The 140,602-nt window shown below is 48.0% G+C and overlaps 5 protein-coding genes and 3 long non-coding RNA genes across 24 annotated transcripts in view; 4 read left to right on the top strand and 4 right to left on the bottom strand.

Annotated features, from left to right (window-relative positions):
- The window catches only part of LOC308571903, an 11,844-nt gene extending 9,392 nt beyond the window's left edge, over window positions 1–2,452 (top strand). The window contains exons 2-3 of the long non-coding RNA XR_014001606.1: window positions 2,115–2,244; window positions 2,344–2,452. This is a non-coding gene — a long non-coding RNA (uncharacterized lncRNA). The remainder of the gene's footprint in view (window positions 1–2,114; window positions 2,245–2,343) is intronic.
- Window positions 2,453–4,000: 1,548 nt separating this feature from the next.
- Window positions 4,001–13,189, bottom strand: LOC308571884 (uncharacterized protein). The gene is made up of 4 exons (XM_081167500.1): window positions 13,036–13,189; window positions 7,991–9,002; window positions 6,526–6,727; window positions 4,001–5,294 (listed from the first exon to the last, which is right to left on the bottom strand). Exons 2-4 carry the CDS (start codon window positions 8,813–8,815, stop codon window positions 4,645–4,647), a joined length of 1,677 nt encoding a protein of 558 aa, XP_081023626.1. The 5' UTR covers window positions 8,816–9,002; window positions 13,036–13,189; the 3' UTR covers window positions 4,001–4,644.
- Window positions 13,190–40,697: 27,508 nt separating this feature from the next.
- KREMEN2 (kringle containing transmembrane protein 2) lies at window positions 40,698–70,989 on the top strand. The gene is made up of 8 exons (XM_081168816.1): window positions 40,698–42,024; window positions 56,262–56,528; window positions 57,480–57,604; window positions 59,655–59,808; window positions 64,733–65,065; window positions 66,655–66,798; window positions 69,412–69,484; window positions 69,823–70,989. The coding sequence occupies exons 1-8, from the start codon at window positions 41,958–41,960 to the stop codon at window positions 70,115–70,117; spliced, it is 1,458 nt and encodes a 485-aa protein (XP_081024942.1). The 5' UTR covers window positions 40,698–41,957; the 3' UTR covers window positions 70,118–70,989.
- LOC308572617 lies at window positions 47,610–51,305 on the bottom strand. The gene is made up of 2 exons (XR_014001830.1): window positions 51,156–51,305; window positions 47,610–48,262 (listed from the first exon to the last, which is right to left on the bottom strand). It is a non-coding gene; the product is annotated as an uncharacterized lncRNA (long non-coding RNA).
- A 3,834-nt stretch (window positions 70,990–74,823) lies between the features above and the next one.
- PAQR4 (progestin and adipoQ receptor family member 4) lies at window positions 74,824–97,179 on the top strand. Its single transcript, XM_081165736.1, has 3 exons — window positions 74,824–75,161; window positions 92,496–92,714; window positions 93,760–97,179. Exons 1-3 carry the CDS (start codon window positions 74,996–74,998, stop codon window positions 94,191–94,193), a joined length of 819 nt encoding a protein of 272 aa, XP_081021862.1. The 5' UTR covers window positions 74,824–74,995; the 3' UTR covers window positions 94,194–97,179.
- Window positions 97,180–99,418: 2,239 nt separating this feature from the next.
- PKMYT1 (protein kinase, membrane associated tyrosine/threonine 1) lies at window positions 99,419–107,746 on the bottom strand. Of its 4 annotated transcripts, XM_081165718.1 has the most exons (10): window positions 107,597–107,717; window positions 106,799–106,868; window positions 105,286–105,358; window positions 104,767–105,137; window positions 103,338–103,828; window positions 103,045–103,151; window positions 102,684–102,856; window positions 101,487–101,743; window positions 100,548–100,646; window positions 99,419–100,175 (listed from the first exon to the last, which is right to left on the bottom strand). In XM_081165718.1, exons 3-10 carry the CDS (start codon window positions 105,341–105,343, stop codon window positions 99,932–99,934), a joined length of 1,800 nt encoding a protein of 599 aa, XP_081021844.1. In that variant the 5' UTR covers window positions 105,344–105,358; window positions 106,799–106,868; window positions 107,597–107,717; the 3' UTR covers window positions 99,419–99,931. The 4 variants fall into 4 exon arrangements, with proteins under 4 accessions (XP_081021844.1, XP_081021843.1, XP_081021842.1 ...); XM_081165717.1 differs by lacking the exon at window positions 106,799–106,868 and having other exon boundaries at window positions 107,597–107,715; XM_081165716.1 differs by lacking the exons at window positions 106,799–106,868; window positions 107,597–107,717 and adding an exon at window positions 107,492–107,580.
- Window positions 107,747–107,879: 133 nt separating this feature from the next.
- LOC308570807 lies at window positions 107,880–117,479 on the top strand. The gene is made up of 2 exons (XR_014001213.1): window positions 107,880–108,283; window positions 114,784–117,479. It is a non-coding gene; the product is annotated as an uncharacterized lncRNA (long non-coding RNA).
- Window positions 109,903–137,639, bottom strand: GREP1 (glycine rich extracellular protein 1). Of its 14 annotated transcripts, none has more exons than XM_081165726.1 (18): window positions 137,549–137,639; window positions 132,926–132,982; window positions 132,570–132,614; window positions 131,797–131,841; window positions 131,507–131,566; window positions 130,697–130,726; window positions 129,103–129,147; window positions 127,340–127,378; window positions 125,878–125,928; window positions 125,427–125,492; window positions 122,299–122,358; window positions 120,713–120,781; window positions 120,126–120,200; window positions 118,761–118,838; window positions 117,993–118,055; window positions 117,609–117,695; window positions 110,560–110,613; window positions 109,903–110,337 (listed from the first exon to the last, which is right to left on the bottom strand). In XM_081165726.1, the coding sequence occupies exons 1-18, from the start codon at window positions 137,607–137,609 to the stop codon at window positions 110,312–110,314; spliced, it is 1,011 nt and encodes a 336-aa protein (XP_081021852.1). In that variant the 5' UTR covers window positions 137,610–137,639; the 3' UTR covers window positions 109,903–110,311. The 14 variants fall into 14 exon arrangements, with proteins under 14 accessions (XP_081021852.1, XP_081021846.1, XP_081021854.1 ...); XM_081165720.1 differs by having other exon boundaries at window positions 125,878–125,931; window positions 127,343–127,378; XM_081165728.1 differs by having other exon boundaries at window positions 117,609–117,692; window positions 125,878–125,931; window positions 127,343–127,378.
- Between the last annotated feature and the right edge of the window lie 2,963 nt (window positions 137,640–140,602).

Here is a 140,602-nt window from a genome sequence, read left to right as displayed (position 1 = left end):
CAGACAATGAGATGGTGGCCGTGTCTGCCAAGCACCCCGCTAAAGAATCACCTCCTTTTCAAATCAAGTCATAGTCAGATATTTTGGGGTGAATGTGGGTGGGCTCATAGGCAAACTCCATTTTCAACACCCCACTTTGTAAAGCTCAACTGTTGTATACGTGGCTACACAAACTGTACACTTGTTGACTGTCACATGTGAATAACTACCAGTGTACAGCTATTTGTGTACAATGGTGTACAAATTTTATACTAGTTGAATGTAAACCCCAATATAACAGTAGAGTGGCCTCAATGCCCAGGGTTTCTTTAGAAGATATTTCCAATCTTGAGGATGTCCTTCATTCCAGCTCCTTGACCAGCAAAACTTTCAGGTTTTGTTCAGTTATTGCTGAATTTTAATTTGCACAACCCTGCTAACAAGAGTGAGTGAGAGGGGTAACTCTCACCAAGGAATAGCCTCCCATCCAGTAACAAAAAAGCACTGTTAAAAGAGGAACAACACCCCTTTTTAAAGGCATCCTTCCAATAAAATATTCACCCGTCTATCCTCGCTGCTGAGTTTTTAAAAGGCACGCCTTCATGAAACTTGCAAAAAGGTAACAAAGCTCAGTGAGAGAAACAAAAATGTGAGATGTTTAATTTCTTCAAATTCATCTATACAAATCAAAATAAAATCCAACTTTGTTTTTTTAAAGGAAACTGTCCAACTGGGCCAGCCCCAATATTGAGTTTCTAGTAGGAAAGGCTTGTGGGGGTGGGACAGATCTGGCCTGCAGGCTGCTAGCTCCTCACTCCTGCTCAGATCATAGAATAACAGAATCATAATCAAATAGCTAGACGAGGAACAAGGGCAACCTTATCCCAAGAAACAAACATGGTACTGGATGATACTTCTTTTCTGCTCTTTGGTGTTAGGACTTTGTGGGAGGAAATCTCCCTTCTTCCATGGCTAAGACTTTGCTGGTGGCTATCAGTCTCCAAGTAGCCAGGACTGAAGAAATGTTAAAATAAAACAAAGCTACAAAGAATTATTACAAAACTGGGTTATCAACAAACAGTGACTAAGAGGTGGAACTTAGGTCTTGATAAAGGACTGGCAGATGTTGGTAGGAGCAGAGCCAGTGCTTGTATTAAACTGGAGGCAGAGTGGGCCAGTCGCCCTTTCTTTTTGTGAGCACTCCCTTAGCTACTGTTCTTAAACGGCTATGGGGAGCATAGGGGCATAATTTGACTTATATGGGAAGGGCTTGTGGATTTCACTAAGCCTGTATCTATTCCCTCATAATTTGAGTGGAGCCTCATTTTCACTCCCACGGTTAGTACTTGCTGCTATGCTGGTTTACACCTGTGCTAAGGAGTGAAGGAATTGTAGAGGGTTTTTATGTGTATGAGTATACAACCTCCACAGGTGACACCATTTTTTGTAATCTGGTGAAATCCCCACTCAGGTACAGGACAGAGTCCTCCGACCGTCTTGCACTTCAGACTTTCTTGCACTCAGCGCCTTGGAATTACGTGGGTAACAGTGACAGATCTCATCCTAGGCCTAAAACTCAGCCCGAAACCGGGGAGATTATTCTGCCTTCTCCTTAGCTCAGAGAAGGGCAGGAGATCTTTCTGGCCCTCATGTGGAGCCTCTTGGAAGAGCATTGAGGAAGTTCCCTCAACACACACATGGATTTGGAGCTTGAGAGAAGGGGGGCGGCGGCTTGTCCCTCTGGTATTTATTAGGTCTGGAAAAGCCTCCAGAGCTCAGCGTGACATTTCTCCCCCATTACGAGAACTAAAGCGAGTGGCAAGTGCAAATTCTGGCTGGCTACCAAGGCTGGCTCAAATTTGTGGGTCTCTGCCTGCCTGAGGAGGCACAGACCTGCACCCACCAACAACACGCATCTTGCAGTCTCTTGCAGCCAAGTATGAAATGGTGAGCTTAACAGCCCGTTTGGGCCGAGATCCCGTCGCGTTCTGCAGACATGGGCGCCCAGGCTGTTCCCAGGTAAGCCGGCCCCGTCGGGCAGGGACCCTCTCCCGGTGGCGAGCCCATGGCCCGGCCCTTCTCCTCTTTACTCTCGTTTCCCGCAAGCTGACCTTCTTCTCCCCCTCCTCCCGTAGCACCGGCCCCTTCAGGGAGCACGTCTTCAGGGGATTCTGCCACCTCAGCGTGGAGATCATCACCCGCGCCCTCGGCTACCTGAGCAGCGGGATCGTCCACAACCTGCTCGGGGAGCCCATCAACTCCAGGGTGAGTCTCTCTCCCTCCCTGTCACGTGGGTCCCTCCTTCGCCCCTTCGCGCCGCTCCATCCTCTCCGTCTAATGCTCCTGCCTTCGCTTCTCCCGCAGCTTCCGATCCCAGACATCCAGGTGGTAATGGACGTCAACGTCCGGGCTCCCAGATAACAGCGCCAGCGTCTCCATCGACAGCCGCCCCGTCATGCTGACCTCCAAGTACAGTGGTGCCTCGCAAGACGGAAAGAATCCATTCTGTGATTCTCTTTGTCTAGCGGTTTTTTCGTCTTGCGAAGCAAGCCCATTGAAGGATTAGCGGATTAGCGCTATTAGCGGCTTATCTGCTGATCGGATCAGCTGATAAGCGGCTTAGCGGATTAGAAAAAGGGGGGGAGGGGAAAAAACCAGCAGGAACTCGCAAGACATTGTCGTCTTGCGAAGCAAGCCCATAGGAAATTCGTTTTGCGAAGCACCTCCGAAACGGAAAACTCTTTCGTCTAGCGAGTTTTCCGTCTTGCGAGGCATTCGTCTTGCGGGGCACCACTGTACCACTAGGCCAGAGAAGCAGCCGGCGCCCTCCGCAGAAGTGCCGCCTGGACGTGGCAGCCTCGACCTCGTCCCCCCCTGCCCCCAATAAACCTGCTTTTAGCTCTGACTGCTCTCCCCGAGTCTCCTTAGGACACATATATTTTGTTTTTTAAAAGGGGAGGACTCAAAAATTCTGCATTAAGAGAAAATGAAGCCTGGGCCCAGCATGGTTTTTGCAAATCAAAACATATTTGCATATATTTGGGTGTGGAGGGGTTTGCATAAATGAGGGAACAGCGGAACAATCACTGACTAGCTGGATGTTGGCTGGAAGAGGAGAGAAGCAAGGAGGCCATAGGAGAATTTTTAAAAGTATCATATTGTCCCAAGCCTTGCTTATCATGTAGAGTGGATAGCATGTGGACTAGAACAGTGTTTCCCAAACTTGGGTCTCCTTCTGCGGATGAACCACAACTCCCATCATCCCTAGCAAGCAGGACCAGTGGTCAGGGATGATGGGAACTGTAGTCCAAAAACAGCTGGAGACCCACGTTTGGAAGACACTATACTAGAATCATGAATGGGAATTGTGGGCTTTCTGAGTGGGCTTTGTGGTATTCTGAAGATGGTAGTAACTCAAGAGGTTTTGGGAAGAGATTTTTGGAGTCTCCCCTTTTCTCCCTCTTGTGGCCCTTCGTACTCACAATCCCTCATTTTCAACAGGGCGATGCTAAGAAAGGACTGAAGGGCTGGCAGCATTGGCCTCATCCCACTGGCTCATCCTCACCAGAAAAAAAGGCTCTTTAACCCTTTCTGTAACTCCAGAGTGTGAACAGCAAGCAGAGGCCTGGGCAGGGATGCTTTCCTTACGCACGTCACCTGCTCATACTCCAATTTTGCATGTGTTTCGACTCACACAAGGGAGTTCACAAATGAGTCAAGCAAGTTAATAGCTTTGGAAAATCCTCTGTTGCACAGAACATGAAGAGCCCTTTGCTACATTGGAGGAAAGGGCAAGGTGTGCAAGTAAGAAGGGATGGCGTTTCTCTGGGACAGGGGGGCAACGCTGAGGGCCAGATGGAAAGCCTGTGGGGCCCTTTGAATGCCAGCTGCCAGTCCCAAGCATTTGAGGCAAGGGAGAGCTCCTGTTACCAGAACGTCCAGACACCCAGATTCTCAGTGCCGTCACTGTCACCTCCTCTTTGTGTACTCCCGTACCAGTGAAACCCTGTGTTGACAACTCTCCTGTTTATCAAAGCTGTAATTTCCACCACCACCCAGAAAAAAACAAAGTACCAGAGCAGCTTCCCCAAGAGGGATCTCCACTGTTCTGAAGATTCCCCGCTTCCCCAAATACAGAATGGACCGTCTTCTCTAAAAAATACATTGCTTTTGTTTTGCTATAAAGGTATGATCTTGGCATACGGAAATACAGGCTGTGTTATGTAACAATAAACCTGTCTAGAGGACTAGAAGATCTATCGCCTTTCCTATAAAAAAGAGAGAGAGAGAGAGAGAGAGAGAGAGAGAGAGGAGACATTCAGCTGGTGCCACCACAATGTTATCGGTTCAAGAAGCCAAGCCAAGCAAGACTGGGCATCTTCTTGGACCGCTCAGTCTGGTTGTGCTGTGGAGCTTCTGGCGAGACACAAAATGGGAACCGGAAACCAGCCACACTGTCCCTCCTGCTTTGCACGTAAATAGAATTCATTCTAACTAAGCCATCCCTGACAGATAATGATCTGCAGACATCAAGCTGAAGGGACACCAGTCATCTGGCCCACAACAGCACCAAACTTGGCGGTGAGCACGGTCCACGCTTTGGCCCCCGGCGAACTCTTGGCGCAGGGCAATTCGGGTTTCCTTCCGTCGGGGAAAGATCTTCCGCTAAGTCGTGTGGGTTCTCCGATGCCGAACGAGGTGCGAGTTCTGCCCGAACTTCTTCCCGCACTCGGGGCATTTGTACGGTCTCTCTCCCGTGTGGGTGATCTGGTGGCGGATGAGGTCGGAGCTCCAGCGGAACTTCTTGCCGCACTGGCTGCACCCGTAAGGGCGTTCCCTGGCGTGGGACGCTCGATGCCTGGTCAGCTCCGAGCTCTGGTAAAAGCTCCGGCTGCACTGGGCGCAGCGGAAGGGTCTTTCCGAGGCGTGGGTCCTCTGGTGCCGGGTCAGCTGGGAGGTGTGGCCGAAGCACTTGCCGCACTGGGGGCACTGGTGGGGCTTTTCTCCCGTGTGGATCCTCTGGTGGGTGAGCAGGTGCGAGTTGCGGCTGAACGTTTTCCCGCATTCTGAGCACCGGTGGAGGGGCCTTCCTGCCGGGTGGGAGGCTCCGCTGGGGACGGGGCGTGCAGCCGGATTCTCTCCTGTTTCACCGCACCTCTCTTCGCGAGGCTGGCTGGCTCTCTCGCCCCCACGGTTTTCAGCCGCAACATTCTCCTGGGAATTCCCGGACGGAAACGCTCTGGGAGGCTCCACTTCCATGGCACCTCCTTGCAGAGGGTTCTCCTCTCGGCTCCCGTTTACCATCAGGGCACCTGCTGGGATAAGAAAAAGAGAAGGGCATTGTCACACTTTGCCAGCACGCTGTCTGCCGCCTACAGAGCCAGGCTGGCAACCTGTCTCTGGCATTGTGAAAGCAAAATGCTAGCACTCTTACTGTCCCTCTTTACCAGGGACTGTTCCTATTTCCTGGTCCCCATAAATGTCGCTGTTATTGTTGGCATCTGTCTTGAGACACAAATAAATCGCTGCCCCTGCTTCGCCTCTCGCTTTTCGCATTTCAGGGACGTCAAGCTGAAATGCTCTTTGTGCAGAGCTACTAGCATGGCTGTTCTTCAGGATTCACCCTCCCTCATCTGGGCTCTGGAAATTAAATCACTGTGCGAAGAAATGGGTGCATCTTGTCTGCAGTGCCAAATGAATGGAAACCGCAGGGAAGCAGGCTAAGCCTTCGGAGGAACGTAAAAGCTATTCAAACAGCAAAGCCGCCTTCGTGTCTGGGGTGCTCTTGGGCAGGGATGGAGAACCTGTGGGCCCCACCCCCCTGACTTCCTTGGACTCAAACTCCCATCAGCCTCAGGCAGCATGGCCAATGGTGAGGGGTGAGGGGAAGTGGGAGTCCAGCCACACCCACAGGGCCACAGGTTTTTCCCACCCTGTACTGCAGATCACTCTCCCTAGTCACACCCTCTTCTGCTCCTGCTTTGCACCCTTCCCTGAGTGATTTTGGGCTGGCTAGCGTGTGTCCTTGACCTCTGCTAAGGCCTCTTCCTAGGCTAGATGGGAGGATGGTGTGAGGTGCGTGTGTACACAAACCAGGTTACTGCACAAAGGTAAAAAAATATTATTAATATTATTCATTTATTTATACCCATTTCCCCTGATTATTGCTCTGCCCAATTTGGCCACTGGCTTCAACCATCACTGGCATGCAGCCCTCAACAGGTTGTCCAGAAGGTAAGGTGGCACTCAGGCTAAAAAAGTTTCCCCATCGCTAATGCAGACTCTGCATGTGTATGAGCCAGACTATAGGTGGGTTGCCTGCATGGCCAGCTGCTTTCTGGTGCTGATGAGAGCCACAGTCCAAAACATCTGGAGGGCACCAAGTTGGACTGTGTTTTACGAGAAAGGCAAGTAAAAACTGAAACAAGCCCACAGGGCTGGGTCCAGCAACCTTCAGTCTCTAGGCATAGGAAAACATCCCCAGAACCTCCCATTGGACCCAAAGCCTCCTCCATTAAAACCAGGGGCTCCTCTTGTATTTCTTACCTGTTTCCTGAAGTCCTCGGGGCTCCTGTTTGGGGATGCAGGGCATCTTGAGAGCAGGGATGAGGGGAGGCTGGTTTAGTGTTACTTCTGTCGAGGATAAGCAGTCGAGATGGGGCAGCAGTGGGGCAGGAGGTTCCCAGGGCGCTCCGGGCAGAATCATCTCTTGCGGGCTTACCTGCTCAACTTTCACCCGTACTGTAACCTGGCCATGAGGGACAACAGCATGCCATTAGGAAGGAAACAGCCTCCTTCAAGCCCCCCCGTCACCTTTAAAGCACAGGAAGGAAGAAACCATGACCCTCCAGCTATCGCTAGACCAGCTCCCATCACTCCTGACTCTTGGACACTGGTGGGAGTTGTCGTAGGGGCACAGCTCTCTCTCCTTTTGCTTTATTTAGCTTTTTCTCGCAAGGAAAATGCTTCAGTCCTCTGCTCATTTAGGTTGGCCTTTTCTGTACCTTTCCAGCTCTACAATACCCTTCTGAGAGCAAGCGAACACCAGCCTGCACATTCCCCTTCTCAATTGTCTTCCCTTGTTATCCTTCAAATATTTTAGACCAGGTGTGCATCACCTCCTGCCCTCCAGATGTTGCCCATCTCCCACAATTCCTGGCCACTGTTAATGCTTCCTGGGGCAGATGGGAGTTGTAGCTCCAGCAACATACGTAGGGCCAATGGTTCTTTTAAACCTGCAGTTCCCAACATTGGGCACATGCACCACAGGGGGCAATTTGATTTTTAAAGGGGGCAATTTGAGAATGAGTTATTAACAGTTAATGGCCTTTTAGGCTTCCTCCACATGAATAGGAGTTCACTTTTTGAATAATAAGAATTATATGTCACAGGGATTTTAGAGATGCTTAGGTGGGGCATGGCCAAAAAAAGGTTGAGAGCCACTGTTTTAGACTGTACACCCCTTGGGGCAGGGACTTGTCTCTCTTTATTTATGTGAAGTACTGAACACTTGGGACGCGGGTGGCGCTGTGGGTTAAACCACAGAGCCTAGGACTTGCCGATCAGAAGGTCGGCGGTTCAAATCCAAGTAGATAAATAGGTACCACTCTGGCGGGAAGGTAAACGGTGTTTCCGTGCGCAGCTCTGGTTCGCCAGAAGCGGCTTAGTCATGCTGGCCACATGACCCGGAAGCTGTACGCCGGCTCCCTTGGCTAATAAAGCGAGATGAGTGCCGCAACCCCAGAGTCGTCCACGACTGGACCTAATGGTCAGGGGTCCCGTTACCTTTTTTACTGACCACTTGGTTAAGGGTTTTATACAGAAACGTCTTGCTGGATTCTTGAGAAAACCTCTGGCGGTGTTGTTGGGGAAACTAGGATGCTATAGGGACTGTGGCTGGAGGCTCCCTTATTATTAATTATTATTATTATTATACCACCCTTCATTGAAGGACCTCAGGGTGGTCCACAAAATAAAACCTCTCTGTCACCATGATGTAAAGCGTCCTCACCTGTTGCTCCCACATGCCTGCCTCTCGCCGTCCCATCTGGTAGCCTTCCACTAGTGCCACCGCCTGGGCACACGTCTCTGGGCCTCGCTCCCACACCCAGTTCTGGATCTCCTGGGGCAAGATGGTCAGGAACTGCTCCAGGATCAGCAGCTCCAGGATCTGCTCCTTAGTGCGGCTCTCGGGCTTCAGCCAGCGGCGACAGAGCTCCCTCAGCCTCCGGCAAGCCTCCCGAGGGCCTTCCGAGTCCTGGTAGCGGAACTGCCGGAAGCGCTGGCGCTGCATCTCCACGCTGGGCCCGGCCTCCCCTCGCAGGCTGGAGGACTTTGACTTCCTGTGGTCTCCCCGGCTGCTCCTGGCGTCCAGGCCGTTGTGGGGCGGTTGGCCTTTCCCGCTGAGAGCCGGCATGAGGCGGGTCACCCACTCTCCCCTCGGCCACTGGCAGGTTTCGGCCGCCCTCTCGAAAGACGACAGGTAGGCCTCGATGTCGTCCACGGGCGCCAGCTCGGGGAGCTGGAGGTTCCCCCAGGCAGGCGGTGGGGGTGGCACTGCCACGGGGGTCTGCACCATCTCCTGGCACTGAACCTCCCACAGCTGTGGGATGGGGTCGCTTCTCACCTGAGGAGGGGTCGCCCACCTCAGTAAATCGCTAATGGTGCCGGCCTGGACGACGAGGGGAGCCTTCCCTGCGGCGTCCCATTCCCACCCTGCTTCGGGGCACGGCGGCCCAGGCTCCTCCATCTTCACCCGCGGTGGCAGCGTGTCTTCTAATGGGTACAAAAAATGGAGGCCCAGCGCCGGAGGAGGCACTTCCTGTGTGGCGGCCATTTTCCCTCCAACCTTCCCCTCAGCAAAAAGGAGGAATCCCCTGGCCGGTGCCGACTAGGCCAGTCAAGAGGCTGTTCAGACAATCCACACGTCTCCGGGAGCCGGACAAGGGTGATAAGGGCCGACAGCTAGCAAATGTTACCTTAACGCCGGCAAAGTGATGATGCGGCAGCAAAAGGACTCCTTCCTGAAACATAAAGCCAAAACACCACTGAGAATTAGGCTCGTAAGGAACGGGATCAACCCCAAAGCGGCCGAGAACTGTCTGCGCCCGTTGTGTTGGGTCAGTAGGAGTTTGGAATTCAATTAGTGCCTATGTCCTTTTAAATGTTTCTATGTGTTTGTGGGAGAGGGAGTTATCGTTTTGTTTTACCTATTTATTTTGTGCTTCTCTCCTGTATTTTTATCTTGCAAACCAACCTGAGATCTTCGGATGAAGGCAGCATATAAATTTAATAAATAATAAATTATAATAACGAAAATTGGGCCTGCAGCAAAATGCTGCAGTTCTGAGTGCTGCTTTTCAGGATTCTAGTCACTCTGTGCCATTCTTTCTGCCCCCAAAGCATCAGCATTCACAGCCTGGAGATAAAATATAGACAGAACAGTAAGCATTGGTAGAACCTCCCTTCCTCCAGAAATGTATCTAATCCTCTTTTAAAGCCACCCTGGTTGGTGGCCATCACTCCCATCTTGTGGCAGGGAAGACCATACGCCATCAATTCCCAAACTCACCCCCCAGCCCTGGACCACTTGCAAGTCTCGGACGGCAGATCATTGAATGATTTTTCTGCTGGCTGTAGCAATTGTAATGCACTGTGCTAGACGCTCTACGATTTTTAAAAACTGTTTCTATTGCTTCTTTTATTTCAGACCTATTTTATTGCAATGCAACCCAAATTCCACAGAACTCAACTTGTAATACAATGTAAGAAACGCAAGAAGCAATAAAAATACAGCTTGGAAATATTTAAGGCAATGACTCACTGCACTGCCTCCCATTTCTGGCCACAAATCCACAGCCATGCCACAGACCAGAGTTTGGGAACCCCTGCTGTAGATGAAGCACCCACTGCACGAAAAAGTGCTTCATTTTATCCTTCCAGTATCTGCTGCCAATCAATTTCTTTTGAGAAAACCTGAGTTTTATCTTCACGTGGGGAGCGGAAGGAATTTCTTGCTATCATTTTTTCCGCACTGAACGAGAGCACCCTTCTTAGGAGCACGGGGCAAGTGGTAGTTCTCTCCTCAAAGCTAGAGCAAAGCAAAAACTAGTGATAGGGCAGGATAATGCAGTACTTTGCCTCTGAGGATCAAAGCACTACTGTTTTAAAATGTTCCAGGCGTAACCGTGCCCCGGAACGCACATTTCTGCCCAATTACTTGCTCTCTCGCGGCTGACAGGTCACCTGCAGAGCCTCTGAGCCAGAGAGAATAATATAGTGACACTTTATTTAAAAAGATAAAGAGCACGTGAATTGCCTTCCTGGGCCAGACCAAAGGTCCCTTTAGTTCAGCATTCTGAAAGTGCCTGGCCAGGTGGGAGGAGCCTCAGCTCATGTGCTTTGTCTGCAGAATGTCCCAGGTTCAATCCTCAGGATCTCCAGTGAAGTAGGATATGCTAATGGTCTCTGCCCAAGACCACTGCTACTTGGGAGTAAGAGTACTGGGCTAGGCAGACCTTGCCTGACCTAAGGGCGGCATGGTAGTTCAGAGTAGAAAGGTCTCAAGTTCAATTCCTAGCATAGTGGGGGTTTGGGGTTTTTTTTTTAAGGAAAATGATCAGTGAATAGCTGGTTGGTGGGGGGTGGGAATACTTCTTTCTGCCCTGGAGAGCTGCTGCCAGTTGGAGTAGCCAGTCCTGCGTTAGATTAGCAACTAGTCTAACCTGGTCTAAGGCAGCCTCCTAAGATTTTTAAGGGTCCACAAGCCAATGGAAAGCCAGCAGTCGTCACATCTTCCCATGAAGATGAATGACAGAAGTTAATCAGGCATCCTTTTGCCAGTCCTGTCACCCCAGGGGGCAGGACTAGAACCAATAGGTGGAAATTGCAAAGAAGCAGCTAAAAAGGAGGAGAGACAAATCCTAACAGCGAGAGATGCTTGGTTCTGGGAAGAGGTCCCTAGGGAGAAAGTGAGCTCTCCTTCACTGCGGATTCTGCACTAAGCAGGGGGTTTGGACTAGCTGGCCTCTCAGGGACCCTCTAACTCCATAATTCTAGGGTTCCTGCATCTAATTCCAATCACTTCAATTGGATAACTCCATGTGGCACGACTCAAATGTGCCCATTCAGAGCACCAAACCCCTGTGAGCTGCCTGATACCAATTCTTAGGGATTCTTTGACAAGGTTTGTCCACTAAGACCATGGGAAGTCTGGGAATTATGCACCAGAATCCCTTGCAAGGTTTCAGAGGATGCTGCGGTGCATGTGAAGCACTTGGGTTATGCACACATCTGGGCCACACCTCCCAAGTAATGCGCTGCTTCCCAGCTGCTCCAAGAAACCACTTGGGATGTTTGCAGAACACAGAAAAGGCCCTGCTGCATAAGACCAAAGGCCCATCTTGCTTCCTATTGTGTCGTAAGAATGGAAGAAAAGCCCTGTTGGATCAGGTTGATGCCCCATCTAGTCCAGCCTCCTGCTTTCACACTGGCCTGACAGATGCCTTTGGGAAGCCCACAAGCAGAATCTGAACACAGTGCTCTCATTTAGCTTACAATGAACTGGGCCTATGCTCCATTCGTTTTTTCTTTTCCTAATCTCTTTTTAAAGACATCTAAGCAAGAAGCAGCAAAATACATATGTTAAGTGTGTGCCTCAAGTAAAGTACTTTTTTGTGGCGGGTCTGTCTGGAATCTCCTGCCAATCTATTTCATCAGCTGAACCTTGAGCTATAGTGCTATGGGAGGGAATGTGGGAGAACGGACTTCTCACCATGCACCAAGAATGAACTGATTCAGTCCACAGGCAAGAAGCAATTCTGGTCATGCTTAAACACACAGCCAGGGTGTGTCAGGGAGATCCACCCCCACCCCCAATGGACACACCACAAAGTCCCTTGTAAGAGTTCACAAGCGCGTATGGACCAATGCATAGCTGTATGTCACACACAACATATGCCATAGTGCTAACGTATAGGGCAGTCCTTTGGACTAAGCACCCACTCCAATATTCCCTGCCACCCACACATAATCCTATCACTGGATGGGATGATGGAGCGAATTCTACCCCCCCCCCCTCAAAAAAATGTCACAATGGAGCTGTGCTCCTTGACTCTCATCCCCTCGCCTTTCTTTGTTGCCATCCCATTTCGCCAAGCATGTGGGAGACCCGCTTAGGAGGCTAGCTTGAGCCTATAAAACTCACTCTCCCTGAGATCCCAAGGAATTCTGACTCTCAGGATTCTCCCGTGGCTCTTCCAGGAAAAAGTCTCCTGAGGACCAAGAAGTCCTGGCCCTGGCACATCAGATTCCCACTTACATTTCCCTGCAAATAAATCCAAGAGTCCTGGCTCCCAGCCCTAATTCTAAGAAGTTTTATCTCTTCCTTTCTAGAAGAGTGCTGCTTCTCTTCTTCCACGCTCTGTCTCCCTAAGGCAGGGATGGAGAATCGGCAGGGCCTCCAGAGGTTGCTGGGACCGGGACGCCCATCCCCTTTGACCACAGGCCATTTTGGCTGGGGCTGATGGGAGCTGGAGCCCCACAACATCTTGGGCGGAGGGCGCAGGTTCTTTCCCTTGCCCTCTAAGAGCACCGAGGAGCCCAGCCTCGCATCTCCTTTCCTAAGGAAACCCAGCAGTCCTGCTCCTAATCTGCGAGAACTATAGCCGGTCCCGCTCCCAGAAGTCGTGGCTCCGGCCTCTGAAAAGAACCCAGGAGTCCTACCTCCACCTTCCCGCCCGCCCGCCCGCCCCCCACAACACCCCGATCTTAGGAAGCCTGGTGGAGCCCAACCCCAAATGCGAGAACTAACGGGACCCGGGCGAGTACCGGAGCCTCCTCCTCCTCCTTCCCTCGGGAGGACCCAGGCGTCCTGGTGCCGCTAAAGCCCCGGGACCTGCGAAAGGGAATCCCGGCTCCCGCTTCCTGCAAGACCCCCTCCTCCCCGAAGGGACCCAGGAGTCCCGGCTCCAGCTCCGCCCTTTGTTCCGTCCCCCGCCCCGCGCTCCGCTCGCCGGCTGCGCGCGTCTTGGCGCGCCCCGGGCCCGGCTCCGCTACCTGGGCCGGGGCGCCTCCCGCGCGGCGCTCGCTCTCGCTCTCTCTCAGGGCTCCGGAGGCGGCGGCGGCGTCTCCGCCTCGAGTCCCGCGGCGCCCATCGCGCGCTGCCCGGCCCTGCCTTGCCCTGCCCGCGCGCCGCGCCGCGCCAGCCCCGCTCGCCTCGCTTCGCCCTGCCCTGGAGGTGGCCGCCAGGTTGGTTCCCGGGCTGCGCCGGAGAGGCTGGGGTTAGTCCCCCCTCCGCAGGGCGGGCACTGGCTGCGATCTCTGTCAGTCACCGCCGAAAGGAAGGGGAAGCCGGCTTGGGACAGCCCCTCGCCCAAAGCGGCAGCGAGGGCGGGCCGGCGAGGGAGGGAGGGAGGCAGGCCGGGCAGGGCCGCCTTTGCCACGATTGCTCCGCGCTGCAGGCGCCGCGGCCGGGATTGCGCGCAGCCGGGTCGAGGAGGGCGCAGCAGACGCGCCTTTCTTCCAGTTCGATTTCTTGACTTTAATAATAATAATAATAATAATAATAATAATAATAATAATAATAATAATAATAATAATAATAATAATAATAATAATAATACAAAAAAAGCATACCGAAATAGGGGTCGCCGACTTTTTGCTGCTGTTGCTGCATCTTGCGCTGCATTGCTTCTAGGCATGTGCAGAGCACCTTTCCTTTGAGGAAGGGAACGAGCGCCTGCCTCTTGCGAAACTGCTTCAAAAACGAAGCTGGCGAGTAGGGTCGTTTTATAGCGAATAGTGTTGCTTCAGCCAGGGAGAAGAGGAGGCAAAGGCCTTTTGCCTAAGAGGATGGTCTGGTGTCAGGAGAGGCAGAACTAGGCCAGTCGGATCAATGCTTAATCTCCATACTTTCAGAAGGCAGCATATGGTTTTTAAGAAACCACAGTGTCCCTGAGCATGTGTGGAGCAACTTGGGGAGACGAGTTGGCTTGCAAACATATGCACCAAGTTATACGTGGTGGAGTATGGTTTCAAAAACTGCCTCATTTTGATTTATTCCGAGAATGGCTTTCAATTTACATAAAGTTCACGGTGGCTCATGTAAAATGAAACAAGCAGACAACCCACTCCAAAATCCATGCATAAGTCAAGTAGAGGCAACTCTCAATTTAAGCAGAGGTTACATTCTGGGTATGGTACATAAAGCCAAAATTGTGTGTAGGGACTACAGTATACTGCAGTCAAAACCCATTGGGTGCAATGGTGAGTGGGATTGCCAAAGTTTCCCTACCCCAGATGCTCGCACCCCCTTTTTAATTCCACTGCCCAGCCCATAAAGCAGATTGCGCTCAAGTTAAATGTGTGAAAGTTGCAAGTTACCTGCATGCCAATCCCAACCAACAGACTGAAAAGGCAACATTTTGCAGGCAATGTAGTCAAAAGACTATCCATAATAATCATTCATCAAAGGCCTTTGTAGATCAACTTGTGTTATTAACCTAGAGCAGCATTCAGCCAAGGCTACATCTGCACTATACATTTAAAGCCTATTTCCAAAGTGGTTTAAAAATCAGTCCTTCCCAGGGCGCTCTAGGTCTGTGAAGGCAAAGGGGTCTCCTAAAAACTCAATGTAGACTTCTCAGGTTTCTTTGGGGGAAAGCCATAACTTTAAAAAGTGCTAGGATTATAGTGTGAATTTCTTGTAACATATATGTGGTTTTGACTAATTGCACATTTTTGCAAGAAATCTCCCCTAAATGCAATGCATTTTTGTATGTTACTTTCACTAATATATGCATTTTTATCCACCTATATAGGCCTTTTTGTAAACATTGGCAGGTTGGGGGACTGTATCCCAAAATTTGAAGTGGAAATTGGGAAAGATGGCTGTGTTTTTGGTTCTCATGTTAGAAAGCACAGATTTGATAGACTCAGCTTTAAACGTTAACTAAACCGAATTTCTCCTCGTATCTCTAGAGCAGACCCGTTGAAATTAAGGGACCTAACGTTGTCATGCTCATTCATTTCAGTGGGGCTGCTGTGAGTGAAACATAGTTCAATACTACCCCTGATGCCACAAGGAGATAGCTGAAGGTTCTGAACCGCCCTGAGATATATGGGTATACGGTGATATACAAATTTAATAAATAAATAAAATAATTAAAAACAAACATTTTATTTTTGGGGAGTTTTATCTGCTTAGGGAGAGCTTTCCACAGACTCGGGTGGGGCGGAAAGCCCCCTTTCCCCTTTGAATTCTCCTCTGAATTTTTGGGGAGCAAGGAAGCGGTCAGAGTTGGAAACAAAGAAAAGGGAACCAACGTTTTCATCTCTTAATAGCGGGAGGTCTCTTCTCTGTTCCTTCCTCCCTCACATTTGTACAATTTTAGGACGAGTGCCATGGAAGTAGTAGCAAGGGGGAAATCAACCCTTTTATTGCTCTGCAGAAATCATAATCTTTTACAGACATGAGGTCACGTCTGCAGCATTTTCTGCTCACACACCTTTTTGCAGCGCAAGCCAGCAAGATGAGCTTGGGAAACAATCAAACCTGGTGAACTCTGCAGTGCTTATGCTGATTCTCACTTACTGTCATTTCAGATTCAAAACATCCGTTGTTGTTTACGCCATCACTGAGCAATTATGCTACAAATGCAATCCAGCTTTAAATTGGATTCACTCTCCAAGCTTCCTCCAAGAATCGCTGCAAATTTGTGGGGGTGTTAAGAGACTTCTGGGTTAGAGATCTCTGGCCTTTTCCAGAAATCTACCAGTATTCCATAAGGGTGTGGGGAGCCATGGTGGTGTTACTTCTGCAGCCATACTGAGCTGGGTTTTAAAAAAATAAAATAAAAGGGAATCTACTGTGGGCGCAGTTGCATAAACCTGCCGTTAGATGGCACACTGAGCCCGGGGAGCGGAGGGCATCCTGTCGCCGCCAAATACAACAAATATTTCCCCCCACCTTCGCATAACTCAAAACCGATTGTTCGTTTGAAGGGCATGAGGGCCTGTGAAGGGCCTAGGCTGCCTTCCAGCCATGTTGTCACATGGCACAGCAGTTGTGTGCATCCTGACGGCATATGCAAGATTTAATCCGGTGCGGCTTTTGGCATACTGCTGCGTGCGTTCTCAAAGCGCCACTGGCGTGTCTGTAAATGTAACTGGAGAAATAGACGCTGAGTGGGTGGGAGTGGGCTGCAGCCTTCCTAAATGCGGGCAAAGTCCTTTCCCTGTTTAACCGCAGGCCGGTGGCTGGTCTCAAATGCAGAACCCAAAGTGGTAAAGTCTTGTCTGAGGAGCAAATGCCACCAGATTCAACCGGAATGAAGTGCAGTTGAACAGACATAGGGTAACTCTTAAGCAAGTGTGAGGAACATTTTTCAGACTGAAGGCCATATTCTGCTATGGGAAACCTTTCAGGGGCCGCATGCCAGAAGTGGGCAGGGCCAGAGGCAAAAATGGATGGAGTGATGAATGCAAATTTCACCTTTGCGCAGTACGCTTGTTTCTACACTCACAAACCCAATCCATCCAAGCAATTAAGGCATTAATGGAGGTGAAGGATACATTCAGCTAGGTAAAAGTATTTAAATAGGGTATGAAGTAGGGCTGGGGAGAGTGGGTATGGTTGAGGAAGGCATGTGGTCAGACAGAGAAGCCTGAAGGACTCCGTTTGCCCCCTGGGCTCAAAACGCCTTACCTCAGATATTACGGAACAGCTGCATCAGTCAAGTATAGTAGGAACCTTTTAAGTCGTCCCTCCCAGAGGAAAAGATGTGTGCAAGCTTGAGGCTGACAGAAATAAAATGCTGCCAAATGTTGAAATGCAACATTTCACCTTCTGAAATGTGTAATTTTTCTTTAGTTCAAACTTTGACCCGAAACTGGGATTACATAAATCGAAATTAAATGGAGAAATATGGTTGAAGAAGTGAGATCTGACTGAAACCAAACGTTGCCGTACGGATTCCTCCTCTTCTGTCTTTCAGCCAGTTGTGGTCTCCTCCCTGCCACTCTGTTCCCTTTCCACTTCTTCTCCCACCCCATTTTTAAATGGCAAGGTGTGCTACTTCGCATCCTTCAAAACGTGGTACAACAGCCCTGGTGCATTTGGAAGTCCCTCCAATCCAGGTCCTGAGAGAGAGCTGAGTTGGTAGAGCAGGAGACCTGGGCGGCTTTAAAAGAGGATTTAGACCTGGGGTCAGCAAGGTTTATCTTGCCTGGGCTGGATCGGATCTGCAGAGATCCCTCCGTGGGCCAGAGTGCAGATGAGCGTGCCCGCCTGCCTGTAATTTTTGGCGTCTGCGTAGACCTGATTTTTGGCACCTGCATCTGTGCAGATGCAATTTTCGGCACCGTGAAAGCGAGTCCCCGTGCCGCGCTGCACCAATTTAGCGCAGCGCATGAGCGGGCAGCTCAGTTCAGGGGCGGCTCGGGGGCCGGTCAAATGACCTCCGCAGGCCACTTCCGGCCCATGGGCCTTAGGTTGCTGACCCCTGATTTAGACGAATTTGTAGTGGGTAAGTACCGTATTTTTCGCCCTACAGGACGCACTTTTTCCCCTCCAAAAATGAAGGGTAAATGTGTGTGCGTCCTATGGGGCGAATGCAGGCTTCAGGAAGCTATCCGCAAGCCTTGGGAGCTCCGCGGGAGTTCCCGTCGGGCTCCCAAGGCTTGCGGATAGCAGCCTGCATCCCGAAGCCTGGGGCGCGCTGCACAGCGCACCCCGGGCTTCGTGCAGATATTGGGCAGCCCCACAGGCTTGGGGGACAGCGAGGAGGCGGAGCGCCACCATCCCGCTATTCCCTGACCTGGTTTGGAGGCTGGCGCTGGGAGAAGTGCACTTCTCCCCACCGCCAGCCCCATAAGCTTGGGGGACAGCGGGGAGGCGGAGCGCCACCATCCCGCTGTTCCCCGACCTGGTTTGGAGGCTGGCGCTGGGAGAAGCGCACTTCTCCCCACCGCCAGCCCCACAAGCTTGGGGGACAGATATCCGCAAGCCTGGGGAGACCAGCGGGGCTCCCTAGGCTTGTGGATAGCAGCCTGTTCTGGGGGCTGGGGTCAGGGGAAGCTCGGGCATCCCCTGCCCCAGGCCTGCACCTGGGGGAAAAAATAATTTCCCCCCCTTTATTTCCCCCCAAAAACCTAGGTGCGTCCTATGGGCTGGTGCGCCCTATGGGGCGAAATATACGGTGATGCTTATCAATGACTACTAGTCACGGCTGTGTTCCACATCCACAAGTGAGGAGAATGGCTGCTGCTTCTGTTCCTGCTTGTGGGCTCCCTATAGGCGTCTGGTAGGCCACTGTAAGAATAGGACGCTGGACTAGGGGGCTCTTATTATGCTCTTATATTAAAATTTCTTTAAAAGTCTGTGATGGGTCCCAGGCATTCCGCTTCTTCTCTTACAGCAGGAATGGGGAACCTGTGATTCTAGATGCTGTTGGACTCCAATTCCCATCAGCCGCAGCCAGCAGTGCCAATGGTCAGGGCCACAGGTTCTCCATCTCTGGCTTATACAGGGAAGGGAGCGCCTCTCCTGAGATGTTGTTGCCTGTTGAATTGTGGGAGCATCATCTAACAAAAAACAAAGTTTTTTTCCCACCTTCCAGTTTTATTCCAACACAAGGTTATCCAGTTTTTCATCACAGTCCTATACATATTGTCCAGTAGCACCTTAGAATCCAACTAAGTTTGTTCTGGGTATAAGCTTTCATGTGCATGCACACTTCTTCAGATTCAGCTTCACAAATGCTTAAACCCAGAACGAAACTTAGTTGGTCTCTAAGGTGCTACTGGACAATTTATTTATTTATTTTGACTGCGCCAGACCAGCGCGGCTACCTACCTGAATCTAGTCCTATACATATTTAGAGTCTCCTGCTAAGTGCACTCTGGCTTGCTCCCGAGTAAAAGTGCTCATGAGATCATACTGTTGGTGGAGCGAGTGATTAAAAGTCATGCAGCTGATCGACCAACAGTGCAATCTTAACCAAGTCAGAAGTTAAATCGCATCAAGGTCAAGGGAGTTTACTCCAAGGAAAGCAGGTCGAGAATTGCAACCCAAGACGAGCTGATACATCTTGAAGGGTGCTGCCTTTATAGTCCGTCTCCTCTGTCTAGACATTTGTTCCACTTACTTCTCTCCTGGTGAAGGTGTCTGTGAAACCCAAAAGCTTGCACATTTCTGCCCCAGTGTACCCTTATACCATTCTGCAAGGACTTTATGATCTGAAACTAGAAACGATGTATATACTTTTGTAACTCGAGAAAATATTTAATAAAAACATTTTAAAAAGAAAAAAATCCATTCTGCTACACATTTCCAGAGTTGGAATGGAGAAGGAAATACCACGTGGGGCTCCCAACGGTGCCCCCCACCCCTAGTGACGATGATGGGTTTCCTGCCCATTAAACCCCTTCCAGGCCCAGCACCTGGTCCCCAGCTCTCTCGCTGTAGCCCCCCTGCCCTCGCTCCCACCCCACCGAGCCCGGGCCTCTCTCCCTTTTCCCCCCAGGCCCTCGTCGTCTTTCACACTTTCTCATTAAGCTGCTGTCTTTCCCGCGTTGCCAATTTCAGCAGGTTGGGGCAGACCGACCGGTTCGCTTGCCAGAAGTAGGGAAGGTGTGGGGCGGCGGCGGGGGGGGGGGAGCGGGGCGGGGGCTTCGTCCCGGCATTGTTCACCCACCCACGATGCGCGCCCCCCCCCCGGGACAAATTGCACCGGCCTCTACGGGCCCCGCCTTGCGATCCAAACCTGCTTTGCACCCCGAAAAGTTTGCAACTTGACCTCGGGAGATAGACACGCTTGCATCTGGTAGCGGGGAGGTAACGATGACTGATTTATGGGGGGAAGGAAGGAGACGAGAGGAGCTTGCCTTCTCCCAAGCAGCTGTGTAAAAAGGAGGGGGGAGAAATTGAGACGGATTGGCAGCCACCCCCCTTATTTTTAAAAGACATCTCTATTCTTTGAGAATTCCTGCACGATTAAGCCTTTACACGTATGAAATCTCAACCACCTGCCACAGGCCCCCACATGGTTGGAAACTGGGAAGAGATCACCTTAGGATATATTGGGATTAATTCTACATCCAATTTAGATCTTCTCCCCATTCCAGTAAGGACGCTATATATTTCTGAGCCTACAATCCTATACTTTTCTGTATTATTTTTTTACCCACACGCTATTGGAATGGTTTGGTGCTTGATGGTTGTACATGGAAGTACTTCAGGCAAGCTGGGGGAGGACAAATGATAGCCAAGGATTATTTTCATACTTCCTTACATAGCCCACCTACTTGCCACTCTCCAACACACACTTGCGCAGCATTCACAAGTTTGTTTGTTTTTTAAACTAAATCTGGAATGTTATGTACTCGTGCTTAAATGATCATAGAGTGAAGGTCGCCCCATATGCCCCATCTCCTGTCTCCCTCCCCTCAATTTTTAAGTAAATAATGGGCCCTGTAGTCTTCTAATTTTTATTTTATTGCAAAGATTTCTGGACCCCATTTTAGGGCTTACATAAAAAGAGTTGAAACATGATTCCAATCAGGGACGCGGACTTAGAAAAAATATTGGGGGGCCCCGGGAAAGCTCATGAATAATAAATAAGCTCATGAATATGCAAATAAAGTGGCTCCGGCCCTAAATAGGGCAAGCCACGCCCCCTAGCCAGCCGATTGGCTGGCTGGGAGGTGTGGCCAGTCGGGATTCCCCTGTTCTCGCGGGATTTCCGGCCGGGGCTCTCCGATTAGGGCGCGCGGCTGGCTGGCTGGCGAAGGAGGAGGCGGGGGACGGCGGCGGCGCTCTGCTGGAAGGGCGCCCGCCTGAGATTATTGGGGGGGCTGAGCCCCCCCCAAATTTTTTTTGAGGGGGCTCGAGCCCCCTCAAGCCCCATGGAGTCGGCGCCTATGATTCCAATAAAATACAATCAGAGTTATGGAAAACAACAACGGCAGCAGTTACAGCATTTCAAAAGCCAGCACCCCATTCATATTAATTTAAACAGCAGGCAAGAGCCATTTAAAACCAGCAGTTTTAAACCAACAGCGATATAACACATTTGCAAAGTTCAGCAAGTTAATTAAAAGCAGTTTGGAATGAATGGCTTTTCATGGCCTGTTTAAAAAGCCAGCACTGGAAAGGCCTAGGATATGTTCCTTGGGAGTTCTTAGGATATGTGGACACCACCAAAAAGGTCCTCTCTCTAATGCCCAGCCACCTAATTGATCTTGCTGGTGGTCCTGTAAGGCCTGTCTCAAAGCCTGGGCATGTCCATAAGGGTGTATGAAATAACTTGGGCCCTAAAACATTTAAGTCTGAAACGAACAGCAGATCCCTAAAACAGCAGCAAAGAGAGCCACAATGAAAGATAAGTGTGGCAGCCCATCTCTACTCTTCTGTCGTCTTCTTCTTCTTCTTCTTCTTCTTCTTCTTCTTCTTCTTCTTCTTCTTCTTCTTCTCCTCCTCCTCCTCCTCCTCCTCCTTCTCCTCCTCCTCCTCCCCCCCCCCCGTCTGACTGGGCTGCACTAGCCACTCTAGGTGGCTTCCAACAAAACATTTAAAATATTATAAAAACACAGTGATACATTCAAACATAAAAAGTTCCTTATACAGGGCTGCCTTCAGACATTGATCCACATTCCCCAGATCACCATTCCATTCACACATTAAGGTCTGGTTAAAATAAGCATCTTCATTGTTTGATGACTGTGAGAGCCAGTGGTGAGAGCACGTCACTTGTGTGAAAGGACCTCTATGGGTTTAATGCTTCTGGATCACCTCAGCCACAATGATTTCCAACAGGTCTATTCACACACTCTGCCACTCACCATGTGGAAACAAATATCTATCTATCTATCTATATCTATCTATCTATCTATATCTATCTATCTATCTATCATTTATCATCTATCTTTCTGGCTTTCTTTCTGCTTTCTTCACACAAGTATACATCTATATGCACATGTGCGAATCCCCTTAACAAGTATTAGAATCTCTGCTTTTTCACCCATAAGAAAGGATAGGGGTAACTGTACCCTTTTTACAACTCCTTAGCAAGCCTTGTTTGTGCGAATGTCAGACTGGTAAACAAGGGTAATGATTAAATTAAAATACAATTCATTTGAGGAATGTGACTCAGGCTTGTTGCTATAACAGCACCTAAACAGCACTCCAGGATTTGCGTTTGTTTATGTGTGTGTTTGTGCCAGAGAGAGACTCCGAATAACTTAATGCAGATTAACACCATAACACTTTTGAGCACGCTGTCATGCTCAAAGCCTGGAAAGTTCTTTGGGGTTGTTGTTTTTTTATATAAGAAGTGGTGTCTCTTCCCATTCGCTCATTTCAGCCATTTTTATTTTTTTTGCAACGAGTTGCCCTCCTTCTTGTCCTCTTGACTGCTTTTGCATTCACAGTTCCTAAACGCTTTCTGCGCTTAGGTTATCTTTAACCGGCAGTCAGTCGAGGGGCCTGTGAGCGACGGCAGTCAATCTGGAGTAGCAGCAGCAGGAGGGGAGGGCCATCTTGTCTATGTGGCGTGGGAGTAATGCTGTCGGAAATCAGGGACATCCGCCGCGTGCAGGGAGGAGCACACCGCAGCGCAGCCGGCTGCCAGTGCCAAAGCGAACTCCCTCGTCAAGGCCTCCTCCTTGCCTCCCTCCCTGGCTGTGGTAGCAGAGCCAGCCACGGGCATCTGGGCCTGCCTGGAGCAGGCTGAGGTGGAGCCGGAGGGCCCATGGCCGCCTGCTTCTCCTGCCTCGCCCATGTGGCTGCGTTCCCACCCCTGCGGCCCAGCCCCTGGATTTCATCCCCTCACTCCCCAGTAATGTCAAACAGTTGTCTGTGGTCGGAAAAGGCTGTTTTTAACCAACAATTTGGAAAACTCGGGAGCGTGTTCAAGGAGTGTGATGGAGCGGAGGGAGCAGCTGGGAAGGTTATGGGATGTGGAAGTGGCTCTCTCTCTCATACACACACAGAGAACACATTTGTCACTATTATCCCCTCGCACACACACCAGCACAAAAATATGTATATCACCCACTGCTGGACATCGCCACACGGTTAACAATAACTTGCCCAATCCCTGCCTATTTTTAACTAGCAAGCAGGTTGTGGATGCGACAAGCTTCTGTTTATCAGGAGGCTACTGAGAGTGCTTTCCCGCCTCTGCAAGTCTCTTGCAAGATTTACAAGCCTCCCCATAGGACCTGACACCATCTTCTTTGTCCAAAGCGGTGCAGTACCCCATTTGATGCAGGCAGGGCTGGGCCCACAATATCTTGCAGCCTGAGGTGAAAGACAGAATGGGGCCCCCACTGCTCACTGTGCGATAGCTGACTGGATTGGCATTTCAATACCGTCAGAGGGGTAACGTCTTTTGCAGCCCCACAAGGCAGCAGACTGGTTATGGGGCTGCAGAATGGGCCACATAATACACTCAGCTTTGTCCTCCAAGAGCACAGGCAGGGAGCTCAGGACAGACAGATACCGGTAGATGCTGCTCCTGTATCTCACACATAGGGTTGCCATACATCTGGATTTCCCCAGACATTACAGGGGAAGAATTTCTGAAAGGCGGTGGCACGTTGTCCTGGATCTTAGACCAGTCAATAAATAAATAAATAAATAAAACATGTTTTTGTAAAAGAAAGAAAGAAACAAACAAACAAACAAACAAAAACACTTTAGGGGTTGTCTAAATCAGCTTAACAATTAGGGGGTTTTTCTAAAGAATATCAACAACTTTTGGGGGGTCCTGGTTTTATCTTTTGAAATATGGCAACCCTACACACATCTGGTGCCTGAGGCAGTCGCCTCCCTCTGCCTAATGATAGGGCTGGCTGTGCTGAGGGAGAGGCCTGCAGGGGCAGAGATAGCTGCTGTGGCACCAAGGGCCTTTCCCCTCTCTCACTGGCCTTCCTGGGAGGAACATTGAGATATGTTAAAGCAGATCTGTGGCACATTCTTTCCCTCAAAGAATTCTGGGCACTGTAGTTCACAGAGTTACAATTCTCAGCAACGCTTTACAAACAACAGAACACAGAATTCTCTGAGGGAGGAATTGTGCTTTGAATGCGCTTTAAAAGTATACTGTGGTATGTTCGCAGCCTTCATCTCTTCACAGGGTCCCTGTCACTGGTCACCTTCTGCAGGACAGATGGATGCACTCTGCAAGAAGCCCATGTTCACAGAGCTACTATTCCCAGCATCCTTAAACTACAGTTTCCAGTATTCTTTGGGAGAGGATGTAGTGCGCTTTAAATATGCTTTAAATGCATAGTGCGTATGCAGCACAAGAGAATGAAATTGAGGAGTGGAATATAGTTTCAGGCTGCGTGCACACCACACATTTAAATGTATACATTAAAGTGCATTACTTCTCCCAAAGAATACTGGGAACTGTAGTTCCCAGAGCTACATTTCCCAACACCCTTAGGAAACAACAGTTCCTGATTTTCTTTGTGTGTATGTGTCATGTGGTTTAAATGTACAGTGTGTATGCAGCTAAAGAATTTTGGGGTGTGGGGCACTTGGGCCAAATGTCCTTAGTGCTTTCTCCCTTCCTGAGCTGGTCCTTCTTTGCATTGTTCCCACTGCTCATATATTTTCCCCTTTCCCTCTGCGCCCAGCCTGCATCAGGCAGGAGAACAAGACAAGCGTTTTTGATCCTCAATTTTTTATAGATATGTCTCGTGGCCCTTTTCTTAGAACTGCTTTTCTTTTTTTAAAAAAAGGCGGAAGCTCTCCTTGAGACACAAGCACAAATTCAACCTACCTCGTACATAATGACTTTTGCATCTAAAAATGGATACACACCCTGGTTGATGCCTTTTAAAGACAAGAGTGGTGCAGACAGGGATCACTTAGCCCAGGACCTGGTTTTGATGCCAAAAAGTAATCCAGAAGGTGTGTTTGTGCACCACAAACATCAATGCCACACGCCATACATTGCACCTACCTGTTAAGCCACATGGTGACTCACAAACCATGGTGACAGGAGGCATATACAGACCTCCTCTGTGGCTCTCTTGAGAGGCATCGGCACACCCACATGTCACACAGAGTCAAGCACACCTACTGACAGATAGGTAGGCACATATCAAATACACACGCGTGCAGCTGCTGCAGACAAACTTCCACTTCAGGCAAAATAGTCAGCATTGCACGCCCCGTCCCCTTCATCTTCACCCCCCCCCCCCCGCCATCCCAGTTTAGCACTCTCTTTAAGAGAGGCAAATAAAGTGTATCCTGCAGCATGCAAGATGGAACCTATTGATACAAAGATTTATGGACTCATCTTGCATCAAAGGTTAATACAACACCAAAGCATTAACCGCCCCCACCACACCAATTGCTTCTCCCAAACCAGACTCTTCCCCCACCGCCCAAAAAATTCAACAGCTGCCTGAATTGCCTCCAGCACAAAAGCTTCTGCTCGTTCGCATACACACAGATTATGTTGCATGTGCAGATATTATATTTCATTCACACACACACACACACACTTGGCCCCAGTGTTTAATTTAAGTCTGGCTCAGCTCCAGAATCCACTGTCAGTGCTTGCATATTGCGAAAGTGGAGGTGTAATGATAAAGATGGGGGCCTCTGAGCGTGTGCAGAATGCCTTCTGATTGCCATTGAGTAAGCACAGGCAAGCTTCCCACAATGGGATTAGGAAGCAGGGCATCGGAAGGTGTGGCTTTCTAGGCAGGCTTGAATCCTGTTGCTTTCGATTTGGAAAAAATAACCATTGCTTGCCTCATCGATACATACAGGCACACACACACAATATTATATCAAAGGCAATGGGAAAATACAAGATCACACATGCCAGTATACACATGACTGCTAACTTACACATAATAATCACAGCAGTCAGGAAGGGAAAGTGCTGGTCAGTTATAAATACATATCATAATAACACACATATATTCATTTTGTTGTGGTCATACACAAATGCACACTCTAATAGTGGGACACATGTATAATAGCACAGCAGCATCCACCCTTTTTGCATGCCATCTATTTCTCTATCTGTGCACAGGCTACAATTCTGTCTGCACTTATGCATGAGTAAACCCCGCTGAACTTTTAGATGCACTAATACAGGATGGGTGACAGCAGTCCGTGTGAAAATAACCCATGAGTTTCAGTAAGAAGATAAGCTAAAAACGAGTCAGTGGCGTTGCGCGGCAGTTTAAAAGGCTACTGTGCTTCTAGGCTGCATCGACAGAAGTATCGGTGCTGCTGTTTGCAAAGCGTTCATGCTACCACTCAATTCCGCTTTGATCAAACCACTTTGAGTCCTGCTTGCAATTCTGGGCACTCAGCTTAAGGAGGAGACCAGGGACCTGAAGTGTCCAGATGGCAGAGAGAGAGAGAGAGCAACAGAGGCCTTGCGTCCAAGTCCTGTGAGGAAAGGGTGATGTTAGTCAGGCATGTTTAGCCTGGAGATATTAAGAGACAATAGGGTAGCCATCTTCAAATACCGAGAGGGCTGTCACATAGATGATGGAGTCCATTGTTGATCAAGATGATGAAATGTTAGGAAAGAGGATTTCAACAAAGCTTGAGGAAGAACTTTACAGTGGAAAGTCTACAGTGGTAGGAGCCACTTTACAGTGGAAAAGATGGCCTCGGAAGATGGTGGGCTCTCTCTGTCTCTGTCTCCCTCTCCCAGTAGAGGCTTTTAAGCAAAGGCTGGGTGGCCACCTATCAGGGATGCTATAGCAGTAAATTTATTGCATGAGGAAGGGTGGGACTAGAGAATCTTAAAGGTCCCTTCTATCTCTATTATTCTATCTGAATTGACATGCCTAGGTCTGGACTCTCACACACATCCAGTACAGCACTCGGGTGGATGGGAGACACCCACACATTCAGAGTCACACCAGAAGCCATAATTCATGTATGGACTCTTTTTGCTGCCACAATATGTCAGCTTTGACAGCTTTCAGGCAAAGCCTCCATGTTCAGCAGCAGTATGTCTGTGAAAAGCAGCTGGCAGGAGCTGTCACTTTCTTATGCTGCCCATGAGCTTCCCAAAGGCACCTTGTTGCCCACTGTGGATGCCTTTGGCTTCATTCAGCAAGGCATTTTCAGAGTCAAAATAGCTCAGTAGAGCATGAGACTCTTAAACTCAAGGTTATGCGTTCGAGCCCCACATTGGGCAAAAAGAGGCTTGCATTGCAGCGGGTTGAACTAGATGACCCTCGGGGGTCCCTTCCAACTCTACAATTCTATGATTCTACAAAAATGTTGCATTCTCTGAGTTGCACACAACCATGTGTGTCATTCTCTTCCATGCCCGCATGTGCATTTGCTGGCTCTTGCATTCACACATCCCCCTAAGCGTCTGCGAAAAGGGACCAAATGGCTGCAGATGCGTGTGTTGTGACACAGAATGTGCCTTCTCTCCCTCTGTTGCACACACACTCCATATACCCTCCCCCCTTCCCCGCAGTGAATGACACATGCGATTGTCTGACACACACATCTGGCAGGAGAGCTCTGTTGCTCCATCTGGAGGGTTGTGTAACGCATTCCTGACACTATGGACTGACTGTTCCCACGCCCACCACCCCTGGATATGTGCTGGGGTTTGTGTGTGCGTATGTGCATGTGCATGCGTTGACTGCGCATGCCCCCAAAGGGCAAGGCTGATTGTGTTGCCACAACAGCCCGTCCGCGCATGGAAACAGGGTGGCAAGGAGAGGCGTGTGTAGGGACGCAACACCAAGGCAAACCGGGCGTGAGGCTGATGCAATGCATCTGCCCCGGTGCAGACTCATTGAAACAACACCCTCCGATAGGAACGCTACCATAGGGAGAAAGCGGCTGGGCGGGCGGGTGCTCTTTGCAGTTGGGCTCCCCCCCCCCGCGTGGCAAGGTTGGGCCATTGCACCTGCCGGGCCCCTGTTGGGTCCCCTCACCCGCCTCAGTGTAGGGTCACCCTGGCCCTGCCTCATCCCAAAGGCATCCATCAATCCCTTTGAATGCGCTCGGCGGCATTCCCGTTCCTAGCCTGGGTGCCAGCAGGAGGGGACAGAATTAGCTGTGCCTGGGAGACTATAGGATGATCGGGAACAAAAGGCGTCACGCTTGGAATTCCAGGCACCCAGCATCAAACAGGGGCTGGATCAGGGCAGGCTCAAACTTTGCCAGGTGCAGCTGGAAGCAGATCTGAGCGGGGAGGGGGTGCGGAGGAGATAAAGCAATTCCTGCCAGATTTGCGAGGAGGATTGCATTACCCAGGGATTTGCGGTGTATGTGTGTGTGTAGGGAATCAGAGGCTCTCATGGGCATAGAGACCAGGGACCAGCAGTTTGGCTTTTGAAACTTTCTAGACCTTGGTAGCCTTTAAACAAGCTAAATCTAAGAACATGTAAAGAGCTCTTCTGGATTAGGTCAATAGCCCATCTAGTTATCTCCCGCTTGGACTACTGCAATGCGCTCTACGTGGGCCTACCTTTGAAGGTGACCCGGAAACTACAATTAATTCAGAATGCAGCAGCTAGACTGGTGACTGGTAGTGGTCGCCAAGACCATATAACACCAGTCCTGAAAGACCTACATTGGCTCCCAGTACGTTTCCGAGCACAATTCAAAGTGTTGCTGACTTTTAAAGCCCTAAACGGCCTCAGTCCAGTATACCTGAAGGAGCGTCTCCACCCCCATTGTTCAGCCCGGACACAGATCCAGTTCCGAGGGCCTTCTGGTGGTTCCCTCCCTGCAAGAAGTGAGGTTAGAGGGAACCAGGCAGAGGGCCTTCTCGGTAGTGGTGCCCGCCCAGTGGAATGCCCTCCCAGCAGATGTCAAGGAAATAAACAACTACCTGACTTTCATAAGACATCTGAAGGCAGCCCTGTTTAGGGAAGCTTTAAATGTTTGATGTTTTATCTTGTTTTTAATATTCTGTTGGGAGCCGCCCAGAGTGGCTAGGGAAACCTAGCCAGATGGGTGGGGTATAAATAATAAATCATTATTATTATTATTATTATTATGGAAGAGAATGACACACATGGTTGTGTGCAACTCAGAGAATGCAACATTTTTTGTAGAATCATAGAATTGTAGAGTTGGAAGGGACCCTGAGGGTCATCGAATCCAACCCCCTGCAACGCAGGAATATTTTGCCCAATGTGAATCTCGAACCCACAACTCAGAGGTTAAGAGCCTCATGCTTTGCCAGCTGAGCTACTTGTCCAGCATCCTGTTCTCACAGTGGCCGACCAGATGCCTATATGGGAAACTCTCAAGCAGAACCAGAGCACAAGAGCCCATTCCTGTGGTTCCCAAGAACCAGGATGTAGAAGCATTCCTTCCTTCAACTGCGGAGGCAGAGCTTAGCCATAGTGGCTAGTAGACCCAGTGGCGTAGCGTGGGTTGTCAGCACCCGGGGCAAGGCAAGTAATTTGTGCCCCCTAACCCGTGGATTTGCGCCCCTAACCCGTGGATTTGCGCCCCCTAACCCTAACCCCCAAATGTTGCGCCCGGTGCGGCCGGCCCCCCCTGCACCCCCCACGCTACGCCACTGAGTAGACCGTATGGGTCCTTGCAGAAACCTGCCAGTTGGTGAGATGAGACCTTTTGTTCAGACCAAATGACATCAAAAATTATTATTATTATTAGTTAATTAAACCTGCATACCGCCCTTCATCTGCAAATCTCAGGGCAGTTCAAAACATAAAATTAGTAAAAATAAGAACTACAACAAACCAATAATCCTCCCTCACACAACACATTTAAAAGGGCATTGAATGTCAATCAGCCAAAGACCGGGTTTTTGCCTGCCGTGGCGCCTAAAAGTGTATAATGAAGCCCAACTTTTGCAAGCTTCCAAGCAGCACAGAAGTCTTCCTCAGGTTGCAGGTTCAAGGAGCTCCACTGCTATTGAGATTGCCAAAGTGAATCTGCCAGACCATGTTTGGGAACTTTGGCTAGCCTTTTTTTTTTTTTAATAACCCCGAAAACTAGGCTTTTGAGCTAGTCTGCTGCCTCTACCGATAACAGGTACAAGCTAAGGGTTTCCCCACACAACGTCAAGGATCCTGCTGCTGAAAAGCTCCCCTCAGATAAGACTGCTTCTGCTCAGAATGTGGGGTAAGGAAAACCTCTTTACTTCTGGCATTCAGTGGCTTAATATGCTGTACTGTGCTAGGCTGTCAGCCCAGAGGCTATGAGGAGCCAGCAATGATGCCACATGCTGGACATGCTGCCCCAATTACGCCTCTGAGCAAGCAGGCCGATATATGGCTTTTCAGTCATCACTTCGAAAGCATCCTTAAAATATTCCATGCTGAAAAGTTAAAAAAAACCAAAAACCAAGTAGGTACGTAATTAAACTTGAATACCTCAGTTGAGGTTGGTGTCCAGGGCACACCTTAGCCGTACTGCAGAGCAACAGGGAGACAGGGAGGCCTCTGGGGAAGGGATTGCCCTCTGCTGCTCTGTCAGTTCTGCAATTCATCAGGGCCAAATTAAAATGAAGGGGATGTGGCATTGGGTGGGTGGAGAGTGGAGGTTTTTGAGGCCAGTTCCTCCAGCTGGAAGCCAGATGAAGGCAAGGCCTGTCACACTGTCACCCTTTGATTTGCATCCTCCTTAATCTTTAATTAATGGACAGGAAGAGGCAGAAACTGCCACCCGCTCCAACCCTCCCGCTTTTTCCATCCCACACATTTGCCCCCCGCCCCCGAACCACCTGCTTCAACATGCATGGGGAGCATTGCAAACTTCCCTTGGGGCATTGTCCTGCATTGTCCCACAAGGACAGAGAGGTGGATGGAAAAGGGACTTGGTCTGGAAATTGTTCTGCTCTGCATAACTCCATACCCTCCAAGATTTCTCCAATGAAAATAGCGACGTCCTACCACACCCTCCAAAACTTTGCTGATGAAAATAGGGGTGTCCTAAGGAAAAGCGGGACATTCTGGGATCAAATCAGGAACCAGGACAGCTTCTGTAAATCTGGGATTGTCCCTGGAAGATAGCGACACTTGGGAGGGTCTGCCAGAGATGGGGAACTTGTGGCACCTGAGATGGTATTGGATTCAACTGCCATCAGCCTTGATGGTCAGGAATGGGGTTGGGAGCCCAACAGCATCTCAAGGGTCGCAGGGTCCCCACCCCTGATTTATCCTGATGGGCAGCAGGTCCCCAGAGTTTCAGTCCAGATTTTTTCCTGCCATATATAGAGATGACCCAGAGACTGAGCCAGAGTCCTTCTGTGTACAAAGCACACACTCTGACATTATGTTACAGTCCTCCCCCTAATAGCCATAGCCCTGCTGTCACCTCCCCACCAATTGGTATTCAGAGGTGCATTGCTTTTGAAGATGGAGATTCCCCACTTAGCACCACAACTAGTAGTCATAGATAGACTTTTCTGGTCGGGAACTGACTGCCTGTGGGTAAAAAACAGGCCTACAAGAGGACCATCACTTGGCCCACACTCCTTGCCTCTGCCATTCTAGTGGCTAAAAGGAGTTTCTTCGATCCCCTCAATCTGGAGAAAGGCTGCCTGCTGTTTTATTTTTTGCAGTAGTACCAATCTGAGACCTCAGCCAGCTCCACGTTGTCCTGGAGTCAGCAAGCGAGTCGGAGGAGGAAGGGAAGGGGGTTTGGCTCCCTGCCACGGCCCTGTCCTAAATAGTTCTGCCAGGGAAATCAAATTGCCGACCACCACTGTACGTGCCTTGGGGGCGATGTGAAATTTCCCGAGCGCTGGGTCCCGAGGCGAACGTGAGCTGTTTTGCAGAAGTTGTACATTAAAGATGTGAAGCCAGGCTTGTCTGCAGCGAGTCTTACTCCAGGGTGCCTTGCTCATAAAATGAAAAACAATCACAAGTACCCCGGGGCTTACTCTCCAGTGGTTTGGCAAGGAAAGGGGGAGGAAAAAAACCTTGCTCAGATTCTTGTGCAGAATTGTATGACCTGCTCCTTCTCACCACCACTAATGCCATCCCCTCTCCACTTCCACCCCACTCCCATGTTCCTGATAGCTGTGATGGACACAAAAGGATGCAGGTCAGAAGTTGGGTGCTAGAGGTGGGAGGAGCCAGATCCTATGATGGGTGGAGCCAGAGACAAGGAGAGCAGAGTCCCGATAGCTGAAAATCCTGCTTAGCCAGCTGCACTTGGGCTTCTAAGATTTCTGCATGCATTGTACACACTTTCAACCTGCACCATAAGAGCTAGAAACTTGCAACGCACGCATGTTGGGCAGAGCCGTGGCTCAAGGGGAGAGCATGCCTTGCATGCAGAAGGCCTGAGATTCAGTCTCTGGCATCTTCAGTTTAAGGATCCAGGGAAGCAGGTGATCGGAAAGGCCATCATCGCCTATGAACCAAGATGCTGATGTTGGAGGCAGGATGCCTCTAAATGCCAGTCACTGGGAATCAGAAGTGGGGAGAGGGCCGTTGTTCACAGGTCCAGCTTGTGGGCTTCACATGGACATCTGGATGCTGGACTTGATGGGCCACTGGCCGGATCCAGCAGGGCTCTTCTTGTGCTCCTTGCCTTATGGCACAGAGAGTCATGGTAGCTGCAGTCAACAACAGGCTTGATTGACCAATGGCCTGGCCTGGTCAATAAGAGAACTTCCTATGAGATTCTCAGGGTGCAGATGGCAGGGAAGGGGTCTGTTGCCTAACCTTTCCTAGTTTGCAGTGCTGGAGGTATGGAGTAAAGGGAGGTGGGGAAAGGTGTGGTGCTGTCCTGAACACCACAGTTAATTCCTAAAATAGAAAGTACCCTAGAAGAGTGCCATGCCTGGCTGTTTCCTTTGTGCAGGAGATGGAATGCACTACAGTGCGCAGAGGCACTCTTGCCCCGTCATGATCACATTGCACATTCTCATTCTGAAAATGGGACTAGGAGCCGTCGATCCCGACGATGAGGGTTTGCTTGACCCCGCTGCACTCTCCCCAGCTAAAAAGAGTTGAAGTCTTAAAGTGTAGGTTCCTCCAAGCTGGCTGAGCGGCCCTGACCGGTCCCGCCCTGGTTTGCTCCGTGGGAAATTCCTGTTGCCTCGTGGGCCTCTCTCTGCCCCCCCCCCGGGGGGGGGGCTGTGTGGAATGAGCACGGCCTGTCTGGATTTTGCTGCGTGTGTAAAAGCAGCTGCCTCACACAGCTTATCTGTGAAATTCACTGCCACAAGAAGTAATGATAGGCAGCTCGCAGCATGGCTTCCAAAGAGTATTAGAGCAATGCATGGAGGGTGAGGCTAGCAATGGCTACTAGCCGCGAGGGCTGCGCTCTGGCTCCATTGTTGGAGACAGGCTGTCCTTGAATAGAAGGGGAGATTGTGGACTTCCCAGAGGTATCTGATAGGTCACTGTCAGAAGAAGATGCTGGACCAATGGCCTGGTCCACCAGGACTTACTATGTTTGCATGTTCACTGAACACAGCAGCTCTTGCCAGTAGCCCTCTGAGTAGCTATGATAAACCCCATGCCTCCCATGGTATTGTGTGGGCATCTGCTCGTGTACAAGCACCGCCATTTCCTGCTGGATCTGACCTCAGGCCCACCTAGCTCAGTACTCTGTCTCCAATATCCACCAGCCCCCTAAGAAGCTCTGAATAAAAACCACAATGGAGACACAGCCACTGCTTTCTGTTTATTATCTCGGGTACCTGACAATTAACGATATACTGCCCCTGAACATGGAAGTTCTGTGAGTGAGTATGTTTGGAGTTGGCTGCAAACATTTGGGCGCCCGAGACCGGCAATGCAAACTGCAGCCTGGCCACTGTTTAAAAACAAGCAAGAAGCAAAAGCAAGACTTAAATATTGGACAGTTGGTGAATGCACGATGTTGACATCTACTGACTCAGGCCACATTGCTTTAAATCATGACATGCATCAAGCCCATATTTTGCTCTCCTGGCTTCTGAGCTCCTTTCAGATCAGCAATTCCAGGGGGACAGAACCTGGCATCTTCTGCGTTTGTGCAAAGCAGCGGTATTCAGCCACTGAGCACTGGGCCCCCTCCTTGTGGAATTTGCCAGTCCCTTTAATGCAAGGGTGGGCACCCTTTTTCAGCCCAGGGCCGCATTCCCTCATGGTCAGAATTCCAGGGGCCGGATGCGGAGAAAGCCTTTGATAATATTTCTTGGAGTTTTATGAGGAAGAATCTTCATGGGATGGGGGTAGGCCAGGGTTTTGAGAATGGTATGGCTGCAATATATTCTGAACAAAAAGCTAAACTGATTGTAAATAATGTTGTGACTGAGGAACTTAAGATAGAAAAAGGAACACGACAGGGGTGCCCAATCTCCCCATTACTTTTTATTTCAGTTCTGGAGGTGTTGCTGAACATGATAAGAAATGACCAGCAGGTCAAAGGTGTGCAGGTCGGAGCTAAACAGTATAAGTTAAGAGCGTATGCAGATGACCTAGTATTGACTTTGCAAGAGCCAAACACTAGTACGAAAAAGGTCCTAGAAATAATACAACAATTTGGCCAGGTAGCTGGATTTAAGTTGAATAAGCAAAAAACAAAAGTTTTAGGGAAAAATCTAACAGATATGGAAAAGGAGAAATTTCAAGAGGAAACAGGTTTGACTGTGGTCAAGAAGGTGAAATACCTAGGGGTTTATTTAACATCTAAGAATGCGAATTTGTATAAGGACAACTATGAAAAATGTTGGTCAGAAATTAAAAAAGATCTAGAAATATGGTCAAATTTGAAACTGTCAATGTTAGGCCGAATTGCAGTAATTAAAATGAATGTATTGCCTAGAATGTTATTTTTGTTTCAGACCTTGCAGATTCTTGACAAGATGGAATGTTTTAAGAGGTGGCACAAAGACATCTCGAAATTTGTCTGGCAGGGCAAAAAGCCCCGAATTAAATTTAAAATATTGACTGACGCTAAAGAAAGAGGGGGTTTTGCCCTGCCGGACCTAAAATTGTATTATGAGGCAGCAGCTTTTTGCTGGCTGAAAGAATGGATGCTCCTCGAGAACACGGACATCTTGGATCTGGAAGGTTTCAATAATGCTTTCGGTTGGCATGCATATCTTTGGTATGATAAAGTTAACAGCGCCTTTAAAAATCACATTGTTAGAAAAGCATTATTTAATGTTTGGATAAGATATAAAGATCTATTGGAAAATAAAACCCCTAGATGGGTGTCACCAGTGGAGGCTAAAGCAGTGAAGAAACTCAATATGGAGGTCGGATGGCCGAAGTATTGGGAAATCTTAGAACAGGATGGAGATAAATTCAAACTACAAAGTCAGGAGAAATTGAAGCATAAAGTAGAAAATTGGTTTCAATATCGCCAAATAATGGAATTTTTTAAACAGGATAGGAAAATCGGTTTCCAGGTGGAAAAATCAAAACTAGAGACCGAACTGTTAGAACCCAATACTAAGAATTTATCTAGAATGTACAACTTGTTGTTGAAATGGAACACACAGGATGAAACAGTTAAATCGGCTATGATTAAGTGGGCTCAGGATGTTGGACATAACATTATGTCAGCTGACTGGGAATGGTTATGGAACACCGGTATTAAATTTACGGCATGTAATGCCTTAAAGGAAAACATTATGAAGATGGTTTACAGGTGGTACATGACCCCAGTCAAACTGGCAAAAATCTATCATTTGCCCGACAATAAATGTTGGAAGTGTAAAGAGACTGAAGGTACTTTCTATCACCTTTGGTGGACATGCCCGAAGATAAAGGCCTTTTGGGAAATGATCTATAATGAAATGAAAAAGGTACTTAAATGTACCTTTTCTAAAAAACCAGAGGCCTTCCTCTTGGGCATTGTCGGCCAATTGGTGACAAAGAAAGATAGAACTTTCTTCATGTATGCCACAACAGCAGCAAGAATACTTATCGCAAAGTATTGGAAGACACAAGATTTACCCACTTTGGAAGAATGGCAGATGAAAGTGATGGACTATATGACACTGGCCGAGATGACAGGCAGAATCCGTGATCAACGAAAAGAGACGGTGGAAGAAGAATGGAGAAAATTTAAAAGTTATCTTAAGGACTACTATAAACTTAATGAATGCTAAAATGTTGTGGTTTCCAGAAGCAAAAGGGTACAGGGATACAAGGTTAGACTATAAAAGAGACTAAGATGACAGAGATTAGAAAGTAACAATTGGGAGTTGCTTGTCGAATTATGGACATTGGGATGCAGAGAGGGGGGGTATGGGGAAGTTCAAGAAAAGAGGTTTATGAAAATATGTTTGAAACTATACATGTATGTCTGTCACTTTTTGTGTTTGTTTGTTTTTCCTAAAAATGTTGTAAAACCAATAAAAATTTTATAAAAAAAAAAAAAAAGAATTCCAGGGGCCGCCTGCCATTGTGGGGTGGGGGCCAAAGTCGGAACATGGGCAGCAGAGGAAGCACACTCTGTTTATGCACAGGGACCCCCTCATCTCTGCTATGCTGTTTTCACTCCTGTCAGGCCTTCAAAGTAGTGAACTCCCGAGAGGTCAAATTGTGGTGAGTCGAGGCGCGAGCCAGTGTGTCTATGTGTGCATGCACATGCATGCTCCGCAGTTCGCGATGCTGCCTGCAGAGGAATGTGAGCGTGTGGTTGTGAGGGTGAGGTTTGTGGTGCCTGCCTCAGCCGTTGCGAGAGGCGGCTGGGTGTCAAAGTCTAGATTCTTCCATGCTTCAGTGTTCACAGGAGCTTTTTTGTAATCAGCTTGATTGATGCATAAGATGATCTCTCTCTGATCCCTCTCCCCAATTTCAGCTACCACCTGGGGCCACTCCTCTATCCCCTCCACCTCCCACCCCCCATAAGCCTGGGGGAGATTCCAAGGCCCCTTCAAAAGGGGCAGGTTCCTGCAGGCCCCAAATCCCAGCTGGGTTTTCTTCTCCCTGCGTGGAAAGCCCCTCCACCAGCCTCAATCGCTGCCAAGAGGCACTCAAAACAAGCCACATCACACCTAATCCCCCCCTTGATCCCCAAGAAACTGCTTCCCCCACAGGCCCCCCTCTCTGACGGCTTTGAACCTGAAAGGGAAGGAGCAGATGAAAGGAGAAGAAAGTGTGATTCTTTGAGGATGATACCCTTGCAATCCCAACTCACAAGAACCTCTTTCTCTCCTGCTCTTCGGCCGCCTAGGAAGATTGCTTTATACTGAGTTGGGTCTCCCATTGGTCTATCTAGCTTAACATTGCCTACACTGACTGGCAGCTGCTCTCCAGGATTTCAGACAACCTTCTTTCCCAGCCCTACCTGGAGAGGCCGGGGTTTGAACCAGCAGGTGCTCTGCCCCCAAGCTCCAGAGTACTTCAACCTACTCCCAGCTTGATCATCCCAATACCTGGCCCTGCTATGGCAGCTCAGTTCCACCTTGTGTCACCCCCCACCCCACCAGCCAGTACAGACCTCATCCTGACACCTCCATTTACAGTGATGACCACTATTAGTTATGGATTTCTATTCTAGGCTGCGTCCACAGAAGTCTAGTGTCCAGGTCAAGGGAAGGAAGAGTACTGCTCACTTCTGGTCAGACCACACCTGGAGTCCTGTGTCCAGTTCTGGGTGCCACAATTTAAGGATGTTGACAAACTGAAACGTGTCCAGAGGAGGGTGACCAAGATGATCAAGGGTCTGGAAACCAAGCCTGTTGAGGAACGGTTGAGGGAGTTGGGAATGTTTAGCCTAGAAAAGAGGGGCCTGAGAGGGGATACGATAGTGATCTTCAAATATCTAAAGGGCTGCCAGATGGAAGATGGAGCAAGCTTGTTTTCTCCTGATAGCCATCTTCAAACACCCTAAAACTCACCCACACTTTGGCTGGGCATCCTTCGGGTTCAAGAGGCTGTCACCCCTGGCAACATGAACAGAAAATCTTTCAGTATTATATTGTGGGTCCCACCACTCCAAGAATCTGTGGCCCTCCCTGTCCGCTGGCTACGCCGGCTGGGGGCCAGTGAGAGCTGGAGTTTGGCATCAGGAGGGCCATAGGCTCCCCACCCCCACTGTATTCCTGACCTCATCAGCTTAGGCAACCCATTACAACAGCTTGGTGTTACTAACAATCCTCTTGCTGGGTGGGACCAACATTCACCCAGATCAGTTGCCAACAGCAGCCAGCTAGACTTCACACCCACACAAGCTCACAAGCACAGCAGAAAGATGAGAGCTTTCCTCCATTGATTGTTCCTAGTGTCAGAGTCGGTGGTATAGTGCCTCTGATCATGGAGGCTCTATTCAGGCAATGGCAGGCCCATTAATTTGTGGGATCTTTTTGAGAAAACCTCCTTAATTAATTTGCACTCTTTATACATATTAGCATATGCAAATTGTTATGCAAATAGGTGCCATGAGTCTGTGACCTCCTGAGTACACCTGGGCACCTTTGGGGTGGAGAAGGCTGGGATATAAATGCTAGAAATAAATGAAAGCATTGAGCAATGCCCCTGCCCCTAAACCAAAGAATCCTGGGAACAAAAGGACTGCAAATTAGAAAAATAATAATAATTTTACTTTAGGGGACTTGAAAGACAGCATTTTTAGCAACCCTCACAAGATGACAGTTGCCGAGATCCTTTGAAGGAAAGCCTCCATAATTAAACTGGTTTCTCAAACCAGTTTTTAAGTTTTGCCGTGTCAACATTCCCTGAACCACCACGCGGGTTGACTGGGTTTTGACACACTTGAACCACTCTCTTCCCACCTCCACCCACTTCATAAAACTAGGGGAGGCTTATTTATTTCACTTCTATCCTGCCTTCTCCCACCCACCTCCAGAGCTGAGAGTTCTTCATGGTTCTTCCTCAGCACTTCCATTTTATCCTCACAACCCTACAAGGTGGTAACAGGTCCAAGGCCACCCAGATGAACATCATGGCTGAGTCGGGCTTTGAACTGAGGTCTCTCCCCAATCCTTCCACAACACTCTAACCATTATACCACATGGTTGCACAAAGGTGGACTTCCGTCTCCTCCAGCAAACTACATTTTAATGACTGCATTAGGACAGAGCCAAGGCAGGTCATAAATCCATCAGGCACTCGGACCTAGTACCTGTTTTCATTGCCAGGACTGGCTCACAGTAATCTAACACAAGAAATTGCCTTTGAACATGTGCAGAAAGCATTTCCTCCTAAGTGACTAATGAGAGCTGCCCTTCCACCGCCACCTATAATCCCTTAGCATTATTCAAATATTTGAAGGAGGCTCGTTGACACCTTAGAAGCAAGTTGTCTGTACGCACGTACCAGTGTTTGTGTGAATAGGTGTACACTTGATAGTGGGTTCACCGGTATCCAGATGGTGCACTCATCTCATTGAACCTTTCATGTTCATAGGTTTACAAGCATACAGACCAGCTGGTGGTGTACACAGGTTGTGCACAGGGAATACCCCTCTGGATGTGAGCGAATACTTTTAGCCAGTGATCTATAGGGCTTAAGGTCAGGACTGTGGTTGGGCATTGGAAGAAACAGCACTTTGGCCATTTCTACCTGGTTGTGTGTATGTGTCTCTCCTTTGCTGGAGGTCTTCAAGAGGCTGAACAAGTGTCTGCCGAGGATGCTCCAAGCTCTGAATATTTTGCATCCAGCAGTGGATCAGGCTGCGTATCCTACTAGGTCCCCTCCAAACTCTCTGCTCACGTCTGCACCAGGGAACGATCCTGTGTGTACGATCCGCAATTCACTGTCTTCCTTATTACAAAAATTATGAAGTGAGAATCACTGAACCAGAGTGCTCTGGTTCCTTGTTCCCTTCAATACTGGGGTGGCGTTGACATGGGGTAATGAGAGCCAGGATCCCTAGGATTCGGTCTGCTTCATGCTCATTTTGTAAGTAGCTGGTGCTGAGTTTTAATTTTAAACCACTTCCTCTTCTCTCTTTAACCTTTAATGCAGGACTTTGCAGAAGAGGATGGCACATTGCTGGTACCCAGAGATGTTCCACCTTGATAGGCACCAGCCTTGAGGCCTGCTGGCCTTGGCTACATACACACCCCACCCATCAAAAGAGTGCCAAAGTGTGCTGGGAACTGTAGTTCGCCCCTCACTGAGCTAAAATTCCCAGCGCCCTTATCAAAGGCCAGTTCCCAGGATTCTTGCGGGGTGGGGGGAATGTGCTCTGCATGCGCAGTGTGTCCGCGGTCATTTAAAAATCAGGCTCCAGGAGGCATTAGCCCTCCGGAGCCCGGGCCAGCGCTCCATTTTAAAAAGAAGAGGTGCGGGGGCTCAAATGTTCTGGCAGTCAGCCTCACCCACCTTTTCCCCGATTCCAGGCGCGTGTAGACGATGGCATGAAGAGAGAGAGAGAGATCAACTCTGCACGTGCTCAGAGGCACGCTCTCCTCACGTGTTCCGGGGCTTGAGGCCCAGCAGAAAAAAACTGGTTCTGGGCTGTGAGCTATGTCCCAAGTGAAGCCCTGGGCTGCCCAGCCTCCTCTCCCACCCGCTCGCCCCCAAACCGCACATCCTCTGGCCCCCTCCTTCCCCTCCTTTTCCCGCCCCGTCTCAGATTTCAAGGCCGCGCGCAGAGATGAGAGAGAAAGAGAGCGAGACGGCCGCAAAGAAGCCGCGCCGAGAAGAGAAGCCTCCTCCTCTCGGCCCTCCCCTTCGGGATGGGACGTCCCAGGGGCGGCCGCCGGTCGGGGCGGGGAGATCTGCTGGGAGTGGGGTGGGGATGGCGGGGGAGCCGCCTTCTCTTCTGCCTCCGGCTGCCAGGGGAGCGAGCTGGGGGGAACAGAGAGCGGAGGGCGGCGGCGGCAGCAGCAGCAGCAGAAGCCGCCGAGCTAGGAACCGGCCCCGTCGAACAAGCGCCCAGCCGAGGGAGCTGCGGGGCTGCCGCTGCAGGTGGTTCCACCACGAGGGCGGCGGCTGCCCAGGCTCCTCTGGGGGCTGCCTGGAGCGGGTTCCGACTACTCGCCCCCCAAGAAAGCCCGGACTACGACAGGTCCGCCTGGACGTAAGCAGAGCCACAGACTATTCCTCTCGGGTTTGGTCCGCCTGCGAACTCCGGATCCGCTCTGGAGGTGGCGGGGAGAGGGCGGGGAGTAAGGATACGCTGAACACCGCCGCCTGACAGGCGCCGAGATCCCCTCCGGGATGGAAGGAACCCACCTGGTGAGCAAACCCGTCGTGGACAAGAATTGATCCACACACCATCCCTCGGGGCTCCGGAGAGACTCCAGATTTGCCTAAGGAGGGAGAAGGAGGCCGAGAAGGGATTGGTCGGAAGCCGAGAGAGGCGGAGAGGGGAGGAGAGAAAGAGAGATCCACGAGCATCACTTCTGGCAAGAGATCTACCAGATCCGAGATCTTACTCGGCGGCTGAAGCGGTGAAGAGAGCTAGGAAGGGTGAGGCGGGACCCCGTCCCGTCTGACCGCCGGATCCTCACCCAGGAAGACCGGGGGAGATGAGCCACCGTGCTCGGACTCTAGTGGATTCCAGATCCTTTGGAGACAGCCGGCTCTGAACGCGGCAGATCCGGAAGGATACCAGCTAAGCTTGCGCCCCGTCGAACTGCGAGAGAAACTTCGCTTGGGACCCAAGGCGCCCTCGGGCTGCTGCACTTTCAGGACAGGAGAGGACAGTTGCCGCCCCACGGTGCCCCTTGGGGACCAGCGACATGTGATCCCTAGATCCTGCAGACAGATCAACGAGATCCTCTCCGACCCACCGACTGCTTGACAGCGACTTCCCCGGAGCAGGAAGAGGAGCCGAGGGGTATCCGAGCCCCTCCGATGCAATGGCTAGCTAGCAGGCTCCACCCGCGAGATCCCAGAAAACGACTGGATCGCCAGCGTCCTTCGCCGCCATCCATGCAGACCCTGGAAGATCCCGCCTAGATCCTCAATTGGCTGGCGCCGTGACAGTTCAGAGACACCCCTCTTGTCCCTTCCCTCCCCCAGCTGGGCTCTAGCTTGGGACCCTGGCTGTTCCTACACCCTCCAGGTGTGGGGCAGCCTGGGTGCACCGGGCAAAGGGGTGACACCGTCCAGAAATGCCCTGGGTGGTTTTTGGTCTGCTGTTGGTGCTTCTTCCAGGGTCTCGGGCTCTGCAGAGGGCAGGTGAGTGAGAACTGTGGAAGGGAAGGAGGGTCTGTGTATGTATATGTGCGTAATAGTGAGGGACAGGGAGGGGCGTATTAGAGCCAGGGTCCTCTTCTCAGCTCTGGGAATGGGGGCTGGGGGAGCAGGGAGTGGCCAAGCGTGGGGCAGGAGGGCTGGGAACCACGAAGAAAACCCAGAGGGAGCAGGGCAGGACTCCCGGGTCCCCCTTCACAGCTCTGGGACAGGTGTTGAATGTGTTAAAACTCGAAATGTATGTTGGGGGAGGCAAGACGGCCAGGACTCCTGGGTTCACTTTAAGACTGTTTCTACTGACTTGAGAATCAGGACTCCTATATTGTCTGTCCCTTGAGGATGGGGATCATGTGGAAGGGCAGGGAGTGGTCAGGGAGGGGGTACATGGAAGGGGGCTGCCGGTGCAAGAGTCCCATTGCCCTGGTCCTTTGGTTGGCTGTGGGGGGGGGGCTGATGGCCAGAGAGAGAGAGGAGGATGGCTGGAGCTGCCGTTGTGGTTGGCAGCATTAAGCTTTCCCTTGGCCTGGTAGGACCCCTTCTGGCTCCCTCCCCCCTCTCCCTCCCCCCTCCCAGCCTCCCTTGCTTGGCCCGATGAGCCCCCAGCCTCAAAGGCACAGTTCAGCGGCCACCTGTCCCGCCTGGCCCCGACGGCAGACAGACGGAGCCCAGCCGATTTCACACACTCAGCCCCTAGACAGCTGCTGGACCCCTGCTGCAGCAGAGAGAGAGAGAGAAGAGAGAAGAGAAAGAGAAAGTGTCTGGGACAGATCCCCACCCCTGCGGTCCAGTTCTTCACCCACACTTTCTGTCTCCCCAGACGCGTTTTGGCTGCCGTCCAGGATACCTGTCAGATGGGAATCCCAAGTGGCAGGAACTGGCTCAACAGGGTTGGGCTGGGTTTATAATTGGGGAGGTAGGCTGCAGTCTGCAATGCTGCTGATGCTAGGGATCTGCTGGGGTGGGGTGGGGGGGTAGGAAGGGCCCCGCCTCCCCCCAGAGCAAGGTATGCTTTCCTTTCTTCATCCTTCCCCCAACCCAACTACTTTCAAAGATATTCATCAGCTTGACAAGCTATTCCAAGATTTGGGTCATAGAATCTGGGTCATAAAATCTCAGAGTTAGAAGGGACCATAAGGGTCATCAAATTCAACCCCCTGCAATGCAGCAATATTTTGCCCAGTGTGAATCTCGAACCCACAACTCAGAGATTAAGAGTCTCATGCTTTACTGACTGAGCTCTCTCTCTCTCTCTCCTCTCTTCTTCATAATAGAATATTTTTGTGGGGAGGCTGTAAGCTGGATATTGTTGTTCCTTCAGTGTCCCTGACACTTTACAGAGAATGAAATGCCAGGTCTCTGCCCCAACAATCATACAGTATAAAAGAACAGATGCAAGTGCGTCAACAGAAGGGAGGAGGGGTAATTGGATGCAAGGGACACGAGGGGAAGAAAATGTGATTATTGCAGTGACGTATACTTAACTTTAGCTGCAGTAGGCAAAGTACTTGGACCAAGAGATAATGCCAAAGGCTTGATGGAACAATAAGTTCTGTTTGTTTCCCCCAAGTGATTTTATATGTAATGTACCTACGATAGTAATGCAGGTAACAGGTTATGTTTTAATCGCCCCACCCCCAAAAAATAAAACCATGCCCTTTGATTTGGAGATTCATCTTTTGACACCAAAACTGATCATAATCACCCCAAACGTGTGCACATTCTGTTGTGGCACAGGCTGGGGAAGACACTCAGCGCATGCTTAGAGGTTCTTTTTCTTCTTTCAGATCACATGGGGGGGTACATTCCAGAGAGGCCGTATCTTGGAGAAGGGGTCAGCGTGGCTCAGCGACAGAGCACAAGCCTTGGCATCTTCAGTAAAATAATAATAATAATAATAATAATAATAATAATAATAATAATAATCAGGGAGCAGTGGTTGATGGGAAAAGCTCCCAGGGGAGCTGCTGCCTGCTTGAGTAGACAATACTGGGCTTGAGTCTACACCCACATCATGCATTTAAATTGCATGGCTTTCCCCAAAGAATCATGAGAACAGTAGTTTACCCTGCACAGGACTATGACCCAGCACCCTTCACAAACTACAGTTCCCTGGGTTTTTTGGGGGAAGCCGTGTGCTTTCAGTGTGTGATGTGAAAGCAGCTTGTGTCTGAGTCTGTAAAATTACCGGTAGGCATCTCCACAGGATAAGGTCTATCAGAAAAGCCCAGCTAATACGGGGATGTTCTGGGTCGAGGACCCCAGGGACTTCACTAACTACAAACCATGAAATTTGGGATCCCGGCCTTCGGGGGTTGTAGTTAATGAAGCTGACGCCAGGGGTGCAGGGAAAAGGGGGGCTGGCTACTTTCTACCCACCCAGCAGGGATCTAGATGCTGAATCTGGGCATTAATCAAAGATCAGATGGCGATCATATCTGGCATCTTTTTCTCTTTGGCACCCTTTAACAAAGGAATTTTTAAACTCTCCCCCCACCCCCAATCTCGACACCAGTTTCAAAGATAAACCTATACAGGGACTCAGAAGCAGAGTTGTGTACAGCCTCATGCAAGTATCTGTGGGGAGGGACACTCTCTGTCGCTGGAAGAGGACATCCTGAACCGGCCCCACCTTCTGCCCCAACAATCACACGTAGGCATCCGTCACCAGAACGAAGCCGTGGCTCTTCCCTGGCGCAGCTCTGCAGTTGCCGTGCCTCTTGCCAGGTGCCGAGGGCATAGTGCAGCAATGCCCTTACCTGGAAGGGCTTGGTGGGAGCTGCAGTCCAAAGCCACATGGAGGGCGCCAAGTTGGCAAAGGCTGCTGTCGGGCAAGGATCACCAATGGGGTCCTCTCCACACCAGCTGAAATTGGACAAGGCACTCTGTTCTCGCCAATACCCTAGGCTGTGGCATGTGCTTGGCTGCTGTGGTGGTTTCTCTACTTTGCAGACGTTCCCGCGGTCCCTCAAAGGTTGGCAATCCTGAGTGTCAGGCTTAGAGCAGAGAGACCTGGGTTCAAATTTCCCCACTCAGCCAAGAAGATCAATGAGGGACCTGAGGCCAAGTCATTCTCTATCTCAGCATAAGCTACACCACAGGGTTGTAGTGAGGATTAAAGGGTGGGTGGTGGTGGTAAAGGAGGACGTTGTAGGATAAAATAAGCACAAAAACAGAGGTTCCTCTTCCAGAGAGCATCTTTGAATGGTACATGAAGGAGGGTTCTACCCGTCACAGAGTCCTATCCTTCCCCTCCCACCCTGCAAAGCAAGGCATTCTCTGCTGTATGGCAAGAATATATTCAGCAAGTGAATCTTGCCTGCATGGCAAGCAGCTGCTGTAGATTCTTTGCCGGTTGAACTTCTGCCTTTATTTTGTGCACTTGGAAAAGGCAGGACAAAATATTGGCAACCCCTGTGGCTACAGAGCACAAAGCCCAGCTTGTTGTCTCTTTGTTCTTTTACTAGGATCAAAACCACAGTTTCTCTCCCATTTCCTTTTCAACAGGAAATGCTGGACAGTCCCTTTCAAATTCGCTTTTTTGTGTGTTTTCCCACGTTTGAGACGCTGAGCACAGAAAAGGCCAGCTGCAGTGCAGCAGACTGCCATTAGGGGGTGCTCTGGCTCAGGAGGCAGTTGAGCCTGTTCATTTCTGTTCTGTTCCCCATTCCCCCTTTATAACAGTGGTTTTAAACCTTTCATTTTCTTGTGAGGGTGCTGTCACTGACCACTCTCATTAAACCAAGCATGTTTCTCTCTGTGTGTGAGTACAGTCATTGCATACAGAATCAATCAATACCCCCTGATGTTTTTTCTTAACATATTGTCGCAAAAGGAGGAGATTCATAAAGAGTGGTATAAGAAAGGTAAATTACTTTCTGCCTTTGTGGAATGTTGATGCTTTTGTAATTGTGAATACAGAACTAGGGTTAATTTATGCAGGAGTATAGAATCATTAAAAATATAGTCTTCTTTTTTTAAAAAGAAGAAGACATGTAAACTGATTGCCATCACCAAATCCTGCACTAGTTAATTATGCTCACATGTTTATCATTGGATGAGCTAGGATTTCTGATCCCTATTGTGTGGTTTTGAACAGGGAACCCCCAGGTGTGAAGGAAGGGTAGTTGTGGAGGATTTAATCCATTACATACATTTGCCATAAGCTTTTATCAACCAGCTACTTCAGTCCTCTGGATAATTCCCATGTATGCAAACTAAGCTGATCTACTGCCTGTCATTAAGTTGGGGAAAAGAGGTGGGGAGAGGAAAAGGGGGGGAAAGCAACTTCTCAGATCCACATTGGTTAGGTTTGTTGAAATCCTTTCAAATCCTTTGAAATTCAGTTTTAGTTTTACCCACCCTGTATAAAGGGAGTCTACTGTTGCTACTTTTCTGTCTCTCATGGCTTCAGAGATGAGCTGCATTTTGTGGGCTTCCCCACCTCTTGTAGTTTGCAGAGTGCCTTAGATCTTCCCTGTTTACTCTGACCTCTGCATCCCATGGTCTTGTCAGTAGCTGACCCACATCACGGGGGAAGAGATACCTTGCGGATCAATTTCCAGTGGGGTGGAGCAGCAGAATAATTACCACACGACTAAAACTGTTTATTTTGTATCCTAGGTTAGAAAAAAAGCTCATTCCATTGTGTGCACACAGTAATAACTATTATTATTATTATTTGCTTGTAAAGTGCCATCAACATGTGTAGCAGAGAAAAATGAAGGAGATGCCCCGAGGAGCATACAATCCAAAATTTGTCACAGAGGAGGCGACAGTAGGAGGGGTAGAAAAATGGAGGCAAAAGTAAACAGGGAAAGTATATCTGCTCTGTACAGTTACATGTACTTGGGCTTAGTTGCAGGAAGGGATAGGAACTAAGGGGCAGTGAGGATTGTCAGGGCAGGACTTTGGGGGCAAGGCAAGCAGGAGTGCCCCCAAACAGAGCAGAGCTGGCTTACCGTCATTTGAAGAGGGGCATTGCCAGTGGTGGCTGGTGCCCATTGGAACTGGTGGGTCAGAAGGCAACTGACAGTAGGTGGAGCCAGGACTGCAGGCCCATTGGCATGCGTTGCATAAATCAGGGATGGAGCAGGAGATCTTGGGCCTAGTGCTAAAGACCCATAGCTTGGACACCCTTGGCCATCTGGAATGCCCCTATTTTGGAGTAAGTGAAGCAATGCACATTGCCATCAAAAGAGGCTGGCTTAATGGTCTTCCATCAAAGAAAAGGTGGGTTTTGAAGAAGGATTTGAAGGAATAGGGGTAGCATCCAAAAGATGCATTGGGTGGCAGTTCCAGGCATGAGGGGCAGCAAGGGAAAAAGGCTCCAGCCTGCAGGACCAGCGGTCAAGGATAAGGGGAGCAACATCTGGGGGAATCACAGTTTCCCCATTCCTACGCTGGGACAAGGGAGAAAATCGATTCAGTTTGCATCTCAAGGCAATCATTTGCACGATTCAAAACAATGTGTGAACTGAAGGAAGCAACCCTCCCAAAATTTGCACTTTTCCAAAGTTGGCAGTGCAGCTTTCCAGGCAAGTGCTGTGTACAAAAATGCACATGCTAGCATAAAGGGTACATAAGTGTGCACATGTTAGGGAAAAGAACATACAAAAAATGCATTTTATCAGGGAGAATTGCTTTGCAACAATGTACGTACATACTAGGCAAAATGGCATATAAACAAGTTGCACTAAAATGCTCATGAATGTTCACGAGGACTTAAAAAAAAAAGTAATTGTGAACTGATGTGGAGATATGGAGAAATGAATATAAGTTAAGGAAAATGAGAAATGAGAAAAGCCAAAACGGGCAGATTCACCCATCCCTATCCTACACTAAGGCATATTTTGCATTATGCTTTTAAGATTTATTTTTAACCATAACAGCAAACACCTCCCATTTAGATCACTAGAGGACAACCTATTGCAAAAGTAAATTAACGTAGCATGCAGAACAGGAATTTCAGCAATGTAACAGATGCATTCAGGCAACAGCCCTTGGTTGGAGAATTGGCTTTTATTTATAACTCGCCATTCCGCCAAGGAACTCTCCCCTTGTCCCGTTTTATCTTCACAGCAGGCTTATGAAGCAGGCTACTGGCTGAGAGAGATTGATGAGCCCTGAGAACTTCATAGCTGAGGGGGGATTTGAAGCTGGTCTCTCCCCAGTCCTAGGTTGCCAGTCTAACCACTGCACCAAATGATCATATTCCTGTTCTCATCTGTGAAATGTTAGAGAGTATTCTGTCTGTTGCATCCATTTATTAACTGACCAGGAACGAGACCTTGGGATCGTAGTGGATAGCTCCATGAAAATGTTGACCCAATATGTGGCAGCTGTGTGGTGCCATCGGGCAGGACTGTGAGGCAGAGGTCCAGAACCCCACACTCAGTAGAAGGAGCAGCCACCCACATGTGAAGCAGGGGTGGGGCTTGCTGAATTTCGAAACAAGGGGGAAAGCCGTAACTCCAGCTTTTCATGAGGAAGGTCCCAGGTTCGATCCTGGCATCTCCAGGTAGGGCTGGCAGAGACCCACACCCGAAAACCCTGGAGAGCTGCTGCCAGTCCATGTTGGCACTATGGAGCTAGATGGGCCAATTGTCAGACTTGGTATAAGGCAGCTTCCTATGTTCCACAGCTGTGGCTGATGTGGCAGACCTGCCATCCCAAAACTGGAGCAGGGCAGGGCAAGGTGGGGGCTGTGAGGACCACCCTGCCCTGCCCCAGTGCCGTAGGGACAGCAATGTTGACAGCACAGCTTTTTGTCTCTGCCCTGCAATTTTGTCCGCTACTGGTAATACACACCTAAAGGGAGAGGGGGATGAGACCGTTTTAAATAAGCGAAATAAAACACATGGCCATCTAGAGAGCTGCCCCACCCCATAAGACTATTAAGTCCGGAGTGTGAAATGACCCACTGTGCACCCCATCCCTGTCTCCAGTTTCCTTCCCCTCCTACACACCCTCTGCTGACACCTCCACATTTCCGTGCATCCCGAAAGCGGAGGTGGGACTCGCATTTCAGGGGCATATCCGGTGCTCTGGCCGTTCTGCCGCACCAAGATCCCCCAGACGACCTCTTTACTGAGTATTCCTCCAGATTTGTCTGTGGGGAGGTTATACATCGGAGAACATCCCTCCGGATTAGTTTGCACAGAGCTCATGTATAACTTCCCATCAATCGATCATTATCCCACCCTTTTCTTTGTCACTTTCCTTACCGCAGAGTATGTTTTAAAAAGTGGAATGATGTGGATTTGTTGCACCAGAACTCTTCAGTTGTGCCAATCTTAGTTTCTGGTATGTGATTGAATCTGTCCTGCAAAAGAGTGACATTTGGGAGGTGGCAGCTGTCTCTCTTTGGGGCTTTTATTGACGATCTGCCTCACATCCATGTCACTGAGTTTCCTCATCATCAGGACACTCAAAAGGGCTTTAAACAAGTCCTGCTGGATCAGATCCAAGGTCCATCTTCCCTCACTGGTCAGTCATGCCTCTGGGAAGCCCAAAAGCAGGGCACGGGAGCGCAAAAGCCATCTCCCTTGTTGTCGTCTTCCAGCTAGTGGTATTCAGTGGTATACTGTTTCTGCTCATGGAAGTTCCATGTAGCCATCATGGTTACTAGACAGGGATAGACTTATTTCTCCTGAGGGCCCAGCTAGATGTGACAGCAGGAGGGCAGCTGGCAGAAGGAGGTGGCTGCCTCAGGCGGTAGATGTGGAGGGGTGTCAAACAGTGATGGCAGCTCCCCTAAGCTTGCTAACTGCTGCCCTCAGGTGCGAGGGAGAGAGCTTCCCAGTTGCGAGACCTGAAGTGAAATTCTGCTGTCAAAACTGTCAGCCTGCTTGGATTCTGGGGTGGGGAGAGAGGGGCACCTTCTTTGCCTCAGGAAGCAAAATGTCTTGGACCGGCCCCGTCATGCTTTCCCTCTCGCACTTGGTTGCTGCAGCCATTCTATCCCCCTTTCCCAGCTTGCTTCCAGTGTTGCAGCTAAGAAGACAGAAATGTATTTGGAGCAACTGGCTGAGCTAGCGGTAAGCTGAGGGGAGGGGTCCACACTGCAGCTCATCTCTGTCTCTCTCCCATGTGTAAGGCGGAGTACACACCATACGTAGAAAACGCACTACTTACCCCAAAGCATCCAGAAAACTGCAGATCATTGAGAGTGCTGGGAACTGTAGCACCGTGAGGGGTAAACTACAGTTCCCAGAGTTCTCCGACAGAAGCAGTGCGCTTTATAAACATGATGTGCACACAGCCTGGCCTCCCTTTTCATGTGTGAGCTGTACATACATGTGCACGATGGCTCCCTCACAGCCGGCCTAGTCTGAAACATCCCAAAGGCCCCTCCACCTTATGGAGGAAGATTGGTAAGGGAAAGGTAAGCTGCCTTTCGAAGAAACCTCCCTGGTTTTCTCACGCAAGGGCAAATGTCCAAGGAGCTCCAGGATCCCTGGAGTGGGGAGGAGAGAGCATATGCGTGCACACATGCGCTCCCGCTCATGCTCACACGCCAGTTCCTAAAGGTGTGAAAGCGCCCTCGGCATCTACTTATTTATATATTTATTGAAAGAAAGGCATTGCAAGTACTCTGGGAATTCTCCTCTGCCCCCTTCCCTATTGCTTCGCCGCGACAGGCTGTTGGCCTTTGGACAGCTGCAGCAGCTCCCCAACAGGAGGAAGTTCTCCACAATGGTACCGAAATAGCTAATCCCACGTTTGTCGGAACAGGCTATTTCTCTCCCCACCCCCCGGTGTGCGTTCCATTGCGTTTCTTCCGCAATCCCAGGGCTCAAGAGAACAGAGAGCCCTGAGCCATTTGTCCCTCTGATGTCCCCCCCCCCCTTCTGATCTCCAAGGCCACCTCACATTCATGCCCCCCCAACCCGCCCCGGTCCCCAATTCCACACTCCCCCCACCCCATCCCTGCCACTAGGCCCAAGCAGCCTGTAGCGTCGAAGGGCCCAGCTGCCAACACTCACCACCTGTTAGACATCCAGGCTCCAGGCCTCTGTAGACTTCTACGTCCGTCCGTCCCCACCAAGAGATCTCCCCCCACCCCGCAATCCCTACGCCCCCTACCCGCCCACCCTTTTTTGCTTTATATCAACCACCTGTTTATTATGTTCTCAGCTATTTCCATCCCCGGCAACAGGTGGGGCCTGTCCCCCGGGGCTTCTGTCTGCTGGGCTGGAAAGGCGTCTGGTTACACCACCGAGAGGCTTCAGGCTCGGAGGCGGGGGGGGGGGGCAGTGGCAGGGAAGGCGAAGCGAGGCTCCTGGGCCTATTCCCAGCTGTGGAAGGACATTAATATGTCTGGGATAGAACAAGGCCGGCAAGGAGCCAGGACTCCTGGGTTCCCAGGGAGGGACAGGGCCCAGAGCGGCCGGTTCTCTTCGCCAGTTCGGATTACGGGCTTCCTTGCGTGGGGCACCTGAAGAACGCAGCCTGGCACTCAGCGTTATTTTGTTGGGAAGAAGGCTGGCCGCATCTGTGCCTATTGTCCTTTTTGAAATGGTGCATGTGTGTGTAGTGTAATCAGGATTCTGCGTCAAGAAAAATATGCATTCTGCAACCTGGATTGCTTGCTGAGATTTGCTTCTGCTCTTCACGGGGAGGAGCAAGCAGGTAGGCAAGTCTCCCCTGTTGATTCCTGGGCATGCCATGCTCTTATCCTCCAGATTAAACTTCTCTGGGTTCTCTGCATTCCCAACACACGCAAACAACAGACCCCAATTCCCACAGCAAGAAAGTCACTCCTGAATTTTCACGCGGCCCCACCTTTCTGCTTCCTGATCCAGTATCTGTGCCTTCTTCAGACTGGTCTATGTCTGCAGTGGAAGGAGGTGGCAGAAACCTGAGGTGGTCAAATAAGGGGCTGTACCCCATCAGGCTGCAGGTGAAGAATCAAACTTTGGGATGTTCCTGCACACAGCGAAAAACCAACCAACAGCAGAGCAGATATTGGGCTGTGCCAGAATTTTTCTCCTTGATGTCCTAGATTTTCCTTGCAAGGTGTTACATGGTCTGTTTGTTTTTTGCAGGAACCTTTATTGACGCAGGACAGACCAAGATGTTTATCCCAGATGATAGGTTGCAGTTAGTCATGCCAGTGCAGGGGAAGAACTTTGCCCATGCTCTGAAGCACCCTGGCCCTCATTGTTACTATGCATTGCATGCTCTGGAGCTGACCTCACTATGGAAACACGTTCCCTGAGGCAGTTGCTGGTGATTTGAGAGCAGGGCTGGAACCCATCCCCCCCCCCAGACTAAAAGTCCAGAGGGACCCACTGCTGACCTTGCTGGAGGTCAAAGAGCTGGATTGGAGGGGGGGGAGTCCTGTCCACCCCCCCCCCCTTGTGCTTTGCCTGCACTTGACTGTCTTGGCATGGCAGATTAAATGCGCCTTTGAACTCTTTGATCTTCCTCCATTCCCCCCCCCCAATATAAGATCTAAAAGGGTCTCCTGTGTTTCTTTTGCCTGCAGCCAAGGCTCACACGACACCCTCCACACCGATTCCCTTTGAATCTTCAAAGCCTCTGCATGCTTTAACTGATTACACATTTAGCATCTCTAATCTCCTCTTGGCCCCCACCCGGGAGGCAGCCTTGGGACATGTCCCTCTTCTTTCAAGCTTGTCTTGTCACGCTTGCTCTGATGTTCCTCCAGCTCCACATTTCAGAGATTTGGGGGTGGGGGTGGAAAGGAGGGGCAACTGGAGGTCTCTGGTGAACTGCCAGGGAAGACGAGAGCCCCTCGTCTTGGGCCCTTGGTCGCCCTGCACTCTTAGGCCCAAGCAGCCCTCGAATTGTAGGAGGAGAGGTAGGGAGGCCCAGGGGCACCACCAGGAGAATGACAAAGGGGGGTCTCCAAACGCAGTAAGGCTCACCTGCCATATTTTGAAACAAGCGAAGGAGTACGGAATATTCATTGCCATCTCACTTAGTTCCCCCTCCACCAGAGTCTAAAATTACCTAACTGCAACTCTGGGTACGGATGAGGGTGTATGAAATCCACAAGCTTCAGTCTCTGACTTGCCTGATTTTTATTTGGATTGTGTCGCCCTGTACATTTCTAAAAACAGTGCCTAAATGGTATGTGTCATAAAAGGTAAGGGGGCTGGAAGCCGGCCCTTCTCTTCCTCCCGCCAGTAATTTGACCACTGGGTTGCTCAGGTTATTAGAACATCTCTAAACATTAGGCGCAAGAAACTGTGTTTTCCCACCCTGCTAACAACCGTGTTTCCCAGTGGAATTCACAGCCACCAGATATCAGATTCATAGACTTGGAAGGGACCATGAGGGTCATATAGTCCAGCCCCTGCAATGCAGGAATCTTTTGCCCAACGTGGGGCTCAAACTCACAATCTTGAGATTAAGAGTCTTACACTCCACCAACTGAGATTTGTTGGTCTCTGATAGTATGAAAACTATCATCTGGTGACTCAGTAGGTTTTTTCAGGAAGCTGCTGCTCCCCATTAATCTTGAATCGGCAGACAAGATTGTCAATGTGCATTTAGAGCACATCTAATGCACATTTGAGGCACACAGCTGCCCCCCAAAAAAAGAATTCTGGGAACTGTAGCGTATTAAGGGTGCTGAAAATCGTAGCTCTGTGAGGAAGGAAACTACAATTCTCAGGATGAAGGGGGGGGAGTAATATGTTTTAAATATGCACTGAATGTGTTCTAAATGTGGGTCAGGTCTTTTCCTTCAGAGGGGGCAGGAATAGCACCAGAATGCTTGACTTTTTTCAAAGCTGGTGAAACTGGCAAGGTTTCCTTCCCAGCCTTATCAGTTCTGCAGGGGCATGGGAGCAGCGGAAAGGGAGGACAGATTGCCCGAAGAAGCCGGATTCTTTATATCAGTCAACCAAGAGACACTTCCCAATGAGGGAGGACAGGTTAAAAGACAAGAAAAGCCACTCCCCCAATGTGTGGAGGGCAGAGAGGAAGTGGTGGGCGGGAGACTGAAATAAACTTCTGATCAACTGCATCCTTTGAGAGGTGTCATGAAACCAACAAGGAGGTTGAAATGGGTGTGGAAATACCCCAGCAATCCCAAAATCCAATACAGGTGTATTTAAAATAGAATTTCAACATTCACTTACAAATAGTATGCAAAAGAGGCTCAAAGGGGCTTTAAAGGTTGCAATATTAAGGCTCTATTTATTGTGGGTGTATGTAGCAACAGGACGCGGGTGGCGCTGTGGGTTAAACCACAGAGCCTAGGACTTGCCGATCAGAAGGTCAGTGGTTCGAATCCCCACAACGGGGTGAGCTCCCGTTGCTCGGTCCCTGCTCCTGCCAACCTAGCAGTTCAAAAGCACGTCAAAGTGCAAGTAGATAAATAGGTACCGCTCCGGCGGGAAGATAAACGGCGTTTCCGTGTGCTGCTCTGGTTCGCCAGAAGCGGCTTAGTCATGCTGGCCACATGACCCGGAAGCTGTACGCCGGTTCCCTCGGCCAATAAAGCGAGATGAGCACCACAACCCCAGAATTGGTCACGACTGGACCTAATGGTCAGGGGTCATTAGTGTATTAGTAATGTGTTGGAAGTGGATTTATACTGGACCGTCCACACATCATCCCTCTTTCTCAGTTGTCCTGTGATGCTTCCCCAATGCGCCCGCGTTCGTGCTTCCAGATTTTAACTCTACCCATTGCATGCTTGGCATTTTGCCCATTGCCAATCTCCACTCCCCCTTCTGCCCGGACAGCGCAAATAAGTTGCACTGTGCCACCATGCTTCCTTTCATCTGCTTTTACAGACTGCATGTTTCAGCTGTGAATTCCTGTGCAAAACCGTGTTAGTTTGCAGGGGGAGGAAACCGCAGAAGTGTCACTGTATGTGGCATCAGTAGGAAGTACGTGGAAGTACAAGCTCCTGTGGCTCTGACCCCTCCTTGCTGCCATACTTTGTTTTAAAGTTTGTATCTTCAGGCTGTGATTGCTACGCTAACCATTAGCTCGTTTCCATTAAAAAATAGTAAAAAACCTCCACAGGAATGGTGATTAAAGAAGCAAATTTAATTTAGCGCCTTGAAGGACCCCAAAAATAAAAATAAAAAAAATGGAACATTTGTGGTATAACGAATTACAGGATTTCAGCCGGAAGCTTTAAATACACGGGGTGTATGCAGTTAGTGTTTTTTATTATTGAACCTGCCTTGGGAACTTAGGGTGAAGGGCAGGTAACAAGCAAACAAACAAACGAACATCTCTGAGTGGGCACAGAGCACCTTTTCCTCACAATACATCTGTCAAATCCGGCCTTTGCCAATTACGAGTCACGCCTTCCAACTTTAGAGCATGGGCTTGGATCCTCTGAGATCCAGGAATCTCTCCCTCTCTCTTATGCTGTTAGAAGTGAAGCGCTAAAAGTCAGGGCCCGTGAGGTCTAAAGGATCTGGGGCAAGGCAATGGCTAACAGCAGAATTCTTAGGAAATTATCCCCGCTGATTTCAAGGAGCCTTTCTTCTGCTTCAGTATGCATGGATTGTGAGAGTGTGAGTTTTCATCAAGGCATGCCATGATTCAAACCTGTCAAGCAGAGTACGTTTTTACAACTGCTGAATTATGTTGCACTGGTTACCATGCCAGTTCTGCAGACTGAAGCAATTGAATGGGCCCATCTGGGACAAGGAGATCCTGCAAGTAAACTAGTCCCAAGCCATGAAAGTCTTTATGTACTAATAGTAACACCTTGAATTTGGCACAGTAACCAACCAGCCACCAGTGCCCATCTCTGAACAGAGGGGTTGTCTACTGAGAAGGTCTCACCCCGTCAGTAACTGTGTTGCAGCATTCTGCACTAACTTCAGTGTCTGCTCTGCGCCAAGTGCAAGGGAAGCCCCACACAGAGTGCATTGCAGTAATCCAGTTCTGAAAATTCCAGGGCCTGAACTATTGTGGTTAAGCTGGTATAGGGTGGATGGAGACCCAGGTTTACATCCCCTCTTAGCCCTAAATCCTACTAGGTGATCTGGATCCAGCCACCATTTCTCAGCATTCCCTACTTCACAGGGTTGTTGGAAGGATAAAGTGTATGCATTTGCAACTGAGCGACTTGGGAGAAGAGTGGGATTTTAAGAAATGCAATATCTAGATATATATATTGATATTGTCACCTCTTTGGGATGCCAGAGAGAAAGCGAGAGTGTGCAATGAGAAGATTCGTCTCGCTGACCAGCCCTCCCTTCTTCTCTCCTTGCCTGCAGAGCTGTCTGAATGTTTTATGGTGAATGGGGCCGATTACCGGGGGACACAGAACAGGACCTCTCCCGGGAGCATGGGGCGGCCCTGCCTCTACTGGAACCAGACGCGAGAGCATGCCTACAACACCGCCAAGTACCCCAACGGCGAATGGGGCCTGGGCAGCCACAACTATTGTCGCAACCCGGACGGGGACGTACAGCCCTGGTGCTACATCTCGGAGAACGAGGAAGGCATCTACTGGAAGTATTGTGACATCCCGACCTGCCACAGTGAGTACAGGAGGCCTGGGAGAGAGAGAGAGAGAGAGAGAGAGAGAGAGAGAGAGAGAGAGAGAGAGAGATGGACTGGCTGAGTGCAGAAGAGTGGTGGGAGGCACCAGTTGGGGAACCCCCAAAGGAACCCCTAGGAAAAGAAGGCTCAGAGCCAAGGGATTGGTGGTGGGATGGCGATGAGGGAGAAGAGGGAGCAGGCTGGGAGGTGGTGGTGTCGGAAGCTGAAGAGGCAACAGGATTTAGTGAGCAGGAAGAGACTCTGGAAGAAGGCAGTCCAGAATTAGAGGCAAAAGCAGAGGCTGGAGAGAAAGGGGCCAAGAGGCAGAGATGAGTCAGGCTGGTGAAGAAGCCGGGGGTCTCCCTCTCCTGCTGTGGCAAGCTCCGCTCCCCCTGGTCACCCAGAACCAGAAGAGGTATGAAAAGAGCAGAGCAAAGACAGGCACACAACTAAGTCTCAGACTGCAGAGATGAGGCAGGCTGGTGAAGAAGCCAGGGGGTCTCCCCCTCCTGCTGAAACCAGCTCCCCACCCCCCAGTCTCCCAAAACACACAGAAGAGAGTGGAGAGACAAGACGAAGGAGTCTAATGGAATGGCTGACCCAGGCTCGTACAGAGCTTGTCTTGTTAGAATAACGTTATAAACCCCAGTTAGCTTAGCCCTCTGAGGCTTGGGGCAAATGTATCCTCCTGCCCCCCACCTTGCACGAGCCTGGGTTGACTCTCCAGGTGACAGCCGAGGGGCAGGAGGCCTAAGGGAACTGGTCTGTCGCAACACTTGCAAAAGCCTTAAGGCAGACAGACAGCTTTGTTTCCAATCAGTGCATGCCCCGTAACTTCATGGTGAAATTCTGTAACTTTTTATACAAGTGTTCCGGGGGGGGGGGTTGGGGTTTTCGCTCTCTTGTCCTTCCAGACAACAAAAACACAATCACTTTGTCCTCCTCTCCAGTGCCAGGTTACGTCGGCTGCTTCTTAGATTCTGGGACCCCACCGGCCCTGAGTGGGAGCAGCGGCACCTCCACCAAGCTTACAGTGCAAGTCTGCCTCAGCTTCTGCCGCAAGCGGGGCTATAAGGTAAAGCTCTTTGTCAACCATGGGCATCTCACCTCACCTGGTCTGCCTAATAGCATCTTCAGGCTTATGGCCTGGTCTGATGTCGCAACTCTGCTGGAGTTAAGCGGATCTCGGCCTAGTCAATGTGTGTCTTGGAGACTAGGAGTGAATCCGGTGTACACCAACTTGGAGTTCCATGGTAGAAAGCCTGGGATATAAATTATGGGGTGTACTGAAGTAAGTTGTATTCACATTGGCCCCCTTAAAACTAACAAACCTAAATTAATCAGGCCTATTCATTTCAGTGGGTATATCCTGAGTAGAACCAGTGCTTTTTTTCTGGGGGGGGGGGGCACAGTGGTACGCATGCCACTAAACATTTTGTGAATCTTTGTACTTTTGTCCATTTACTGTATTTATTTTCCCCGATTTGAACTATAAAATGGTGATTTTCTTGAGTCAAAATGAGAGTACCCCTAAACAATATTTGAGAAAAAAAGCACTGAGTAGGGCAAATACTGGGCACAACCCCAAATAAGCATCAACCCTACAGAAAAAGGCTTAGGATTGTGTTCAACTAAGTCTTATTCATAACAGACCCATAGAAACAAAAAATGAGTGCAAAGGCACTTGGGATGACTGGCCAGTACTTGAACACTTGAGGTGTTGTTGTCGCTACTGCATTTGTTCTTTTAGTTACCCAGTCTCAAAAATTCAGATATAGGCCTGCAAGCATCAACTGGCCATTGCCTGTGATGTGGGTGGTGGTGAAGCTGCCACATGTTCAAGTCATTGTGTGACTTTTCTTTATAAAATTTAATTTCAGCTGTGATGCATTTTTAAGCTCTACACGACGTTGAACATGCTTTCCTGCTCTGCAACTCCAGCCCTGGAGCGTTAGCCGGTCTTTTTAACAAAATGTTGATGAAGTTGCTGCTTTAAAATTCGCCCCAAAGCTTAAAAGAAATATCAGCCCCAATCTGTTGCTTCATTCCCTTTGGTTATCAGATGACACTGTGTTTTTCTAGAAGGGAGATTTACAGAGACACCCCTGCCACTTATAAGAACGTAAGAAGAGCTGCTGGATCAGGCCAATCAGCCATTTAGTCCAGCATCCTGTTCTCATAGCGGCCACCAGATCCCTCTAGGATCTTGTGATTTCTAGCAACTGGTATTCAGAAGCATTACTGCCTCTGATTGTGGAGGCAGAGCATCATGGCAAGTAGCCACTGATAGTGTTGCTCTCCATGGATTTGTCCAATCCTTTTTCAAAGCCACCCATTGCGTGGTGTGTACACTTGGTTTGGCCTCTGGCAAGCAGGTTTGGTAGTCTTTGTGTTATTCCACAAACCTGCAGCACCTATTTGGGACAAAATAAATCTCTGCGTGTGCCAGAAGATACGACGTTTCTCTGAAACCACTTTTACCTTCCTTAAAGCCACCTCAGCTAGGGGGGAAAGGCCACCTTAAGCTGATGGAATATGTGCACCTTGCGGACTTAACATATAGAATAAGAGAACAAGAAGAACATACCGTACGTTTAGAGAAGATTGGGAAATGTTTATTGAATATATGGGGGAAATTGTGTACACCTGAAAACGCTGGCAGCATTGAGATAAATTCAACAGTGTAAATAAGTTTTGTTGGATGTAATAATGGAATACTGAATGGTTTTGTTTATGTAAAATATGCAGGGATTTATGATATACAAAATGAACCATGGAAAGAGAATAAAGGGAGTCATTGATATTTTAAGGATGTTTAAATGAGTATTCTAAATTGTAAAACAGAAAAATTATCTAAAAAAGAAAAACAAAGTTCACCTCAGCTTCACTTTCTCTGTACTGGGGCCGTTTATTGGTGTCATTGAGGTTGCAAGTCAGAACGTATTTTTCTGGGTGTACGTCCCACTGAACCCAGTTGGGATTACTTTTGAGTGCACATGTATGGTATTGTGCTGTTAGCCATGCAACGAAAAAACAGCATCGGCAGGTTATGGGATGTGATCTGCACCCTGCTTCCCCTCCCATGTACATGCTTTTTTAAACACCTTTCTCTTTCTCCTCTGCAGTTTGCTGGCGTAGAGGCTGGTTATGCCTGTTTCTGTGGCCACGAAGGGGATGTCCGACGTAGCCAGCCAGTGAGTGCCGTGGAATGTGACCAAGTCTGCTTTGGCAAGTCCAGCGAGTTGTGTGGAGGAGATGGCCGCATTGGCATATACAATGGTAAATGTGAGGACGCAGGAGGCTTATCACAGATCAAAGGTTTTTTAATCCAAAAGATGTACGCGCATCTGCTGTGCATGCCTGATGACAAAGGTTTTTATGCACAGAGGTAGAGAGAAGTGTTTTTCTCTGTTTCCCATTGAGGGAGAATTTAGAGGACACCCAGGGAAATCCATGGGAAACAGGGCAGCCCAAAATTAAGGCTGCAGTCCTCCATACACTTACAGGCAATGACCAATCGATGCGTGCCCTATTGATGCATGACCATGCATACGTGCAGTGTGCCAAACCTAGAAGTGACTTTTAAAATGGCCCTAAGAGAGCCCAGAAAGGGCGAAAAGCAGTGCCTAGCAATCCCACAAGCCTTTGCAAGTGCAATCCCAGGAGCCCTTGCACCGGCCGTTAAGACCTGTGCGGAAGTAGAGTTTGAACAAGGGGATTTGGAGGGAGCGATTGTGCTGGAGTTCGGCATCTGGTAAGTTGCCACTGGTTTTTTAAAGGGCTTTTCAAGGATTTCCCATGCATCTTGCCCCAACAGAGGGTGCTAAAATTTCATGACTGTGAAAGAGAGCATCCTGATTGGAAATAGACAGGACACTTCATGGAAGGACTTTTTGAGTATTTCAGTTTAGAAAAGGGAATCTTTCCCGGGCCTTCTCCAAAGCAGATCTCGTTTTGCTCCCATCCTTCCAGTCTCATGTTCTCTCGACATCTGGATTGAATTTATTTATTTATTTCTAACCAATGTTGGTTTTTGAGAAATTTTTCATTTTCCTGTTTTCCAGACACAGTTGAGTTGTTTTCTTTCCCCAGTTTTGACTCTCAGGGATGTCAAAGTGCAGTGTATACGCTTAACAGTTGAGTTTTGTTTTTTGTTTTGTTTTTAAATGTTTTTTGACAACAAATATAATGCTTTTTGGGTACCACCCACATTGTCCCAGTATTTTTTACAACAGCCCTCTACTGTACGATGCCTGAATGATATTATTACAGCATGTAAATCATTTATTATTATTATTATTATTATTATTATTATTATTATTATTATGTTTATCTACCACTTAATTACAATTATCTCTAAGTGGTGTACAGCAAGCTGAGCAAATACAACAGAGATAAAAAACTAACTCTAAGATCAAAAATGACTTTTAATGACTGCTGAAATAGAAATCCTTCAGTAGGCGCCAGACGTTCAACAGGGAGGGGGCATGTCTGATCTCATTTGGAAGTGAGTTCCACAAAATGATGCCCACAACCCTAAATGCATGGCTCCTTGCGGACACAAGCCATGCATCTGAGCTGTGGGGAACCGTGGTGATTCCCCTGTAGACCTCAGGGATCAGGCACAGGTATAAAGGATCAAGCGGTCCTTAAGGTATATCAAATGCAGGGGGATTCTCACTTACGCATGGGGTTCCATTCCTGACTGCTGTACATGTCACTGGGACGCATGTGAGTGGTGATTAGCCTGCCCCACTCTGCCCTTACCCCCATTCTGCCCCTTTTCAGTGCCGAAAATAGCACACATGTTAGCAGGAGCGTGTGTGCTGATCACGTATGAGTGTGGAGACGCCTGTACTGTTATTGTAGACTGTTATAGTATACTGTAATTGTTTGGTACACTTGGGTCATCCCATTTGCCATCAAAAAAAATGATAATAGTTTGTTTTTGTGTTTATTTATTACGTTTTAAAAATCTCTTCCTTTATCTTCACAACAACCTTGCAAAGCTGAGAGATCAGGAATAGTCTAAGGTGACCCAGGTCACTCAATACGTTTTGTGAATGAGTGAGGATTATAGTCTTGCCACTACACTGTTTATCTCTCTTATTGGTTGTTGTTGTTGTTTAAAGGGTGAGATTGTGTCTCTTGCCATGATTGCAAACAACGGAGGTACGCTTCTTCTTTTTAATTAAAATGTATACTTCATTATTATACCCGGAAAGGTCCTTTAGAGTACCTCCAATTAAAACTTATAAGGAGTCGTACCTGCTGTGTCTCTGAGTGATTCACTGTTCTGGGCATGGCCATTTTCTTCAGTGGCAGGTCATTGCACAGTATCTCTACATTAGAGGCAAATGATTGCCAGGCCACAGCCAAAGCTGGTTGGAAGGAGGTAAGATCAGAGCAGCAAATTGCGCAGAGCAGCAACAGGCAGCCTCCTCTGCGGGTGGGTCAGTCTGCTGCATCAGGCGTGGCTGAACCATCCAATCTCACGCAGCATCAATGTGTAGCAACATTAGCGCCTCCTAGTGGTGGCTGATTGGAAGGAGGCAAGGCCAGATCAGTAAATTACAGAGATGTAGCAGGCAAGATCCCCTGGATGTGGAGTGGGTGTTTTGGGCCCACAAATGAACCTAACTGCTTTCTCACAGTGGCCTGCCTTGCACAACCCAGTGTGCTCTGGCACGCAGTTCATTCATTACTATATGATGTATTATCGCCCCAGTTTTAAGGTTTGCATCGAGTGTCTCCTGCTGTGGCTTCCACAGGTCAGGATCCAGAGAGCACGTACCACCAGCCCTCTGTTCCTACTATGAACCTGGTATGCCAGGGAAGGGGCAGAACTCAGTGGAAGAGCATTTTCTTTGAACATAAACGATTCTTGATTCAATCCTTGGCAACGCCACATTGTGCTGGGAATGTCCTGTGTCAGAAACACTGGAGAGCTTCGCCAGGCAGTGAAGACAATGCTTAGTTAGATGGACCACTGGTCTGATGAAGTGCAGGTGAATTCTGGGCATCAAGGGCGCCATCCAGGTTGAGGTACCAGTATGCAATCTTGCTCTAGTCACATGACTGTCTAGGACCAATCACAGCCAACCAGGCCCTATAAAGCCTTACTTCAGAGCTTGCTGCTCAGTCTGAGCAACTCTTCTCCAGCGTGAGGAGGTTGCCTAAGCGCTGCCCACCAGTCTCTTATGGCTGCCTTGGATCTTGACCCGCCTGGTTCCAACTGAGCCCTTCCTTCAATCACATCCTCTGAGGCTGACGGGTCTTCTTGACCCCTGCCTGTCTGTGGCCATGTGCACCTTCCTCTAGTTTCTCTGATTCTAGTTCTGGATCTTGACATCCACTTGGCTTGGGACCGTGTACTTGCTTCTGGGCTGTGTGGGCAGACAGGCAGCTCGCTGGCAAAGTCCAGCATGTCTGAAGCTTGATCCTGCTAAAAAAATATAAGAAGAGCTCTCCTGGATCAGACCAAAGGTCTGCCTAGTCCAGGGGTCTGCAACCTTTAAGACAAAAAGAGCCACTTGGACCCGTTTCCAAAGGGGGGAAAAACTGGGAGCCGCAAAACCATTGCGACATTTAAAACAAATATATCTCCGGAGCCGCGATCTGACAGCGGGCGGGAAGGTGACGTCGGGACGGTGCGTGACTAATGCACGCACCACCCCCATGCGACGTCACAGCCAGTACAGCGCCCGCCACAGTGGGGAGTGTCGGGGCGCACAATGCGCCTCCTCCCCTCGCTAGTATCCACCCCGGAGCCGCGGCAAAGGTGTAAAAGAGCCGCATGCGGCTCCGGAGCCGCGGGTTGCAGACCCCTGGCCTAGTCCAACTTCCTGTTTCCCAGAGTGACGCACCAGAGGCCAGTGAGCACAACAGCACTCTCCACTCATGAACAACTGGAATTCAGAGGCATACTGTTCTGAGATTGAATGTAATATACACAGCTATGATAGGTAGCAGCCACTGATAGTCTTATCGGCCATCAATTTTCTAATCTCCCTATTAAGTACATGTGAAAAGGATCTAGGAGTCTTGGTTGACCACAAACTTGACATGAGCCAACAGTGTGACGCGGCAGCTAAAAAAGCCAATGCAATTCTGGGCTGCATCAATAGGAGTATAGCATCTAGATCAAGGGAAGTAATAGTGCCACTGTATTCTGCTCTTGTCAGACCTCACCTGGAGTACTGTGTCCAGTTCTGGGCACCACAGTTCAAGAAGGACACTGACAAACTGGAACGTGTCCAGAGGAGGGCAACCAAAATGGTCAAAGGCCTGGAAATGATGCCTTATGAGGAACGGCTAAGGGAGCTGGGCATGTTTAGCCTGGAGAAGAGGAGGTTAAGGGGTGATATGATAGCCATGTTCAAATATATAAAAGGATGTCACATAGAGGAGGGAGAAAGGTTGTTTTCTGCTGCTCCAGAGAAGCGGACACGGAGCAATGGATCCAAACAACAAGAAAGAAGATTCCACCTAAACATTAGGAAGAACTTCCTGACAGTAAGAGCTGTTCGACTGTGGAATTTGCTGCCAAGGAGTGTGGTGGAGTCTCCATCTATGGAGGTCTTTAAGCAGAGGCTTGACAACCATATGTCAGGAGTGCTCTGATGGTGTTTCCTGCTTGGCAGGGGGTTGGACTCGATGGCCCTTGTGGTCTCTTCCAACTCTATGATTCTATTATTCTAAGCTGTTCAATATGGCGGTCATTGCTACTTTTGGCAGTAGCGAGTTCCGCAGCTTAACCAAATGAACTACTTCCTTTTGTCTGTCTTGAATCTTCTGCCATTTAGCTTCCTTGGATGGCGCCAGGCTCTAGTATTACGAGATGCGGCGAGAAGCTTCATTCTGTTCACTTTCCCCACCCCATGCATAATCTTACACACCTCCGTAAAACCCCATTCTAATTCTGTAAGCAGTCTTACTCATGCAGAAGATGATTGGCTCCTTGTCTGGATGGGAAATGTATTATAAGAAGCTGGGTTCTGTTGGTGTAACCGCATGGAAAGCTGTTTTGCACAAACGCTCACAATGTGGAAAGCCGTTTTGCGCAAAGGGGCAGGGGTTTTTTTGTCATTGAAAATTAAAACAAAAAACTGGGGACTCTAAAAGTTGCATCCCTCTACTGATTACATTTTTATTCTGATCCTTCCCTCCCTCCCCCCACCCTGCTTGCCTCTCCACCCCACAGTATCCATGGGTGCCTGCCAGGGAAACTTCAGTGATCTCTCTGGAGTGATTTACTCTCCGCAGTTCCCGGATGACTATGAAGCTGACAGCAACTGCAGCTGGTCCCTGCACCCCCTGGGCTGCGAGTCCGTGGAGGTCACCTTCCGGATCTTTGACGTGCATGACCCGAACGACCGCCTGGAGCTGTGGGATGGACACAGCAACCTCTTGCTGGCTCAGTTTGACGGGCGCCGGAGGCCGGGGGCTCCCCTGCTGTTCCCCACCGACCACCTGCTCCTCTCCTTCCACTCGGATCAGCTCCTGCAAGCCCAGGGCTTTGCCATCTTGTACAGAGGTATGCGCCAAGGCCTGACTCTGCGATGCCTCTGCCCCGGGGGTAGAATGGGTGGGATAAACCTGTTCCACCTGGGTTAAGTAACGCTGCAGCGATCACCTGCAGAGGAGGTAGATCAGGGGAAAGAAGCCTCTTCCCGAGTGGGTCTGGAGGGCCACAGCAAGGACCAAAAGTAAGAACTCCTGCTCCCACACCAGAAGACTTTGAGGTGGTGTGGTGTGTGGCTGAGGCGGAGCGAGGCTGTCTTTGAACTCCCGGACTCACTCCAGCGCCTGCCAACTCTTCCCTGGGGCTCAGTGTATCAGAGTCTCTAATTAGAAGCTCTTGCTTCCACACCTGGAAAGGGAGGAGGGTGACCGGCCCTTTGAACTGGGGCCCTGGGAATGGGGAGGATTTCTTTTGACAGCGCTTGGGAAGCCCTGCGTGTGGGTTCCTTGCACTCGCTCACCCTCCCGCTGGTGACAGCACCTTTGAAATAGTCACCCAATGGGTTAACTACTGGCAAGTTTCTCCTGGTGTGTCCCTTTGAACCTCCTGTGCAGCCGCAGGCCTGTAGCCAAAAAATAATTGTGAACTAAAGGTGGGTAGGGCACCTGGTTGGGGGATTGGGGCAGGGGGAGGCAGAATGAATACAGAACAGGAGAAGCCTAAATACAAGTTGCCTGGTGCATTGCTGCTTCATTGTATAAACTATTAATACAATGGCTTTCTTGGTCGTCCCTGGGCCTCTGTGTCCGTTGGCCAGGAAACAGGAAGGGTACCGTCCTATTGATCGTCAGGCAAAATACCTGCTGGTGGACTTTGTTAGTTAAATTTGGATGCTGCCAGATCCTGCCAGAGTTGCTCAGGGCAGAAAAGGTCAACGTGTTAGAACAGCAGGATTTAAAATGCAAACGAAAACCTATTTAAACACAATTAAAAACCACCTAAGAAAGCTTTTTAAAAGCCGAGAACCTCAAAAGCTGAGAACTTTAAAACACTTAGAATTTTAAAAACCATTTAAGAGCAATTGCACACCCTCACAGCTATAAATTTCATAATTTACATCACCACCCCACACTTTGCAGTTCATTTCTGGTTCACCTATCTTTCTGGGAAGCAGGTTTGTTTTGCAAGAGCTCCAAATCGGCATCACTTGTGACAGTCTTGAAGTGCCCTGGGGCTCTTGCTTCACAATTGTGACACAGGAAGCAAAGGGTCATCTAGTCCAACTCCTGCAATGCAGGAAACTCATCTAAGGCATCCATGACAGATGACCATCCAACCTCTGCTTAAAAACCTCCAAGGAAGGAGAGTCCATCACCTCCCAAGGGGAGACCGCTCCACTGTGGAACAGCTCTTACTGTCAGAAAGGTTCAATCGGAATCTCCTTTCTTGCAATTTGAAGCCATTGATTTGAGATCTTCCATGTGGCAACTCTTAAGATATTTGAAGATGGCTATCATATCTTTTCTCAGTCTCCTCTTTCACAGGCTAAACATACCCAGCTCTCTCAACCGTTCCTCATAAGGCTTGGATTCCAGACATTGGAAACAGGGTGGGCTAAAAATCCACTGCGAAGACAATAAACTGTTTTGATTTCCCTGCAGGAGTGAAAGGTCCCCCTATCAACGGAGCCCGGTCTGATTTACGAACCCTACCGGGTGACGGATCCCGTCTCACCCCAACCTCCTCTGATTGGTTGAACTCCACCTGGACCTACAGCGCCAATGACTCTGCCATTGGGGTAGGAGGTAAAGAACTAGACTTGCGGCAGGGCTTGGCCCTCGATGCTGCAGCTTGTGCTATAACCCGATTGGCTGGCTCAAGTCAAAACAGTCTCTGATGAGGACATTCCCTGCAGGAAATGTAGAGCTAACAACTCATTGCACACATGTGCCTGCCAGATGACCCCCCCTTTTTTTTAGAAAGCAAGAAGTTAACTTTTACAAAGGGGAGTACAGAATAGAGAAAGGCAACCTATGTGTGCTCAGTCCTTTCTCTACCCACCATTTCCTTCTCTTAAAGCAGCTTCTAAAAAAACAAACGCCAAACCATAAACCATTAAGATTCTCTAATAATACACATTCACACATAATTTAATAGGGATGCTTGAAGAATTGGATCTTTGCAAATTCCAATATGAGCTGATTTGCTCTTCCTGTACTAATGTGTGAATTGGAATTTTGTCACCCACAAATGTCCAAGCTCTCTGAATGTTCCAATGCTATTCTTGGCTCAAAAAACGTATCAAAATACTTTGAAATGCATGTTTTGATAAAAAAAATAGGTTTGGAAATGCATGTTTTGATAGAAATTAATCTGCATTTTTTAAAAAAAAGTAGATTAATGTGGAAATGGCACAGAATGAACTTATGGGTGACCACAAGCAAAAAGGGAACAGATTTGAAGTAAACTGATTTGCCCATCTCCAAAGTGCAGCTAGTTGACCTTTGGTTCCCACGCTGTGTAAAATTTGTTGTGGTGCAATCCAGCCACCAGGGGTCATAGTCTGTACCTTTATAACATAATGCACTTTGTAGTCAGCTGTGAGTTAAATGACATTAGAGATCCTGAACTCTCTCTTATTCTGGGCAAAGCTTCGCACACCTTGCACTTAAATAGAACGAATGAAAGAAAAATCAGAACTCAGCATGCAGTAAAAACTGGATTCTGTGACCTATGTATTATTAAGCACAATTATTTCACATCTGCTGATTTTGCACAACCCTTACTAGCCATGGGGAAGGGAAGAGAGCTGGGCAGGGCAGCCTCATCCCTATTTTGCTTTTGCTAAAAGCCCTGCTTGGCTGTCACCCCACCTGGTTTCTGCAGCATTGCCCATGCACTTTCACATCTGTATATCTACAGGGACTAGGAGCATGAAACAAAAAAAAAACCCCAAGTCTCTCAGATTGCTGAGTGCTTGCATGGTGCACTTGAGGAACTGTGGAATGCATACAGCCCATGGGATGAGGCCTTACATTGCTAACATGACTACTACATTTATTGTCTGCCAACATGCATGCAAAGCTCTCGCTGTGTGCGCACACACATACACACACACAGATGTATACAGAGAACACCTTTACACGGATTTGCACCATGTTTTAAATTTCCCTCCGAAAATAAATAGCTCTTTGTCCAAGAGGATTTTTTTGAGTTTGTTCCATTTCTGCAGTAAACAGCTGGTTTTCCCAGAGAAAGCAGCAGGACGAATCCCGCCTCCCCCCCAAAAAAACCTCCTCTTGGACCCATGACCTGAAATCATGGGACAAACAAAAATGTGGATGTGCCCTTTAAATCTGGAGCCAACTTCTGCTTTCTCGTGGGTCTTCTCTCTTCTCCAAATACTGTAGACTTATTATTGTTATTGTTACTATTACTATCATTATTTTAATCTGTGAGCCCCTTTTGTGCCCTAAAGTGGCTCACAAGACCGTCGTCTGGGTGTATTTTGCTGTATAACGCCCACCTTCCAGTCTTTATTTTGTGCTGAGGGTTATATAGAACATTTGGCACAACCTGGTGGCAATTTTGTATTTTTATTTATTTATTAAATGTGTATACCATCCTATACCCGCAGATCTCTGGACGGTTCACAACATAAAATCACAATAAAAAAAACACACAAAATACATCATAAAAACAAATACAACGTAATAATCCCCGCTTACAAAAACACATTTTAAAAGGGCATCAGATGTCAATCAGCCAAAGGCCTGGTGGTGAGGAGGCTGTGCAATGTCAGAGGGACTAGAAGGTGCTTTAAATTGGGGAAGGGGAGCCCAAAGCCCTCCAAGTGGTGCTGGATCAGCCCCAGCCAGCATGGCCAGTGGTCAGGGATAATGGGACTTGTTGTCCAATGACATTTGGAAGGCCGCCGATTCCCGGTCCCTGTTTTAAATCACCACTCTTGACAAACATAAACAAGACGTTGGAGCTCTGTGATCAAAGCTGCTGTCTTTGAAAAGAACTGCTTTTAAAAAATAGATGGTAGGTCTGATCACAGATCCCAACCGGCTTCTTACTTTGGCTCAATAAACAGATTGGAAATGGCTGACCTTTTGGCTTTTTGGATCTGCGTGACGCAGCAGGCATTATAAATTTATATGAAATGCACAGGATGTCTCTACCAAGCAGGTATTGGTCAGCTTTTTACACAGAAATGTAAGCTGACCAGTATAGCATCCACTTATCATATTTGCAATGTCTGAAAGTAATTTCCTTTTCATTGTGAGAGCTAGAAAGAGACTTAATTCTGTAGGGGACTCAGCATGGTGATTAATCAATCCTGCCCTGTAGCTTTCTAGATCTCGGTGGAAGGTTGTACATAAATAGTGTCTTCTGTTCTTTTGTTAACACAGCTTGGGTGATGTACACAGCTACAGGGACCTTCATCTTAGCCATCCTCATCATCTCGTACCATCTACGCAAGAGGTAGGCTGGGGTTTCAACTGGATGATGGGAGTGAGTCAGAGGTCTTGCATTTCATTCCCATCTTTTGGTGTGTGTGGGGGGGTATTGTAGGGAGCTAAGAGTCCTAGATTCTGCCCCCTTTTGTGGAATGACAAGGAGTTTAGAGGAAGTGAGTCACTTTGGTCATGTTGGCAGAGGATGCTGGGAACTGTAGTCCAAAAACATATAGAGACAGCCCTTAATCTAGAGAGTCTTGTACGTGTTAGACATTAGATATGTGCTCAGGATGCTGGGGCGTTGCTAGTGGTGGCGTCAATCTTTGACTCACCTGATTGCACTGTTTGTTTTCTTATCTCCAGGACCTGCCTTTTTGTGCAGAAGAAGACTGGCAGCTCGCTGGGCCCTTTCTCCTCCAAAGGCCCTCGAAGCCGCTGCCAGTGCCTTGGGGGCGAGGCGTGGGCCGTGGCCTACCGCCACACCCGGGTCGTGATCTGCACCACGCGTGGCGCCCCGCACCACCGCCCCTTGCGCAACGGGGGCGGGGTTGCCGGGGACGACGAGGCCTCCTCGGACTGCTCATGCCTGTGCCACAGTTACGAGAACCTTTCGTCCACCAACCAGTCCTCTCTCAAATCTCTCATCTCCACCATCTGAGGCCATGCAAACCTTATAACTTCCACCTTCACCCCTGTCATGACCAGCTCTTTTCTACTGCCAGATCCCTGGAGCAGAACTTCCTCAGTTTGCTAGAAACCAAGAGACCAACCTTATAAGGATATGCTCTCCGGGTGGGAGGCAGGAGCCGGAATTTAATGGAAGCCAATGCACCGTTTGGCACAGATAAGAACGTTCTGGAGAAACTGAAAGTTGTTTTGACAGCAGGAACTTGTGTAGCAACATTGCCTAAACAACCTTCTCTGGGCCAGGAGAGTACTGAGGTGGTGAGAATCCTATTGCCACATCCCTTTGGGGGAGACATCTGTGCCTTCTTTGAAGCTGGGATTTCCCCTGGGGTTTTGTAAACCTTGCCTGTGGGACAAAGAGTTTTGGTGGAAGTCTCCCATCGTGGCAGGATTCATACCTGCATGGAATTTAGGATTGTGTGACGGGAGAGATGCGTTCTTTGTAACACATGGAAGTTCAGGCATCTTGCAGGTTCACGTTTTGTGCGACGCCAAGGCCTGGGAATGGTGAGATCCTGGCTGCATCCTCAAAGAGGTTGGAGCGGGGAAAGCCTTCAGTTCCACAGGCTCATCCGTGGATGCTGAATTGGGGCGGGGGGGGGCAGGGAATGGTGGTATTCGTGTGCAGATCCCATTACCGGTGTCACTTTGGGGACATTTGGGTGCAAACAGAGGCCACGGGGCACTTGAAAGACTTTTCACTTGGCTACACGGGGGTACAAAGACACACCAAAAAAGAACAGGGGAGATCAAAAGCAGCCCCCTTGCCTGTTGTGTCCCAGAGCCGCACGATGGATTTTGGAACATAAAACCTTCATTAAATTATTTTCATATCAATAACAATGCTTCTCTGTTCTTCACTGCGCTGATCAGCAATGTTGGGCTGGAGCTGGAAGCAGGGAACTGAAAGTTTGAATGTTTCTTACTGTTCCTGGATTGGATATACAGGGATGGCTGTTGAGGGCACAAGAGCAGGGAATAATTCTAACACACGTACCTAGAGGTTTTGATCAGATTTCCTTCAGTAACAGCAACGATTCCCAAATTTGTGACAAGACACAGAACATGAGATGATCCCTGTCTTGTTGTGAAAAAGCAATAATTTATTCAAGGCTCCAAAGGAGGCTGGTGGCTGTGCTTCCGCCTGCAGGCCTCCTGGCGTCAAAAACTGGGATAGCTCAGTCAGAACACGAGACTCTTAATCTCAGTGTTGTGGGTTCCAGCTCCCATGGTGGGCAAAAGATTCCTACACTGCAGGGGATTGGATTAGATGACCCCCAGGGTTCCTTCCATCTCTACAGCTACAGTTGTACCTTGGAAGTCGAACGGAATCCGTTCCGGAAGTCCATTTGACTTCCAAAATGTTTGGAAACCAAAGCATGGAAGCCGCGGAAGCCCTGTCGGACGTTCAGGTTCCAAAGAATGTTCGCAAACTGGAACCCTCACTTCCAGGTTTGCGGCGTTTGGGAGCCAAAATGTCCGAGTACCAAGGCGTTCGGGATCCAATATGTATATGATTCTATTATCCTTGAGCAGCTGCTGAAGATCTTGGGCCCTGACAAAGCTTACCACTGACCTGCCCTGGGCACAATGTTAATTATCTCCCAAAATTTTGATCAGCCCTGGGGAAGTTTAGGTCAGTCGGGGAACTACCATTTAAATTTTCCATGCCTTGAAGCAAGGATGGGGCACCTCCAACCCGTTGGTCAACCTTGGCCCATCAAGCCATCCCCCCAAAACCACACATGCCTATCAACCACCTGCCACCACTCCAATAGGTGGGTGATGCCAGCTGATGGGCAGGGTTCTATTCTGTTTTGGCTGTACGTGCAGCCATTGTGGCAGGATTTGACCCTCCAGCTCCCCAGCTGTTGATGGGAGGGGGCATTAAATCCTGCTCATCTTGACAGAATTGAATGCAAACCCCTTTACTGAAGCCCCTGATAAAATGATGTTTGTGTTCTCCATTTTAGCAGCAGCGCCTTGCTGACCGCTGCCTCATTGTGATGTTAGGCGATTGCTAGTTAGGTGGTTTTATTTGCAAAGCCAATCCTGGTAAGGATCAGGTCTGTGGAGCCCAAAAGCTTCCACTCCCACCGCCCTGAAGTGAACCCTCCCCCTCCAACCTGCCCCCTCCAAATCCCCTCACATATTTCTTTTGCCAGCGATAAACTAAATTCTGGGGCAACAACTTTTATGTTTTGTTTTTAGCTCTTGGGCCCATATGTGAAACAATACAAAGAGGGTGCTCTGAGCATGTGTGAATTTCCCACAGTTATAATTTTCCCACAATAATTTTTAATGACAGCTTGCAGGCCCAGCCACCCTGCATGAGGCATGAGTGTAACCCAAGCAACTGCCCAAAGGTGCTGGGCCTGACTAGCTGTCACCAGCCACACAGACTTCCTGGTTTCACAAGTAAGGGTTTCCAAGAACACAGATGTAATTTCTAGATTGAGACATCAGAAGAACAGTACCTTATTTTAGAAATGTTCACAACCTAACCTACATTAAAAAAACGTGTTTTCCCTCATGTTTGTTCTGAAGTTTTAATGAACAGGCCCAAATCAGGTACGAGTTCAAAATCTTGACAGCAATCCAACAGTTGTTTTGGATTTACAACATGCCATACCTGGCCAAAAAAAGGAAAACAGCAGTAAATGTAATGAACATCCAATCACAGTGAGGACCCAAACTCATTTAATGTGAATTATTCCCATTCATATTAAATAATAATTCCAAATGGAAACAAATGGAGATGCAGCGAGTGGAAGATTCATGTTTAATTTGTATGCAAATTTGAGGGAAGTCAGATTTAGATGTGGGCCAAGGTTGTGAGTTTACATATTTAATTAAATGCACATTCAAATATATTAAGTTGAGTTTTGCATTTCAAAACAAAACAAAAGGAATTACAGCTGCAATCTTATACAAATTGCCTTGGAAGGAACTGTCTTTCAGTCTAACCTACATCACAGGGTTGTTGTGAAGATAAAATGGAGAGAAGTGCCTGTTTGGAGGAAAGGTGGGATACAAATGTAAAAATAAAAGAAGTCCCACTGAACTTTTGATTAATCATGCATAGGGTTGTGCTGTAACCCCCTTCCCCTCATACTTTTCCGTACAGTGGTACCTTGGGTTAAGTACTTAATTTGTTCTGGAGGTCCGTACTTAACCTGAAACTGTTCTTAGCCTGAAGCACCACTTTAGCTAATGGGGCCTCCCCCTGCCGCCGTGCGATTTCTGTTCTTATCCTGAAGCAAAGTTCTTAACCTGAAGCACTATTTCTGGGTTAGCGGAGTCTGTAACCTGAGGTACCACTGTATTGTATAACGTTAATTGTCTTCCATGTTGGAGAGGGAAACTTTGTTACCCTCCACCTGCCAGTAGCACCTGAGAAAAGGAGACTCCAAACGCAGTTGGATTAATGAGGCAATGCTGAGAGAGTAATTAATGAATTGTTGTAATTCATGTCTGTTCCACTAGCTTTCCTTGTGCTCTGCCTGGGCAGGATGAGTTTAATGCATTAATCTGGAATGTGCAAGTAGTCTGAGATGAACATGACACTAACGTACCCAAATTATTACTAATCAAGAGGTAAAAGGAAAGCTGTATCCTACGCTGTGCAAATATTGTTACAGCGTTCCCACCCCTCCGCCAGCCTTTCCTCCCAGTTACTTATTGCTTTAATAAAGAGGAGAATCACCCGCGTGAGTTATATTTCTATTAATAAAACTGCTGTGTAGCTTAGTGACTGCCAGCCCGCAGACTGAACTATGAACCTGGCAGTCTCTCAATCAAACCTCACTCCTGCGAGACGCCCCCCTCGCGGTTATAGGCAAACCGCTCTCTCAGCCTCAGTCCCGCTTCTGTAATATGGGGATAACACTGGACTTCCATACAAGGTTGTTGCAAGGATGACTGGATCACGTTATGTCTCTGAAAGCCAAAAACTCACAAGGCGCGTAGGAATGCGTAGGAAATCACTGCATTATGAAACACATGCAAATACTTATAATAATATGAGATCTCCTTGCACAAACAACGTTATTGCAATAGCGCTTTGGGGATTACTTAAAAAAAAAAAATCAAAGAGGTGTCCTATTATGTGACGGGCCACCACGCAGTTTAGGGGCGTGACTTTCTAGGATTTAGGAATTAATTTCATAACCGCGTCAAACCTATACACCCTCCTGCCTTTCGGGGGCGTCTTTTGTCTGCTTTGGGGTTTACAATTGGGCCTATCTTCCGCGCGTCCAATCACGGACATCGCTGACAAGCTGCTGGGGGCGTGTCTCAATGGGTTATGCAAATAATCGAATTTCAAGGACTCGGGACGCCCTATTAACACCCACCGCAGGGAGGGCGGGGCGTCCGTTATGCTAATAATGGAACGACAGTTCTTAGTCAAGCTCGGGCGGTTGGTAGGCCCCGGAGAGGAAGGGCGTGGCTTACATATATTGTCATTTTTATGCAGAGTGCAGAACCCTGATCCGGGCAGCCATGTGCGAGTCAGAGCGACTGCGGTGCAGAGATTATGCAAATGAGCGGCGGGATCGTGGGCGGGGCTTGCGCCGAAGCCTTGCAGATAGGGGGACCGGCCCGGCGTGAGAAAAGGCGGCAGGGGAGGAGGAAGGGAGCAGTGGTACCCGCATGTATTATGTTAATGAGGGCGGTGGGCGGGGCCGGATTGTGAGCTCAGCCCGAGGAGGGGAGCGAAGCGAGGGGGAAGCCCAAGGAGGAGCTGCTCGTTGCAGCGGCAGCATCAGCAACGGCAGCAGCAGGAGGAAGGAGGAGGAAGAGGATGCAGAGCCCGGCCAGCAGCTGACCCCGGGGGGGGAGCCCGGCCATGGCCTTCCTGGGGGGGCCCCGGCTCCTGGACTGGGCCAGCTCCCCCCCTCACCTGCAGTTCAACCGCTTCGTGCTGACGGGCTACCGGCCGATCAGCACCGGGTCCGGCTGCCTCCGCAGCCTCTTCTACCTGCACAACGAATTGGGCAACATCTACACCCATGGTGAGTCCCCGCAGCCTTCCCTGCCTTGCTCCCCGCAGCCCGTGTCTAACACCGGCCTCTCCACCACGCCAACCCCGCCGCCGTCGGCCGCGCTTTCTCCCGCCGGGCTCCGATGCCCTCCGATCTCCAGGCTTGCTCTCCTGCAGGGCCCTCCCCGCGATTGCACCGGCTGCCAGCCCTCCAGCCCTAGGCGTGCAGCGGGCATCCAGAGGCACCTCTACCTCCGCCCGGCTGCCCAGAGCTCTTGTACCCTTGCTCTGGTCTGTTCCTGGTGCATTTCGGCATCTCTCGGCTGCTGCTGCTGCTTCCGTTTTTCTTGCCTGGTCCCACAGCGTCGGCGTGGACCCTTTTCGCAAGGCCTGGCTCTCCCCCACCCCACCCGACGGAGTTTGAGAGCCGCGCGTCCCTTCTCATGCCTCTTCCCTCTGTCCTCCAGTTCCATTGCGCCCTGATCCCCAGACAGACTGGCAGCATCCTGGCCGCCGGAGGGTCCATGGACAACCTCAGTGTCACGCACGCGACAGCCCCACTGCAACCTAGCTAGCTCTCCGTGGGCAATTTAGATGCCTGTCCCCACGCTCTGCATATTTTTTCTCCCCCTCCTCCCTCAACCCCTGCTTTCGTGCCCCCTCGGATGTCAGTGCTCGTTCATTCTGCTTTCCTTGTCCGTTTCCAACGAGCCACCCCTTCAAATGGTGAATAATTAAAAGTTTATTTTTCTGGGCTTAGGTGACTGTTTGCCGGAGTCGGAGCAAAGTTGCTGAGCTAACATTGGCCACGGGAGTTTCACTTCGCTTATTAGCTGTTGTGCCCTGTTTCCTGGTAGGGTTTCTATGGCAGCCTTAACTTTGTATTATCCTGTGTGGGTTTGTGGGAGAGCAGCTGACTTCCTGCGAAAGAGAGGCTTAGCTGAGGAGGGCATGTTTTGCATGCCGAAAAGCCAAGTTCAGTCTTGGATGCCTCCAGACTGAAAGGGTTAGATGGACCCAAAGGTTTGCGAAAATCAAAGAGGGCTTTCAAGCGCCTTGTTGTTATGAGGCATGTTAGGTTGGAGCATCAAGGAGCCAGCTATGACTCCCTGTCACCCCTTCACTCATTCAGCTTTGTTTTGTTGTTGTTGTCTGACTTATGGCAATGGGGGATGGAATGTTTTAGAACTCTCCGCCCGCTTCCCATTCATTGCAAAGCTGAGTTTGGGCAAAACACACAATGTGCTTTTGTCATTGGTTTCAATGGGGATTGTTCTGGACACAAGCACCTGTGGCTATGCTAGAGGAGGCTGAGCTGAAAAGCTCCATTCTGGGGTGTTTGGGCAGAAATTATAGGCTCATATTCACACAGCCATAAACCTTTCTGTTATGGGGAGAGTAAGGGGAGGCAATGTGGCCTGTCAATACTTCTTCTATTCTGGAGGTTTCTTATTGCAAGAGTACAGTTGTGCAAACCACATCCGCAAATGGACTAGCTCTCACCTCATTGTTTCATGTGCCCATTCCTCCTTGTAACATAGCAACTTGAACAATTTTGTTGCACCTTTAGTACTTAGGGGATGGTTTGAAGTCTGCTACTGCTACAAACCTGCTGAACCTAGGCGGACCTGAGTCAAGTCAGTGCCTGGATGGGAGGCTGCCTAGGAAAACAGGAGTGCAACATAAAAAGAGGTAAAACAACAACAACAGATCAGGACAAGATAAATTCTGTATATGAAAAAGTAGCTTGCATGTAAGGCCTGGACACCTTGGGACCCGCTGGTTTGTTACGCCTTCTGTTCTTGCTGCCCACCTGGGAATACAAAAAATGAGGATGTGGCTCAACACCTGGCAGACCACACCATCTGGCTGGTGGGGTGTGTTTGGCTTGGGGTGGTGGTGACAAATTGTAGTGATGGCCACCAACTTGAATGGCTTCAAAAGAGGATTAGACTAATTCATGGAGGATCAGGCTATCCTGGGCTACAAGCCGTAAGGACTGTGCTCTTTTGCTATCAAAGGCAGTATCAGTTGCTGAGAATGACAAAAGGGGGGAGAGCGCTGTTGCGTTCAGGTTCTGTTTCCAGTTTCCTATAGGCATCTGGTTGGACACTGTGGGAGCAGGATAGATGAGCCATCAGCCTGATCCAACAGGACTCTTCTTAAGTTCTTAAACTGAGCCAACCTGCTGTAGCCAGATGAAAGAGAAACAGTAAGCATGAATATATAGCATTCAGAACACTTCCTGGTTGCTCAGATTGCATGCAAAAAGGCCTGTGGTTCAATAGCCAGCATCTCTGGGCTTCTTAGTGACTGCCCTTCCTTAACTCTCCTATTGGAAGGGATGTCATAAATCAGCCTTCCTCTAATCTATTGCCCTGCATATGTTTTGCTCATATTGGCCCCAAGCGGAGTGGACATTGTGCTCCAAACATCTAGAGGGCACCAGGTTGGGAGAGGCTGTGATAAAAGTATGAAGAAGATAATTGCTGTCAGGGTTCAGTTCAGAGCTGTAACCACAAACGGCCCTTGAAACTTTTGAAATATTCTGCTCCCCATTCCTAAACAGCATGTATGTACTTTATTTATTTAAAATATTTCATTTTGGGGAAAAGGCTTCTAACCCTTTAACTTGTAGAGACATAACAAAAACCATGCAAGCAGGATTATATCCTTCTGCTCACTGAAAGTAATTCGTAAACCTATTGTGCAAGTATGTAGGTGGTTCTGCAATGCTTTCCTTTCCCTTAGGCCTCCTTATTGCAAATTTCCTCACCCAGAACTTGTTTTTATGCCACCTGTAGAACTTGGGAAAGTAATAATCATGTCATGTCCCAGCCCAGGTGTGTTGCTAGAACCTTAAAGGGCTTGGAGCAACAGCCCTGTGACAGAAATTTGCATGCCATTTATGAGATCTTAATCTCAGGGTCATGGGTGTTAGGTGAAAAATTCCTGCATTGCAAGGAATTTGACTTGATGATCCTCAAGGTCCCACCCAACTCTGCAATTCTATGATTCTATGCAAATTGAGCATGACTTCTAGAGGAAATGTGCCTTGTAATCATTTTTTAAATAAGTACTTTAAGCTTACAGAAAGTAAGAAAGAAGGGAAGGGCTAGAAGAACTTGGGTCTGGTACAAAAAGACCTGGGGCCTGGACCCCTGACCTCCTCCTAACAACACACCATCCCAGGTATGATCTGTGGGCATCTATTGAAGCCCCCTCAGCTACAGATAGTCTTCGAGCATTCAGAGCACTGAATGAATAGTGCCTGAGTGGATGGGTGGCTTCCTGGAAATCTCATGTACATCGTCTTTTGTGAACAAAAGGTGGGATATGAATATGAAATAAGAGCAAGTAGCTTTTGACCACATGCAGAGTGCCCCCCCCCCCGGCACTGAGCTGCTGCAGCCATTCCCCCCATGCCAATGATGAGTAACTAGGGTACAGTTTCCCAGCGCCCCTTAAGAAGCGAATTGCTCTGCTCTCCCACTGCCCTGTATTAGGGGAATAAGGAAGGAAAATGCTCACACGGCCAGAGAAATGAATTTGCCTTGGTAATGAGAGCGGAGAGCAGGACCAGTTGGGCAATTGAGCAAGCCGCAGAGTTGAGGTTGCAGGATTTCCTCCTCCTCACTGTTCTCGTGAGCTCATGAAATAATCCGGTCTCCCCTGTAAGGGCAAACTGCCCTTTTACGAGCTCTCCTGCCCACAGGACCCCTTTCGTGTGTCACAAGCAGAGGCTCAGCATATTGTGCAAGCTGTGCGCTGTTACTCACCATGGATGAGGGAGGGAGCGGGCAGCAGCAAGCCCAAACAAAAGCATCTTTTGGGGAATGGCTTCAGCCTGCCCCAGCTCACCGGGTGGAGTAGGGTGGGGTCAGTTAACAAGCTGGATATTCTTGAAATGGATTCCCTGAAAACTTCAGCGGAGGAAAGGCGTTTGCTTGGCTTCGGTGGCTGTTGATGTGTCCCACCTGAACACATTTCTTCCCTTATTGAATATCTAACAAAGAAGCAGAGAGTCCAACTCTCTGCCTCCAGCTCCTATCAGGCCCAGCCAACATGCCAGGGGTCAGGAATGAGGAGGTGTAGTCCTGTGAGCTCTGAAGGGCCAAAGCTTTTTTCCCCCTTGTCTAGGACAGTGCTTTCTGAGTGTTCACATTTCTGCAGGGACACCCAAAGCTGCCTTGATTCATCTGTAGTCCATTATTGGGAAGATGAGAAGAGCCTGCCAGTGGCCTATCTAGTCCAGCGTCCTGTTCTCACAGTGGCCAACCAAGTGTCCCAGGGAAGCTAGCAAGCAAGACATGAGAATCACAGCACTCTCTCGTCTTGTAATTCCCTGCAAATGGTATTCAGAAGTATTCACTGCCTCCAACAGTGGAGGTACTGTAGAACATAGCCGTTGTGGCTGGTTCTATTGATAGCTTTGTTGTCCATGAAGTGGTCCAATCCTCTTTTAAAGTCCTCCAAGTTGGGGCCCGTCACGGCCTTCCATAGTTTTAACTATGCGCTGCAGGAAGTATAGTAATACCTCGGGTTAAGTACTTAATTCGTTCCAGAGGTCCGTTCTTAACCTGAAACTGTTCTTAACCTGAAGCACCACTTTAGCTAATGGGGCCTCCTGCTGCCGCCACGCCACTGGAGCACGATTTCTGTTCTCATCCTGAAGCAAAGCTCTTAACCTGAAGCACTATTTCTGGGTTAGCGGACTCTGTAACCTGAAGCGTATGTAACCCGAGGTACCACTGTACTTTCTTTCGTCTGTCCTGAATCTTTCAGCATTCAGCTTCATTGAATGTCCATGAGATCTAGTGTTATATGCGAGGGAGAAAAACTTCTCTCCATCCACGTTCTCCATTCCATGCATAATTGTACACATTTCTGTCATATCACCTCTTCGTCACTTTTTCTCTAAACTAAAAAGTCCCCAATGCTGCAACCTTTGCTGCACAGGAATGTTGCTCCATCCCTTTGATCATTTCACTGGCCATTTCCTGAAACTTTCCCAACTCTGCAATACAGTGGTGCCTCGCAAGACGAAATTAATTTGTTCCGCAAGTCTCTTCGTCTTGCGATGCACGGTTTCCCATAGGAATGCATTGAAAATCAATTAATGCGTTCCTAGGGAAACCGCCTTCAGACCAGGTCCCCAGTCTGTCCCCGGACCTCTTCTGAAGGCTGGGGGGGGGGGCAAGGGCTTTTCTTCCCACCCCCAGCATTTTAAAAAACCCCGGGACAGCGGAGGACTTCTCCCCTGTCCGGGCGATCTTAAAATGCTGGCGGGCGGCATTTTAAAATCGCCCCGGGACAGCGGAGGACCTCTCCGCTGTCCGGGGCGATTTAAAAGCCCCTGGGAAGGCAGGCAGGGGGGACAAAGACTTTTGCCCCCCGCCAGCCTTCAGAAGAGGTCCTGGACCTCTTCTGAAGGCGGGCGGGGGGCGAAAGTCTTTGCTTCCCCCGCCTGCCTTCAAAAGCCCTCCGGGACAGGCAGGCAGGGGGGAGCAAAGACTTTCGCCCCCCGCCCGCCTTCAGAAGGTGTTCCCTCCCCGCCGCCCGGCTTCGGAACGATGCTCCGAAGCCGGGCGGCGGGGGCAGGTGTTCCCGCCACACCGCCCGGCTTCGGAGCACCGTTCCGAAGCCCGGCGGCGGCAGGAGGAGGCGTTCCCGCCCCACCGCCCGGCTTTGGAGGAGGTCCGAGGACAGTGGGGAAGACGCGCTGCGCTTCCCCGCTGTCCCGGATATTTCCCTATGGGCTGTCGTCTTGCGAAGCAAGCCCATAGGGAAATTCGTCTTGCGAAGCGCCTCCAAAACGGAAAACCCTTTCGTCTAGCGGGTTTTCCGTCTTGCGAGGCGTTCGTCTTGCGAGGTACCACTGTATCCTTTTTGAGCTGAGGTGGCCAGACCTCTGCACAGTATTCCAAATACAGTCACACCATAGACTTGTATCACAGCGTTAGGGTATCAGCAGTTTTATTTTCAATTCCTTTCCTAACGATCCTTAGCATGAAATTTGCTTGTTTCACTGCTGCCACACACTGGATCAACGTCTTCAGCAAGCTATCCACTATGATCCCAAGGTCACGTTCCTGGTCAGTCACCCCACGTTCAGGTCCCATAAGCAAATATGTGAAATTAATATTTTTTGCCCCAACATGCATCACTTTACACTTGTTTACATTGCGTTGCATTTGCCTTTTAACTGCTTGTTCACTCAGTTTGGAGAGGTTCTTTTGGAACGCTTCACAATCTCTCTTTTTGTTTTAATGACCCTGAACAGTACTATCAGCAAATTTCACCACCTCACTGCTTACCCCTTACTCTGTGTGTGTGTGTGTGTGTGTGTGTGTGTGTGTGTGTGTGTGTGTTGTGTCTTCTAGTGAAGACCTGTTTTTTTTTAAAGCGGGCAACTCTCATTGTGCTACAGTCAGCACTGTTTTGCCCACACGCTCTCCAGTGTTTATTTGCAACCATATGGGCTGGGTTGCTCCTCTTTCCTCCCCACCCCTTTTCTTTTTTTGTGAAGGCTGAGATTCTCAGAATAGTCCTCATGTTGCATTCTGCACATTCCCCCTTGCATTCCTGCAGGATTGTGGTACAATACACACACAGCCCCCCCCCCCAGGTGATCTCCTGCTCAAATATCTGACTTTTTAAGTCTTTGCTCCTACACACATGTTGTGGCAAGAGCCTGACTTGAGGAAGGAAATTGTTCTCCAACTGCCGGTGTCAAATGAGGGCAAAGAGCAAAGTGGAGCAATTATGGGTGTGCTGAAGTGTTGAAGGGCACTTCTAGGGGACCAATAAAGCTGTTTGCCAGCTTTGACATATAGCTAACAGGCTTCAAAGGTTAGAATAAAGTAGCCTGAGCCACGTCATTTTGAGATTTGACGCACCTGATGGGGTGCGGGTGTTTAATGGATCAATATCCTAAAGAAAGACTGAATTTGTGGCTTCCTTCCTTGGTGTTAGAAGGGAGTAGGTCCCTGGCTAAGAGAATTAGGTTTCAAATTCCTACTCTAAAGGAATTGTTGTTTTCTCTCTCAAGGCAACCCCTCTATGCCTGCCATGAAATCCTTGCATGTTGCAAAGGATTCTGGGATGTGCGGGGGCCTGTTTTTTTGTGAGGCCGGGTCTACTTTAAGCTGAGCATGCTTGTACATATCCAACCCTCTCCCATGGCTGTTTCTCTGAATGGGACCAAATAGTGGGCAGGTGGTCTTTTGAAGATCTTGTCCACTGTTTCCCATCCTTCTCCTCAAGGAATTATGGGAAATAGTTTGGGGAAGCTGCCCTGGTTTTAGAAGGGATTCCCGCGTGTTGTGTGCATATGAGCCAGGGCTATTTTGCCCAAAATGACGATGGTTGTAGGCGTTTTCTTAGAAGAAGCCAACAGGGCCATGAAAGTTGTTTTGTTTCTGTTCTGCTGAGGCAAGTGGAACTTTTGTATATGTGTAAACTTGCTTATACCAGCTTCCCAGGGGAATTGCCTCGCGGATACCATGCTGTTGGTTTGGCAGCATCGTCAGGGTGGGGAATCTCCAGGGAGCGGCATGTACCGGCACCTGGGAACTGCTTGGCAGCATCGGTGCCCATGGCCGGCTTCCAATAAATCGCAGGGAACAAATCAGGCAGGATGAGGAACATAAGTACTTCTTCACTAGATGAGGCCAAAGGTTGAACTCGTCCAACACTGTGTTATCAATAGCCTTGGGGGAGACTCAGAAACAATGCATGAAAATGATGGCAGCCATGATTGATCTGGGTGGTTTTTTTGGGGAGGGGTATACTGTACCTGCATATGGAGGTTCAGTTCAGTTTCTATTGATTTGTTGTGTCCACAGCTTGAGGGCAGAGTTTTTCCTTCTGTTCAAAATATCCCAGGTTCAATGCCTAGTGAAAGGATAGCTGAAGTATAGCTCAGTCAGTAGAGCATGAGACTCTTAATTTCAAAGGCATGGGTTCGAATCCCACTTTGGGCAAATGATTTCTGCACTGCGGAGCTTTGGACTAGATGACCCTTGTGGTCTCTTCCAGCTCTAGGGTTCTACGAAAGAACTCAAGTTTTTGGAAAGCCACTGCCTGTTAAGAGTAAAACCATATTGTTCTGGAATCGAGATAAACCAGTAGCCTGATGGTGTAAGCCAGCCTCATATGTCTGTGAGAAGCTCATTAGAGCGTGATTATAGCCTATAGCCCATAAACTTATCGCGCTGTGGTGGCTGATTCTCCCAACCCCCCTGGCCATTCACACCACATCTGCCCCAGACATTTAAAGCACTATCATTCCACTTGAAAGAGTCCGAGAGCTGTTAGGATATCCCTATTCCTTTCACAGAGCTACAATTCCCAGAGTTTCTCAGGAAGAAGGATGGACTGTTAAACCACTCTGGGAACTGGGAGCATTGTGAGGGGAATCGGGGGTCTCCAACAACTCTCAGCACCCTTAATAAACTACAGTTCTCAGAATTGCTTTGGGGAAGCCATGACTGTGGCACGTTGGTGCTTTAAATTTCTGGTGCAGATGTGGCCTCCTTCTTTCGGAAAACAGAGCTGCGTATTCTACATGGCCTGTCATTCACCCCTAAAAAAGCCTGGTGCTCTCAGGTGCAGTAGAGGGTGTTATCCCATCTCCAGTGTTGAAGCAAGAGGTGACTGCTGCTCATATCGGCTTCTGTCTATGGTGGGAGGGATGCCCCATTGTGTCCTTTGCCTCAGGCAGCCCAAAATCTTGCACAGGCCCTGGAGAGAGAGAGCGTCTTTCTCTGGTTAATTCTTGCTCATTTTCTCCCCTCACGGAACCCAGGAGCCCTGCTGGGAATTACCTTTCCAGCCCTCTGGGGGCTAAGCAGCCGTTGATCCTGGCTAATCCAGGCAACGGAGAGATTGAGTCCCTCTCTGCTCTCCTGGCCCAACATTTAAGACCTGGGGGCAGGGAGCAGCTATGGAGTCACGGTTCCCAGGGGATTAGAAGGGCCTGCTTTTCAGCTGCCCTGGAAATAGTTTTTTTTTAAAAAATATATCTACATATTCAACGCCCTCCTACTCTGAAGGACAAAGGGTGTTAGAATATGGTCCACAGGTGAGAAGAAGAGAATGGTGAGGGATAAAATCCAGGAATCTTGGCTTCTCTTGCCTGTCCATGAGGCGAGGCAGTTGCCTCAAGCGACAGATCCAGCCTCTGAGGTGAGTGCCGTCCGCTACTGGCGGGGAAAAACAGGCTCTGGTACTCTGTACCAGCAAATACTGCCACTCACAAAACCAAGCAGTGTGTGTATGCGTATACAGTCCTCAGGATGCCATACATGGCCTTCTCTTTGCCCACAATAAGCTTCCTGGCCAAGTCGGGATTTGAACCCAGATCTTCCCTGCCCTACTTCAGCACCTGATAACTACCTACCTGCTAGCACGTTTGCAAAGCTTAAGCAGGGACTGGTATGTTTTCAAATGGGATGGGGGAGACCATGTGTTGAGCTTCCTGCACTGCAGGGGGTTGGACTAGATGACCCTCGGGGTCTCCCTCCCAGCGCTACAATTCTATGACTCTACCTACACCTTGCTGGCTCTTGACAGGTGCGTGGAAAACAGAGACCAGGATAGGAACAGCAGTTTGTCTGGGGTGGGTGGTGGTGGTGCAGAAATACAGGTAGGCGTTTTGATGAATGGATGAGTGGAATTTAAGGTTAGCTCTACTGGCTGGTGGGCATAGTGCTGTGCAGAGAGTGAGGGGACTGCAAGGGCCCTGGAGATATCGTAGTGGATCCAGCAGGAAAGGTGGGTGTTGCAGCGGGCTGGGAATCTGGGAGGTTTTTGTATTGCTGAGAGGATGTGGCGGGCAGTACCCACACTCTTCTGGGAGGGAGGCAGCTGTGTGGGTAATGTGAGCTGTTCCGGATTCTCTTGACCTCAGTGACATTGTGCAGCCAAGAGGTAGGATGAGGACACTGGGCAGAATTTCGCCCACCCCTAAATGCTACCCCCTGCATTTGGCCGAAAGTAAGACTGGGCTTAACACACACCCCTTTTGGCTCACAGGATGTCATGCAAATAGCGTGAGAGATTCAGTACCATTGCAGCATCCTGCTCTGGCTACTAATCCTTTTTATAAAGTGATCCCGGTTTTCTTCTTCAGCGTGTGTCACTTAGTGAGTTGAAAAAAGCTTTCCCTTCCCTTTCTTAGATGGGGGAACTGAGGGGCCGTTTCAGCCAGGACCACACAAGGCGGATTGATTTCATATTTTTTTTAAGAGAAGGGTTTTCGTCCCCCACTTTCCGTTGTTTGCATCCTCGAGATAACTTACGATTTAAATGGTATCAAGTGTCGGCAGTAAAACAAATTGAATAAGCAACCTGACAAATTAAATTTTATAGTCTAAAAACAAATAAAGAGGTAGGCAGTGGCTAGGAGAATATTAATTGCTGTTTGAAGGCTCATGAAAAACAGGACTGATTTAGCCTGGTTTCTTGTCTGAAAGATGACGGTGCCAGGCAAATGTGGTTGGGTGGGTGTGTTGTATATCAGGTAGACCTGCCTAATCTCCGAAGGTGAAGACACCCACAGAAGCACCTTGCAACTGCCTTTCTGGCTCAAGCCAAAATTCACCTTATCCAAGCTTACCTGTGCAACAGTAGCCAGCCCAGATGTTACTAGAAAGATCTCAAAGTAGGTCACGGAGATGGGCATTCTTTGTTGTTTGGTCCCAGTATCTGTTAATGGGTGGTACAGTGGTACCTCGGGTTACATACGCTTCAGGTTACAGACTCCGCTAACCCAGAAATAGTGCTTCAGGTTAAGAACTTTGCTTCAGGATAAGAACAGAAATCGTGTTCCGGCGGTGCAGCGGCAGCAGGAGGCCCCATTAGCTAAAGTGGTGCTTCAGGTTAAGAACAGTTTCAGGTTAAGTACGGAACTCTGGAACGAATTAAGTACTTAACCTGAGGTACCACTGTATATTCCTCCTAAACATGGAGGTTCAATTTTTCTTAACCAATTCCCTCTATTTCTTGTGTTCAGAAGTGAGTGCTTATACAGTATAGCCAAAATGGCGCCACATACAAATAAGAGGGAAGGAGTGACAAGTTCAAGGATACCCCAAGGTTTACAGAAATACCCCCCAATAAAGCCTTCATGAGAGAAAAGTGAGGGAAGACCCCCCCAAATAGTCCAGTGAGGACTGAGCATGCTCACTGGCCAGAGAATGCTGACGGACCGTCGTGTGGAGAGCAAATGGAAAAATGGGAAGGAAGAGGGAATAAAATAGAGCTTCACAGAGGGCAAGGCTGGCTTAGTGAACAGGAGCACTCCACACTGCAACATTTTGTTGCAAGGCCTGCTGGTTGGGTTTAAACACCATTGATGGGCAAATCTGCTATGGATTTGTTGGCTCAAATCCATTTTTAAAAAACCAACTGCTGGTAAATGAGTGGACTTTGCTGCATTTTGTGGAAATCGTGCATGAGGAAGAAATACACGTTGTTTGCACCTTATGGCCGTAGGGGGGGGCACACATCCTCGCCCTTCAACTCTTTACTGCTATGGCCAAGGACCAACCCTGGCACTAAGAGGCGATAGTGCCGCTTCCTGATGCCATGTGCCTCTTTCTTTTCCTACAGAGACAGCCTTGAGCCTCCCACTTTCTATCCGTCTTCAGGAACTGTATTTATTTAGCTCCTTCCAGGTAGTTAATGATGATCCAATTATAGGCTCAGTGTTTTTTCCTCTTCCCCGCCCCTTCCATCCTGCCAGGGGGTCCAACGTCATGCATCCTCCCACCCCATACAAGCGCCAGGACGTATCCTGTCCCAGATGCTGAAATAGCAGTTCCTGGGATAAGTGGCTTACACTTGAGCAGCTGACCTCAGAGGTGGCAAGCGGAGCCCAGACTGAACTCTGGCAGTAGGTGGGCCTTTGAGGTTTAACACAAAAGCGTGAGAGCCTCATGCGCACCCGCATTTCTGCATACAGTACACACAAATCCTTCCTCCTGATCTCTGTCCCTTTCCTCCTCCTATTGCCCACCCCTCTATTAAGGTCTGGATTGGCATCTACCTGGGTCTGAGACTCTTGGGGGGGAAATGGGGGGGGGAGGAGCTCCATTGATTGGGCTGTATGAATAATAGCTGTGACAGGGTGGATTGGTTCAGCTCTCCGAAAAATGAGGTTACCCTTGATTAAGCCTCTGGAAATGACAGTGAAATGTAATAAAAGGAGAGCGAGTGAGAAGGGAACATCCCTGGCCCTGAGAATGGGTTTGTGTGTGTGGAGCCAGAATCGCACAACGTCAGCGCTTCACGGTGTATATTCCCCTGCCCCGAGTCTTTGGCTCAGACCGTGAAATCATGACTGTTTAATGTTACACAGTCCTGACGCTTCCGGGTCTGTTATCCGATCCCTAACATGTCCCTGGGGAGGAGAGCAAGGCCGGGATTGTGCTTCTGTGACAGGTCTGTCGCAGCGATTGCAGAAACTGAGAACAGGAAAGGCAGAGCTGGGTGTGCAGGGGTGGGAAAATGAGAATAAACTTGGATGTCCCCGATGCTGGTGCTAGGGCCTGGAGACAAGGACAAAGAGTAAGACTATTTCAGGTGTAACTTGCTTTATTCATGTGGGAAAACAACAACGCTGCCCCCCTCCTCTCCACTGTGTCCTTATCTTTATTTTTTGAAGTGTGGCCTGGAGTCTGCTTTGGGCAACCAATACAAGCATCTGCCCTGAAGCAAGATACTCTCTGGGAAGTTTGCCAGATCTCGCTGCAAGGCTCCTGCCACTTCAGTGGCAGAGTTCAATGGCCGAGCCTTGATAACTCTGCAGGAGACAGTTGTCAGGATTTTGTGTACGTGTGCACTGGGGGGGAAACACAACACTAAATGTTGTGCCGAGGATGGCTGAATTCTGCAAACGGTGTTAAGTGAATTTGTGTGAATCTTGCAAACCCTTTTTCTCCTGCCAAGCATGAGGAGGCAAGTCCTACCCCCCTTCTCCAAACTCTGGCTTCTGAGATCTTGCTGTCATTTCTATGTAGACCCTCAGGTCGGTATGTACTTATCACATTTCCTTCCCTGTCGTCCTGCTGGAAGGAATTCAGGGGCAGAATAGATGGGAGTATTCATTTTTTCTTATTGCTGTTCATTAGATTTATACCCTAACCCTTCCATTAAAATGTCCAAGACGGCTAACAACAATAACATTTACGATAGAAATAAAATAACAAATCCGCACAATAAATAAACAGAATAAGAATAAAAGATCACAACAACCTTATGAGGTAGGCATAGGTGATAGAGAGGGCTTATCCAAGATTTCTTTCCTGTGCGTTGTGGCTGATCAGGAAACCTTTCAGGAGCTTCAGTAGTCACTGCATTACACTTTCAGTCTTGAGAGTTAGAAACTATTAAAAAAAAAAAACCCAGCTGGGAGTTCTTAGCTTGCTGAATTCTGTACCCAAACCCGTTTGGTAGTGTAGTTTATGAGAGCCACCTGACCTTGACAATTTTTCCCCGACTCCTTTTCATACCTCTGTTTGCCGCCCCCCCTTTTTTTGTGTAGAAAACATCTGATTGGCCAAGAGAGGATTGTGTTTCCCGTTTTGTTCCCGTGTATGGATTTTGGAGCAGGCCCGAGGCCATTCCCTTCCTCAGGGCTTGGAGAGAGTGGTTCTCCTCTGCCACCTTGCCTCTTGGGGTGTGTGCGGCAGAATAGCCTCTCCCTCTTCAGGTGGCACTGTGAGTTAAAATCTACCTTCCCAGCCCCTGGGTGCCAAGTTGCTGCGTGGCTTCTTTAAATGGCCTGGCTGCATTTTGGAGGCATTTTGCGGTTGTGCAGCTGGCGCGTGGGTACCACAATCCCTGCCGTCAGCAAAATGCAGGCTTCCATGTTATTTGCTGACATGGCCCTCCCCGTCGTCCTTGGGACCGTCGTCCCGTCAGGTGGGGATGCTGGGAGCCGTCAGGGGTGGGGGTAGAAAACAGCCTGGCTAGTTACCAAAACGCTGGCCTTGGGGTGGTGGGGGGCAGGTGCGCTTGGCTTATGCCCTGTGGCGGCCATTGCTCCCTGCTCTGTAGCCCAAAAGCTTAGATTAAATTGTCATAGTCTCTGCTGTGCGAGAGATGAAAGTCATCCTAGCTCATCTTGACTTTGGCTAGATCACAGCCATAGAGCTATGTGCAATGCAATCCCCACATCTCCAGGTAAGGATGGGAGCAACCTCTGCCCAGAGCCTAGAAAGGCACTGTCAGTCAGTGTAGGTGATACTGAGTTAGACAGACTAATGGCCTGACTCTGTATAAGGAAGCTTCCTATGTTTTTGAGGTTATAACCTTGACCCCAGCTGCCTGACCCATTTGCCAATTTTATTTAGAACGTTTATAACCCACTTTCTCAAGGTAGAACATATGGTTTTTCCTCACCCTCTGTTTTTATCTTCACAACAATCCTGCGAGGTAGTTAAGGTAGAAGCACTGATGCAAGGTCACCTGGGGAGCTTCATAGCCGAGTGGGGATTTGAACCCTGGGCTCCTGAGTCCTAGTCAATCACCCTAACCACTGCACTATCAACAACACGGGGAGCCAATGGGCTTACTCATTGTGTTGCCATGGTCCACCCTCTTGCCGTAGTTTGGGGAAACAGCTGCTGTTAGTATACCATTCAAGGGGATCTGACTCGGACTGGGGCGACCTGACATCAAATGCTCCCTGCCCTCCCCAGCCATGAAATTTGCTGGGTGACCTTGGGCCCAGTCACATGCTCTCCAGGGTAGTTGTGGCAGGAGTAGGAGAGAACCATGTAGCGGCGTAGCGCCCCCTAGCCAGGAGCCTAGGCCCCAGATGTCTGAGTGCAGAGCAGTGGTGGGAGGCCTCAGCTGGGGAGCCCCCAGGGGGAAAAGGTTCAGAGCCAGGGGATTGGTGGTGGGATGAGATGAGTGGTCAGAGGGAGAAGCGAGAGCAGGCTGGGAGGAGGAGGTGTCAGAAGCTGAAGCGGTAACAGGGTTTAGTGAGTAGGAAGAGGCAGTGGCAGAGTGCAGTCCAGAATCAGAAACAGAAGCAGAGGCTGGACAGGAAGGGGCCAAGAGGCAGAGGTGAGTCAAGCTGGTAAAGAAGCCAGGGGGTCTCCCCCTCCTGCTGTGGCAAGCTCCCCTCCCCCTGGTCCCCCAGAACCAGAAGAGGTATGAAGAGAGCAGAGCAAAGGCAGGCACACGACTGAGTCTCAGATTGCTTGGGAAGGACCTGGGAGTGTGGGAGACTTAGGGAACTGCCTCATAGGGGCAAGATCTACTAGGACAAGTTGCTCTTGTCACTAGGCCTGGCCTAACGTGCCAACCTTGCTTTCTTGAATAAAGAATTAACTTCACGGATGCCATGTGATTTATGGCTCACCTGGCACCTGCTCCTGATACCATCTGTGGCATCTCCACTGGAATTTTTTGAAATAATTATTATTTATTTAAAAGGAAAGGGTAAAGTCTGCAAAAGGGCTGTGCTTGAGAACTTGGAGACCTGCTATCAGTGAGAACAGGCAATACTAGATAAGGCAGCTTCATTATGTCCCATGTCCGCCTCACCACTACTCATGTGAGTGCTGAAAAACTCAGATTCTCTGTCCAGCGGCAGGCTGGCAAAAGGGATTCTAAGGCTTGGGAACTCATGGTCTTTGATACCTTTGGAACTCTGCCTCCCATCATCCCTGGTCATTAGTCAAATTGGCTGGGGGTGATGGGAGTCATGGGTGTAGCCAGGACTTTTGTAGGGCGGGGGAAAGAATCCATTTTTATTGATTTGGGGGCAGCTGCCCCCCCTGTCCCCCCCCTTGGCTATGCCCATGATGGGAGTTGAAGTCCAGCAGCAACACCTGGGCAGGAGGAACAAACAGGTTCCCTTGCCCTGGCCCAAGCTTGCATGTCCGCCAGTTGCATGAAAGAGTAGGGTTGCATGTGTTTTGTATCCTGAAGCTTCACTGTGTTAGAGAAGCAGATAATCTCGCATGGCGGTGGAGTGACCACTTGGGAATCTAACCCAAAGAATCCTGGGACAGGAGGGTTCTGAGAATTGTGGATCTGTGAGGGGTAAACTACACTTCCCAGGATTCTCTGGGGGAAGTCATGTGTTCAAAATGTATGGTGTATATTCAGCCTAAGACTCCCCACTCCGCTTCAGTGTGTGTATCCCAATTCCCGACTGAAGCGAGCTGTTTTTCAGGCAGAAACTGAGAAGAGGTGCAGCTTTTCCTGGCAAGTGAGATTGCGGTAATGGGGTAACAAAGGGCACTGGCCTGCCAGGAGGGAAGGAAAAAAGTTGGTAGCAGGAACTCTTCTCTCCCTAGCTGTGGGCTAGGTGACAGGCCCCTTGGGGCCGGGGGCTGACTCAGTCTCCCTGGGAGATTCTCTTCTGTTTCTCCCCAGCCTCTCTCTAAAGGAGTATTTCTGGCCTCTTAATGAATGTTTATCATGTTCCTAATTGAGATCTGGCTTCGGGCAGCCTCAATTAGCACAGTAATTGGGTTCAGGGAGACCTAATCTGTTTGTGTAAAGCTGCGGCCTCTGGGGGAAATGGAGGGTGAGAGAGGGGAGAGTTGAGGCTCAGCGGGGATAAGGAAGAGTGAGGGTAGGGCAGGCTGGACCCACAGGTCAAGAATCTACCAGGCTGCTGCATTTTGGCAGTGGAGAGAAAAGAAATCCAGTCCGTGCCCCATCGGGAGGAACATGGCGTTGGCCTGCTCCCCCCCCCCCCGGTTGTAATTATTGAGGAAGCTTTAGCTCATTAAAATGTTTTTCAATGCTGCAAAAGTTTCCATAGTACACATTGAACAGGTGATGCTTGGGGAAATTGCAAGCGCACACCATTTGCTTCCAACTTTTTTCACTGTCAGAAAAAAAATTTCGGGGGGAGTGGGAAAGGGCTGTTGCTTTAATGTTTACACACAGAGCGAGAGAGTACTCAATCCATGCTTCTGTACCTGGTAGAGAACTAGAACAGGTGGCGTTGGGGGTCTTATCAAAGATTCCTCAACGGAGCCATTGCTTTGCGAGAGGAGCATGGATAAACTGTGTCAAAGGGTTTCATTGCTGAAGACAAGCAGGCTGCCCCCGCCCAAAAATGCTTTAATGGTGGCTTTCCCGATGCCGCTTTGATGCTCCACAATTTTTCTTCCAACTGTGTTCTGACGTGACAAATGGGATGGCAGGAGCAGAGGATGTGGATTGGGAGGGGGAGAGAGATGCCAAGGGCCTGAGAACTGGAGAAGATACACCTGGTGCTAACTTTTAGAGTGGGGCACGATGTGGGAAGAGTTGTGAAGATGGTGGGGTCCCCAGGCTGTTCCTGGTTGGAGATGGGATACTAGGCCAGCTCTCCTCTTCTCTCTTTTAGGTATCCCTCTGCTGGGGTGTCTCTTTGTGTTGCCCTTGACCATTCCGTGGACCCGACTCTCCGTCTCATGGCTAGGAATAGCGCACTACCTGGCTTGCGTCTTCCCACAGCTCGGCAGTGTGCTCTACCACCTCTTCATGAACCACGAGGGAGGCCCCGCTGTCTACCATACCTTGCTCACCCTTGATATGTGTGGGGTATGCATGGTCAACACTTTGGGTGAGTTAACAGTGCTCTCCTCCCTGGTTTACTGGGATGCGGGTAGCGACCAAACTCTGGCACAGAGGAGACACGAGAAGCTGGAAAGGAGAAGCCTACTTTTGATGGGGACAACGGCACATAGGTACTGACAGGTATCAGAGGGCGGATCCTAGAACAAGACAAAATTTGATGGCGACCCCCTAGATCTTGGGCCAATCTTTGCCCATGAGGCTCTTTTCCCCAAACCATAACCTGTCACCTGGGGGGTGGGAGTGTTGGGCCAAATTCTGTGTGGGCTGTGTACCTGTTCTGCCTGCCTGTCAGATTTGGCCAGCTAGGCAGATCCTGATAAGAGCCAAAAATGTTCTCTGTGGTGGATGATGTTTAGGAAGCTTAGATACCAGATCTGGCGATTGGTCCAGTTTAGCCCAGTACTGCCCAGGCTGAATGGTGGCAGGTCTTGGGTAGAGGCCCGTCACAGAGCCTACCTGACCCTTTTAACTGTAGATACCAGGGATAGAACTTGGGAAGCCTTACTTACCCCAAAATAGCCATAAAAATTGTTGTCTCTCAAAGTAGCTTGCATCAATAAATAATGTTTAAGAAGTTGGGGGGGGGGAGCGGAATCCAGGCTTACAAAGTAAAAAGACAAGACACACAGCAGAAGGGGAGTGGCAGAGAAGGGAGAGCACTTCCTGAATGCCTGAACAAAGTGCAGAGCAACAAGACATGTGCCTGGAAGGCAGGAGCGGGCTAGTGTGTGGGATGTGGGGCATGTAAATTCAATTAATAATGATGATGATAATAATAATGTGCCGTGAGCAGCCAAAGTTCATTTGGGAGTGGTAGAAATCTGGCAAGGGAGAGGACGTAGAGTTCAGTTAGATGCAGAACTGAGGGGTCTTGGGAGTGTGCCTGAGAGTGTGGGGGCGGCAGCATGACCATCCTACCAGTGGTGGAGGCTGGCCACACAAATGACTATTATAATTACCAGCTTCCCCCTCACCCCACCCTGTCCTTAACTTCCTGATGGGCGGACTGTGTTTCTCTCTCTTCCCTGCAGGTGCTCTCCCCATCATCTATTGCACGCTGGCCTGCACCCCGATTCCCCGCACGGCTGCCCTGCTGGCCTACACGGGCTTGTCGAGCTACGGCATTTTCTGCGCAGTGACTGCCAGCTCCAGCGTCCGGCGCCTGCGGGCTTTTGCCTGGCAAGCCCTCTTCCGCTTCTTCTTCTTCTACCTGCGATGGGTGGGACTGGGCACCGGCCACCCTTCCTCTCTGCGCTCATACCTCATAATGGACGGCTTGGCCTTTCTCGGGGGCGTCATCAACATCTCGCGGGTGCCTGAGCGCTGGAAGCCGGGCCGCTTTGACTACTGGTTCAACAGCCATCAGATAATGCACGTGCTGGTGGTGGTCAGCATCCTTTATCTCCACTGGGGAGTAGTGGCTGATCTGCAGTGGATTGGCACCCACGCCTGCCCCATGGAATGAATGACTGCATCATGTCCGGGTCCTACCCTTCCCATCGAAGAACCCCACAGATTTAAGATGTGGGGTAGGCCACAAGTTCCCGTCAATCAAAGTCTTTGACAAGGGCTGACAGACAAGGAAGGACGTTTTTTCTTTTCTTTTTTATACAACTCACTTAGAACAGGGTGGTGTTATTTTTTCGTTCTTGGGGTTATGGTTTTCCATTGCTTTGAGTATCTGTGGATAAACATATATAGGATCTGGAAACCTTGGGGTCTACGGCAATGGATTTCCATTGGTTGAGGTGCTTCTAGATTGTGGTGTTCAGCTGTTCTTCCAAATTGCCATCCAGGGTGGATGGCCTTGTAAACATTCTTGGGTTAAGAAGAATTCTAAATTGCTGACCTGTAGCCTTGTAACTTGTGAGAAGCTATTGATGGCGCTAGCAAAGGTTATCCGTACCCGAAGCCTCTTGCATCAATTCTTGTTGGCTGCAGGCTTTTCTGCATCAAAGCTAGACTTCCTTAGCTTTGGTGGCGGTCAAGGAAGAACACCATTGTTTTGGACATCTTTTTCACCTGTTTTGAGGGTGACGTATGCACTGGGCGAATAGGAATTCAATGGAATACACTTGTTCTGAGTACAGCCTCTCTGCTTTATAGAGACAAGTTATTTAAATAGACTTTTTATCCAGGTATCTTTCAGACACCATGCAATACTTTTTTTTTTTTTAAGGGCTGGTTAGACACCTGGGTATTGAGGTCTGCTGCACTGAGTGTTGGTGAGGACCTTGAGGAAAGGAAAGGGTGGGATACAGCTAGTCTATTATGGAAGATGCTCTGTATACATTCATTTGCTCTGAAATAACTTGAAGCACTGAACCAGCTCCCACCCCCCCTCCTCCGGAGGGGTAATTAGCGGCCTTGAAACTAGATTGGGTGGAAGGAAGGTCTAGAGTCCAGATTTCCACTTCTGGTTCTTCTCACCAAATCTGGGTCTATGGCTGACTTGCAACATGCTTCAGCTTCCCCTTTCTCTCCGGGGGGAGGGATTTGGGGATCACCTTGCAATGTCTGTTTGCCTGTTGAACCCCACCTACTGCTTTCGTAGCTATACCTATTAGGCAGAGTGGGTACTTTCCAGAGCTTAGTTCAGCATAAAATGGGAAAAGGTCTTTCTCCATTTCTTGATAGAGATGACTTGCAGCTGCCGCTAACCTAAGTCAGTTGCTGCTATCTTCTGACCCTGTCTTCCTGTTCACGGTTGGACAGAAGGCCACCAGCCATATTTCCAAATTCCAGTTCACTTCCTTCACGGCTGCAGAATTAGTCCAGCTGGCCTACCTGGTCAGTTATGAGAAGAAGAAATAGCTACATTTTTAACTTAGGGCTGTGGTCAGCAACTAGATTTCTGAGTGGTCCATTTTGCAAGCATGGGGACAAAAGGCTGCACCCCTGTGGCCTTCTAGCAAACGCCGTGGCCGTCTTGTTTGGCCCAGGGACCTGAGCCATAATTTAGGTCACCCTTTTCCAGCTAGCTACCCTCCAGATGTTTTAGTCTGCAAGACAAGTGCAACTGCGTGCTGGCTGCAGCTGATAAGATTTGTACTCCAAGATATATAGAGGGCAGCAGGCTGGGGAAGGCTGATATAGGTAATCGGTCATTGCCAAGTGGGGAAAATAACTCAGTCCACAGCAGTTTTTAAACTTGTTTTTTGATGTACTGGGCCCAAAGAACACTCTTCCACATTTGGGCTCTAAATGATAAGGTGAATGGTTCTTCAGCTAGAGTTCGTTCTAATTTTTATGGCAGAAGTTTTTAAGTCCCCATGTCTTTTGTTTGGCCTCAATGGAACACACCCAAACTAGTTCACGGAAATCAGCATCCCAATCCATGTTGGGTAGCCCTTATGAATAAAGAAATATTTTAATTATAAATTTAACAAATGTATTTACCTAGGTTACAATTGTGCCGCTTTTGAAAAAGCCACATATTAACAGAAGGTGGGGTTTCTATATTTTCTATGCAGCAGCACCACCTTAATCTGAATCTGAAATCTGTACTGTATAAGGGGCTGAATAGTGGAGCATGCCTGCAAATAGTTCAAACCTATTCTGATGATCCAGACTGATAGCTAGTTTTTCAGTGGAGGATGCAAGTCCTTCTGGATTTCATTCTGATTTTGGGCCAAACAAGGTATGTCGATGTGTCTTTCTGTGAATGTGAGTGGATAGAGAAATGAAAGCGTTAACTCTGGAACTTTCCCCATTTTGAAGGGGAGGCCCTGTGACTCTGAGCAGAAAAACAACCAAGAGACAGATTGTAAAGGGATCAGCATGCCCCCCTACCTCTTCTGTTTCAACTTGCAGGTGCCTGAGGCAGATTGTGTGTGTTAGCTTTTTTTTTTAAGTCAGGGAAAGATAAATATGTGTCATATTGGTTTGAATCTCAGTCAACTTTAGAACAGATAACTCAGCTGCTGGAGGTGAGGTACAACTGACTGAGGATCTGAAATGACCTCAAGTAGGGCAGATCTCATGGGGTGTTTGTGTGCACGTGTGTGTGTGTGTGCTCAGGGAGGGGCAGTGAGTTTGAGCCTTCTGTTTGTTGTGTGTCACATTTTGTTGTCTGCAAATGCAGAAAGATGATGTATCAGTGGTGTGACCCGGTCTTCATTATGGCTGAATTTAAGCCTTCCACAGTGGGGTGGGAAGTGTCTTGTGTTTTTCTGCTCTCAACTGTTATGGGCTGGGGTTTCACTTGCTGCCAGCAGCCTAGTCTTGTCTCTTGCTATCTCAGGGTAGACGGACATGGTTAATGTTCGCAGCTTCTTTGGGCTGAAGCTACATATCATCTTAAAATATAAGAGCAAGGCACCAAAAAAAATTAAAAAATGCACTCCATGCAGGAGGGAGGGAAAGAAGGGAACTGTAGGTGCTTTATGGTCCAGAACCTCATTGGGCAGATGGCAGGTCTGGGCTTCTAATAAAGAGAGCTGTCTAAGGAAGACTCATCTTTTTCCTGGCCTGTCATAAGTGGTACTTATTCTTTCAAAGTGTTGCAAAAGGTTCCTGATGGTTTCAACCTCTTCCACTAGGATGTGTTTTCCATGTAGGAAGAGATAACTCATCCAGGTTTCAATCCAGAAGCACCCTCCAGTTATCTTAGAGATGCTACACAGATGTTCATCTAGGTCCTGGAATACGGCTCTCCTGCTGACATGTCAGGCGTATTTTTCACGTGACTTTAGAAGAGCTTTCATCTCCCAGTGCAGAAAAATGAATTACAGTTCGACATCAAGTGATTAAATATAACAAAAGCAACAAAATTGTATACAGTCAATCATCTAACTGTACCCTTCAATATTTTAATCACTTCCAATGGAACTTTAGTATGACTAACTAGTGTGAGATTGTTCCCTGCATTTGCTGGATGGTAGCCAATGGTTTGATTTCTTTATTCTTCCTAGGCCACTTGCCTGCCACTTGACACAAAGACCACACTTTTCTTTAATAACGTTGAAAGTGGCTTGAGCCATTATTCAACATCCAGACACTTTGGCCTGGGTTGAAATTTAACACTCCCTTTCCTGCTATTATTTTATTTTCTGCCACAGCACATGAACCAAAACAGTCAGGACTGAATTAACTATGGTGCTTGAAGGTCATTCTCACCTTATGGACTGTGGAATGGAGATAGAACCATCTGTTCTGAGGTAAACCATATTATTCAAGAAGGTTGAACCTCTTTGCCTACATGAATTTAAGTACAGCAAGGAAGTAAGCCACATAAAATTAAGCAAGTCATTATGTGTTTTTAGCACACACAAATTTTAAAATTAAACAAATTGCTTGCTACTCTAGCCTTTAAGAAAAAGGAGTGGGGAATACGGTACATACAGCCCAATCTATGCATGCTTCCACCTAAGTATTGCCTCACTGAGTTCAGTCAGTTTCACTCCCAGATAGACAGGACTGTAGTTTTTCACTTCAATCTAAAGGAGAAGTAGAATAAGTTACACAAGCTTCTAGACATGTTTATTTTTTAAATCTAATTAGACTATCTTATAGACAAGCTCCTTTCCTTATTTTAAAAATTCCCTCACCACCCCCACCCCCACCCTGCTTAAGCTACTGCAGTATTACGTTACACTGCAAAATATGGAAGGCAACTGCGATGCAGATCCAGGGTTGCCAACATGGCAGGGCAGCCTTGAGAACTTCCCTTGGCATGTGTTAAGCCTCTGTGTGGCCCCTCACTGCCTCCATGATGAGGCAACAAGGTAGGTTACATTATCTTGCCCGTCCGTCCGCCCCCCTCAAAAAAGTACAGAGAGCTGAAAATAACAGACTGCCAGAAGGAGAAGACACACATACACAAGCTGTATCCAGCAAATCTTCTTGAAACTTAATTTTTTCACAGGTCCACCACCAAATCAAGTGCTTCCCAGTGGTACCCTGGCACAAAAACATGAGAGCTGAGGCAAACATACAGTTTAGCAAGGAACAATTCCCTCAAAACCATGATCAAATCACAGGTCTCCTCTAAGTGTGTTTAAGTGCTTGGTTGGTTTTGTTGCCATCCTATTTACAAAAGCAATTTGAGGATTCCTGCCTTGGATCAATGTTCTTAAGGTGCTGGCAGGCACTGGATCTGTGTGTTTTTACTCCTCTAAGCTTTAATTCAATATTGGTTTTTGCAGGGATCTGTTTTATTACTATTGGATCCAACTTCACAGATGACTTTGAAAAGAATAGTTTTGGATGCTTTCTGTCTGGTGGGGAGTTGTGTCTGTAGCACAGTCTCATTCCAAATGCCCCTGCCCCTACAGTCCCAAAAAAGTTAACCCTCTGCACTAGATACTGTAAACAAGCAAGATTTGGATTCTAAAGTATATCTTCAAGACCTGTCCAGCTCACAGCCACTATTTATTCTATTCAGCTGTTTCTCTGAGGCTTCAGCAAAAAAACAACCTGTACTTTCAGGATTTCTTTCTTTCAAACTTTTAATAATAATAATAACAATAAAATTTGATTTATATCCCACCCTCAGCCGGGCTCAGAGTGGCTAACAACAGTAAAATACAGCATTCTAAAATCAATTCATTCTAAAATCAGTTCAAATCAAATTGATGATATAATGATATAATTTCCTTGTGTGGCGATTTGCAACTTCACCTCTCACTGTTCTTTTGTCAGAATGGTGTTCTAACTTGATTAATATTTCAAGTCACAAAAAACACAAAATTCAAGGGAAAGTTGAAAATGCTTTTATTGTCAAGTCTTACAGCTGCCACCTTTGCAAAACCCAAGTATGAAAGGGAGTTTATATTCCCCATTCCCCAAGCCAGTTCCGACAAATGGCAACACATTCCTAGCACACAAATATTAGAAGACAAAACTTTAAAAGAAAATATAGATTCCACCCTCATTCCCCATATAAAAAGATCAATTTTCCCCTCAAGTGACCTCTGACAATACACCCTATTTTCTATTGCCTGACAGCAGATATCAGTCTAAATTTTGGAATACAAGAATATGCATCTCAAAAGCATCATCAGAGGGCTCAAGCAGAGAAGTTACGCACAGGGAAGCAGCCCTAGAAATCCTGCCTCCCTTTTGCTAAACTTAGCTCTATGTCACAGCCCAGCCCCATTGAGCATACTGGCCAAGTGTGCAATATCAATGGGAGGGGTTTCCTCCCTTCACCCAGTAAGGGCCTATGCAAGCCAGTAAGTAAAGAAAAGAAGTTCCTCCCTCTCAGCTCTGGCACTTCTGCTCAGATGCCATGGAGTCTTCAAACAAGCTCAGCAAGTTTTTTGGCTCAAAAGTAGAGCACTGCTTTGAGCACTGGGGAACAAGTGACTCCCATTCATCCTCATCTTCAAAAGCTAGTGTGCGGCGCAAGCTGTTCACATTCAGAGAGCCTGATGTGGCATGTCTGCTATTGGGGGACTCTGGGCTGATGTGGCTGAGGTTAGGGCTGCCTTGGAGTACCAAAGACCTGTGGGTGACCAAGCAGAAAAAGACAGGTGATAAAAATAAGGTGTTGGGTGCTGCATCAGGACCTCCTATCTGAGAGATAGTTTAGCACTGGGAAAGACAACATACTCTAGATCACAACTTCACAGCAAAATATTCCGATAAATATGCATGGTTCAAACCATTGCGCCCTCTACAGTGCCAAAGGGGGAAGATACCTTTTGAGGAGCTAAAAGTTATTAACAGCTAAAAGACATTAACAAGTCTGCACATTTCTCTGAACCCTCTGCTTACATGCAGAATCAAAGAATTGCAAGGGACAAGGAGTTGTCGGAAAACCTCAAGCAGCTCTGCTGTTGTCTCCCCTACAGCTACCCCTTGACCATCAGCTCACCTGTTCTTCCTGCCACCAGTTTGCTGGGGTGAGGGGTGCCGTGGCGTGGAGGTGTTTCCTGCACAAGGGCAGATGTTCAGCAGAGGAGAACCAGGTTGTCTGGAAGAGAAGCAGCAATCTGAAGTTACCTATGCTTTCAAGCATTCATTTTAATATCATCAGGCTAGTAGGAGTCAAACAGAATTCAGATGTGTGACAGAGGTGGTAGTGGGGAATCCAGACTAGCTTCCTGTAGTGAAAGAGAGCGCACATGTGCTTGAAGAGATGACCTGCCGCAGCTCACATTCAGAAGGGAAAGTGGACAGCCACTTGCTGTCCTACCTTTTAGAGGCTGGAGACTTGTTTTCTCTCTACATGCATAACAGGAACCATTCTTCCCATGCTTAATAGAAAAAATAGTATCATTCTTGGCCACCTGCCGTTGATAAGGTGAGCTTTATGCAGAAGCTGGTGCAAAGAAAAGCACCTGAAGGATTTGGGGGTGTTTTTTCCTTATTCCTAAAATAATGATTTTAGGAAAGGAGATTGAGAGTTTGGCCTGTTTAGTTTAGCTTTTAAAAAAAAGGCTGATGGGGAGGACATGATTACGCTACAGAACATCAGAGGGATTGGCACTGTGTAACAAACTAAATTTAGATTTAAAAAACCCAAAACAAACATTTTCTCAAGAGAATAGTGAATGGAATTTGCTTCACATTACAGATCTAACTCATTGAGCCCTCCCTGGCCCAGGTCAGACTGGCTAGCAATCCTGGATATTTGAGTGGATGTCTATTAGCCTTCCCAGACAGACAGACAAATCACTTGCTTCAGACATCTGGATTGGTCTACCACACTGTTTTCTCTGATGGGGGGCACCTTGCTCACATGTACTCTCTACTTCCAACCTGTTACTGTCTGAAAGTAGGAGCGGTCCTATCTTCTTCTCCTTCTACTTACTTGTCAGAAGACTGCAGCTCAGGGCAAGTGTGGTTATGTCGCCCAACTGTCTCCGTTAGTTCAAAGACATCCTCACCAAGGCTCTCTTCGGCATCCTCTTCCTCCTCACCCCAACCACTAGAGAGGCTGCTGTCTTCTGGGGGAAGGACAAGGGGCGAATTTGGGGGGGTTACTGGAATATTCCGATGCCAAAACAGTAGCCAGTGAACTGGGCTGCTTACAGACCCCCAGAGCCACTGCATGAACCTGAAGAGGATCTAAAATAAACAGATGGGGAGAATTCACACATTAAGAAAGCAATCAATGGAACAATAACATGCTGGCATTAAGATAAAGGTAAAGGACCCCTGGACGGTTAAGTCCATTCAGAGGTGACTATGGAGTGAAGAAGAGTTTGGACTTGATATCCCACTTTTCACTCCCCTTAAGGAGTCTCAAAATGGCTAACAATCTCCTTTCCCTTCCTCCCCCACAACAAACACTCTGTGAGGTGAGTGAGGCTGAGAGACTTCAGAGAAGTGTGGCTAGCCTAAGGTCACCCAGCAGCTGCATGTGGAGGAGTGGGGAAGCAAACCCGGTTCACCAGATTATGCGTCTACTGCTATTAACCACTACACCACACTGGCTCCTCTCACTTTTCAGGCCAAGGGAGCTGGCGTTTGTCCACAGACAGCTTTCAAGGTCATGTGGACAGCATGACTAAACTGCTTCTGGTGCAATGGAACACCATGGCGAGTGCCAGAGTGCATGGAAACACCGTAAGAAAGCAATTGATGGGGCATAGCATGCTGGCATGAAGCACTTCCCAAATCTGGCAATAGATACTCTCCCTACTGCAAACTGGAGGCCAGGGCACCAGAAAAGGTCTCCAGCCCTTTGCTGTCAGTCAGTGCTGCACTCTCAACTGGGTACATAAAACAACACAAAACAAAGACATAACCTCAACTAGGCTGGCATACTACCCTCCCCAAAGGCATTTAGGCTGAGCAACACATGGAACTAGCTCAGTGTGATTCGCCCATAAATAACTGATAGGCTGTTTTCTGATAAGGATGCCTTTGTCCAGAACAACAAAAAAGGGGCGCAAAGCGGTGGCATAGTTCTAGGAAGAGGATGATTTGGTAGTGCTGTGGAGAGTGCGCTCAAGGAGAACTGCATATTAGCATTGTGAGGATCTATGGCCAGGGCCTTGATCACCTTGCACATGGAAACTCCTTGCTGGATCCCAGATTGTGCCAGCAGCATCAGCTTCCGCCACCTCCCTGTCTTCTGCATGAGGCTGGAACCAAGCAGCGTCTCCACCGAGGGCCGGAGCAGATGGTTGGGTTCCAACATGGCAACTAGGAGGGTCCGCAGCTCAGCAGAGAGATCTGGGAAGGGCAAGAATATTCCACTGCTTACTTTGCTTTCTGCAATATATTGAATTTCACATGCCACCAGCTCTTTCCCCAGACCCTCCTAGTTTTGACAGCCACTTTGCCTCCTTCCATGAGGATTAGCGGTTGAGTTGGCATACGCAAGTGCTGCATGCAGAAATGTTCCCTTTGTTTCTGCTCACCTGCAGTGAACTCAGGGGGCATATAGCCCTGTCTCAGTTGTTGCCAACCTTCACCTCCATTAGGAAGCTCCATATTGCAAGCAATCTCTAAGATGGTTATGCCTAGGCTGGAAGGACAGAAGCACACAGATGAAGTAACAGGAGCAGCACAACATTGCTTATCTGTAGGGCTAATTTGAACCCCGCAACAAGTTAAATTTTGAGGCAGGGGAGCAAAAGCCACAACTGTGAAGCTGCTGGCTATCTCAAGCACTGGAAATATTAGCATCCCTACTTCCCATCTCATCCCACACCTGAAGATGTCAGCAGCCTTGGTGTATTCCCCACGGAGCAGCTCAGGTGCCATGTAGCGGGGATCGCCTTCTTGAGCATCATTCAGATCCCTAGAGTCCAACTCCAGCATAAGCCCAAAGTCACCTAGCTTGCAGACATTGCTGGACGAGAGGAAGATGTTAGCTGGCTTGACATCCATGTGTAAAAGGTTGCGGTCGTGTAAGTGACGCAGTCCCTGCAGTAAGTCCCAGAGGAACGCTCGCACTTGCCATTCAGGCAGTGGTCCATACTCCTCACAATACTGCAACAGGTTGTTTGGGCACAACTCCGTCTGTATGTAGAGCTGCCCACGCTCTTCCCAGGCCTGTACGAAGCTCACACAGTTGGGATGGTGCCCCACGCGCTCGTGCTTGCGCACCTCAGCCAGTTTGCGCTGCCTATCACTCTCACCTCGGAATGGCTCCACAGAACGCTTCACAGCATATAGCTGTCCATCTTCCCTACAGCGCACCTGTAGGGAAGATGAAACAAGTTATTATATCCTGTAGACTGAAGAGGATCCTGGCCCTTCCATGCAAGAACTCCCAGCACAAGGGGTGTTCGGGAACTGTGAGTGGTAAGCTTGCCAAGAACATCCAGATTCTGTCATGAGAAATTATATTCATGTCACATTGTCATAAAATCACCCAGCAAACAAATAAGAACAAAGCCTGCACAATTAGCATTCGTTCTGCATTCATCCTGATTTACCTGTGGGGTGTTTATAAATCATTCTGTTAGTCATTTGTTCATCCTGCACTCTTCAATGCATTCTCCCATCACTTTCCAAATTGCAAAAAGCATGATTCTTTTTTAAAGTTGATTTGTTGCACTAAGGGGACAGAGCCCTTTAACTGCACAAACCTTATGTTGTAGCATGCACTTATATCCTTCTCCCAAAATCTGGAGGCACCCGAAGTGTGGGGCTGTGTATTTAAGACAATGCACTGTAGTCAGCACCCCACTTCCTACAGTGTGGCCTGCCAGATTCCTCCTGGAAGCCCACAAGCAGGGCATGGTGGCAACAGCCCCCTGCCGCAGTCACCACCTCTGAACATGGAAGTCTCATTTTAATGTAATCCACTGATAGGCAGATCTTCCATGTGTTTGTCTAATTCATTTTCAAAGCCATCTAACCAGTGGTCATCACCACAAACTGTGAGGGGGGGGATCTTAATTATGCCTTGCGTGAAGTCATTTCTTCCACACAGACTGTGTCCATACCTTATATTTAAAGAGCATGGCTTCCCATAAAAAATTCTGGGAACTGTAATTCATCTCACAGAGCCGCATTTCACAGTACACTTAACAAACTATCGTTTACGGGAATATTTTGGGGAAGAAATGTATTTTAAATGGCTAGTGTAAATGTGTCCCAAGAGATTAGTAGCCTGTCTGCTACTGCCTTACCTTGTACACTTCACCAAAAGATCCTCTGCCAAGACGGCTTAGCTGCTGGAAACACTGCTTGAAAAACAGCTCTCTCTTGGAAGCATCATACAGGTGACTACGCAGGGGTGTCTGTTTCCTCTGTGCACCATGGAAGGAAACACTGTGTGGCTGGAGCTTGGTCCATGGTTGCTGCCGGCGGTCAGAGAAAATCCTGCTCACAGTGAGTGAGCTCTTGTGGCGTGGGCGTGGTGGGAGGGTATAGCTGAGTGGCTTACGAGCTCTCTTGGCTGAAAAACTGCTTTCTGCTTCCCGGAAGAAGGCAGGCACTGGAAGAGGAGTGTGACTCATCTGGGACTCAGCCCCTCCGTAGTCAAGAGGTAGTGGCATATCTGAAAGCAGAATGTATAGTTATTAAAATTACATTATCATTTCCTCAATGATCCAAAGTTACAGTCAGCGAGTCTTTGGTGTTGGGCTGCTAAGGCAAATTTAAAATTCACTAACCAAGAAAAAGGTAAATATTTTCAATTTGCTGACCTGAAGAGACTGATAGTTGAGTCTCAAGTGATGGGGAAAGAAGCCTCCCCACATGCATAGCCCAAAGGATAAACTGCAAGAACAGGAGGATACATTCAATTTTAATACAGTATTTCACTATATGCAACAATGATGTTCAGAAGCCCTGGAACCTGAAAAGCATTCTAACTCCCACTATTCATTTCTACATTCCAGTTCTGGGACCACAAGCCCAGGGCTGTATCTTTATGTACCTTCGTAGCTTGTATTCACAGCAGGAAGGGACGTGTTTATTTTTGTCTTTTGCAAGAACAAAAACAACCACCCATTTTAAGGTTCTGTCTATCAGGCAGAGGCTTCAATAACTCATGTCTCCCAATCAGTTGCTAGAATTCCATCTTAAAAGATCAATGCCCTGTGGGCTGCTGTCTCCAGGCTCTGGCCATTTGGGATGCATTTTAGGTTATGATGCCTTTCATCCATCTACTGCAACTGTCCTGGAACCATCAGTAATTGTGAAGGAGTTTGTAATGGCCTTAGTGATTCCTGATAAATCATGTGACAGTCAGATGAAACTGACAAGTCTGGGATCAGAATCTTTAGAGGCACTCAAAGGAAAACAAACAAAGCAGTCAGCAGTCACAAAGAAAAAAACACTAAGTGGAGCACTAACAGGAAGATATGAAGAGTTTCAAAGTATCGATTCACACAAGGAATTCATGTTTACATTATCTATCATAAGCCGCTTAAATGTCTATGTGAACAGCAGAGCAGTTGGATACAAACCTATACACAATTTCCTTAGAGGAAGCCATACTGAACACTGAGAGATTTACATTAAAATTAAGACTGCCCTGTGCATCTTCTAAATAAATAGGGCACTACATAAAAATTTTGCTATATTTCTAACCCTTTAGCAGAGCATGTGTGGGTTTTTTCCTCTTTCCTTTATCCTGACAATAAACCTAGGAAGTAGACTAATAATGATGATGATGTTGTCACGAGTGGGCTGTCCTTATCTCGGTCCCAGGTGTGTGCAACCAGAGATGGTAATAACAACAGGAGGCCAAACAGATCAGAATAAATATTCTGTTTCCAACACCAGGCAGCCAGGTCACAACCTTGTCATGAGGGTGATGGCCATTTCCTGTTTGTCTCTAGAAACACATGGTACTCACAGGTACACTGCCTCTAAAAATGGAGGTTCCATTTAGCTACTAGATGCCTATGTGGCATCCACATCTGACTTAAGAGCCCCTGCAGCCAGGCTCAAATCCACACAAAGTTCACTGGGTGATCTCAGGCCAGTCTTTGAGCCTGAACTCTCTTACAGGGCTGTGGCAGGAATAAAACAGTATGCAGAGGAGAAAGAAGCAGAGCTATGTACTCTGAACTCCTTGAGAAAAGAGTAGGATTAAAATGACAAGACAACTAGAGAATTCATCCAGGAATTTGCCTTGTTCTGATTTTACCATCACCAACACCACCACTAAAAGAAGAGCCCAGCTGTCCCCCACAACTGGGCTTGACTTATGTCAGCTGTGGCAGAGACACCCTCGCCCCTCCAGCTCCATCACTCTCAGCCCTCTAAAGTTCTCCTGCTCCTTATAGAAACACAAGAAGAGCCCTGCTGGATCAGGCCAATGGTCCATCTAATCCAGCATACTGTCTTCCCAGTGGCCACCCAATGCCTGTGAGGAAACCCCACGAGGAGCAGGATTCGAGCACCTTGTAATTCCCATCAACTGGCATTCAGAAGCCCTGCTGCCTCGGAGTCTCTTTATGATTGGGACCGCCTCCCAGGACGTCCTCAAATAAATCCCTCCCCCACCTCAACCTCACACTTTCCACGAAGCCTTGGGCACAACCTCCCCCGCCCTATAACATCTTGCAAGTGTGACCCTGGCTAGAATAAGCCCCTTCCGACCCCCGACCCCTGCCTCAGCTTCCTTTCCCCCAGACCTATCAGAAACACGGCTCTATCCATGTTTTTACTTGCTTTTTAATCGTCGTTCCCTCCCCCCCACCTCACCCTACGTTTCGGCTGCTTCCTATTCCCTCTGTAAGCCGCCTCGAGTCCCTGTCAGGGGAAAAGGCGGGACAGAAATCAATACGACGTTTAGTCATTCTAACAATGATCGATAGCCACCACCGGCGGCCTCGCCCTCCTCCACGGAGAAGGGCCCTGTTCCCCCAGCCACCGCCTCTGCCCTTCCCCGAAATTCACCTCAGGTGCGGGGCGCGCGCTCCCCTTTCCCCTGCTCCTAGTCGGCGACATCACCGCCACACCCGCTCCTGCCAGTGAGGAAACGCAAAAGCACCGGCGCCTTACCTCTTTTCTCCTTCCTCTTTATAATTTTAAACTTCCTCGGAGCCCCGGAGAGTAAGGGCTCTCGCGTACGTGCGAGCGAGCGAGGGAATCGCTTTGTTCCGTCCGTCCGAGAGTTCCCGGATGAAGCAGCCCTTTTCCCACTCCCTCCCTTCCCTCAGGTGTGTATTCCTGCCCGGCGCGCGCGCGCGAATCCCCTCAACGCCCGGTTTGCGCTCTCGCGCCAAAATTCCAAACGGCCTCGCCCACTTCCGCGTCCCGACGACACCGCGCATGCGTGCGTGAAAGGCAACGGGCCGAAGGGACTAAGCGAGCGCGCGAGCGCTCCTTTCAACGGAAACGCCTCTTTTAACTGTGAGCGCCCGGTTTTTTTGTTTGCCCAGTCAGTCAGTACGTTGGCAGGTGGGTGGACGAGGCCAGCTGGGATGAGGAAAGAGGAAAGGCCTCGCTCGGACTCGGAGGCAAGCCTGCAAGCGGGGACTTTGCCGAGGAGTCCCTGGGCCGCCCACTCGATAGGAAACAGACGAGGCTTTTTTGCCTATGGGGAGGTGGGGCCCGCAGTCGGACGCGGCACCTGAGGAGAAAGAACTGGAAGCGGGTAGTCGGGTGGGCCTAAGCGGCCTCCTTCGCTCGAGCGGGGAAGTCGTGGTAAATGAAGAATTGCCGTCCCCTCGCGAGTGAGGAGCCTTGGTAAGTGTGTGTGAGCAAGCAGTGCATCCCGTGGAAGGGCGAACAATACCGGGGCGGCCGGGCCCCTACCCGAGCCTGTCTGGATTGGGGGGCGGGGGCTACATGCAGCCGCTCACCCACCTGCCCTCCCCCCACCCCGAGACTAGGGAACTGCTGGAAGCGCCTGCCTTGCTAGCAGATCCGGCGCATGACGGGGAGTTGGACTAGATAACCTCTGGGGTGTCCGTTCCAACTCGACAGTTCCAGGATTCCGAAGGGAAAAACGAACTCTGGTTCTGTTTGTTGGGTGGTATGGCAAACAGGTCGAACCAGAACTCGGAAACCTGCGTTGGATCTCTGATTCAGTGCTCACTCCCCCTGAGAGTGACTCAGGTCGTTGTCTGTGCCATACATTTAAAGCGCGTTTGCAGCACCCCCACTCCAGCAAGAACTGTGGGAACTGTAGTTTAAGGGTGATGGGAATTGTAGTTTTGTGAGGGTAAGTTACAGTTCCCAGGATTCTTTGGTGTGGTAGTGGGGGATATGTTTTAAATATATGGTGTGTTCTCAGCTTCAGTTGATCCACCTGGGTTTTCTGGGTTCCCTGGATGTTTTCTGTGCAAAGGGAAACAGTGTCCCCCCCACCAGTCAGACGATAAGTACCTTCACCTGATATATTGTCTATGTCGGCTGAAGTGGTGAAGCTAGGGGAGACTTGTAAGGTACTGGGGAACTCCAAGGGCCCCAGCTGACCTGGAAAGTGCAAACCCCCATCCCTTTGTCCTGACTGACATAAGTAATAAGGGTTGTTCTAAGTGGCTCCATGATGGGCATCCCTTTGGTCAGACTGGGAGAGCCAGCCTGCAAAAATAAAAATAAAAAAGACTTTTTAAAAGCCCATCTGTCAAACTTGAGTTAACAAGCACAAATTGTACATAGAACCGGTGTAGGGGAAAAGGCATGTGCCCTGGGTAGCAGGTTGAGGTGTGTGTGGCAAAATTACAATCTTGTTAAAAATTGAAATTGCCATTTTACATACTTTAAAGTGGTTTTATGATACTTAAATCCCCTCACATTCAGTTAATATAGTTCATAAGAAACGGGGAGTCCCATAACATTAACTCATTATTTATTTTGATGTAATTAATATGTGGCTATTACTGTACCACTTTTTCAAATACGGTTCTGTTTCTGAGAACTGTGTGGCCAAGAAGCTGAGAATGAAAGAAACTCCCAAATGCCAAACTTGATTACAGAAGTTTCTGTTGGTTAGGAGAAAATTATAAGCCCATCTGGAATTGCAGCAGCTCCATCTAGCGAAGAAGTTTGGTTATCGCTGTGGTTGGATTGTATAGCTAGCACACATCTGGGTTTCCCATGTATCCTTCCCCTACTTTTCCCCATGTTCAGATTTCCATAAGTGACCCCAGGGATCCAAACCTTGCTTTATATTTCTAACTGTTCACATCCTTTGCACAAACCCAGTGCAAATATTTCAATTTGACTTAGGGCTGTATAGTATTGTTTAGAATGTAGAAAACCCACAGCAACTGAAAAACAAAACATGAATGTTTAAAGAAAGGCAATGGTTGGTTTGGTATGTTACAATTCTTTCACCAAGAATGATAAAGACAACAGAATTGTGGATTTACTTATTTTTAATTGAAAAGACACTTGTGCCTGGGCACCCAGATACACACTAAGATGGGAATCAAATCTAGGCTACTTCCAAAGAAGTGGAATTGATAAGTCAAATCTCTTTGGAAGGAAAGGGGTTTCCAACTTCATATGTCCATCTCTGTAACACTGATCTTGACATGCTAACAGCCCTTAGAAAATGTGTTCAATAATGCTTTAGAAGCCAACATGGTAAAATCTTCTCTTTTACAATGAAAGGTTTCTAATAATAAAATAAAAACAGGAAAAAAGAAATATAGGATCATTTATACTGGAAAACTTGGTTGTCATTAATCATCACTCATAGCACCAAAAGTTGCCGGGATGCCTGAATCCTGCTGCAGAGAAAGTTCCACACAGTAACATCATTCCTCAGCATTTTCCAGAAGAGCAGCGACCTGAGAAAACAGAGGGGGGGGGGAAATGTAGAAAAAGAGGCAGTCATTGTTCCATATTTCATCCTTGCACTTCCAGAAACAGGTTGCAGAAAGGCATGTGGTGGGGATGGAAACTGATCAGATAGGAACCAAACTATGGAAGCTCTGATTTGTACAACAGACTGAGTAGTAAGGATAGAGAACAGCCGCAATTATGAAAGATAGGAACCCCATCTTTCTTACCTCTGTACCCATTTCCCAGAAAACCATTCATTCCATACTTAGATTCTTTTCCTCCTACAGCAAAACAGAAAAAGTGACTGGTTTTTTCCTTACTCTCATTTGGTGCACAGAATGCTTTTCCATTTATTCCAAACAAGAAATTCACTCAAGACCATTTGTATCCTCTTTTTGTACAAATCACAGTGCTAAAACATCCAATTATCAAAACATAAAGTGTGAAAAGGCATTGCAAAGACTACAGTATGCAGTGCATGCCTATGCATGCTTTCTCAGAAGCAAGTCCTGTGTTCAGTGAGTTACTCCCCAGTAAGTGTTAAGAATTGCAGCCCTAGGACTGCAGCCGTTACGTTTGCCATTCCTTTTGTGGTTGCTGTGTTCAGTTGCTTCTCCCCATAGAGATCTATCGAGATCAGAATAACTTTGCATTTGTCTTTGTTCAGATGTTCTAATGCTGCTTTATTTCTGAGAAGTGATATTATTTTGTAGTTGCAAACATATGTAAAGTTATTTGGCATATGTATCAAGTTTCAGTTTTTTAATTTATGATACCCCATAGCTACCTCCAGAACAAAAAAGAGGAAGCCTACAATACTCATTTGAGTATCTTGGCTATGAATTAATTCTGTCACCATAAGATTACACAGTACCTAGGGTAGGCTTCCTCAACCTCAGCCCTCCAGATGTTTTGAGACTACAATTCCCATCATCCCTGACCACTGGTCCTGCTAGCTAGGAATCATGGGAGTTGTAGGCCAAAAACATCTGGAGGGCCGAGGTTGAGGAAGGCTGGCCTAGGGGGGAGGCGGGGCACATTGATGCACCAACAATATTTCAATTTTGAGAAATGTTATTCGTGTCGTGACATCACTAAAATGTGTCTATACATGTGTGAGTACAACAGCTGCGACCATGCCGCCCTCCAGTTAGCCGTTGGCGTTTGACGAGAGTAGATGTGCTTTTAGCGTGGCCAGCTAAAAAATTTCGTGAAATGTAAAAGTGTTCTGACACTGTTTTACATCATTTAGTTAAGATTTTAAAATACCAAAGGTAATCAGAATTGCACGTGATTTTTTTAATAAATTCAGTGGTTTTACTACTAATTATTTTCTGAAAATGTCGGTGGGGTACTTGGATACACTAAGAAACGGGGCACATTGATATGTATAAAAGTGCCCCGCTAGTGTACAATTTGTTGTTGTTTAGTCGTTTAGTCGTGTCCGACTCTTCGTGACCCCATGGACCAGAACACGCCAGGCACCCCTGTCCTCCACTACCTCCCGCAGTTTGGTCAAACCCATGCTGGTAACCTCGAAAACACTATCCAACCATCTTGTCCTCTGTCGCCCCCTTCTCCTTGTGCCCTCCATCTTTCCCATCATCAGTGTCTTCTCCAGGGAGTCTTCTCTTCTCATGAGGTGGCCAAAGTACTGGAGCCTCAGCTTCACGATCTGTCCTTCCAGTGAGCACTCAGGGCTGATTTCCTTAAGAATGGATGCGTTTGATCTTCTTGCAGTCCATGGGACTCTCAAGAGTCTTCTCCAGCACCATAATTCAAAAGCATCAATTCTTCGGCGATCAGCCTTCTTTATGGTCCAGCTCTCACTTCCATACATCACTACTGGGAAAACCATGGCTTTAACTATACGGACCTTTGTTGGCAAGGTGACATCTCTACTTCTCAAGATGCTGTCTAGGCCTGTCATTGCCCTTCTCCCAAGAAGCAGGCGTCTTTTAATTTCGTGGCTGCTGTCACCATCTGCAGTGATCATGGAGCCCAAGAAAGTAAAATCTCTCACTACCTCCATTTCTTCCCCTTCTATTTGCCAGGAGGTGATGGGACCAGTGGCCATGATCTTCGTTTTTTTGATGTTGAGCTTCAGACCATATTTTGCGCTCTCCTCTTTCACCCTCATTAAAAGGTTCTTTAATTCCTCCTCACTTTCTGCCATCAAGGTTGTGTCATCTGTATATCTGAGGTTGTTGATATTTCTTCCAGCAATCTTAATTCCAGCTTGGGATGCATCCAGCCCAGCCTTTCGCATTATGTATTCTGCATATAAATTAAATAAGCAGGGAGACAAAATACAGCCTTGTCGTACTCCTTTCCCAATTTTGAACCAATCAGTTGTTCCATATCCAGTTCTAACTGTAGCTTCTTGTCCCACATAGAGATTTCTCAGGAGACAGATGAGGTGATCAGGCACTCCCAATTCTTTAAGAACTTGCCATAGTTTGCTGTGGTCGACACAGTCAAAGGCTTTTGCATAGTCAATGAAGCAGAAGTAGATGTCTTTCTGGAACTCTCTAGCTTTCTCCATAATCCAGCGCATGTTTGCAATTTGGTCTCTGGTTCCTCTGCCTCTTCTAAATCCAGCTTGCACTTCTGGGAGTTCTCGATCCACATACTGCTTGAGCCTTCCTTGTAGAATTTTAAGCATAACCTTGCTAGCGTGTGAAATGAGTGCAATTGTGCGGTAGTTGGAGCATTCTTTGGCACTGCCCTTCTTTGGGATTGGGATGTAGACTGATCTTCTCCAATCTTCTGGCCACTGCTGAGTTTTCCAAATTTGCTGGCATATTGAGTGTAGCACCTTAACAGCATCATCTTTTAAAATTTTAAATAGTTCAGCTGGAATACCATCACTTCCACTGGCCTTGTTATTTGCAGTGCTTTCTAAGGCCCATTTGACTTCACTTTCCAGGATGTCTGGCTCAAGGTCAGCAGCCACACTACCTGGGGTGTACGAGACATCCATATCTTCCTGGTATAATTCCTCTGTGTATTCTTGCCACCTCTTCTTGATGTCTTCTGCTTCTGTTAGGTCCTTACCACTTTTGTCCTTTATTATGGTAATCTTTGTACGAAATGTTCTTTTCATATCTCCAATTTTCTTGAACAGATCTCTGGTTCTTCCCATTCTGTTGTTTTCCTCTATTTCTTTGCATTGCTCGTTTAAGAAGGCCTTCTTGTCTCTCCTTGCTATTCTTTGGAAATCTGCATTCAATTTCCTGTATCTTTCACTATCTCCCTCGCATTTTGCTTGCCTTCTCTCCTCCGCTATTTGTAAGGCCTCGTTGGACAGCCACTTTGCTTTCTTGCATTTCCTTTTCATTGGGATGGTTTTCGTTGCTGCCTCCTGTACAATGTTACGAGCCTCCATCCATAGTTCTTCAGGCACTCTGTCTACCAAATCTAAATCCTTAAACCTGTTCCTCACTTCCACTGTGTATTCATAAGGGATTTGACTTAGATTGTATCTTACCGGCCCAGTGGTTTTTCCTACTTTCTTCAGTTTAAGCTTGAATTTTGCTATAAGAAGCTGATGATCTGAGCCACAGTCAGCTCCAGGTCTTGTTTTTGCTGACTGTATAGAGCTTCTCCATCTTTGGCTGCAGAGAATATAATCAATCTGATTTCGATGCTGCCCATCTGGTGATGTCCATGTGTAGAGTCGTCTCTTGTGTTGTTGGAAAAGCGTGTTTGTGATGACCAGCTTGTTCTCTTGACAGAACTCTATTAGCCTTTGCCCTGCTTCGTTTTGATTTCCAAGGCCAAACTTGCCAGTTGTTCCTTTTATCTCTTGCCTCCCTACTTTAGCATTCCAATCCCCTATAATGAGAAGAACATCCTTCTTTGGTGTCACTTCTATAAGGTGTTGTAAGTCTTCATAGAATTGGTCAATTTCAGTTTCTTCAGCACCAGTGGTTGGTGCATACACTTGGATTACTGTGATGTTAAAAGGTCTGCCTTGGATTCGTATCGAGATCATTCTATCATTTTTGAGATTGCATCCCAGTACAGCTTTCGCCACTCTTTTGTTGACTATGAGGGCCACTCCATTTCTTTTACAGGTTTCTTGCCCACAGTAGTAGATGTGATGGTCATCCGAACTGAATTCACCCATTCCCGTCCATTTTAGTTCACTGATGCCCAGGATGTCAATATTGATTCTTGTCATCTCATTTTTGACCACCTCCAACTTACCCAGGTTCATGGTTCTTACATTCCAGGTTCCTATGCAATATTTTTCTTTACAGCATTGGACTTTCCTTTCGCTTCCAGGCATATCCGCAACTGAGCGTCCTTTCGGCTTTGGCCCAGCCGCTTCATCAGCTCTGGATCTACTTGTACTTGCCCTCCGCTCTTCCCCAGTAGCAGTGTACAATAGTGCCCCAATATACAAGTTTGCATGAAATATCTAAACTAGTTATTCTGTTTTCCAGAAAATGGTGCGAACTTATAAACCTAAGACTGATAGAGGAAGTATCGATGAGGAGAACGTAAAGACTGTTATATCTGAAGTTATATCAAAGAGATTGTCTATACGGAGGGCAGCTGACAAATACAGGATCAAAGCTGCAACTTTGCAACATCGCATTGAAAAGTTTCAAAAAACTTCAGAAGAAAATGAAGCATCATCTTCTAATATATATGGGTCCAAGTACACTGTTGCACAGGTTTTCTCAACTGAACAAGAGAAAGTGTTTACTGAATATTTATTGAACTGTAGTAAAATGCACTACGGGCTTTCTTTGCAGGAAGTCTTGGTTTTGGCTTATGAATATGCAGAACATTTGGGGTGTAGATATCCGGAATCCTGGAAAAAAAATAGATGTGCTGGGAAAGATTGGGCAGCAGGATTTAGAAAGAGGAATCAGGATCGAAGCCCCAGAAAGCCAGAAAATATGAGTGCAGCACAAAGTTTTGTGTTTAATTAAACTTCAGTCACTGATTTTTTTTGACAGTTATGAACGTGTAATGATGTACTACAAATTTACGCCTGATGATTTCGCACCAATGCAAATGTTAGATTCGAGTCCTCAAGATATTGCCGATGTTACGGATGTGACAAATGAAGGAAATACAAAAGAGCTAGGTTTTGTGGACATGGATATTAGCCAAAATGATGAGGTTCCCGAAAACTGTGAAGACGACGAGATGCCAGTTGTTGAAGCTGACCCCCTTGGGAACCGATTGGAAGAGGATGTAACATTATCTCCTAAGGTCGTTCCGTCAGGCTCTACGCCAATATTGTCCCCTGAAGCAGTTAGACCATATTAAAAAAAAGTCATTGGTAAAAGTACTTCCTCCTCGAAGAGCGGAAGAGAGAAAGGAAATCGAGAGTCTTCACTGATACGCCCAAAAAAGATAGATTACAGAGATTGCACGAAGAGAAGGAAAGAAAACAGCAAGTTAAAATGAAGCAGAAAGAAAAATGGCAAAAAAATTATTGGGTTTAACGGAAACTAAAAAAACTAAGAAGAAAAGATGTCATTGTTCAGAATCTGACTCCAATACAAATTGGAATGAATCTGTGGAATTGAGTGATGATGATGACGATGAAGATTTTGAAGCTGCATCTAATCCAGAAGATGAGGATATAAATTTTGATGTTCCCAATCCTGAAAATATAAATGTTAGAGATTTCCTACTCGTTAAATTTGAAAAGAAAAAAAACTTGTTTACTATGTGGCCAAAGTCATTTCCAAATATAATATGACCGATTAACAAGTGTCATATCTCAGGAAAAAACCAGGATCTTGTATGTTTGTCTTCCCCATTGTAGAAGATAAGGCAAGCGTTGATTTCAAGGATGTTGTTTTGCAGTTGCCAAAACCAAATTTCTCAAAGGGCACACCTCGAACATCATCTCTCACAATTAAATTTTTTTCCATTAAATTTTTGTAAATAAATACCATTCTCATACAATTTACACTTTGTTTCAAAGTGCCCCATCCAATGTATCTAAGTGCCCCATAGATGGGGCAGAATGATACAAAACCCATTTTTTACTAAGGTCATATATTCTCATTGTCTTCTAACTTTAATGGTTCTTTTGATTGCTATTATAATATTGATTATTTATGCCATTCATAAAGCATTTTTATTATTATTTGACTCATTTTTGTTACATAAAATATGAGATTGAATTTTTCTGCATCAATCTTCCCCACTTGTTTATTTGAAAACATAATGACAAGAAGGATAAACCACTGGAATATTTTCGAGCGTTGCAAGATAAATTTGAAACTAGACCTACATTGAAGAAAATGTTTGTTCAGAAATTGGTTTTAAATGATAACGGTGTAATCACATCTTATGAGATATCCAAACTGATAGCCAAGGAAAGGGGAATCCTTGATTTTGCCAGCAGTGTCTGTTATATCAACTGTTATGAACCAAAATGCTTGTGAAATTATCGAATTCATCCCTTTGAACAATAAATCAGTGTCAAGGTGTATTGATGGAATGGCAAAAAATATTGAAAATCAACTAGCCTCGCAGTTAAAAGTTCAAAAGTTTGCTTTCCAAACTGATGAATTGTGTATTCCAGATAACAAAGCCGTACTGATGGCATATTTGCATGATGACAAATTGAAAGAAGAAATGCTATTTGCTCAAAAGCTTAAAACAAAAGGTGAAACAATTTTTGAAGAAGTAAAGAGGTAGATCAGTAAGAAAGATATCCCTCTTGAGAACATTCTGGACTGTGCTACTGATGGTGCTGCTTCTATGACAGGTAGATACAGAGGGTTTATTGCATATTTTAAAGGTGTGGCGGAAGTATTCTATATTCACAACGTAGTTCACCGAAAACACTTGTTTTCAAGATCGCTAGCAGGGTGCTTGCATGAGTCTACAAATTTTAATAAAAGCAGTAAATTACATTAAATCAAATGCACTTCTAGATCACATGTGAATTATTTACTCAGCCTAGCGCAGAATTGCCTTAACATAACGAACAGAGGTGATCTTGGTTATCCCTCACAGCAATAGAACTGAATATTAAAAGGTTTGTTTCTGGTCATCAAACACAAGGGTCACATTGACTGAGAAATACTTAAAGTATACATTTTTATGTAATATTTTGTATTATAAATAAAACGTGTTCTATTTACAAATAAAACATTTGAATAGCTACCTGTCTACTGATAGGACAGGGGTGGGGCACAGTCGGAAAAAGGTTGAGAAGCTCTATACCTCTTGGGCAGGGAAATCCAATCTCTTCCTCGTTGCTACAAGAGAACACAACTTTAGAACTACTTACCATATCCTCCCAGTGCTTGTCCAGGGCCCAGTGGACTGCCGTACCCTCCTGGAGTTTGTCCTGCTGAATAGGGACCATATGCACCTGCTAGACAGAACAAGAGCCAAGTGAAGCAGCAGAGCAACTGGTTGCAAAAGGCATTCCCAATTACACCAATCCCAGTCAAGTCTATCCTAAAGAGCAATGGTGGGGAGGGGAGCAGTGCCCTTTTTAATATATATTTTTTGCATTTTATTAAGTTTCAACATTTTTAGCATACAATCCAACACGCAATCTCTTTTTTGTCAACTTCCTACCCCATTTTCCATGAAGGAGTAGTTTCTGTCCTGCTGCACCCTATTGGGAGCTGTGCTTTTTATTATTATCTTGCACCTTCAGCCTTACCTGCCCCCAGCCCATTAGCTTGGGGGTCTCGTCCATTCATATATCCTATTCCGTTCCCATTGCCTGCAAAGGATGCAGAGGAAGCAGAGAGTGAGAAAGAGGGAAAGAGCATAACAACAAAAGACCACCCCAAACCAACTGGTCCATGAGCTCAGGCTTTTAGGATTAGGAAGATCCAGGAGCCCTAGCCTTCTTCAAGTTGATATATTCTACAAACATCAACTCTAAAGGAAAACAGTTGAATCTCCTAATCTAGAATGTATCATATTTTGTACATGGGCGACATTAAATGAGAGCAATGTAAATATTTACAGTTGCTAACTGCATGCCTCAAATGCATCTGAAAGTTTTGTTTGCTATCAGTGAATAGCTGTGTTAAATTCCAAACCTGGATCTCAGGGTGCCAGATGCAAATCAGCTGGGCTTTTGCACCTTTAATATTTGTGTAGAATAGGTAAGATCAGCGGGTGTAGCTTGTCATGAAACTTAAAAGTGTAGGAGCTGTCCTTTTTTGCATCCGGCGATCCTAATGTATCCGCAGCAAACTAAACCTAATTTCGTCTATTAACAGATAACATTCTATCTCTTTGGTGTGCCTAGTTCTTTGGGACTAACTGCTATCACCAGAGCCAAATCTGGCCATGTAACTAGACCTCAGTATTACCAGTTTGATGTACTCAGTTCCCCAATCCATACTGCTTTTCAGCAGATGGATGTGCTTGAAGCTCTACTCTAGTTCTGTGACTAGGTGGGCTCTCTTTCACCTACCGTATTTGGCTGCAGCTGGGTCTACACCAATGCCATCAGAGCCACCAGGTTGTGCTCCATAGGGGCTCTGAGGAGCTCCTGGAAGGCATGAGAAGAAGAAAAGTTGGGGGGGCAAGGGGATATGATTGCCGACCCCACCAAAAACAAATCCCTCCACTATCACACCCCAGTCCAGGAGAAGGAACACTACTTGCCGAGATGTACAATGCACAATAAGAATTTATAAGCTAAGCCCAACAAGTCGCAGCCAGGACTGTGTGTACTAAAGAGTTAAAAGTCTGCAGCAAAAGAAAGCCCCGACTCTGCCATCAAAAGTAGTATTCTGCAGCCTATATATCAGAGATGGGGAACTCGTGTCCCTCCAGGTGTTGCTGGACTCCAGGGCCCATCAGGCTCAACCAGGAGAGCCAACAGTCAGGGTTGATGGGAGTCTTGGGTTGCAGATTCCCTATCCCTACTATTGACATAGATCAGGGAGCAGCAAAGTTTTTGTGGCTTGGGCTGGTTCACGGTCCCACAGACGCTGCGGTGGGCCAGAGTGTGCGTGCACACATGTGCAAATGCTACTTCTGGCACTCCTAGCACGGAGGAGGCGTGTGCAGCTTCCCATTGGCTGCAGGAGCTTCCTACAGCCAATGGGAAGCCGGCCAGCATCGTAGAAGGCAGTCTCTGCTCTGCTCCACACTGGTTTAGCGCGGCGCACGGGAGCTGACCAAGCAGGTGGCGGGGGTGCATGGGCCAGTTAAACGTCTCCCATGGGCCGCTTGTGGCCCATGGGCCTTAGGTTGCCGACCCCTGACATAGATGTTACGCAAATGAAGCCGGTTTGCCTGTGTGTTCTGCTTTGCATAAATGGTTCTGCCCTGAGTCTACACAAAGAAGAGTAAAGTATATTTCACAGCTACTTACTCTTCACTTTGGGGAGGCAGGGCAGAACAATTTATGCAAAACAGGACACACATGCAAATCTGCTTTATCTGCATAGCATATATATATTAGTGCCACAGCTTCTCTGCCTACAAGCCTGTTTTCACTGATTGAGGGGGTCTCCAATCTGAGGCCCAGGGCCTCAGAAATCTAAGAATTCATTGTGGAAACCAAAAAATACCCATTTTGCAGGTCTGAACCCCTGAAAAAAAAGGCCCTCAAAAATTCATGGTTTTATTTATAATAAATTGGGAGAGCCTTCTGAGAATACCAGGCAGGGTGCATGAGAACCCCAAAAGCACTACATTTGGGACCCCAGATTGTGTGTGTGTTTTAGTTGTACCTGAAATAATCAGCACTTGACTCAAAATTGTGCTTTTCCTGCAGTTGTACAGAGTACCAGTCTGAGGCACACCTACCCCTGCTGTCTTAACTTACCATATCTTCCAGCACCATAGTCTCCTCCCAGGCCAGCAGCTTCTGGGTGCCCACTGTATGGGAGTTGCCCTGTCCCTGTAATGCAGATCATAGGAGCCCAAGAAAGGGCAACAGAAGGTCACAGAGAGGATCCCCTGATTGCCCCTTTGGCACCCCTCTTTCCCACACCTTAGAACAATTCTACAGAAATTCTCCCATGTTGACACAGGAGGACACACCTGCACCAAGTGGTTTCAGGGTCATTCCGTTTCCCCTCCAGGAAACTAGCTTTTTAAGGAAATGTCAGCACTTTTGCCGAACAAAAATTCCCTGCCTTCTCTGGGAGAAGCCGTGACAGTTAAACAGGTAAAACAATAAGCATTCAGCACAGTCACACCCAGGCCATTTTCATCCTCCCTATGTTTCCTAAGTCATTTATGCAGCAATTCAGGCATGTTTCACCCCCTCAGGGCCAGCTGATGCTAAAATGCTTTGCAAGTCAACTCTGCTCCCCTTCAAGCTGCACAAAACTTTGCCAGGCTGTTTGTCAGTTGCCTTATGTAAGAAGGAAGGAAGTCTCTCCCTTAGGGAGCACAATAAAGACTTACCTCCATATTTAGCAGCAGCAGGATCTCCAGCAGGGCCTCCTAATTGACTGCCATAGGGAGCCCGGGCACCTGCAAAGACACCCAAAGGCTCAGTATACAGCCCCTCCCTGCCTGCTTGTCTCAAAACCTAGAATGGCTCATTTCTGAAGCAGTGTATCAGGGGATCAACCCTTCCTCATCTTCTGATTCTTCTCCCTAAACCTACGCAGGGAGAGGAGAGGACTAACACGCAAACCCAATTGTTGCACTTTTAGCCAGTTCTACACAGACGGGGGGGGGGATCTGCTCATGGATATAGGAAGGTGCTCAACACTGGTGTCAGGTTTTTTGTCAATCTAGCCCAGTACAATATACTCTTCACTGGCAGCAGCTTGTCTTGTGCAATCATTCTCATCCCCTACTACCATTTCTTTTGTTGTGGTAGTCCAAGGATCAATTCTGGGAGCAAGATGTGACCTATCTTCTTTAAAAGGATCTTCCCATTGGCATGTGTGCTGTTTCCCATGCAGGGGGCTCGTCCACACTTCCACTTGTCCCATGCTTTCTCGGCATGGGTCAGAACAGTTTTGCCTTTGCCCTGCCACTTCCCCCTGGAAAATCCTCTCTTTTAACACTAAATTAGATTAAACAGCAATCCACAGAAAACCTGATTGCCCTTTGTTCTAATACAGCACTAAGCCGCGGGTTTGTCAGGGGAAAGCAGCAGGGCAAACAGAAGTGTACACGGGTCCTGACTTCACCTCAAAATGTTTCTCTGAACTTCCTGTGACGTGTGCCATGCGGCATGGACTGTGCCGTAAGCACATCTAGCTTGGCCCTTAGTGGAAGGCAAAGGCCCTTTACGCGGGCTCAGGTGTGCTGCTTTCTTAGCACTAATTCACATATTCTGCAGCTGAATCTCAAGACACCGAAAGGAAGTTCTGTAGCTGAGTCAAGGCGAGCCAGTGGGTAAGTCCTATAGCCTGTCTCTTTCTTATCCACTAACCTCCCCCCCCTCCACCTCTACTGATGAAACATCCTATCTTCCCCTCCACTTTCCCAATCTTGGCCCTAAATTTATTCCCCTATCGTTGCCAATATGACATAGTGGCCAGTGTGGCACTTTGACTTGGGAGACCTGAGTTCAAATGCTGACTTAGCCATGACACTCACAGGACAGCTTTGAGCAAGCCACTCACTCTGCAGTCTGAAATGTGTCATCAGGGCTGTCTTAAGCATATCCGGCGCCATGGTTCAAAGATCCCTCCGGCGCCCCCATTTCCCAGAGTGTCAACCTTTTCCCAAGCCTCTGCGGTGATCGCTCTCCTCCCGCGGAGGCTTGGGAAGGAAGCTGCATGCCCGCCAGCCATATGGTTGACAGGGCACACCTGGCGGGCATACAGGGAAAAGGGAGGCTGTCGGCAAAGCAGTGCAACTCCCCCACTCGCTGGGGCACCCCTGAGAGGCCAGCGCCCTGGCGCAATGTGCCCGTAAGCCCAACAGGAAAGACGGCTCTGTGTGTCAAAGGGTTGTTGTGCTAAAATGCCACTCCAAGCTCCTTGGAGGGAGGGGGGAAGGAGAATAAAATGTGAAGAGTAAATACTAACCATTCCCATTCCCATTCCCATATCCAACACCAGGATATCCATTTCCTCCAGCTCCATAGCCTGAGAAAGAAAAACCACATCTTTACGATTTCCCAAACCAAACAGAAACTCATTCTACTCAGGCTGAATATATACTCAAGAGCAGTGTAACATAAACAGTGGTCTGGAACCCCACAGTGGGCCTTAGGCCACTTTCAGATGGGCCTCAGTGCCACAGCCAGCCCACTGCCCCCTCCTCAGTTATCTGCCCCATACAATAGTCTCTTGGTTGGATGAAGTTGCATCATGCTGCGTAAAGGTGAGTGGGAGACAGAGAAGTGGTTTTGGGAAGAAGGGAGGTCTCTTTTCTCTGAGGGGAAAGAGAGATGTTCAAGGAAATTTAGAAAGTGTGATAAAAGGTTAAGAAATGTTTCAATATACAGTCATATCTCATGCTACATTTGCTTCATGATACGTTTTTTCAGGTTGCGTCCCGCAGCGACCTGAAAGTACTGGAAAGGGTTACTTCCATATTTCGCCAATTGCGCATGCGCAGAAGTGCTAAACCGTGCTTCGCGCATGCGCACAAGACCAAATCACACTACACATTGCACAGATACAGCGCTTCAGGTTGCAGGCTTTTCATGTTGCGAACGGGCCTCTGGAATGGATCCCGTTCGCAACCAGAGGTACCACTGTAATTAAATAATAATTATGAATATTAATAAACTGGGGGTACAAGGAAGGAGATATGAGAGTTAAGCTGCTATGGGAGGAAGAAGTAAAAAGACCAGAAAGGAGGGATGAAAGAAACACAGCTTTTTTTTGCTCAGGGTGGGGGAATAAGGTACAAGTTGAGTGTGAAAGTAGAATGGGAGAAAAACTGCAGGAGATGGGTAAAAATACTTCAAGAGGCATGCAGTGATGGGAAAGGAAAAAACAGAAAAAGTATTTTCTACTTAAGAGTCTCCGGATCAGCACATTCTGCCTAAAAGGGGTGCGGCCAAATACCTCCAGAGCAAATGTCTGTACTTTGCTTTAGGACAGCTGAGCTATGGGATTTATTGTCCCAAGGAAAATGCTGCGGCAAAGAATTCAGCAATTCCCAAGGATGGATTAGCTATCAGTAGAAAACCATGTTAGTAATTGCCAGCTGATGGTGCCAAACTCTGCCTCCATTTGCCATCTTTTTGTGACTGGCTCTGCCCCCTGTACCACCATTTTGTGACTGATAGGCCCAGAGGGGCAAAAAGTGAGAGCCCCCTGCTCTAGAGCACTCCCTGTAGAATAAATGGATGGATGGGCAGCAATATGTCTAGTCCAGTGTTTCCCAACCGGTGTTCCACGGCACACTAGTGTGCCGCGAGATGTTGCCTGGTGTGCCGCGGGAAAAATTAAAAAATTCGAAAGATAGCTTCATATCCGGAGAGGCGGCCTTCAGGCGAGTTTTAATTTTAATTTTCCTTCTCCCACTTAATGCCCCACGCTCGCCCGAGCAGCTTGCAGTCCTCTGTAACCACGGCAACCCGAGGGAGGGGAGGGAACAGGGAAGTCGAGGGCAGCGGCGAGCCGCGATGACGTCAGTGGGCTGCGCCGCCTCGCCCTGGCACGGTGTGAGAGCCCCGGCTAGTGGCGCGAGCTTCGGAATAAGTGGGATCCGCGTGCGCGAGACCGAGATCGCGGGTAAGGAGCTCAGCCCTGGGCAGGAGGAAGCGGGGGCCGCGCGTGCGGGCCACATCCCCACAGACAGCGAGCCTCCCCCGGCCCACCACTCCGGGCAGGTCCACTCGCATGAGGGGGCGGCGATGGCGGCGGCCGGCAGCTTGCCTGCAATGCCATCCCTCGAGCAGGCGAGGAGCCCGGAGGCTACCAGATGCGAGTCCTCTTTCCCACCCTGCTCGGGAGTCCAGAGCACTTGGTCGCATTCAGGATCTAGAGTGGGGAAGCGGGGCTTGTGTCTGGGCTGGACACAATTGGGCTGCCTGTGCCCGCTCGACCTGCGGGGAGAAATCGGGGTGGGAGTCACGACCGTGAAGCAGGGCTGCCAAGTGTGGCAGAAGAGGACACAGCCGTCGCACCTGTCCTTAGGTAGGAGCTTCTTCCGTGTCGACCTGCTGCCCTAAAGTCTTGGCTTTTTTCTTGGCTTTTTGGCTGTTGGCACAGAAGGAAGGCAAGGGGGAGGGGAAAAAATTGAAACTTACACTTTCGTGCGTCCCTCCCGGCGTGACGCTGCGCGCTGACGTCACGGGGCTGTAATGGTGGTGTGCCTTGAGATTTTTTTCATGAAACAAGTGTGCCTTTGCCCAAAAAAGGTTGGGAAACACTGGTCTAGTCAAATAGACTTTTCAATATGTTGGCCAACTGCTCCACCTTCTGGGCGTATATTTTCATTGCCATTTTGTGCAAGTATGCACTGGCTGAAAAGTATTATTTCCGCATTACTGTATTTTGCTCAACTGCTAGTGCTTTTGAGTTGGTACCATGATTTGCCATATTTCAAAAAGTAAAAATCTGGACACAAAGCTTTTTTTTTTCTTTTTTCAAATTCTCAAGAAATAAAAATAAAAATCTCAACTTCCAACATGGATTGTGCCAGATGTCCAGATTTTCCTGGACATTCCAGCAATTCCCATCTGGACATTGTTTTTGACTGCAGTATTCCAGCTATGACCAAGAAATTCCTGATGTATAGCAGTCCTAACCATGATAGATAACGAAGGTGGACAAGACTTTACATGCAACAGATCTGCCACAAAGATTTGGGTGAGCTTTCTGAGAAGCATGTATTAGTTTTGCAGATAAGTGTCCCAAACATGGGATAGCAGCACACACACACACACACACACACACACACACACACACACACACACAATAAAAGGCCATATTCTGCAAAGTAACGACAGGATAAGGAGCTGCCTAATACTTAGTCATGGCATTGATCCTCCTAGCCCAATACTTTCTAGTCTGACTGGCCTGCTGCCTGAAGTCTTTTGACCAGACCTTTCACATGCCAGGTTCCTTGTTTCTGGGGCAGGGGATAAACATGCTTGTGTCACAGCAGTCTATGGCCAAAAGCAACTCTGCCACTAGCTCCATTTGACTCCCCCTGTACCAATTTACTGCAGAATATCAGAGCGTGTCTCTCTCACCATTGCCATAGCCATTATGGATTCCATTGCTTGGGTAGCCTCCGGCTCCAACTCCACCGATATAGGCTGTTGTACAAAGCATGCAGAAAAGAAAAATCAGTCGTGGATGGAAGTGATCACTCCTTTTTTCCTCTCCCCTGCCCTTCCTCCCTGGTCAGCACAAGGCAAAATTGGTTTATGATGACAGGTTTCATGGTGGGGGGGGGGAGGTGTCAAAAGAAAAAAGAGCTTGTATCTCAGCATGGGCAGAGTGCTTTCTCCCTACAAATGAGGTGCCCCAGCCCTAGAAACGGAATACAGAGGCTCTAGCTCAAATGACATATTTACTAAACAGGGTTGAGACCCAATACCCCTCTCTGGTGAAATTAATCCATAGAAAGTTAACAGCAAATCCCACTCTCTTCTTTTTTGTTTGTTTGTTTTGGGGCCCCATCCAACTTTCCCAGCTCACCTTGCTGTGCTCCTGTTGGGTAGCCACCAGTACTGGGCCCTGCCCCATAACCTGCTAAGAGAGAAAGAAAGAAATTCTCTTTTCACAGATCAGCACAGATACCTAGGGTTCATCCAGTTGTGGCTGGTGCCTGTTGGGTATGGTAGCACAGAAGGCAGGGAGCCCAGCAGTAGGTGGCGCCAGAGCCAATGACAGGCAGAGCCAACTAATTCTAGCTTTACCGCCCTCCCCCTCCCTGCTGAGTTCTATTAAGGCAACACTGAGAGTGAGGAGGAAGCTGACAGGCGGCGTCTCCCCCTGGATAGGTTGTAAATAGGAAGGCAGGCAGGTGAAGGCTGGCTGACAACAGGATGGGGTTACTGGGGCCGTGCCCCATTTCCCCTAGTGGACAAGCCACCACTGGGTTTATCTGAAGGTTGTGACCAGTGGTAATCTTCTTGCCTCAGTTCTGAACTGAGATTGGCAAACTAAGCTAAAACATCGGTAAAGGTAAAGGTAAAGGGTAACGGGACCCCTGACCATTAGGTCCAGTAGCGGACAACTCTGGGGTTGTGGCGCTCATCTCGCTTTATTGGCCGAGGGAGCCGGCATACAGCTTCCGGGTCATGTGGCCAGCATGACAAAGCCGCTTCTGGCGAACCAGAGCAGCGCATGGAAACGCCGTTTACCTTCCCGCCAGAGCGGTACCTATTTATCTACTTGCACTTTGACGTGCTTTCGAACTGCTAGGTTGGCAGGAGCAGGGACCAAGCAACAGGAGCTCATCCCGTCGCAGGGATTCGAACCACTGACCTTCTGATCGGCAAGTCCTAGGCTATGTGGTTTAACCTGCATACATAGGTTATTTCCCCTGCTAGCTTAACTTTGAAATCCTGACCACACTGAACTCCTGATTACACCATTAGAAGCTCAACCGGCCTTCTGAATGCCTCCCCCAACCAACACTCTACAGGATACTTTACCTTGCCCTGCTGCTCCCTTCCCTTTATCTAGTGGCAGTGATGGCAGTAGGCAGTGGCGTAGCGTGGGTTGTCAGCACCCGGGGCAAGGCAAGTAATTTGCGCCCCCTAACCCTAACCCCCAGATGTTGCTCCCGGTGCGGCCAGCCCCCCCTGCACCCCCCACGCTACGCCACTGGCAGTAGGAAAGGCTTTTGGGGACTGCTGAACATGCTTGCAACAGCTTCTGAGGAACAAGGAACCCTGCTGTTTCCAAGGTGCCTGTCATCCATACTAAGGACTCAGGCAACCTGTAACAACCAGGAGCTTGGTGTCCCCAAAATCAAGTTGCCAGAGAAGGAGAGTGGCTTGATTTAAAATGCAACCTGGAGAAGAACTTTTGGATTGCTGGAATTATGAATTCTGTACACATACAGAATTGCAGCAGGCACACAGCCCTAATGATGGGGAATGAGGGGGGGGGGAGTATTTCCTGGTGGAACATTTGTTGGTGAAAGTACTGCTACCTGATTTGGAAGGCTTGCCTCTGGCTCCAAGGCCTGCTGAGTGAGGAGAAAGAGACTGGGTCAGACCAGAACACTAGGTACAAAGAATAAGAGCAGGCTTGTGTACTTCATACTTAAAAAAATAAATACATAAATTAAATTTATGTGATCTGTATAAATGTTGCAAATTAAGTGCACTTACTTTGTCTAACTCTCTGCTTCTGGCAGTCATAGAAAGGGGTATGCAGAGTGTTCAGTCAGGACTGGCTTTGTGGCCACTGAAAATTCAGCTGAGCCCCCTCTAACTTCTGAAGTTTTCACAGGACCCTGCTACAGCCAACATGCACTAAAACAGGGGTTGGCAAGGTTTACCTGGCCTGGGCCGGTTCACTCTCGCTCAGATTGCTCTGTAGGCTGGATCGCATCTGCGCAGACGCGAATTTTGGCACCGCGGAAGCAAGGGGACTCACCGAGTGGGCAGCTTGGTTCGGTAGCAGCTTGTGGGTCATTAAACGACCCCCGTGGGCTGCTTGTGGCCCATGGACCGCAGGTTGCCGACCCCTGCACTAGAAGCTTGCATTTTTGTTTCAAGGAAAGCACATATTGCTCAAGATGATGAATTTCCCTTCTGGCATTCATCCGCATGGGCATTACAGATAAGTGAGCTCTGCTACTACACTCAGATGCGTAACTTCTAGAGACCTTAAAAAAAAGTTGTAAACTTTCAGCACAGTACAACAATAAATACTAATCCGAGTACCATCTTCACACTTATGTCAGATCATGTCTCTCCAAAAAGACCAAATAATCTTGACCCCCACCAACCCCCTAATCACATATGCAAAAAAAGAAAAAGGAAACCAGATCTCCATAAATTTATTCTCTTTCACTGAACCCCATGCTTATTGAAATTGGTGAATTAATCTTTTGGATTATATCAGCAGCCCTATGTTTGAAAACCAACCCTGTGGGGTACAACCTCCCTTCCGTACTGTCAAGTGTTTTGTCACTTCCAAGCCAGAAGATGCATATCCAGACCCTTCTGCGCAATCCAAGCACCCTCATGTAGCGATCAGGGTGACAGGCGTGTGTTTGGAGTCAAGAACTGTCCATATTATATCCGAGATTACCATAACAGCCTTCCCCCAGGTAACTTCTGGAGGAAAGGGCTGAACCCTGGAAAATGATGTATCCGGCATCTTGCAGCACCAACATTTTAACAATGCACCCTTGTGAGGCAAAACAGCAACAACCAGACAGTGGTTTTCCGCAGACATGGAACACAGAATAGAAATGATCCCTAGCAAAACAGATAACTGGAGTGTATGCAGTCTTGCGGTTGCCGTTAGGCCAAATTGCACCAAACACTGGAGGATCAAAACATTAAAACACGTGGACACAACAAAAGGCAAGAAAACAATCTCATGATTAGTGGGAGGGAAAGCACCCTCAGATGAAACCACAGAAAAAATACACAGCATCCAATGTCCAGTATTTCAGCTCCAGGGTCTGAAAATGAAGGAGGATGGCCAACAGTTTTCAAAAGGGTAAAATAAGCAGAAGGGTTGGTGTTTTTGCCAAGAAGTGCAGCTGGGTCACTTAGCGGTCTTCCAAGTTTGTAAAAAGTCTTGGCAAGCATTTTTTAAAATGGAGGGTTATTCGAGCAAGACGTGTTTAGCCAATGGAATGTTAAGAGAGTAAAGGAACAGCGAAGCACGTAAGTGAGGTACCTGTTGAACAGGTAACGAGACAGAAGGAAGAAATAAAGGTATCTGACTTACTTCCCAAGGGGAGGCCAACACGAGGGTAACCAAGTCCTCTATAACCTGGAAGGCAAAGATGCATCATGAACGACGATGGAATAGAAACATCACATCTATTTCCCCTCTTTTAAGTGGAATTTACATTTGCTTATTCAAATTTCAATTTTAAATCTGAGTGGCACTGAAAACAACAACTTAAGGTCACTTGCAGAGGACCTGTTTATGGAGCGTTCATTCTGATTTGTTTGTGAGGAGGTTGGAAGACTTTGTATCAAGCAATTGCTATATCCCCCACTTTTCACTGCACTTTCCTTAGTGCAAAAAGTCCTATCTTGGGGGGAAGTGAGTTCGTTGTGCAAGAGCGCAAATTCAGCTTTGATGGTGCAACTTGAACTTTGCCAGTAAGTGATTGAATCTCTGACCCGACATTAGTGGTATTTTATAAAAATAACTGTTAAATAGAAATAAATATAAATATTAAGGCAGTTGGGCAAAGGAATCACACATCCCAGCTCAACAGATCTCAGCTTACCGTATTTTTTGCACCATAACACTCACTTTTTTCCTCCTAAAACGTAAGGGGAAATGTCTGTGCGTGTTATGGAGGGAATGTCTATGGGTGGCATGCCTACGGATTTTCCTCCTCTAAAAACTACGTGCGTGTTATGGTCTGGTGCGTGTTATAGAGCGAAAAATACGGTACCTTAACCGCTAAGCCTGACAACACCTTAAGCAAAGTGAGAACGGAGGGGCAGTGAGATTATTATTTTTTTATGCCAAAATAACTTGACCACCTTTGGATAAAATGCACTTTGACTTGCCAGGGTGGGCAGAGCACCAACATGCCCTTGGCTCTGGGCACTGAGACTCCCCAGAAGGAGAGGAAAGGAATCAGTCTGAAGACACCAAGGTGTACTGTGAATGCTGCTTCTGTCCTTCCTCCCCTGTACACTGGGATTGAAACGGGGGCCACCAGGGCTGGCGCTTGAGCCAGATTCAAGAACAGCATCCGTGGGTGCTTGCAAGCCCCATATCTTTCCCTCCTTTCAGAAGACATGCTAGCAGAATGAGACTGGGGGAGCAGGGCACTAAACTGTCAGGAACAGAGCAAGAGAGACGCACAATCCTAAACCTGCAAGAGGTTTGTTTAGACAAGCCATTACAACATGAATTTTTCATTTAACCAGTATTTATTGATATTTATTGCTTTATTGTTATTTTTAATGATCTTTTTATGGACCTCTTGTTGATTTTATCCCTATATGTTGTACTCTGCCTGAAAATGTGGGTTACATACCCATAAATAAATAAATAAATACATGTAATGATTGATAAAACAAAACACCAACCTCCCTTTCCAATTTCTCTGCACTGGACATAATTTCACAAATCTCTGCCATGTACCCACTCCTTTACACATGCTTTTATTTTTTATTGTTTGCAAACTTTGTACGTAAGAGCCCCTCGATCATGTGGTTGCTCTTTTCTACACTTTCCGTCACCCAGCTCTGCCATTCAATTCCAGTTCATCCTGTTCCCCCTCTCATGTGCATGGGAGGCAGGAAGAAATGGAGACATGCTTCAGTGAAGTGGGAAAGAGAAGCCATCCTACCTGCTCCATATCCATTTGGGACTCTGTATCCTGTAGAAAGGCAGAAAGCATCAACAGATGGACAGGCAATATCAATGACTGCAGAAGGACTCTAGCTCAGTGGTAGAGCATCTGCTCTGCAGGTTCCAGATTCAATACCCAGCAGCTCCAGGTAGGGATGGCAGATAAGGTAAAGGTAAAGGGACCCCTGACCATTAGGTCCAGTCGTGGCCGACTCTGAGGTTGCGGCGCTCATCTCGCTTTACTGGCCGAGGGAGCCGGCATACAGCTTCCGGGTCATGTGGCCAGCATGACTAAGCCGCTTCTGGCGAACCAGAGCAGCACACGGAAACGCCGTTTACCTTCCCGCCGGAGCGGTACCTATTTATCTACTTGCACTTGACATGCTTTCGAACTGCTAGGTTGGCAGGAGCAGGGACCGAGCAACAGGAGCTCACCCCATCGCGGGGATTCGAACCGCCGACCTCCTGATCGGCAAGTCCTAGGCTCTGTGGTTTAACCCACAGCGCCACCCCTGTTGTGGGTTAAACCACAACAGGATGGCAGATACTATGTCTGAAATCCTGGAGGGCCACTGCCGGTCAGTGTACACAAAACTGAGCTAGAGGAAGCAACGGTCTGACGAATGGAAGGCAGCTTCCTGTGTTCCAGAAACAACTGGAAAAGGTCACTTAGTTCCTGCTAATGCTCTTGGTGGTTGCAACAATAACCCTTATCGCTGGGCAAAGACCAACCATGTTTCTACATTTCATATGGTCCATGGCTTAGCAGGGCATCCTCCCCCCGGATGTCATCCCATGTCCTGCTCACCTGGCTTTCCTGGTTTGTTCCCGAAGCCTGGTCCAGCAGCCCCAAATCCATTCTGAGCACCTGCAAAAGCAGAAACATCTCTCTGTCAACCTCTTTCCGCCACTATGCTTGGGCCAAGCCCTAATTATCTCTTTAGGAGGGGAAATTTCTGTACCAGTCAGCTTTTGGCATATGAATTGACAGCTTGAAATTATTATTATTATTATTATTATTATTATTATTATTATTATTATTATTATTATTATTTTCTATTCCTCTGTATTTAAGGCCACCACCACAGCTAAACTTACCCAGCCCTGCTGGCAATCCTTGGGCCCCATAGCCTGGATATTTTCCTGTGGGAATAAAAAACAGAGGAGGTTATAGCTAGGGGAAATGAAAGTAGAGTGATCATAACAGATCAAGGCTTGCTGCAAACCACAACATGGTATTTTCCTTGGCAGTTCCCATATGTTATGTACAATGTAGACTAATGAGGCCTGGGCTCAAATCCCTGCTGAGCCATGAAACTCGCTGTGGGTGACTATCTCTCAATCTTAAAACTACCTCACAGGCCTGGTGTGAAGATAATTTGTCAATGAGAGTACCTTGAAGGAAGTGTGGTGTGTGTGAATTAATTAAACCAAGTCTCCTGCAGTGTACATTTTCTTCTAAATTTTGCTTCAGCTTTAAAGAATTGGGCAATGCTGTGAAGGTGGACAACTGGAAAAGAACAACAAACTATTGCATATTGTAACAAAGAGGATTTGTTTCTGAGGAGCTGAAATGCTTAAAATGCAGGTAAGCCCCTTGTGGGAAATGTACGAGCTTTCTAGAGTTACTATGAATGCCATAGTTATTTATAATAACACTAAAAAGCTAGTATAATAACTATCAGAGGCTCACCACATTTTAAATGGATGCATTGCTCTATTATACCACCCGGCCAATGTAAAAGCAACAGTTTGTTGTCTTAAGTACTGCACGATAATCCTGTAGCAAATGCCAAGATGGATATTTGATTCTGTCTAGATTTTCACCCTCCACCCCATACCCTGACCTCAAGATCTGCCGCACAACTTACCGGCCTTGGCTCCAGCTGGTCCCAGTCCCAGCCCAACTCCTCCTCCTAAGGGATGAAATACAGACCACAAAGTATGAACTGCTCTCTTGCACTGGCTGGAGGTGGTTCAGCAGAGCCAACAGGGCAGGGTGAGTGAAATGAGTGAAGCCCCATGAAACAGAAAGCAAAGAGCAGGAGATCTTTCAGAGGCACCAGTCAACCTTTGTGTATGCACAGGAACTAGTTCAGGGTCAATATATGCACATTTAAAGCCACTCATTGAAGTGGGTTTTGAGGACAAAAAATAATAATCCCATTGGTTTTAGCAGCTGCACACTATAAACTTATGAGGGTTAGGTGTGATGCAGGATACTTACCCCTCATCAGGGATGGGAAGTAAGGTCCTGCCCGGCCATTTGATTGCGGTTTAAATGCTGAAAAAGATCCACAAGAAATAGGAAATGAGACTGGATATCGCATACATCTTTTACCTTGTTTATATTTCTGAGCCTTATCACTTCTCATATTGTTGTTGCACATCAAGCCTCTAGCATAAAGTTAATTATAACTCAATAGACTGGTTTTTGAAAGGGACTGCCTTAGTAGAAGAACATAGCAAGAGCCCTGCTGGATTTAGGCCAGCTCTACCATTAAGCAGAAGGAGGCGACTGCCTTAGGCAGCTGATTTGGGGTATCATGAAAAAGCAGCAGATTGTCAATGAGTTGTGCACCTTGACCTGAACATATGAGTGTGTATGTGTGTTTGTGTGTGTGTGCATGTGCGAGCTGATTGCTGCTCTGTCTCAAGAAGCAAAATCTATTGGATCAGACTTAGCTTAGGTGCAGGGGAGGTTGTATTTCCTGAGAATGCTCAGGGGACTGAATCTATCCCAGCACCTACTTCTGTCCTATTATCATAGTACCATTGAGAGTGTCTTAACCTATAGTATATTATCGTGGTATGGGAGCAGCTCTGAAACGGATAAAAAAGCTTTACAGAGAACAATTAAAATTGCCCAGAATGTTATTGGGCTCCGACTACCAACCCTGGATGAGATCTTCACGTCTCGCATTTTGAAGACGTCATATAATATCCTGAGAGATCCCACCCATCCTGCTCACAACTTCTTTGAACTATTGCCTTCGGGCAGAAGATATAGGACAATGAAAACACAAACCACACGCCTTCTGAATAGTTTCTATCCAATAGCTCTGATTGCACTAAATAATGATCTCAGGGCCAGTTGCAAGGTTTAGCAAGCAGAGAGTAGGAAGGAATGAGATAGGTTTTAGGTTATGTTTTAGGTTTTAGGTTATGTTATGCCTTAATAGGTCATGTTATATTCTGGATTATGTTATGTTTTATAGATTATGTCTGAATAGGATGAGAGTGTCGGAGATACGTGCAAATGTATATGTGAACCCAGTCTTTGGGTGGGTGTTTGATTTTCGTTGTTGTGTATACTGTGTATATACGGACAATGACAATAAATTTATCTATCTATCTATCTATCATCTATCTATCTATCTATCTATCTACTACTCCAGTGTTCTGTTCCCCCAGAAGCCAACCAGATGTCTAAGTGAAGCCCACAACCAGCAGCACCCAACTGTTTGCGGTCCTCAACAACCAGTCTTTAGAGGCATCCTGCTTCCAACACAGGAAGGCGTACATAGTCATCCTCATGACTAAGTAGCACTGACAGCTTTTATCTCCCATGTTTTTCCCCCTCCTAATCCCACTTGAAAGCCCTCCAAGTTCATGACCATCAGAGTGTTTTTCTTGGGTCCTTGGTTCACACTTTGTTCCTTGGGCTCTTAGTGGACAGCATGTTTTGCAGAACATCTAGAAGAGGCAGTTATGATAGACACTTTCCGTCCAACAACCAAGGCTTTTGTAGTGCCTTAACAAACATAGATGGTGAGTGAGTTTTCATGGATTACTGGAGCCCACTTCACCAGATGTATGAAAGGTTTGTCTTCAGTTGGCCGGCAGACGAAGAGGAGCTCTGGTCCACAAAAGTTTATGCCACCATAAATCTGTTAAGTCTTCAGGGTGCCACAAGACTCTTGGTTCTTCCTGTTGCTGAGAGATTGGTTCTCCTCTCAACATCTGGCGGAAAGCATCCATCATTCTGCCCTGTCAGGCCCAGCGAAGGTGGTTCTGGGCCCTTCCACAAAGCTCCTTTCAAAGCCTGAGTCCCAGGTGCCAAAGGATTATTTCACCACCCTGGCCATCTGGCCCACCTGGGTCCCACCCTGTCTCCTGGCTCAGGGAGCTGGCCTGCCTGCCTTTGGGTCTTTGCAAGGGGGTGTCAGTCCCTCTCCCCTGAGAAGGAGGCCTTTGTGTGTGCAGGGCTGCCCGGGGCATGGAAGGAATGTGGCATCCTTGTGCCAGATAGAGATGTGACCTGGAAGGAACAGTATGCAAACTCCCAATCGCTGCCTTGAGCCTGGACTTTTTGGACAGCCCGGGGGCCAAAGAGGAAAGTTGGTCTGTAGGGCTCCTCTCCAATTTCCAAGGGGCTTGCAGCCTCCCGACCCCTTTGCAATGCACAAATTCTGCTGTCATTTTGTGGGACCCTATGCAATGATCACACAATTGAGAGTCCCATGGACTGCAAGAAGATCAAACCTCTCCATTCTTAAGGAAATCAGCCCTGAGTGCTCACTGGAAGGACAGAGGCTCCAATACTTTGGCTACCTCATGAGAAGAGAAGACTCCCTGGAAAAGACCCTGATGTTGGGAAAGATGGAGGGCACAAGGAGAAGGGGACGACAGAGGACAAGATGGTTGGACAGTGTTCTCGAAGCTACGAACATGAGTCTGACCAAACTGCGGGAGGCAGTGGAAGACAGGAGTGCCTGGCGTGCTGTGGTCCATGGGGTCACGAAGAGTTGGACACAACTAAACGACTAAACAACAAAAACAAATTCTGGAATTAACTACCATGGTTATGACTCATGGGTACTAATATTAACTTCTTGTTTTTAAAGCATGTAAAATCTCCTAAGCGCTGTCCCAAGACAAACAAGCAAGGCTTCCCTTCCTGAAGAATCACAATCAGGCCATAGTTCAGTGGAAGCACACATTGCCTTTCATGCAGAAGGTGTCTGCTTCACTCCCCAATATTTCCAGGTAGGGCCCTTTCTGAAACCCTGGGAAGCTTCTGCCAGTCAGAGTCGACAATACTGTACTAGACAGAGCAACAATCCAGTTTTGTTTAAGACAACTTCCTAATGTAAGTGGCATGATACCAAAGGGGGAAAAAGAATGGGAAAGGAAGAGGAAACAAGAGACTTAAAGGAACAATTATTGAAGGTGCATTATGTTGCTTTAATTGATTTTTGGCATGGAGCACCATTAGTGGCAGCAATATCAAACTGGTGCCTTAATATATTATTGCATTTTGTTTGGTTTTGTTGCAGTTACTGTTTTTTAAAACACACACACACTGATTTTAAGAACCTGCAGAAGTTGCCATTCAGCAGAAAGGTAGTACAGAAAATCAAGCTGCTTCCAGTTGGATGTTTATTGTGGGATCGGTGCTGCTTACGGCTGCATCACAATGCTAACTCATTTCTCCCACCTCCCTAATTCAATACAGATTTACCCTTTCTGATAGAAAACAAGTAAAAAAACCTAAACAAGCAATACCCTTTTAAATGTGTTTGTGGGATGGGGTGGTGTTTTGTATTGGTATGTGGTGTTTTTTCATGTTTTGTCTTGTATTTTTATGTTGTGAACCACCCTGAGCACTACAGATGAAGGGTGATATACAGATTTAATGAATGATAATAATAAAATGTTGCCAACAACCCGTTTCCAGCATTAAGTCCCTGCCTGGAAGCATCCTGAATGAATGAAATAAAATCAGTAGTAGTTACAGAGTTTGTAAGAGGCAGGATGGGGTTCTTCCTAGTGGGGTTTAAAAAATTGAGAGGGAGTTGCAGAAGATGAGCCAGTTCTCATTAAGTGACCTGAAGCAGATGACTTTTGGTCATTAAGCTGAGAAGTACTTTTGTGCTTCTCTCCCCATAGTTGTGCCCTGTCCCTTGTGGATGCAAAAGAGGATATGCAAGAGACATAAAGTTTATTTATTTTTGCTCCAGTTGTGACCCACCCACCCTCACTGAAGCTGCAATCCTATGGGTGCACACCATAGCTGTCAACATTTTCCTTTTTTAAGGGAAATTCCCTTATTCTGAATAGGATTCCTCACAAGAAAAGGGAAAAGTTGACAACTATGGTGCAAACTTAACTGGAAGCAGTAGGGCAGATTTCAGAGTTAGCATTCATGGGACTGCACTGTAAATCTTCAGCATAACAATCCTTTCCGTTCTTTTGAACAGCACAGTCCTATACCTCAATTAAGACTCTGTTGCACATGAAGGATATGCTCCGAGCCCAGCATCTGCCCTGAAGGTGTTTTGGACTCCTTCACGTAAATCTTTCTGTCCCTGCATTTTGGGATGCTCAGTTGGGAGTGCAGGAATGATTAAATTTAACACCAAACTTCCAGTAGTCAAGGGGAAACCTGGCAACATATGAGTGATGATCTCCTTCAATGTAAATTACCCAGTTCCTGCATCCTCCTTACCCACCTCTCACTGCATTCTGGTGCCCAGATTTACATTGTATAGAATGCCAGCCTTTATAGCCCTCATTTAAAAGCACCTGTAATATTTGTTTTCATCTTCCCCAACAAAGTGTCTCACCAACATCACATTGCTGGTGCAATGTGAAAGGCAGCATGGTGTAGTGATTAGAGCGTTGGACTAAGACAGGGGTGGAGGCTGAATGGACCTTCCCAGCCACACCCTCCCTCTTTTGATTTTTTTTAAAAAATAAACTTCTATCTTGTCTCCCTTACCCACCTCTTGCAAACAGTCCCTCTCTTTATCCCTGGTGTTATCCCTCTAAGAGGAGCACGAAAACTGAATTTTTCTGTTGTCTATTTCTGTTTGTCCCCTTTTCCATGTCCGTCTCCCAGACTTACCTCCTCCCTGCAGGCTGACCCTGGCCAGGCACAACAGCACAAGCGAGGTGCAAAGATTCATCTTGGCCACTATAAAGAGTCTGCAGTACCTTCTCAGAGTCTCTGGGTGACCATAGGACTTGGAGGGGGGGCAGCCCCTTTTATTCCCTGCTTATGCTCCACCCACCTCCCACCTTCTCTCCTCATTGGGTGTCTGGGCCACATTCCCTTCTACCGTGCCCAATGGGCTCTGAGTTTGAAGCACAGGGACCCTCGCATACTTCTGCTCAAGCAGCCTTGTTCTCTATACATACGTCCACATCCTTGCAAGACACGCTTGCTGCTAATGCTGTCAGGCACATCATCTCACTCAATGTGCATTTTCCAGAGGAGACCTTAGTACCACAACTCTATTATACTTAATGAAGCATTTTTTTTTAAAAAAAGAAACTTTTACAGGATACAAATTAATTAACTACCATTTTTTTAAAAAATCAGTTAAATGATTTGATCTGCTTTTATGCTGAGCAAATGTGCATAGGATTGTGTGGTGTCAAATACACTGGGAGATACCTCATGCTGTGTACAACATTGAAGTCTCACATTGAATGTAGCTGATCTGTAAAAAGGACTTTATAGTCTGAGAGTGGAGACGATGTACGTAACCCAAGGAAACCTTTTAAAAAAACAATAATAAAAAATACACTGGGAGATCATCCGGCCATGGTGCTGCTACATTGTTATGTTCCCATCTTCCCTCAACACATCTGTTTCACCTGTCCGCAGATGCATCCTTAACGCCTCTTCCCCTCCCCCCCCAAACCTTTTCTGTTTTATATTCCACAAGCCACAACATGTACATTTAACACTGCTGCTGTTTCTGAAATGAATAGGGAAGGGGGAACTCTGCACCTTTGCTCAACTGCTTAAGCCACTCCTTGCTAATTTCAGATATTTGGGAGCAAGCCGTGATCACCTAGTGGAGAAATGCGGCTAGGCACTCTGCATGTTGCTCAGACGGCCTCACATCTATTTTCTAAGGGGCGGGTAATCCTTGGCCAGGAAAACAGAATGAGGCCTAGTGGAAATAACTCACACTTGCACGTACCATACAGTGGTACCTCAGGTTGCAAACATCTCGGGTTACAAACACTTCGGGTTACAGACCCAGAAATAGTACCTCGGGTTAAGAACTTTACCTCAGGAAGAGAAATCACACGGCGGCGGTGTGGCGACAGCGGGAGGCCCCATTAGCTAAAGTGTTACCTCAGGTGAAGCACAGTTTCAGGTTAAGAATGGACCTCCAGAACGAATTAAGTTCATAACCAGAGGTACCACTGTATAGGCAAAATACATGTCTCCTTCACATACAGAGAGCAAAGCCTTGGCAGAGACCACCGCTAATGGCAGGGGTGCCAACTATAGGGGGCAGAAGCGGTTTCAGCCCCCTCAGTATTTGTGGGTAGGGTGCTAAGCCCACCCCCTGCTTACTGAGGGGGCTGCCATCCCCCGCAGCCCACTGCTGGGAGAGTACTCGCACGCTGGATGGGGGCAGGATTAATGGAGGGTGCCCCATCCACCCGCCCAGCAAGCGTTCGTGTGCCAGGTGGGGGGCGGAATGCATGGAGGGTGAAGATCACCCTTGGCGCACTCCCCCTGCTGCCAGGTGAGTGCTTGCTCATTAGGCGGGGGTGAGACATGCCTGATATCATGTGTGTGATGTCATACGTTGCTGGGCCCCCTCAGTGGGTAAGGGAAGTCAGCACTCTTGGCTAATGGCAGCCCTGGGCTCTCTGCGCAGGCTGTTAGATCTGTGAACTGCCTACAATGTCATTTATGTGCAATGCCCCCCTCTTGACATGGCATTGATTGTCCCGTGGCACTGTGGGAAATGAAAGCCATTGAGATTACTCACAATACCTTGGAGTAGCATTGCATTGGTGACATCCTTAAAATGGCAGGAGGCTCACAGCCACTCACCACAGATCATAGCTAACTCTGCTGGGGAGCAGGAGCAGTCGCTGATGCCCCAAAGTGCCCCCCCCCATCACCCTGATGGCACGTTGCCCAAGACCGCCAAGATCCTGGATTCAAATCTGTCCAGGATCCAGGGCTGGGCCAAGACATGTTATGGTCTGACGCATGTATAGAATTCTATTTCATGTGCAGCAGGAAGGGATGAGAGAAGGGTCAGGATTCAATTCAGTTTGCATTTAAAGGTGAACCTACCTAATTTTACTTTCCCAAAAAATACGTGAATTGAATTTTTTTTGAAATCTGCAAAATTGAAATTTGCACTTCTCCCAATTATGCAAGTCCCCAGCCAATAATGCATATATTAAGAGAGTGCATAAATTGCATATAGTAGTGAAAATATACATAAATTCATTATATTAGGGGAAATACCTTTCAAAAATGAGCATTTTGGGCAAAACTGTATACTGGAATACATATATTAGGAGAAAATTTGCACTAAAATGCTAGTGAACTTTCATGCAAACTTTTTAAGAAACCAAAGACTATTGCAGAAATGTCAAGAAAAAAATAAGAGAATGAGAGAAACTGAAATCGACAGATTTAGCAGAAAATGACCAACCCAGTGTTCAAATATTACTTCAACAATGACCATGTTGAACCAAACCTACAGGTGGCAGGCTAGCTTAGAGGGTGCTGGGCAGGCCACACAAGACCCACATCTTGCCCCTTCCTAGAAACTGCCACCAGAGGCACCCACCTCACTCGACCTAATGGTTGGGTCGGCCCCACCAGGATCCTCCCTTAAAGCTGCCACCTCTTTGTGAAGATTCAATTCCCCGTGCCCCAGTGCACCTCCGTGCTGAGAGAAGCTGCACCTGTTGAATGTCCGCTTGGCAGGCAGTTCTTAAAGGCTGCTCATTTAATGATAATAATAATAATAAATGGGCAGGGGGCAGGATAGAGAACCCTACCTGCTCTTTCTACTTCAAAGCTGCTCTGTCGAGTCACTTGCAAAATCCGCTCTCCTTCTCCAAGATAAACACTGGGTTGGCTTCTATCCCTGCGCTTGTAACAAACCCGCCTGGATGTTTGGTAAAC

This window comes from Podarcis bocagei, assembly GCF_964188305.1.
Source record: "Podarcis bocagei genome assembly, chromosome: 13".
NCBI classification, from domain to species: domain Eukaryota; kingdom Metazoa; phylum Chordata; class Lepidosauria; order Squamata; family Lacertidae; genus Podarcis; species Podarcis bocagei.
This window is presented reverse-complemented; position numbering and strand designations above follow the sequence as displayed.

Excerpts from the sequence above, each read along its gene's own strand:
- GREP1 (XM_081165726.1), bottom strand. The coding sequence starts at position 137,609 with ATGAATCTTTGCACCTCGCTTGTGCTGTTGTGCCTGGCCAGGGTCAGC. Across the intron at positions 131,567-131,796 it reads AGGATTGCCAGCAGGGCTGG|GTGCTCAGAATGGATTTGGG; the intron begins GTAAGTTTAGCT and ends CTGCTTTTGCAG. Across the intron at positions 117,696-117,992 it reads AGCTAATGGGCTGGGGGCAG|CAGGTGCATATGGTCCCTAT; the intron begins GTAAGGCTGAAG and ends TGTTCTGTCTAG.
- PKMYT1 (XM_081165716.1), bottom strand. The coding sequence starts at position 107,542 with ATGTCGCCGACTAGGAGCAGGGGAAAGGGGAGCGCGCGCCCCGCACCT. Across the intron at positions 103,829-104,766 it reads CTTTTGGTGAAGTGTACAAG|GTGCGCTGTAGGGAAGATGG; the intron begins GTAAGGCAGTAG and ends TCTTCCCTACAG. Across the intron at positions 102,857-103,044 it reads GCCCCCTGAGTTCACTGCAG|ATCTCTCTGCTGAGCTGCGG; the intron begins GTGAGCAGAAAC and ends TGCCCTTCCCAG.
- LOC308571884 (XM_081167500.1), bottom strand. The coding sequence starts at position 8,815 with ATGGCCGCCACACAGGAAGTGCCTCCTCCGGCGCTGGGCCTCCATTTT. Across the intron at positions 6,728-7,990 it reads CAGGCATGTGGGAGCAACAG|GTTACAGTACGGGTGAAAGT; the intron begins GTGAGGACGCTT and ends CCTCATGGCCAG. Across the intron at positions 5,295-6,525 it reads CCGAGGACTTCAGGAAACAG|CAGGTGCCCTGATGGTAAAC; the intron begins GTAAGAAATACA and ends TTCTTATCCCAG.
- PAQR4 (XM_081165736.1), top strand. The coding sequence starts at position 74,996 with ATGGCCTTCCTGGGGGGGCCCCGGCTCCTGGACTGGGCCAGCTCCCCC. Across the intron at positions 75,162-92,495 it reads GGGCAACATCTACACCCATG|GTATCCCTCTGCTGGGGTGT; the intron begins GTGAGTCCCCGC and ends TCTCTCTTTTAG. Across the intron at positions 92,715-93,759 it reads ATGCATGGTCAACACTTTGG|GTGCTCTCCCCATCATCTAT; the intron begins GTGAGTTAACAG and ends TCTTCCCTGCAG.
- KREMEN2 (XM_081168816.1), top strand. The coding sequence starts at position 41,958 with ATGCCCTGGGTGGTTTTTGGTCTGCTGTTGGTGCTTCTTCCAGGGTCT. Across the intron at positions 65,066-66,654 it reads CTTTGCCATCTTGTACAGAG|GAGTGAAAGGTCCCCCTATC; the intron begins GTATGCGCCAAG and ends ATTTCCCTGCAG. Across the intron at positions 69,485-69,822 it reads TCGTACCATCTACGCAAGAG|GACCTGCCTTTTTGTGCAGA; the intron begins GTAGGCTGGGGT and ends TCTTATCTCCAG.